This window comes from Miniopterus schreibersii (assembly GCF_964146895.1).
Source record: "Miniopterus schreibersii genome assembly, chromosome: 10".
NCBI lineage: Eukaryota > Metazoa > Chordata > Mammalia > Chiroptera > Miniopteridae > Miniopterus > Miniopterus schreibersii.
In genome coordinates this window covers 33,569,873-33,714,051 of record NC_138110.1, presented here as the reverse complement: position 1 = coordinate 33,714,051, position 144,179 = coordinate 33,569,873, and the positions used below count along the sequence as shown (strand labels likewise).

Genomic DNA, 144,179 nt, shown 5'->3' with positions numbered 1-144,179 from the left:
CATTTTTTGTTTAGTAGCACTGTAACAGAACACGCTGGTATCTGTACATGTAAGAACAAAAGTAAAAGACCACATATATTCCTTTGGGTGAAAGTGACTTATGTATATAAACAAGAGCTTTGACTACCAGGGTTAGCCACCCACTACTAGGACTGAAATGAGCCAATCAAAGTATAAACTCAAAGTATAAACTGCACTAGCTTGAAGCAATTAGACTCCTGATCACTGTGGCTGAGATAGAAAAGGAGCATGTGCTGAGGCAGGATTAGATCCACAAGAGGCAGGATGGTGCAGTGTGAGGTAAAATACTGATTTAAATTTTGCCTCAAGGTCTACAGGGACTTGCTTTCATTTACTAGAAAAAAGCAAAACACAGGAAGGTTTAGTGTTGCATATAAACAGTTATCAATCAAGATCTCCACCTAGTCCCAATAGACCTTAGGGGAAAGTTAAATGACTTTTAGGCAGCACATGCTTACTGAAAAGCAGAAGAAAACCACAGCGTGGTGGCAAAATCGTACTTCATTTTTATTGAACCATTTATTGTAAATGATAAAATAATAGCAAAGATTAAATTGGGAAAATGCCTGTTGTTTGAATTAAAGTATTTATCTTCTTTCAAGAATGCATAAGGCTTCCACAAATATTCTGTTTAAAAAAAAAAAAAAGTGGCCAAGTGTTTTGTGTTGGATTTCTTGGTCCAAGATATGAAGAAATTAATTTGACGATTTATTTTTAATGATGCGTGGCCATCCTGTGGGTCTTTGTGCTGGGCTGATCAAAACATGTACAGATTGGACATGGCATGAATTCTTTTTCAGGGCTTTTTATATAATAACTATTTGAGAAAGGTTTTTAAAGGTTCGATGCTTTAATGGAAATATTATAAAGTACATATATTTAAAGTGTACAGTAATATGATCATTTTTGAATCACATATTTTTTAAATAACAGCCTTATTGAGAAGTAATTCACATACCATAAAAGTCACCCTTTTAAAGTAAATAATTTGTGGGTTTTACAATATTCAGAGCTGTGCCACCATCCCCATTATCTAACTTCACAATGCCACCACCGCAAAAGGAAACCGCATGCCCATGAGTAAGTAAGTAGTCACCCCCATTTTTTGCTCCTCTCAACCCCTAGCAAACTAATTTACTCTCTGCCTTTATGAATCTGCCTGTTCCGGACATTTCACATCAATGGAATCATACATGTGGCCTTCTGTGGCAGGCTTCTGTCCCTTAGGAAAATGTTTTCAAAGGCCCTGCACTGCAGCAGGTGTCAGCCTTTGTTCTTTATGCTGAACGACATCCCCTTGTGTGGATCCACCACATTCTGTTTTGTTACTCATCAGCGATGGGCGTTTGGGTTGCTTTCACATTCTGGCTGTTAGGAATATTACTCCCATGAACATTCACGTGTAAGATTTTTGCCTGTAGACCCGTGTTTTCACCTCTCTTGGGCTTATCCCTAGGAGCGAACTTGCTGAGTCACGCGTGACTCAGTGTTTATCATTTATGGAAATGCAGCTGCGCCGATTGAAGTTCTCAGTAGGACATGTGACGGTCTCAGTTTCTCTACATCATTTGTATAACGTGTTTTCTCTGACAGGGTGCTGGTTCAAATCTTTTCCCTCTTATTTGTGGACTACTGAAATAGCCTTATTTTTTATTATTCTATCTTCAGTCTTATATCTATTGCAATTCATCCCACAGCCCCATTTACATCAGTTTCATCTTCCTAAGCAATACTTTCTGTCACTGCCCTATTCCATCAAACTCTCAAAAATTATCTACAACCTCTGAGATAAACTGCTAATAGCTTATTCTACACAAACCCTAAAAATTCATAGGCCAGCACAATTACATATCTGTTCCCAATAGCGTATAGCATTCCACAACAGAAACTCTCCAATTCAACCAAAACTGTTTATGCATGGCCTTGCCCAGTTATATCTTCTTTTTTAAAAAATAAATATTTGTATTGATTTTTTTTAGAGAGAGAGAGGCAGAGAGAGAAACATCGATGTGAGAGCGAAACATCAATTGACTGCCTCCCGCATGCTCTCTACCCGTGATTGAGCCACAACCCCAGTCTGCGCCCTTACTGGAAATCTAACCAGCAGCCTTTCGGTGCGCTGGAAGATGCCCAACCAACTGAGCCACACCGGCCAGGCTCAGTTATATCTTCTGTGGGCAGGGATGGCTTCACCAACCTGCAACCTGGGCAGTCACACAGGGACCCACATGTACAGCACCACCCTCGACTTAGTTTTAGGCTCTCCTGTCACTATCTTGAAATTATAATCATGTTTCAACAAGAGGTTCCACATTTTCATTTTGCAGTAGACCCTGCACATTTTTCAGCCAGTCCTGTTTGTGGAAGTTGGGTTTTAGCATTTAACCCCGACCAATTCAACCTACACTTTTTGCATCTCAGCTGCCTTTGTTAAGGTTGCAAAGCGCTTGCTTCCTGTGTTCCAGGTTAGTCAATTCTTTACGGTCCTTTTACAAGACTAATGTTCACCAAATTTTCATTCTGTTGTCAGTTTTCATTTTTACTCTTTCAGAGGAGTCATGTTACCCATCATTATTTTATTTTTAGTTCATAGCCTGAGCAGACATATAACCTGAAATAGTTTAGCATCTTTATTTCTGACTTTAAGATACAGACACTTTGGTATTTCCTTTTAAAAAGGTACTCACTTAGAACAAAGGTTTTTATAGTAGAGGTTTTGATTAAATATATACCTTGATGATGCCAAGGCCCCTTAGGCAAAAAAAGGGAAAGCAAATGTGCATTCTCTAAGTGAGAAAAATTTCTTGCCTATAAGTTTCTTTTCTATCCTACAAAGCAGATAACCCATTTCAGCCTTAGTAAGCACATGACTTTGGCCAAGGTTTATAGACATATTTCATTTTCAGAGAAGCTGCATGCTCCAAAGCAAATGTATGTAAATTAAAATTTTATAAATTAAATACATCCTTTCATTGCTTTGAATTGTAGTCTTAGAGTTAAGAGGTAGAATTCCACAACAAATCATTTAAAAGAAGGCTTTAGACCTGCATTTTAAGGTCAACTCTTCTATTCCATTTGACTGAGGCTGACAAAGGTACAGCCAACAGTGGAATAAGCTCATTTTTAAAACGGAGAAATTGTTTGCATTTGGTGATATTTTAGATACATTAAAATTGAATTTAACTTTTCTGATCTAAATACAAAACAAAACCCAACAAAAAACTTGAAGAATTCCCAGGAGTATGCAGCCTTATATATTTCACAATTAGCATAAGGTTGCTTTTTGTTTTTTAAGATTTTATTTTTTAGAAAATTTCAGAGTCACAACAAAGTTGAGAGAAAAATATAAAGAATTCCCATATACTCCCTGCCCCTACATGCCTAACTTCCCCTATTATCAACCTCACTCCACAGAATGGTGCGTTTGTTACCAAGGAGAAGCTTACGTTGAGATGCCATAATCACCCAAAGTCCATAGTGTCCCTTGGGGTTCGCTTTTGATGTTGTATTTCCTGTAAGTTTAGGCAGATGAATTATGGCATATACCCACCATAATATCATAGAGTGTTTCTACTGCCGTAAAAATTACCTGTGCTCAGCCTATTTATCGTTTTCCTCCCCTGCTCCTGAAAACCACTGATTTTTTAAATCATTCCATTGTTTTATTTTTTTCCAGAATGTCACAGTTGGAAATATACAGTATATATCCTTTCAGATTAGCTTCTTTTACTTAGTAACTTGCATTTATAGTCCCGCCATATTTTTTCATGGCTTATAGCTTATTTCCTTTTAAGACTGAATAATACTCCATATTCTGGATGTGCCTCCATTTATTTATTCATTCACCTACTGAAAGACTTCTTGGTTGGACATTTTAGTTACTTCCGAGTTGTGGCAATTATGAATAAAGCTGCTATAAATGTCCTTGTGCGGGCTGTGTGCGGACATAAGTTTTCAACTCTTTCGGGTAAATACCAAGGAGCACAATCACTAGATCACATGGGAAGAGCGTGTTTAGTTTTATAATAAACCACCACCCTGTCCTTCTGCATTTCTACCAGCAATGAACCAAAGGTCTCGCTCTACATCCTCGCAAGCATTGGTGCTGTCAGTGTTCTGAATTTTGTGCATTCTAGTAGGTGTGTCGTGGTGTCTCATTGTTGTTTGAATTTTAATTTCCTTGGCAGAGCATTTTTCCATGTGCTTCTTTGCCCTCTACATATCTTCTCTGGTGAGGAAGCATAAAGTTTTGCTTTATAATTTTTAAAAAATGTTGCCTTCCTTTCTTCAAAACAGTGACTGACTGTACATAACCCAATTTTAACATGAGCATTCTCTGTTTATCAGACAATAAATTTTGGTAAGTTTCTCTGGATCTGAAATAATTAAGTGAAAATCTGACCATTAAACACGTGTTATTATTTGTCATCAAGACTTAAGGGGGAAAAAAGAGAATTCCTGGTTATTGGTTTCCAAATTGGATGGTTGTAAATTATCACCTTCTAATCTATTTACTAAGTAATCTCTACTGGCTTCTTTTAAAGTAGACCTGTAAAAGCACTATATCAGTCGCTCTACTGAAAATACGAAAGGATTCCCTCTGTTTGGCCAAGCTGACCTCATCAGTCAGAACCATTAAATTCAACCTCTAGGAGTCTCTTTTATCAAAACAAAGGAAGGAAGGAAGGAAGGAAGGAAGGAAGGAAGGAAGGAAGGAAGGAAGGAAGGAAGGAAGGAAGGAAGGAAGGAAGGAAGGAAAGGAGGGAGGGAGGGAGGGAGGGAGGGAGGGAGGGAGGGAGGGAGGGAGGGAGGAAGGAAGGAAGGAAGGAAGGAAGGAAGGAAGGAAGGAAGGAAGGAAGGAAGGAAGGAAGAGAAAGGCCCTGAAATTTTACTTTATAAGTGCTTAAATTCTGAGCTTAAATTTTGAGTTGTTTAGATATGAAAATCAACTAGATAGTTCATCTTCACTAACTATTCCACAAGAGAATGGCCACTAATTAATTACTCATCAACAGAACTCCCCTAAATGAGAAGATCCACAGAGAATAGCCACAGCTGTACTGTTACCTCACACGATAGAGACGGCATAATTCAGAGACTTTCAATCTGGCTCCAGCATATTAGACTGGCTTACATGCGTAGCAGAGATGGGGAGGGGAGCAGGGCTGAAAAAAGTACCAATGTCTGAGACCTACCCTCAAAATTTCTCCTTTATTTGGTCTTGCTGGAGCTGAGAATGGATTTTGTAAGTGCCGTAGGCATTTCTAATGTGCAGTTATAGGGAATAGAATTATTATTTTTAAATTTATCGGTATGGTTTCAACACAGGCTCCGCTGTGGCCACGGCTCAGCTGTGGCCACGCCTGCAGGTCTGCATGAACGAGCCTCAGTCTCCCTTCCCCTTCTGAAAGCAGTGGTTCTGTGTCGTGTTAGAGGCAGGCGCTTCTCTTAGTGCGGAGCCCCAAGCTGCCTGGGGAGGTTGCCGTTTGCTTCGTTTCTCTTCGTGTTTTGTCTGCAGGTCGGATAATTACAGCTGAGTCCCAGCAGCATATGGCAGTGGGCCGGGGAGAAGAAACCCAAATGCGGACAAAAGCACCAATACAAAAATAAACATAAGTCAAGTTTGCGCTGCTGGGTAGTTTTATTTCATCTTTCTGTGAGGTTAATTAACTGCACAATATGTCTTTGCCACTCTGGTGCATCCGAAGCATCCCAGAAGGCTCCTCCTTCACAATCTAAATTATAATGACTCTTGATGATAGCAGAATTCTTAGTTTAACCAGAATGAAGTGGTTCAGTCAGAGCAACACGAAAGTGTACCTTAACCACCGTCATTATCAACTGAACCCCCAGGGCAAGTCTCACTGAGGCCGAGAGCTGGTGCTGATGGGTTTTCCCACATGCACAGCGCACTCTGACTGCGAGAGGACTCAACTGCATCACATCTGACTCATCAAATGCCCCCATGAACCACACTGAGTTTGCTTTAAAAGTTTTTGCAAGGAGTATTATAAATTTTCTTTTAAAATTGTTTGCCTATGAACCTGTCTCTTAATTATAATTGACTTATTTCTTGGTAATTGTTGCCAATTGAGAAAAATTTAGCTCACAAATTGTTTTCAAATTATGAAGATGACATAATACTCTGTTTTGTGGACATTTAATTAAACATCATTCATTTTGTTTGTTTAGTCTCTCTTTACGCTTTGCATCCAACATTGTTTTTCCAATCCAAGATACTTTCAGAAGACCCAGATATCACTTGGGGCCTAGACTTTTGCCTAAGTGTCTGATAGGTAAAAGGCTCTTTATTGCCCCAACTCTAAGATTCCAGTGGCAGAGGGACAGTGGCCAGACTATATAGGAATATAAAACACTGAGTCACAACCTCTACAGCAACCAGCTCTGAACAAGCAGGACTTGGTCATTGACTGCCAGCTTCTCCATTTCCTCTCCTCTCCAATGAGAAGGTGCCAGAAGCCTTCCTTTTCCCACCGTAAAGCTTTCCCACTTTCTTACCTGCCTTTGAGATTTTGCCAACCATAGGTGATAGTGGCTGATCCCCTTGCTATAACATACTCTGAATAAACGGCCTCTCCATATTCTCATTCAAGTGGCCTTCATTTATTTCCAGCCAGCAAGAAAATAGTGGAAAGGGGCTGGTAGTTGAATCTACATCTGATTCTTAATGGTGTTTTTCAGTCCTGCTTGTATTCATGGTCCATAAGTCTAGAGGATATTTTACAATTAATGAAGAAGGGAATCAGTGGTTTATATTTTATAGACTAAAGAATTTGTTAATTCTATGTCATAGCAGTTACAGTCTGTTTTAATTAATAAAATATTTAAATGCATTTTAAAATAATAAGTTTCTTATTAATCATATTTAGAAATAAATTAATCTACAAAGAAGTGGACCTTTATGCAAAAGATGACATAAGCCCTTCTCAAAGGTGAGAACCACTTAGGATCATTCAAATTCAACTAGAATTATCAACACAAAAAGAAATGGCTGTTATTTACCTGAATGTCAAAATTATTTCCTTTTTGACAATATGAAAAAAATCACTATTTATATTAATGGACATAATTAAATAAAACAAATCGAATCTTTATCCATTTATTGCCTTAACTTCATTCGCTGCCGTCCATTGTATTGTTTTCATTTCCTCACTAGCTCCAAAAGCATAACATAGGAAGTCAGCAATTTGAAAACAATTCTTTCTACCATTGTTGCACAAACAAACCAGTGAAGAGAGAAAAATAAATCTCAGCTTCAAGTTTCTAAAACTGTCCAATTAAAACTCCAGTTTATATCTAATCATCCAGATTTCCCAATTGTGCAAGTTGTACCCTGATTTAGGGCAGTCTTGGTTCACTGTAGCATCTTTATTGTTCTCATTAGGTGACTGATCAACTACAGAAAGAAGTAAACAAAAAAATGAGTCTGTGTGTGTGTGTGTTTTCTAAAGAGCCTTTATTCCTATTTTGATATGCCCTCGAAAATATTTTTTATTCTATTTATTATAGATACATGAAAGTAACATATGTGAAAATACATTTGTTTCCATTATTATAAAATATGTATTTCAACATTTAATCATTGGTAAAACATCAATATATAATAAAGTTAAGAACAATACTGAAATCAGCACATTCTATGAAATGCAATATTCATTAATTTACCATAAAACTTTCAGGCAAAGTTTCCATCAGTTCTGTTCAGGCATTTCACCAGCTATGGTGTGGTAATCAGCTTCCACAATGGCCCTTCAAGATCCCCACCTTCTGTGCCCACATCCTCTCACACACTGTTCCCAAGGTTGGCCTGTGTGACCAACAAAATATGGCAGAAGTCATGATTAACTTCTGAAAGCCACCGTGGCTTCTGTTTGGGTCATTCTCTCTCTCTTTTTTCTCTATATGTCTCTCTATCTCTGCCTTCCTCTCTCACTTCACTTGCTCTAGAAAAAGTCAGCTACCATGTTATGAATGAGAGGTGCATTTAGCAATGTGAGTGAGTGACCTTGAGGGCTGACACCTCCAGCCCCAGGCAAGGTAACTGTGATCCCGCCTGACATCTGACCGCAACCCCAGGAGACACCCTGAGCTGGAATCACAGAGCTAAGTCACTCCTAGAACCTTGACTCTCAGAAAATGTAGATAACCATGCTTATTGCTTTATGCTGCTTTGCTCTGTAGTAATTTGTTATGCAGCAATAGATAACTAATACACATTTAATATATATTAACTAAAAAGATAATTAAGCTGTTGTGACTTATATGTGGAAATTTACTCACCTGTCAAAGAACATATACTTCTGTCTGGGTGCAGTATCATTTTAGACAAATACCAATTGAATAAAAGTATGTTAAGCATTTAAAACAATTGAAGACACATAGCAAAGTTTATGTAAACAGCAACTATGATAATGATGCTGCTTTAAAACCAAAAGAGAGAAATGATTACCTAATGAAAAACTTTTCAAATGCGAAAAGTCAAAGTTCTCACAACCTGAGAGGTAACTTTCATACATTATTTTGTAGCTAGATGTTAATACCCACCCCCTCTTATCAGAAGAGAGATTTTAAATCAGAAAGATCCTAACAGGGCTCTGATGCCATCCATCCTAGATGGCTAAGACAAAAACACTCTCTGTCACTCTTGTGACTTAAGATAGACTTCAAAAAGAATGAAAAGCTCTAGCCCCAAAGTGCTAAGGTTATTGATTCACAAGCTGCGGGGTCAACTTCATGTTAACCGGCAAGACACGCTTTTCTCATATAAGGCTAGGATGTGTTTTCAGATGGACTAGCCTTCTTAGTAACTAAGGAGGAAGTTAAACTGAATTGATCTTCCTAAGCCCGGAGACTATGCCTCATTAGCATTTAATGAATGATCAAGGAAATCTACATTTAAAACTAAAATCTTTCAATGCAGTAAAAATTTTTGCCATTCTGTCCTTGATGATGATGGTTTTTTTCTTTAATTATTTTTAAAATATGTCTTTATTGATTTCAGAGGGAGAGAGATAGAAACATCAATGATGAGAGTCATTGATCGGCTGCCTCCTGCACGCCCCCGACTGGGGATCAGGCCCGCAACCCGGGCATGTGCCCTGACCGGAAATCGAACCCAGATCTCCTTGATCCTAGGTCGATGCTCAACCACTAAGCCATGCCGGCCAGGATAATTTTTTTTTTCTTTCAGAAAAATTAGAATTTCAAACTTGAGACCTTCAAAAGTGGCCATTTCAGAAACAGGAGAGATGAAAGGGGACCTTTCCAAGCTGCAACAGCTTCAAATGATTAGCCTTTTGAGACAGCAGGTGTTAGGTTCAGCAGGGTCCTAATCCAGGAACACATTTACATTCAAATTAAACTAACATAATTAGATGCTATATCTTCAAAATAGGAACTCCTTTTGTGTCAGAAAATAATTGCAACTCCCACTCATGCAAAATTGGAATTAAATTTTTACACTTAAAAACACCCATCCTGGCCATCCTAATAAGGATGCCTGCCGAAAACTGGGTCAGCACTTTTCTTTTTTAGTACTAATATGTACTTATCCTTCACTTAACTTTCCCATCATTTACTTTGAATTCTAAATTTGAAAAACATCAAAAGTGTAAGCCCATATGCAAAAGAGTGACTGAAAATCTAATTTTCATTATGGTTACCAAAGTTATTTGAAATTTTTTAAAGAAAAGAGACATAAACCCTTGGGGTCTAAGCAAAGCCTCTTCTCCCAGCAGTTACTGTCAATACCTCCAAAGAACCAGGTGGACTTTCCTTAATATAAGGTTTGATTGCAATTTATCTGGCCTGATGGATCCCTTTGCAGTATTGTCATCCTGACCACTCCTTAAAAAAACCTTTCTTTTCAGCTTCATTGTCTGTGCTCCCTGCTATTTCTCCTCTTATATTTTTATCTATTACAGTACAGTCCTCTTAGCTGGCTCTTCTTTTCTTTATCACCCACAAACTGAGTTATTCCCAGAGTCTTGTCCCCAGCTGATGTCTCTTTCCAGCCTTCACTGTGTAATCTCACGCCACTATTTTGACTATTATTTTTGGCTGGTCACTTTCACCTTTCCATTCTCTGGGACACTCTAATTAACTCACACGCTCCACCTTCCTTTCCTTAACCAGCAGATTTCTAGGGTTATTATTTTTGAAGATATATCTGCTGCACATTTATAACTCAGCACCCCACAAGAATTTAAATTCAGCATATTAAACACTGATCTCACTTTCATATCCTACCTATACCATCTTCTCATCACGGGAGCCTGGTTCAATTAATTGTGCTGCCTCTCACCTAGTTACTAAATATTTTAGTCTTCTCTGGCTCCTTCTCGCCTGCACTTCCCACGTACAACTTTATTCTAGCAACCTACTTGCCAACATTGCTTCAAGATGTTCTTTATTTTTTGGCCACTACAGCTTCCTTTGGATTTTCATCATTTCTTGCCCAGATTCCTGTATAAACTTCCTAACTACAGTATTCTCTAAAATCAATAAAAACATATCCTCAGGTGAGGAATTAAAAAAAAAAAAAGAATGTCCATGACCCAATCTCTGTAACCTGTGGCTATGTTACCCTACATGGCAAAGGGACTTTGCCGCCGTGATTAACATCGATGACCTTGGGATTAGAGACCACCCTGGATTTCCTGGGTAGGCCTAATGGAACCACATGAGCCCTTAAAGACAGAACATTTCCTGGCCATAGTCAGAGAGAGGCGATGACAGAAGAAAGGTCAGAGAGATGCAACTTTGCTGTATTGAAGATGGGAAAGGGAGCCAGAAAGCAAGGAAGGCCGCTTGTCTCTAGAAGCTGGAAAAGTCAAGGTAACAGGCCCTTCTCCAGAGGCTCCAGAAAGAACAAAACCTGCTGACACCTTGATTTTAGCCCAGTGAGATTTGTGTCCGTCTGCAGTAGTGTAAGATAATAAATTTGTGTTGCTTTAATCCACTAAGTTTGTGGTAATTTGTTAAGGCAGTATAGAAAACTAAAACATATCCCTGTAAATAAGTTTTCATCTATCAAAGGCTCTTTCTAAAATGCCAGTGTGCTTATGTAAATATATGTATTCATTTTCTACGTTCTGTAACAAATTAACCACAACCTTAGCTGCTAAAAACAACACATACTTATTATCTCACAGTTTCCGTGGATCAGGCATGGCCGAGCTGAATCTCCTGCTCAAGGTATCAGCCAGAGTTGTGACCTCATGTAAAGCTCATAATTATCTCCCAAACTTCCTTATTGGCAGAATTTGATTCCTTTTGGTTATAGAACAGATTTTATCTTTCAGCCAACACGAGAGCAACTACTATTGCTTCTCCTTTCTGTTACCTCAAGAGCTTCTCTTAAATGGCTCTGCTGATTAGGTCAGACCCACCCAGAATAATTAATAATTTCCTCTTTTTTGTTTTTGGCTTAAAACAACACAAATTTATTTATCTTATACTTTCCATAGGTCAGTGGCCTGCGTACAGGTTAGCTGAGCTCTCTGCACAGTGTCGCTCGGTTGAAATCAAAGTGTTAGCTGGAGTTAGGATCTCATCAAGGCTCAGGACCCTCTTTCCTGTGTCTATCTGGATATATACATATCACTTCTTTATTCATTCACCCACAGGCAGACAAACTTAGGTTGTTTTCATATTTCATAGCTTGACTATTGTAAATAATGCTGCAGTGAACATGGGACTGCAGGTATCTTTTCAAGATCCTGATTTTATTCCCTTCAGATATATACCCAGAAGTGAGATTGCTGGAACATATGTTGCTCAATTTTTAATTTTATGGGAAACCTCCATGCTGTTTTCCAGAGAGGCTGCACCAATTTACATTCATACCAACAATTCACAAGGATTGTCTCTTCTCCACATTGTCCCCAACACTTGCTATCTCTTGTCTTTTTTATCACAGCCATTCTAACAGGTGTGAAGTAATAGCGCATTGTGGTTTTAATTTGGGTTTCCCTGACGATTAGTGATATTGAGCATCTTTTCATGTACCTGTTGGCCATTTGGATGCCTTCTTTGGAAAATGTCTATTCAGTTCGTCTGCCCATTTTTTATTTGGACTGTTTGGGGTTTTTTGTTATTGAGTTATATGAGTAAATATATTTTGGATATTATCTCCTAATCAAATATATGGCTTACTCCTGTTTCATAGATTGTTTTCTTTGTTTTGCTGATATCTCCTTCCACTGAACAGAAGCTTTTTAGTTTAATGTAGTCCACCAGTTGATCTTATACTTTTGTTGCTTGTGTATTTGGTGTCATGTCTAAAAAAAATCATTGCTATGATCAATGTAAATGAGTTCTTTTTTATGTTTTCTTATAGGAGTTTTGTAGTTATCAGCTTTTATGTTTCAGTCTTTAATAAATTTTAAGTTAATTTTTGTGAATAGTCTAAGATAAGGATCCCATTTTATTTTTCTGCACATGGTTATCCAGTTTCCCCAACATGATATGTTAAAGAGACTATTTTTTTCCCCATTGCATGCTCTTCGCTCCCTTGTCAAATGTATTAGTTGACTATATATCTGCGGGTTCGTTTCTGGGCTCTCTATTCTTTTCCATTGGTCTATGTGTCTATTTTATGCCAGTATGATGCTGTTTGCATCCATCTTTGGATAGATGCCAAATTGATGTGTGTGTGTTTTGGGGGAAGAGAGACACTAATAAGGAATGTCTTACTTAGCCATGTTATTGATGCCACTTAATATCCTTTTTTATTAAAGTTAACTTAATAGTGGCCTTAATTACATTTGCAAAATACTGTACTTGACCAAATAACATAATTACAGGAATAACATCCCATTATTTTTTCCATATTCTATTGGCTAGAAGCAAGTTACAGGTTTACCCACACTAAAGGAGAGGAGATTACACAATAGTGTAGGTCATTTGGGTCATTTTAAAATTATTCCCAATGTGTGTTCTGTCCTCTATGTTGTTGCCACTAATTTATAGTTTGTTAAATGGTTTTGATCCATAATTGCTTACAAAAATGTGTGCAAATAATAGTGCTGGATCTACCACAGAGAATCAGAGAAAGAGAGGTATGATTAATATTAAAATGTTTTCCACATAAAATTATTGTGCAAAATAGACTATAAAAATCATCAGGCCATTTGGTAGTAATGAAAGGCATTTGATATTATGACAGTCATCATAAATATCATTGGTTGTATCAGATGAAATATATCTGGATAACCTTGGTCTTACAGCCTGAAGACTGTCTTTAAGGGTGTTTGAGGCTCCTGAAGAAGCAGGATGGACCCCCACCCACCCCAAATTCTGTCTGAATATTAATAATGCCACATACACACCCCAAGAGGGTACAATTAGGTTTATTACTTACATAATGGGAGAGCAGGCAAGTATTCCAAGTTAGTCTGGCATGTCTTGAGAGAGCAAGGAAAGTACCTGGCTTGGAGTTTTTACTGTGGTTAGGAGTTAGAGCCAGGCTGAGGGATCCCACAAGCGTGCAGGAGCTAATAGAGTCTGCATTTTCACCAGTGCCAAAGGAGAGAGAATTTGGGCTTTCTTAGTTTGCACAGATGTAGAAAGAAAAAGGAGGGGGGAAGCTTAAAGCTGTCAACAATCAAGCATCAAAAATATGCAGTCAGATTATTTATTGCAAAAGGATTAGGGAGATTGGAGGAAGATTGCCAGTGTATGATGCTAGCAATGCACCTGCGTAGAAGTACTGTACCGACATATCCAGGCATGCCTCATTTTTATTGCGTGTCATTTTATTGTGCTTCACAGAGAGTGTTTTTAATCAAAATTGAGGCAACACCTTCCACAGCAAAAAGATTACAATTTGCTGAAGGCTCAGATGATGGTTAGGTTTTAGTAATATTTTTAAATTAAGATATATATTTTTATACATAATGTTATTGCACATTTAATGGACTACAGTATAGTGTAAACATAACTTTTATATGCACTAGGAAACCAAAATATTTATGAGAACAACTTTATTGTGATATTCTCCTTATTGCGGTGGTCTGGAATTGAACCAAAATATCTCCAAGTTATGCCTATATCTGAATTATTACATGCACCATGTCCAGGTTTGCATTACCCACCCACCAGTCTAGGGCCAGGAACACAAGTAATTGCCTCTTTAATATCTGTTATTTCTTAGCACTAGACTTTGAATAACATGAGGGCAGGGAATATATTTGGTATGTCCTGGTATTTCCAGGTTCTAGCAGAGGGTCTGGCATATAATGAATATTCAATAAGTATTTATTGAATAAATGAATCTATTAACTCTATTAACTTGAGCATGAACAGTGTGATAGTTAGCATTATAGTTCACCCTCTGGGCAATTAGATAAAAATGTGCTGTACTTCAATCAGGATTACACACTCCAAAGTGGTTAGTTATCATTTTAAACACCCTTATCAGAAATTCTCATTCCAGAGGTAACTTCTACAAAAGCTTTAATTATCTTGATTTTATCATAAGCACTTAAAGAGTATGCATTGGCATAAAAGATTTTGAAATGATACTGAGTTGCTAAAATGAGTTTTGCCCATAATATGTGAATTGACTAGAAACACATCTTAGGTCCTTCAGCCCTGGCGTGAGCATAGTCTAAGAACCTAACAAGCCCAGCAGTCTGTGATGTTTATACCTTAAAGCTCTGTTCAACCTCTTGCTCAGTCAGAAATGTGCAGGGGTGTCCGAACCTCGGGGCTCCTGGGTATAGTCTTAGGCAAAGCCCATGGGCCAAGCCTCTCTGGACTTGGGGAGCCTTGTCCTCTCCCCATAGTTGTATCAGTTGCTGAGGGTGTCACAATATAGAAAAGGTTGGGAGGAACTGCTCCAGATTATCGTTGCATCTGCCTCAGGTGAACCTTTATAGAAGATGCTTATTGGAGTACCTAAAGTGACTGGCAGCTAGGACTTCATGGAGCTTTACAAGAACGACAACGAATGAGTGTTTTTATGCCTGCTCTCTAATGGGTGTTTTTAAGTATGCAGAATTTTGTTTGCACCTTGTTTTATTTCAATATACAACCAGATGGCAACGTTGTGTGGGAATCTTGTAGTCACCATGTACCCCTAGTAAGTAAAGACTGCTAATATTCGCAAAAGGAAATATAATAAATGTAAACCCCCAAACTGACTTGGATAAATTCACAACATAGCATCTGTCATGACAAAGTACCACAAAGTGAATGGTTAAAACAATAGAAATTTATTGTCTCACAGTTCAGAGAGCTAGAAGTCCAAAATCAAAGTGTTGACATGCTCTCTTAAACCTGTAAGGGAATGCTTCCACGCCTCTCCCTAGCTTCTAGTGGCCTGCAGGCAATCTTTGGTTTGCTTTTGGCTTGTAGATGCATCACTCCAGTCCTGTCATCACATGGTCTTCTCCCTGTGTGTCTTTGTCTTCACATGACTGTCTTCTTATAAAGACACCATTAATATTGGATTAGAGGCCCACATCCTCCAATAGGACTTCATCTTAACCAATTACATTTGCAACGACCTTATTTCTAAATAAGGTCACATTCTGAAGTTCTGGAACTTAAAACTTCAAAATATCTCTTGGAGGGAGGGGAGACACCATTCAACCCCTTACAGAGTCTATTTGTGAATTTGACCATCTGAGTTTCAGATCCCCAAAGATAGCTGATTTTTAATTGTTTAATCAAGAGAGGGGTTTTGGGGTTTTTTGTGCTTCTCCTAAGTAATACATAGTGAACTCTCAGGCCTTGTTCTCAGTGTAATAAGGCAAACATGCAAGCGAGTAGAGACTGTACAGTCACTGTTCTAATGGAGGATAATGCTCTTTATGGTGAAACATAAAATTTGAGAAATGAAAATAATTATAACAGATTGTGACCATTTCATTGAGCGTTTTTTTAAAAAAAACCGCACACTTTGCCCTTAATTCTAAAACGCTTTGAGCTCCCATTAAAAACTTTTCATTTCCCCTGAAAAGAAAGTAAAACTTTTTAATATCTTATCTCAGAGAAAATGAGGCTAATCGCATAGCAAGACGATTCAGCAATTCAGCGAGCAGTTTGGGATGCGGAAAGCCAGCAGCCGTTTGTCAGCTCCCACATTTCTTGTGCTAGGGGAAGTAATCAGTATTGTCGGCCTCCAAGAAGAAAACATGGCAATTGCATTTTCGTTTCCACTGACAGATCAAATCATGTTCCAAGTCCTTTACCAACAAAGCATTTTTCCTTTGAAATACAATTTCTAATACGTTTAATTCTTATGTAATCCTTTTCTTTACTATGCACTTAACATCCAAAGGTCAGGGCAACACATTCGTTTCCTATGTGAAAAAACAAGAACGATAATAACAAAAACAAAGCCTCGGTGTTGCTCTTTAGTAGCACAGATGAGGTAGACAGGGAAGTTTTGCAGCTCACCCAGGAGCTCCTGCGCTGGTGAGCAGCCTGCTTGGCATCCTTAGGGTACCCCAGGCTCTCTCCAGCACCCTCCCCCTGGTCTCTGAGGCTCTGAACCCCTTTCTTCCTCTCCTTTCCCACCCTCCAGGGTCCCTCCTCTTCTCAGCTTCAGAAACCAGTTGGGCCCAGAGGCTCAGTCATTTTTATTTATTTTTTTTAGCAGTTTTACTTTCGCTGATGCTGAAAAGGACTTCAGAACCATGTACCTGGAGGCACATTTTTTGTGCACCGTGATAAAAATATCTGACCCTTTCTTCGTTTTGAATTGCATTAGGAGGACAAAGGAGGAGCCCTCTTTACCCTTAATTTTCTTAACCTAGGAAATGCCAGGTCCCAGAATTGGAATTGGCAAGCCCCATGCCTCAGCTATAGAAAGAATGGAAGAAAAAATATATATCTCATATTAAACTTAGGTAGGGGAACATAAAGAAATTCTAACCATGCCCTCCCCCCCATGTCCCAATAAAATGGCAACATTCTGTTATAATTATTTTCATGTCTCAAATTTTAAGCTTCACCATAATGAGGCATATTCTTCCATTAGAACAGGGAGAAAAGAAAGGGAGGGAAGGAGGGAGGGAGGGAGGGAGGGAGGGAGGGAGGGAGGGAGGGAGGGAGGGAGGGAGGGAGGGAGGGAAGGAGGGAGGGAGGGAGGGAAAGAAAAAAGGAAAGAGAACAGGAATTATTCTCAGATTATAGAAGAAAGGTTGTCGCCTATGCTGATATTTGGGGGGATAGGATGAAGGACAGGGTTATCCATTCTGAAGTTGAGAATTGAAAGACTAATGCCAATACTGATAGTCTTTTTCCTTTGAGCCATGCATGGAAAAGTTAATATGTATCACTTTTTGACAGTAATATTGGATATATTCAGTTTATGTTTAGGTAAAATGAAATAAAACCCTTAAGTTAAATAATTTTTCCAATTCTATAAATATCTTCTAATATACTAAATGTCTTCATAATATCCTAAATATCTTCTAATTCTAAAAATAATGTTTTAAAATAGGCATTGCTTCAATTCTTTCTCACCCTCTTACCTTAAATAATTACTTTCTGAACCCCTATAATTTAGTAATAAAATAAATGGTCTTTACATCAGGAATATTTTGTGCAGAAAATGTCAAATGGTGTGATATAATTGTCACATAAGATTATAAAATAACTTCTCTAAATCTGGTGAATATTCACTGTTAGGCAGTTGCCCCATGTCTATGGTGCTTGGATGAAAGAACTTACCTCCTAGCAGGAGCCTTGCATGATAATTTTACCTTCTCATTGGCTAAAGTTTGCAACCTACAGATTCACCAAGAGTTTTTAGGTTATCAAATTTACTCTTTTTCATCATAAAAAATACAATTAAATCATATCATTCTATGAATAAGATACTTTACTGCCATACATAGTTAGAAACCATTTTCCAGGACACATTCTAAAATGTGTGTTTTTTATTTCAATGGGAATGTGGTAGACAAAATAGTGCCCTCCTCCACACCCGAAGATGCCCCATCCCAATCCTCAGGGACTCTACAGGTGAAATTCGTTAAATTAAGGGTTTCGAGATGGGGAGATAGTCCTGTTACCCTGGTGGGCCCAATACAATCCCCAAGTCCTGTTAAGAGAGAGGCAAGAGGGTCAGGTCAGAGGAGGGACAGAGGAGCAGGGGAATGCAGGCTTTGGACCTCCAGACTATAAAAATACCAAATTTATGTTGTGTTTCATCTACTACATTTGTAGTAATTTGTCATATTAGCCATAAAAACGAATGCAGTGGAAGTCATATATCATTCGGGATCAGAGAATAGGTCAGGTTTAATATTCGAGAGCTTAGGATCTGAACTGGGCCAGACCTAGTTAGAATGTGCCGCCCGGCGTCTTGTCCTGGGCCACAAGGCGTGGCGGGCCACATCCTCCAGCCTCAGCCTTTCTCATTTGTAAAATGGGTATCAAAAAATAGGGTTTCGTGTCTAATTCTTAGCAAAACCTCGCTAGAAGTACTAGCCACTATTATCACATATTATAAACATACAGGCACTTTTTTTGAAAACCAGACATTCAGGGTGTGTGTGTGTGTGTGTGTGTGTGTGTGTGTGTGTGTTTACCACAGTCAGATGGACACTGGAACCACCTGTCTCAGGTAGCTTTTATTGTCGCCTCATGTTGGGAAGGAAATGAAACTTCCCAAACTGAATTGAACCAAATTATCCAGAGCCACTCTCAGAATTTTATGGTTAAATATGAAGCAGAAGATAAAAGTGCTGAATCTGGGGAACATCAGCCATCTATAACATCGCAAAATGCAGGGAAGAACAGAAGATTAAATTGTCACTTGGATCACTTTTTTTTTAAATATTCTTTTTCAGAAACAAAGCATAATCAGGCAATTTGTAGTCAGCTTTCTGTTATAGAGACCAGATCATACTCTTGGGAAACTTGAGGTAATTGACTTTTTAAACCTTTTTAAATACTTGGAGCCATAACTTTAACCTGCCTTATAAAAAACAAATGTGTTTTGCTTTCTTTTTTCATTTTCACATCAGGATATTTTTAAAAGGTTAGTGCGAAGTGCCTATAAATATGCAAAAATTTCAACAGCTAAGACAAACATCTCAGTAAATAACTTAATTGAGCTGTGAATTTTTAGTGATTGAAATCCGATTACTTTGTGGCTTAATTTGTGTACTGCTTGACTGCTCTGCAGTTTCGGGCAATTTAACAATGTAGACAGTATATGAAGATGGAATGTTAAATAGTGACTGAGGCATTCAAAGTAAAAATGTCTGCGCTGCATTCATTTTTTTAGGCAATACCACTGAGTGTGAGGCAGGTTCCAATTAAAGGCTCCAAGGAGTCAGAATCTGTAAAAGTCATGGGAGGCACAGATTCTTTCCCCCTCATACCTTTGGATAATTAGTTTTAGCCTCTTGTTGAATTTTGGTGTTCATTAGGCTCATAAAGATTAATAGCACAGCACATAAAATCACCTTCGTTCCTGTAAAATGCAGTTCCCTCTATGGTGGCAAATAAGTAAGGTCAGTGAGTTTCTGAGATGACCTTAGGCTTTCAGAGGACATGTTGAGCCCAGGCTCTTCAGGGAGATTTCTTGTTATCCTAAAACCCAGCTACACAGGTTGCTGATATTTTACAGAGAGATATACCCAGAGACACTACATTTTTAGAGATTGATAATGTCAGGTCAGTAAGAGAACAAACGTGGACCTCGCATACCAGACTACCTGAGTGTTTTCTCAGTATGTCTTTTACAAGCACATTCCAGAATATTGCTTTTGTGGTCAGTTCATTTCATTCTACCTTCAAAATAAATTCTTAAGTTCTTAAGTTCTGTCCATCTCTACCCTCTGTTCAGACGGGCCACGCATCTGGCAGTCAACAGGCACACGTGGTGCTCGCGAAGCACAGCACAGTTCTAGGGAGCCAGCTAGTTGATCTCAATGAGAGTATCAGGTGAGGAGAAATATAGGTCATTGAACATTTATTGTTTCCTTCACAAACAAGAAAATATTTTTCTAGAGTCAAAGATGCCTAAGAAGTAAGAAAAATATTTTCTCCAAAGTATTAATTTCAAGCTACATTATCCTGTGCCAATATAAATTAAAATTAACTGTCTAATAAATGTAAATACTTTAGACTTAACAGTTGTTCCTTAAGTATTAACTTTGCTTTATAATGATTACTAATTAGTGCAAGAACAAATCTTGAAGTTTCAATATAACCACCTCATACTAAATGTTTATTTGCCAACAAAGAAGTATTTCACTAAAACCATTTTTGGCATTTATAATCAAATTAATGCAACAGTAAACACAATAACAAGTTTATAATTACTGTGATAAATGTGGACTAATTACAGGAGCTAATAACATCTATCCTTAATATATTGTAACATTGTTATTAAGGAAACTTAAAATTATTTTAAACATTTTCTAATTTTTAATTTTAATAATTGTAAAAGACTAAAAACTACTGAAAACCACTCAAATTGATTGCAATGTGAGCAAGAATACACTCAGTTAGCTGGGCTCTGAATTAGCTTTTTATCTGGCTGATTATACCTTTTTGGCTTTTAGATTGCTGAGAACAAAGCAATTGTTCAGTCATGAAAGGCCATTTAAATTAGGTGGTTTTAAATGGTCATTTGGGCTTGCCAAATGCAATTTTGAATGCCAGTGTCTAAATTGCAGTGATCATTTAGCAAATGACTGATGGTTCATCTATTCCCATAGCAGAAACAAACTCTTTAAGTTAATCAATGGTCACAACTGAAAGTAGGAGGTTGAATATAATTTCACTTTGACCATCTATATCTCAAGCACAGAATTAATACAAATCATTATACCCTGAAACAAGGAGAGTTGTTGGTAAATTACTAGGAAAGTGCCAGGTAATAAGGGTTTGGCAAACCTCGCTTTCTCATCACTGGCATGTTACAGCTCTCGCCTTTATGGGCTTTCCTGAGTTCTGGATAAAAACAAGGTTATTCCTGTCTGGAATTCATGTTTCAAGTCGAGACTGCCTTCCCAAAAGCCACCTGACACTCCAAGCTGCTCACACTCTTGTCCTTCACTATAAATACAGAATCCGATGAAATCATCTCTCCCTTGGGGGCCTGTCCTAGGTGCATTGTCACTGTCACACTTCCAGCTCTTTCTGGTTTGAGTCTAACATCTTTTCAAGCTTCTGCTCAGTCTCTTAGATCTTCAGATGTTGTTTCTAGATTCTTCCTCCATTTCCATCTTCAATCTTAATTCATATTTCCTTCCTGGGAATTACCTTAGCCCTAAACTCTGTGCCTGTGATCATTCTTCTTTCTTCTTTCAGTAAGTTTTTGTGACTTAAAAATAACACACTCCAGATCAATATGTTCATCTACAGAGGCAGGATGAAGCCTGTTAACTTGTTAAAACAGGTATTTTGGTTTTCTTCAAATCGTGCAGAAAAAAACAGAAGTCCCAGTGTCTATAAAGCAATGGTTCTCAACCGCAGGCAGCACATGGGGATCACATGCTGGAACCTGGGTCCTCCCTCAGTGATTCTGATTTAAATGATCTGTGGCCACCCCCAAGCATCTGTATTTCTAAAAGTGATTCTAATGTGCATTCATGTATAAAACTCCACCCAGCAGTGTGAGATTGTAGCACTCTGGATAAAAAGTACAGCCTTGAGTAAGGAAATTACTACCACCTTAGGCACCATGGAGAGGAAGAAAGTGCTGAGAACAGATGTTGCAAATGGATTTGCAGGAAGAGGGAACTGACCATGCCCAGTGATGCTGGGGACCAGAGAATGGGGAAAGAACATCTGTGTTAAAACTTAAAGATCCTTTGCCATCAGTTTGTACTCAAGTCAAAACAGAATTAGTAACAGAAAGACATTAAGGAGATACTTAGTGACTTAAACTAGCAGTAGAGTGTATCCTAAAATAATGGGTTGGGCCAAAATCAATTAAAAATTTTTTTTCATGTTAGAGAGATAATAAACCAACTCTTAGAAAGAGAAATGGTCAAAATTCATGTGCAAACAAGTTCATTAAAAAGGCCCTCTTCTGGACCTTGCATCTATCTCCTATTTGCCTCTTCTCGCCCCTCCATGGCCCAGCAGCACCACTGAGGAATATTGTCCCATTTCTTTGCCTCTAGTTCACTTGTCCACACACTGGGATCCTACAGCCACTTTCACCAGGATAAACAGTAAGCTCTTTATTGGCAAATTTCATGAGCCTCTTTTCACTAATCTTATAGAAATTCTCAAGCAGATTTTGATAGTGTTGACCACTCTAATTCCTCTTTCTTTCCTTGGCTTTGGGACAATATCTTATTGATTGTCCTTCTATATTTTGGAAAATCTTACTATTCTTTCTTTAGCGATTAACCTGCTCCTTTGTGTCTCAGTTCTGCCATTCTCAGTATTTTCCTTTTGGCCACAACTCACACACCCCTTTACCCAAGCATTTTTATCAACTCCTATGGTTCAACTGCTCTGAAGAGGCTGATGACAGTGTGTCTCTGCCTCCTGCCCAGATATCAAGTCCAAGCCCTACAACTTGCCTGTTCTCTCCTGTTTTTCATAGACACTTTACACTCCATAGGCTCAAAAATGAAGTTATGATCTTTCTCCCAACTTTTATTAGCAGGTTCCCTTAGGCATCCTAGTCAGAATTAAGAATTCATTCTCAAGTTATATTTTCTCTCTCTCTTCCTGCAAAATACGTAAACTAGCTCCCCAAAGTACGGCCTAATGACTAAAAGCAGTGACATTCTTTGAGAGCTAGTGAGAAATGCAGAATCTCAGCCCTCACACCAGACCTACTGAGTCAGAACCTGTTTTTCCCCCTAAGATCCTTTGTTTATTCTTATGTGCAGTAAAGTTTATGAGTCACTGCTCTTCAAGCTACACCTTAAAATCTCTCTAATTCAACTCCCACTCTCCATCTCTGCTGCTACGACCATAATCCAGGCCACGAGGTCTCAAAATTGGCTGCATATGACAATCGCTTAGGGAATATTTTTCAAAATGCCCATGGCAGGTTCCACCTCTGGAGAGTCTGATTTAATTAGCCTAGAGTGGAGTCCAGGAGTTAGTAATTTTGAAAAACTCCCAGGTTGTCTTATTGCATAGCCAGCTCTGAAGACCGTCCATCTAGGCCGTCATCACCCCTCAGCTAGATTATTATAATTGTTCCCTAAGTGGCCTCTCAGTCTTCAGTCTTTCCAATTCTCCTTATTTCTATTAGAGCGATCTTTCTACAATCTGTGTTTAGGCCTTTCCATGGCTGACCCCGTTAAGCACATACACTGAAGCAGGCCATATACAGCGTTCCATCATCCGGCTCCTGCTTATTTTAGCAAAGCCCTCTCTCACCATCCCCTCTCCTCCCCTCGTGCTAGTCCGCATCACAATCAGACTGAACTGTCTGCAGTTCACTGAATGCACCATGGTGCTTTGTGCCTCTGTCTCTGCTCTTTTTTTAAAGAGCTTTAGTGATGTATAATTTATATACAGAGGAATATACATATTTAATCTGTACAACTGACTGAGTTTGGGCATATGCACACACCCACGATACCAGCACCACAATCAAGGTAATAGAAATATCCAACACTTCCCAGAGTAGCCTTGTCTCCCCTTGTTTTAATGTGTATATTTGTATGGTGTTGTGTGTGTGTATGTGTGTGTGTGTGTGTGTGTGTTAGGAACACTTAACATGAGATCTATTCTCTCAATAAATTTTGAAATGCATAATACCCTATTTTTAGCTATCAACACTATATTGTACAGCAGATATCTTGAATTTATAAATCTAGCGTAACTGAAACTTTATATCCACTAAAAAAAAAAAAACACTCCTCATTTCTCTCAACCCTCAGTCTAACCCCTGGAAACCACTGTTATATTCTCCACTTCTATGAATTTGACTATTTTAGGTACCTCTTATACGTGGAATCATGCAGTGTTTGTCCTTCTGTGACTGGCTTATTTCACTTACCATGATTCCTCAAGGTCCATCCATGCTGCTGAAGATGGTAGGATTTCTTTCTTTTCAAAGGCTAAATATTGTATGTACATTCCCCATTTTCTTTATCCAGTAGCCTGTCAATGGACACTTGGGTTGCTTCCACATCTTGGTTATTGTGAATAATACTGCAATGAACATGCCTTTGGTCTCAGTGCCTCTTCTATCTATAATGGCCTTCCGTGTCCCAATACTGAAGATGCACTCTTTGACTACTCTTTGGTTTAAGTATCACATTCTCTGTTACAGCTGTCCTAGGCCCACCCTTCTCTTCCTGTGGTAGACTTGACCACTCAATTTTTTTACCACTGTTATACTCTATGCATATCTACATTCTTGCATTACAGTTGTATTGTAATTTTTTGTTTTATGCTTGCCTCCTTCTATCAGTAGCAAGTTGGATCAAGAACCGTATGTAATTCAGGTAATTCTGTATCTCCAGAGCTTTCTGTGTAGTAAGGACCCAATAGGTACATATGGAATACATATACAAAGAAATACAATAAAATTTAAACAGTAGTCTGCAGTTATCCACAGTTTTTCTTTCCATGGTTTCAGTTGCCCAAGGTCAACTGAGGTCTGAAAACATTAAATGGAAAATTCCAGAAATAATCAATTCACAAGTTTTAAATTGCACACTATTCTGAGCAGTGTAACAACATCTCACACAGTCCCACTTCCTCCTGGCTGGGATGTGAATCATCCCTTTTCCAGCACCTACTCTGCCTGTCAGTTTCTTAATAGCCAGCTTGGTTATCAGATCAGTTAGCAGACAGAGAGACAGAGAAAGAGAGACCACATTCACATAAATTTTATTGCAGTAAACTGTCATAAGTTTTCTATTTTATTATTAGTTATTGTTGTTCATCTCTACTATAGCTAATTAGTAAATTAAACTTTATCATAGATATGCATGTATAGGGAAAAAGCATAGCATATATAGCGTTTGTTACTATCGGTGGTCTCAGGCATCCACAGGGGTTTTGGAATATATTCCCTGTAATCCCATAAGGGGGAATTACCCTTTTTCACTTATTATTCTTAAACTTTAAAAAAAAGATTGTATTTCATAATGTAGAATATATGCAATTCTACACAAGTACATTTTTAGTATCAAGACAGTGAACTTTTAATCTTAAGATAATTAGCTTCTTGCTTGACTGTAAGCTTGAAAGCTTATTACACCATCTGTGGTTTGCAACATTCAGATGATATTTAGCCATTACCCAGACTATAGACAGTTAGTAGAGGGCAGTGGTTAAGAGTGGGGCCTTGGGAGTTAGACAATACCTGGTTCAAATCCCATTTCTCCCACCTGGGAGCTAGCAACTTTCAGCAATTTCTCAACCTCACTGTACTCACCTATGTGAAAAGACTTTTATTATGATAACAGAAAGTAAAATAAAACATTTTTATATTGTTTTTTAAATTTTAGTAGTAAGAAATTTCTAATTTTCTCAACTAAATTTCTCTTAAGAAATGTGTCTGTTGTGACCTCCTTACTCAGAAACATCATTAATCTGTTGATAGATGCTATCAGAGGTAGAATTTAAAAGGACTTAAAAACATAATCTATATTAAAGGGAGAAACTGACATAACATAACAAAATTTTGTTATAATTTATTTATTAGATATTCACTGAGTACTTTCTATATGTTAGACACTAACTGTGTAAGATAGTAAACCAGTCCTGACATTGAAGACATTAGTATGTGGAAAAATTATTCATGTAACAATGATACCTAATATTGACTTAATATTTATTTTATATTACACAGCTCCTATAACCCTCATATTAACTCTAGAAGGCAGATGATTACAATCTTTGTACTGTACATGAGAATAGCAAATTTTCACAATTTTCTCAAGGATACCCGACTAACAGGTGGGGGAGGTCAGATTCGAACAAGGTGGCATCTAACACCCAGGGCCCTGCTCTTAAGCCCTGCCATTAATTCTTTGCAATCTAGACACATGGCTAAATAACAACTGAGTGCTGCAAACCATTGATATAATAATCTTCCAATCTTACAGTTCCAGCAAGAAGCTAATTATCGTAAGATTAAAAATTCCCTCAGTCTTTTGATGCTGAAATTTTAGGTACTTGGACACATCTGGTTGATTCACGGAACTTCTACTTTTCATCCAGATGGCTTGTCATTATAAATGTCATAACACAAACACAACACAACTTGAACTGCTCAAGGTTTTCTAAATGGACCTCCAGGCACTCGTTGCTCTTTCAGGAGCGCGGAGTTGGTATTGAAACGCTATCATCGCTTGTCTGATGCCTTATAATTAAAAACTTACGATGCTTCATTACAAGGATATAAAACTCGAAAATACAAAGTTGCACTGAAGATAAATCTTAAAGTTTATTTCTTTCTGAAGAACCTAGAGAAGTGAGAAAAAGCACTGGTATTGCAGTCACCTCTGTGTACTGGGGAGCGGGTGTTGGTGCAACGCCTTACGCGCTATTGAGAATGTGAGCAGAGGCCCGGCCTCCTGGTCCTAAAGGTAAAGCTTAGTGAGGGAGAAGAAATGGCAACAAACCTGTCTACTAGAAAAATGCTAACGCAGGAAGGCTACAGGATTGAAAACTTGTTGTTTTTGTTCAAAAATATTGTCTATGTGGCGTGTGCTGGGAGTCTGTAACGCCTGGAGCAACCCGGTCCAGGCAAGCAGCCCCCTGACTGTTATTTCATGAAGCCTGTTCCTGGATAAGACATCTTAGCATTAAACTTTTGCTTGAAGACTTTCCTAATGAGTACGTTTTCCTTTTCCTAGAGCCTCCCACACACCCTCCTCTACTACCCTGATAGTTTCATGGTCCCAAAGAAGGGTTTTGGCTATTTACTGAGCTACTTACCTGGTAGATATCATCATTAAATTTATATATTCTGTTTTATATAAATCAGTCATTTTCTGAAACATTTATTAATTCAATTTGTGGTATCTCTCCATATAATTAATGAATCATTTGATGATACTGTTCATCGATTGACCACTCTAAACAGAGAACATAGAAATTTGATGCAGTCAAATCAACAAAATCACATTGAGCGTGCATTGTGTGTTACACACACAAATAAGAATAAAATCATTAAATAAATAAATAAAAGCAGTAGCAGCCAAGCAAAATATAACCATAAAGGTTTTTTGTTTTGTTTGCTTGTTTGTTTAATAGAGTTATTTTATTTTATTTGTAAAAGCCACCATTCTTTGTTGTAAAATCCGAAATTAATAATGATTTTAAAAAGGGGGGAAAAGGAGAGAAAAATTAAAGGAGGCAAAGCAGAAGGTAGGATGACCACGTGCATTCTCAACAGCTCCCAACAAGAAATGAAAGTTTCCAAAGAATATACTCTAGAGTGAAATCCCATCCTCAATATTTGCAGATATCCATCCTTATTAATGCCACACCAATAAATTTAATTTTTAAAAGTCTTATAGTTTTATATTTTGCATTTAATACTATGATTTAATTTTAGTTATTTTTTATATAAGGCACACATTTTTAAGTCAAGGTTGGTTGGTTGGCTTGTTTTTGCCCATGGGTGTTCTTTTTTAAATATATCTTTATTGATTTCAGAGAGAGGAAAGGAGAAGGAGAGGGAAAGAGAGATAGAAACATCAATGATGAGAGAGTCATTGATCAAGCCCGCAACCCGGGCATGTGCCCTGACCGGGAATCAAACCCTGATCGCCTGGATCCTAGGTCGACGCCCAACCGCTGAGCCACGCCCGGCTGGGCTGCCCATGGGTGTTCAATTGTTCTCAAAGCATTTATCTAACAGCCTATCTTTCCTCCATTGAATTGGTTTTATACGTTTGTCAAAAATCAACATATTGGTGTGGATGTGTCTCTGATATTCTATTCTGATTCATTTATTTATAAGCCTGCCCTTCCAATAATATCATACTGTCTTCATTATGATAGCTATATCGTAAGGCTTAATATCAGATAGTCATTCCAAAGAGCAATGTTAATTATTGCTAAAAATTGGTCCTTAAAAAAGACAGGCTGGTGGACAAATGCAGATAGCGTAATGAACGTGCCCCTGTTCAGAAGGCCCACAGCTTATATAAGGATGTGGTCAGCTGTTGTCCCAGTAGTAAGACTATATAGGCCACAATGTCATGCACCGGGTAATTCAGAAACCAGTACTTTTTGTTTTCCGATAGACAGCATATGTAAACAGGATGAATTTCCTTGTTCCTCAAACATGCATCTTGTGAAAAGCAAAGGCAATGCCTGCCTGTGTTCAGACTCTTACAGCACTAAAATTAGCGTGAATTTTAAAATTGGCACGTGCTCCTCTTTGGAGAAGGAACTGGCACCTCAGCTAATAGTCATTACTTTGCACTGTTTAATATTAAGCTTTTATTCACATTCATCATAATTAGAATCAGAGTTCTATGTGAGGCACTAGGAGCCTCCTCTAGAAAATCAAATGGGTTGTAATTAGGAATTGGTGTGATATTTGACAGAACTGTGGAGATTTCCAGGCCACTTTCTACCTGTTCCCTGTGAAGACCCGTCCCCATGAAGCAGCTGGAGCTCCAAAAGGACATTTGACTGGTAAACTGACTCCATTGATTCAGATTTGATTACATACTGGAAACCCGTTTGGTTCAAGTGAAGCACATTAATATATATCTGTTAGAATAAAGACCCAATTGCTTCTTTGTTGTTCATTAATGAGACTTAATGACTTCAACAAAACATTAATGAAGAAAAAAATATTGGCTTGCATAATTCATTTGGAAAAATTAATTAATTGTTGTATTAAGGACAGCCTGTTCCACAAAGTAATTACTGAGGCTTTGAGGGAGAACTGCTTTATGTTATTTATTTAACAAGCTGTTGTTTACCTTTCCCATTTTATATTGATTCGGGATGCATATAGGCTTTTTCGCCTACAGAAGGAAATTAAGTATAACTTAAAATGAGGATTGTAATATGTACTTATAATTGTTAAGATAACTGCATTTTAATATGTTTACTAAATTCAACATGCATTACAAAGGCTTATTAGTGGTAACATGTACCCGACCAGATTCTCAGCACAGTAATCTATGACACATCATATCCTTATTTAGTAGGTGACTAGGAGATAGAAGTGAGATCAAACTTCAAGTTAACATCACGGCTTCACTTATGATTAGGAAAAACCAAGGCTTGTTAGTAATGTCACATGAAGGTGCCAAAAATAAATAATTAATCAGAATTTCAATATTTAATGTTTTTTTTAAAATGCAGTATCAAGGGCTATATTAGTGAGTAACTAAAGACAATGCTGACTCAATAGACAGAATTCTAATTTTTTTCACTTGTTTTATTCTATGACTTGGATCTCCACACTAAACCTTGTCATATCTATTTATGTAAAATAGAAATGTTAACGAAAACATTCTTGGATAGCATATACTGACTAATGACTTTAATTGGTCTGACAATTAATATAGTGGTAAGAATTAATATTATTAAGGTTAATCTTTAATATAATGTATATTAAAATATGTTTTCATTATATACAACCATGAAAGAGCGAGTAATTTGTTTTAAATTATGAGCAGGTGATCAGAGGTTACCCTTTTTAAAGAAGATAACTATCTGCTGTGAATACATGCAAGTATTTCTACATTGAATTGCCTCAACGAGACTTTCTTTCCGTCACAGGGTGGGTGATTTTGCAGGTAATAGCAAAACCACTTGCATCATAGCACCCTGTTTCATTAAGATAAAAAAAGATAAGACTGAAGTATTCGCATTCAAAAATAAATCAATCCAGCTCTCCGCTGATCGACTTTAGCTTTTTCATTACTGTATGGGTATGATGGATATTTTTCAAAACCTAGTTTAGACAAAGTGTTCAGAAAAGAACGAGTTCTCCTGATCAAATGAAAATTAAGGTGAAAATGGATGTCCCTCCTCCCTTCCCCCACGGAAACGTTTTAGAATAAGAGGGGATTATTTCTCAGAACTGTTAAGACCTCTCAGGAAATGTTTTCCTTCATCCATTAGGCAACCACTATTGTAAACTCGGCGTATTTCAGAGAGGTGAAAGATACAGAAAAGAAATGAAAGAATTCCACTGAATGTCATTCTTTCTGGGGACAGAAGGCACATGTCTGCTTGAGTCCCTTATTGCTATTATTCCCAGAAGCAAATAGCTCAAACCATTTTTTAAGCCTTAGAGTTCTCCACTGTATCTATTTCTCTAGTGACCACCAGATGGCAGCATAGGACGGCAGATCAACTCGGTTCACTTAATTCAAAATAATCCAACAGTTGATCAGACGAATGTTTTCCGTGCCTAAAACACAGAACTGGTAACAAATGTAAATGAACTATCCATGAAAGTCTTGGAGTTTGCTGTTTAGAAATCAATACTCAGTTTCCTGTCTCTGGTCCCATTTCCCTCTCTCATAAAAAGGATACTAAAATGTGCAAAAATCCATTTTGATTATACCAGGTTATTTTGGCTCATTAACCCAGAATTTTTAATGTATCTATTACCTTCTTGCAGAACAGGGTATAATTTATCTTTAAGGTGGATGAGCTAGCCGAAGAATTTTAGGTACTTTTTAAAAATTGTGATATTTTCAAATATTAGTTTAGATCAGCACCCCCACATTCTATATTTTGTTACTTTACATGTATTTTATATTTTCTCCCATGCCTACAACTACTGCAAATGATATTATTTTCCATGCACAGAAATTCTCACTTAGGACATCATTTGCCCTCAGATGCTGTGGAGTGCTACTCCCTAAGGACATGCTTCACAAGAGGAGTTTCATTTCAGGGACTCTACACACGCTTTTTGAAAAGATATACACACTAATGCATTAAATCTCTGAAAAGTCCTACAGAAAAGAACTAGTTTACCTTTTATAAATGCAGCTTTTTAAACCCTGCTGTTAACATGCATTCACAAGTGCTAATTCAGAACAGACAAGTCAAAACATTATGGTTACATTTCAAGATCCATAATACCTCTAACATACAAAACTGGAGTTTTGACATCACAGTTACTGAATATCTAACTCAGTTGTCAAGCAACATTGAAAGAATCCTACCACATTCCAAAACTCTTGAGACAAGACTGCAATTCAATTTTTAAAGTTTCTCATATACATCTTTTCCCTGCCATTCCTTTTCTTTTTAATTTATTGGAGTGACATTTGTTAATAAGATCATACAGGTTTCAAGTGCACATTTCTAAGAATCATGATCTGAAAATTGTATTGTGTACAATATATTTACATATATCTTAAATTATGTAAATAATTCAGTTTATCTAAAACAAATTTTGGTGTGTGTGAAAAAACTGCACTGTAACTTGGACCTAATCTTGAAAACTAACTTAATATACGTTGCCATCTAGTGGCTATTTCTTAAATCACAGTTTGGACTAAAATAGAGCGGACATTTGGCAAAAAGATACTATGCTGTAATTACATCTAGAAGTAGAATTTTAAAGTAGATTATCACTGAACTCAGATTAACTTACAATTTTATAAATATAATTTGCCAGGAGTATTTTATTCATGAAATCTTCTATTTGGTTTTCATTTCATTTATCAGTTTTCTAAATTTACTGAGCACCTCCGAGCGTCGTAAATAATAGTTTACTATTTCTAGGTGATTGGATGTTTGGCTAATTTTGATATGTCTACTTACATATATTTCCACCTGGCTGTTCACATGCATTTAATTTACAAATTTATCAGTCATGTCAAGTTAGTGATAATCATATGGCCTTTCAGAAGAAATAATAGTCAATATATATCAGCTAATGCAAGCAACTAAAATTAAACTTGTGGTCAGTTCCCCACGTGATGGAATGTGCCTAATTTAAGCCTTAAAAATAGTTAAGTGTTATTTACTTAGCAAATGCTTTCAAAATATCCACTTAGTGCCTTGTTATATATTAGTAAGTAGAAATAAATAATAAACAATATATACCCAATCTCTGCCTCATGGATCATCTAAAGGAGAAAACAAATGTTAAACAAATAATTATACACAAAAAATATCTTATTGGAATTTAGCCTAAGAATCAACCATTCCAAAGCCACCTTTCTTAGTGTATTGGGGAAGAAGGCGTTTTCACATGTCCACCGAGCCATGCGCCCGGTAGCTACTCCTCCGTCCCTGTCCCCCACTGGTCTGAGCGTGTATCACCCACCAGCCCCCGATACCATGGTGCTGTCCCTCCAAAGGTGTCCGTGTGGGAGAACCCGCTTTTCTTTCCTGGCTTTCTCCTTGGTGTCTCAAAATACCAAAACAAAACGTTCTAAGGGTAGCTAAATGTTGAGGGATAAATAAGAAGAATTATAACCTAGAAAACTATACTTTAACCCTGATCAGTACCATAGTCTAAATAAATAAATAAGCACCAAGAAGCATATCCTTCAGAACAGACCATGGAATTTAGAATAATTCGTGGATAACTAATAGAAATTAGCTTCAATAAAGGGAATCAGACTTGTCAAGGAATGAGAACTCTAGGTAGACCAAAAAGCATATTCAAAGGCCGCCTGACAAGTGTGGACAAGACTATCAGTAATAATGCATATCACCATTCCTTGGCAGTCCATCATGACTACCTCAATTCAAATTTTGGGGGATATGTATTTCTTCCAGTGGCTTGTGTTAACTATGTTATGCCTCTTTATGTTACTGAAATTCAGGCTTCGTTATGCTCCGTGATATCCGCTCCTCTTTCCCCCGGACTAAATACACTAAACTACCCAATCCAACCCCAAAAGTAGAGAAATGAGAGTTCATAGTGCATACTCCACCCTACTAGGTATCCAGAGGTCCGCTTGGAGACGAGTGTTGGGGCCATTACAGAGCAGAAGTTTTCATTGGACAAATATTGCGGTGTGGCTTTAAGATCTGGGCAGGCTGTTCGTCGCGCTCGAATGCTGCACTTGGAGTGCAGGTTCTCTTGGGGCAAGGAGGGTGAGGTTCCCACGCACATGGGAACAGGGCAGTTGACACTGAGGGCTCTGTATATAACTGGGTGACCTGCCCGCTCACACTTTTAATGGCTAACACCTGGAGCCTCCTCCCAAAAGTACCTAAGGGCTCAGATCAGCTCCTGAGGTACAGAGTGGTGCCTCTAAAAATGATCCTGAGCTGCCTGACCAGTGTGGCTCAGAGGATTGAGTGTCGTCCCATGCACCAAGAGGTTGCTGGTTCGAGTCCAGTCAGGGCACGTGCATGGATTGAGGGCTCGATCTTAGTAGAGGGCATGCAGAAGGGAGCTGATCAATGTTTCTATCTCCATCTCCCTTCCTTTCTCTCTAAAATCAATAAAAATGTATTTAAAAAATAAAATAAATAAAAATGATCCTGACCCACTGTGGATGCATTAATCCTGTCCTAGGGAGCTACCCTCCCCCCCAAAGACACACTAAATATCTTCCTTCATCCCAGGCAGAGGGGGAAGAAAGAGGGGGAGACATTTTTTACAGTGAATATTCTTGGCTAAAATAATAGATGTGTCTCCACCAAATATCTTTATCTTTGAATATTTTAAAATTTTTACTTTATTGTGATAAAACACTTAACATAAGATCTACCCTCTTAACAAGTTTCTGTGTCAACACAGTATGGTGGACTATAGGTACAGTGTTGTACAGCAGTTCTCTAGAACTTTTCCATCCTGCGTGACTGAAAGTCTACACCCACTGAAGAGCAGCTCCCCACTTTCTCCTCTCTCAACCCCTGGCAACCACTCCACTCTTTGATCCCATGACTTTGTCTATTTTAGATACCTCATCCAAGTGGAATTATGAAGTGTTTGTCTTCCTGTGACTGGCTTATTTCATTTATTATGTTCTCCTCATAGCTCATTTATGTCTTTGTGTATTGAAAAGTTTTCTTTTTCTAAAGCTGAATGATACTCCACTGAATGTGCAGCTTCTATCTTCCTAGCTTATACACTACAGAAAGGTATAGCAGAAAGGTGAGGAAATGGATGTTTGGAGTGGTCCTGGATCAGTCTCAGTGACAGTATATAAAAATTAAACAGACAGTAAGAATACAAATAAACCACATGACTAGGTTCTTACTTATTCAAATAAGTTTTTGGTACTAATTCTTTTTTTTGATATATTTACAAAATAGACTGAGGTAATATTTTATTCAAATCCTACCACTGTTTTCATGGGCCAACGACAGATCATTTGTAATGTTTATTACTGAAAACACTTGGGTTCTTGGCATGATATGAATTAAATGCATGTGGATAAAAGATTTTTGATGTTGGTAAATAATGCTAGATTATGACATTTATGCACACCTAGATAAATCAATAATGGCTTATCTTCAGACCAAGTTCAATGTAATATAGTATAAAACCAGTTAAAATACATTCACCAGTTGCAATCATGTGCTCAACTTTTACTTTGAAAAGTAAAACCAAAGTAAAGAAAGAAAAGATTTGTGGATTTTACATGTAGCATAGCTTCTGACCTCCCTCCCCTCCTCTGCCCTAAAGAAAGAGTACTGAGAAAATAATATAAATTATTTTTTAGATTCTGAATATTTATACTAATAGCATTCAATTCTGAGATAAGCTCTCTGATACTTCAACTTCAAGTGAATCGACCTGGAAATGACAAAGGAAAATTGTAGAGGGTAGAAATGTCATACAGTCACTTTGAGACCTCAGCTTAGGCAGGAACATCACGCACAGCATCTCGTCTTTCAGATACTAGGCCAAGTGCAGGATGAAGCTTTGCTACTGTAAAAATAGAAAAAGATCTCTAATTAAGATAGTTCAGATTGGTATAATTTGGGGACTTTGTTATTTATACTTTTTATTCAATGTTTATATTTTTGAATAATGAGCATGTATCAGTTTTATTATAACAATACCTTTTTTAAAAAAAAAAAAGACAGAAACATAATAAAGTATAATGGAATATTTAGAGATATTTACAAAATACATGCACAAGAAAGTTTATCATGATACTGAGCATCCATTGACTTGTGTGAGCATTGTCATTTTGACACGCTTTTATAGGCTGTCAGACCATAATGTAGCTCATCTCTTTTTAATATTTACCCTTGTTTCATTATTTAAAAAATCCTTTAAAAGTGCTTGCTTGGTTAATCTCTCAAAATGACCTCATTATTCTCAAAGGTCTTATTCCGAGAAATTTCTATCCATGAAGCACTTCTTAGTTAATTGAAAAGGTAATTGGAAGCCAAAACCAAATTTGAAGCCTACTTATGAGGATATCTCATAATTACAACATTAATTGGCTTGATTAAATCAACACAACTTTGAAAATTACCTTCCCAAAGACAATGCCTATGTCCACATACTATGTTTCTAACAATAAAAAGTGTTATTCCTTTGAAATAAAAATATTATAAATCTCCAAAAACAGGAAAGGGGGATTTGAAACATCAACGTAATGCTACTAGATGTTTTAAATTGTATTTTAAAAAATGAAACAGGTATTTCTTTAAAAAAAATTTTTTTAAAAACACTTGCATATTGCTGAGCCCCATCATAAAAGAAAATAAATAAAATAAAATGGGACTATAATGTCTTAAGTATTCTAAGCATTTCCAGTGTGTCCAAGGGGAGAAAAAAGCAAAAGTATAAAACGGCTGAAAGAAATAATATCCTTCAATAAATCATTAAAATTTATATCAATGGCCATCTGGTATGAACATAAAGGTTAAAGTCAGTGGTTTTATTTCTTTCTGAAATTAATAAGAGAGCAATAAAAAATAAATAAAACCATGAAAAACAAAGCAGAATAGACATAAAACCCTGAGGCTCCATTTTCAGTGAAACCAGGAGACAGACTATGGTGACAGACCCAAAGGCGACCTCCAATGATTTGCTGGTGTCCATGCCTCTGTGTCATCCCTACCTTTGAATTCAAGTTGAACTTGTAACTTGCTTCTAGCCAATAAAACATGGCAAAGGTAATAGGCTGTCACCCCCATAATTAGGCTACATTATAGAAGGCTCCAGCTTAGCAGACGGGAAACAGAGAGAAATAAGTAGCGGAGTTGAAGCCCACATGGCAAAGACCTGGCCTGGCCTCTGGGAACTTGCTTGGCCTGTAGGGCCTGAGGGCAACCTGTAATGACAAGAGTCATCAAGAATTGGGAGCCCTCAGTTCTACAGCTACATGAAATGAATTTTCCCAACAACCTGAAAGACCTTGAAAGTGATTCTTTCCTCTCAAGTCTCCAGAAGGGAATGCCGTCCAGCTACCATCTTGATTGCAACCTTGGTAGGCCCTTAGCAAACGACCTAGCTAAAATGTGCTCCCACTCCTGCCACAGAATTGAGATAACAAATGTGTGGCATTTGGAGCCACTATGTGGTGATTTGTTACACAGCAATAGAAAATGAATTACAGATACAATCCTCAGTCAACAAAATATATACAAAGGCTACTAAGAGTAACTGAAGTCAAGCAGAAAACTTCTAAGGAAGAAAGAAGCAGTGAGTTGCAAGGGCCATTGGAGAAAAGCTCAGAAAGTGCCAGTAAAAACACATTCCTTGAGAGTGAGGGCTCATCCTAACATACCAGAGTTCCAGATCTTGTTTTCAAAAGTCGTATGGGATCTGGGGTAAGCAGTAACCACAGAGGACCCAGGTTAGTTCATACATGCAAGAAATGCAAAATCATAGAAATCATAGCATGTATGCACCGTAATGATAAAAAGCTGAAGGGAGGAAGAGGGTAGTCAGTTGGGGAGGTAATTATGCCCCCCCTCCCATCCTATCATAAAATGACTTAATAAATTTCAATTTATTTAATGCTAAAGGGATTCACCCTTCCAAAAGACAAAAAACTTCATTAGTTGCATTGATGTAAGATATAACATCATCACTTACAACAGTGCATCTTAACCCTGTGCCAGGCCACTCAGGTGATTAATCATCAAGTAAGCTTTTTTGTTTGTTTAGGTCCTTGGACCACTAGAGACAAGATGCTAAATAGTAATAAAGGCTAGAATTCTAAATGCTACCTGCTAGTTTAGGCCCCTCGATGTATTTTTTCAGAGGGTCCAGGTATTAAGGTCACTCAACTCCCTGTGAGGGCCCTTACAGTGTCAGAAGATGTGGGATTCTAGTAAGCGATGAAAAGGAATTCAAGCCCAGTTCTGACTCTAGAACTGACAAAATTAAATAACCAAACAAATTCTGACATGTATTGAATGCTCACCAGAGGCCAGGCAATGTTCTGAGAACGTTACTTGTACTAGCTCAGTTCATCTTCAGAACAATGCATGAGGTAGGTTCTAATATTGTAAATCATACCTCTCCTCTGATCGACAACCACCAGTGGACTCTCACTTTAATCAGAGTGAATTTACAAGCATTCTCTGTCACTTCCAAAAAAAAATACTTTGTAAAATTATGCCTTTGAGGTTATTGCTCAGTGGTAGAGCATTTGACTGCAGAAATTATGCCAAATTGTGTAATGTTGTTATCAAAGACTAGAAAGGGAACTGACCATTAAAACTGCCTCAAATAAAGTAATGCATTTGGCACCACCAATAATTGCCCATTATTTCTGCATCAAGGGTCATAGTGAAAATAGTAAAACACATAATCTGCTTGGGAAAAATTCCCTTTGATTCCCTAAGATGCAGGGATTCTGGAACTGCCCTGATTTTGGAAAAAAAAAAAAATTAAGCCATCTCACCAACAGAGGTATGAAATGAATGTGGACAATATTTATATGTTTAGCAAGTATTATTTTAGGTAGGTAATAAAAGGGCAGGGTAAAAAGCCACTTGAATTGGCCTCTGTCCTTAAATCTTAACTCTATTAATCTTAAATAGAATTTTAGAGAAATAAACCATAGCCCCAAACTGAAATTTTCACATAAGTTTGGCAAAGTATGACAAATAAATTAATTTCCTCATAGAAACCATCTCAAGTACATTTATTTGATTCATGTTTGGTATAAGCAGCAGTGGCAGGAAGAAAACACAAATAGCTCTCCAGCCTACATGAATTGCACTGAGCTTTTATGGTGTGTGAAATAAAGGATTTGATTTTAAACAGAGGAGAAAGAAAAAAACACAGTGTGTTAACTCTGCGTTCGGATACAGCTGACATAAGAATAGATAAAATTTTAAGAATAGATGAAATGGATTAATTATCAGTGCACATACACTAATCACATTTAATGCCTTCCTGAAATTATCTAAAACATGTTATTTGAACACATAAATAAACTCAGAAGTAAAGTTAGCTCTATAGTAAAACAATTTGACAAGTGTCCTCAATTTTATTTTATTTTTTACTTTATTTTTCAATTACAGTTTGCAATCAATATTATTTTGTATTAGTTTCAGGTGTACAACACAGTGGTTAGACAATCATATACTTTACAAAGTGCTCCCCTCAGTATTTTCAATATCCACCTGGCACCATACATAGTGTTCAATATAATTGATTATATTCCCTATGCTGGACTTGACATCCCGTGACTATTTTGTAACTGCCAATCTGTACTTCTTAATCCCTTCACCTTTTTCACCCAGTCCTCCAACCCCCTTCCCCTCTGACAACCATCAGTCTCTTCTCTGTGTCTATGAGTCTGTTTCACTTTTGCTTGTTCATTTATTTTGTTCTTTAGAGTCCACATACAAGTGAATCATATGGTATTTGTCCTTCTCTGGCTAACTTATTTTACTTAGCATAATACACTCTAAGTCCATCCATAGTGAACGTCGGTAAACATGTTTAAGATTATTTTTATTTTATAATAAAAGTTAAATAAATTGCCAAATTTAATCTCCTTGAGATCTTCCTTTTATCTGCTTAATCGTGAACAAGACGGTTCTGTATATTTATTTAACAGACTCTGGAGCATAAATATATTTGTCTTTTACCTCTCTTACCAGCTTGTAAAATTGTGGGGCTGTTGGTGCAGAGATGCATAGAAAACCTGGACGGTGGGGTACAGGGGGCCCAAGTCAGGACTAAGATTGGCAGGGACGCGCAGGCTCTGCTTTTCCAGCGCTGTGGTAAGAATGGGTTGATCAGGGCGGAGACCAGCACACATGCAAAGGCCAGGTAAGCCGCCCGGAGGGCAAACATCACCTCTGAAATCTGATCAGTCCGGGCCCATAAAGACACCTTAGAAGACCAGTTAGATTCCCGTGGCTAGAAGAGGAGCTGGATGCTAAGTGTTGATACTGGCAGCTTAGGTTCTCCAAGCGCTCGCTGGCTCATGCCTTTTCATGCCCGCTTCGGGCGGCTCCGGGATCACCTGCACGGGCCTTGCCTGCTGCCGCCCGGGAGCGGCCTGCGGTGGCAAAGCCGGGCGGCAAACGCGCTCCTGAACCCGGGAGGCTGTAAAATAAAGCTGAATGGATGACGGAGAACAGGAAGAAGTGAGGAAGAGGCGGAAACTGAGGGGAAGGAAATGAAAAGACGAGAAGATGGTGAGGAGGGGAGAGGAGAGGGAGAGGACAGAGAGAGAAGGCAGAGGAGGAAGGAAGCTCTGTAGGTGATGACCCATTCCACCCACAGCGCAGGTGGCTGTCACCTGCTCAGAACCCTCCAGCAGGCTGCTCCCTTATTCAAAGGAAGGCCCTAAACTATTATTACAGCCCCGGAAATCCTCGCGACCCGGTTGCCCACTGTGACCCCTCCTCGCACTCTGCCTTCCACTCCAGGTCAGCCTCCGGCCCAGGGGGTCTTAGCCCAGAGCATTGCCTGCTCCCAGAACCTTCTCCCCCTCCCTCCCCCGTAGCCACAAGACTTGCTCACTCCCTTCCTTCAGGGTTTTGCTCAAATGTCACCTAATGATAAGGAATTTCTGTAACCACTTTTAGTAAAATGAAAATCTCCCATGTTTTCTATGGGGATTCTGCTTTCTTTGTCATTTATTGCTGCACATCTTATTATACAGGAATCGATACATTTGTTTTTTATCTGCCTCCCCTTTCTTCTTGGTTGGGATTTAATTGAACACAGACTTGGGCGATTTTATTTACTGGATATCCGTAGCATCTAGAACTGTGCTTGGATTGGGGTAGTTGACCGAGAAATAATTGCCAGTGAACGAATGCATGGCCTTGCTGTAGACAATAAACAGTGAGATTCAGTAGTTGAGCCAGGTTCCTGGGCAAGTTAAATACTTTCCCTGCGCTGAGCCAGCCAATGCATGTGCCTGTTTAGAACATAAATGGCATTCGCATTTGAAGCTTAAGTTTTGCTTGTGTGTATACATGTGCGTTTTTGTTTTGTCTTGTTTTTTGTCCCTCACTTTGGATCAGTGTTACAAAGTTGTCTTCTCATCTATTTTATTGTTACCTGTTTGGTATGCATGTTGGTGTGTAGAATAAATATAGGATATTAGACCAGTTGGTTGCTGGGGATAATAATTTTTTAATTAGATTACCTAACAATCTGGTCAGAAAGATAGGTTAAAGCAGATTACAACTTTTTCAAGTATTAGGAAATGTAGTAAAAATGATGTTTTTAAAAGGAGAGGGTGGCCCTGGCCAGTGTGACTCAGTTGGTTGGAGCATCATCTGGTATACCTGAAGGTCTGATCACCCAGGTTTCAGGTTCGATCCCTCTGTTCGGGCATATATTGGAGGCAACCAATCAATGTTTCTGTTTCCCTCTGCCTGCTTCTCTCTAGAATCAATTAAAAAAATAAAAAAAAAGAGAGAGAGAGGGTGAGTCCTGGATCTAAAAATCTCAGAAAGAAAAACTCTTCACTCCGATCCCCAGCTACATGAAGTAGCATAAACTCTTTGAAACTTGGACACAATTCATGAATAGAAGAATGAGAAACCTAATTTTAATCTAACTAATAAAATTTATATTTTTACTTCATTTTTGCCACCCGACTAAATTAGGGGACAGGGGAGTGTGGAGATAAAGACAAGTTCAGTTATGAAAGCATGTTGACATATTTTCTATATGTGAACTTGTGATCATGGGTATTATTTGTGTCCTAAATTAACACATATATAACATCATTTCTTCTAAGTGATATACAGGGGTTGGCAAAAGCAGGTCTATAGCTATGAGTACGCGAAACACGGTTTATTGTTGTATTACTATTAATTATTGTATTATTTATTTTAATTACAACTGTAAACCTACTTTGGCCCACCCCCATATAATGTTTCTGAATCAAGAGGGTGAGGTGAGTAAGGCTTCCTTTTGAAGAGAACAGTGTTCTGAAAATTAAGCTGACAGAAGTATTCATGTTGAATTCTGAGACACCATTCTCTTTGTGGATCAGATAAACCAGCTTCATCAAGTTAGAATCGCAGAATAAAAATGTGACTAGGCCAGTTTGATTCTAATAAAATTCCCATCACCTTTTTCTCTACTTTGTCATTTCTCCTTCTAGGGCTAATACACTTACGCCATTTTCTTGCATTTCCCCAAATAACCTTACTATCATTATACTGTATCTGCTTTACTTTGTCTATGATGACTCATATTAAGAATAAAACTAAAACCTATACATTTCAATGTGTTAGGAATCTCTGTGAAATTGCACGGCACCTTGGGGCCTGTCACATCATGTCATTAAAAACTTGCATAGTCTACGAGCCAGAATGTGAATTCTCAGCACAACTCTGAAACCAGTAATGCGGTTTAACTCCACAGACTCAGATTTGCTTCTATACAGGAAGCGAAACGGTTAAGATAAAAATGAAAATCTATCAACAAAATAAATGTATATACACTTATACCAGACAGCATATATTTACTTTAATATACTTTGAAAACAATAAAATCAATAAATATTAAGTGGGGATTTAGTAACAAATACTCAGGTTTTCTCCTGGAACCGTATTAAATCTATTAGCTTTCCCTGATGTAAGCTAATAACACTGGCTGACAATACCTGAAATGCATACTTTCCTCCCACTATGGTTGCGTGTGCACAGGACACAAAGAACAATTATAGACGAGAGGGTGCAGGCATTCTTGCCAACGTTTAGCTTTTTCTCAAATTGGCTTCTGAAGATCCTTCTGCCTTTAAAGTCGTATGTAATAACGTGTTTCTCGGGCGCTGCCCACATGTTTGTGCAGGCCCAGTTCCAACTTCAAGCACAGGGGAGGTCTTAGAGACTGAAGGGTGTGTCCCCCCTCTCTTGTAGATACCTGTAAGGAATCCAGGGACGCTGGGAGCCTGAGGCAAAGGCAGAGCATCAAGCTTCTCCTACCTTGAAGACTCATGCAACTTACCTCACCCCCAAACACCATAAACCAGTTTATCCTGAATGGAAGTATGGGTGTGTTCTCCCAATGTGGTAAAAAACACATAATATGAGATCTACCCCCCAATAAATGTTCACATGTATAGTATTGTTAACTATAAGCACAATGTCATACAGCAGATCTCTAGAATTTTCCATCTTGCTTGACTGAAACTTATATCTGTTGAGCAGCAATTCCCCATCCCCCCTCCCCAGCCCCTGGCAACCACCATTCTGCTTTCTGTTTTTATGAGTTCGGTTCCTTTTGATACTACACACAAGTAGTATCATGCAATATTTGTCCTTCTGGGACTGGCTTGTTTCACTTAGCATGTGTTCTCAAGCTTCACCCATGTTGTAGCATGTGACCAGGTTTCCTTCCTTTTTGTGGCTGAATGGTGCAACCACTTTGGAAATTAAAAATAAAACTACCATAGGATCCAGCAATCTCCCTTCTAGTATTTATCTTAGAGTTGAATTGGAATCTTGAAGAGATACCTGCACTCCCATATTAATTGCAGTACTATTCACAATAGCGAAGAGGTGAAAACACCCAAATGCCCATCCCTGGATGAATGGATAAAGAACACGTAGTGCATACATACAAGGGAAGCATGTTTCTGACCTGTCCTTCAGTAATTTCCAACTCCTTCTTTGTTTGAATAGATAAGAATCTCAATTTACTTCTCATATATTTCAGAAATACAGATCTTTGTATTTTTCTTTTACTCAGTTTCTAGTTCAAGTCCTAATTGAGCTAAGGTGGCAGAAAATGTATCTGTCATCTGGCCAATTTTTAGAGCTCTAAGTTTTGCCGAGAAGATATGATGCTTTTATAAATAATGTAAATTAGTACATAGGATTATATTTATCCTCAGACCTATTTTTGCTTTATTACACTTGATTTTTACACACACACACACACAAATACTCATTTTGAATTTGGTAACTGAGAGTCGTATTTGTTTCTAAGAAATTCTGAATGTGACCTTTCAGATATTGTGGGATTTCTTTCCAAAGTAAAAGGTTACACAGAAGTTTTTAATTTCAATGAAAGAAGCCAGACACACAAGGACACATATTGTGTGACTTCAGTTATAGGAAGTGTCCGGAATAGGCAAATCCATAGAGATAGAAAATAGATTAGTGGTTGCTAGGAGCTGAGTGAATGGAGACATGGGGAGTGACTGCTTAAAAGGTTTCTTTTTGGGATGAAAATGCTCTGGAACTAGATAGTGGTGATAGTTGCACAACATTCTGAATGTACTGATTACCACTGAATTGTACACTTTAAAATGATTAAAATAGTGAATTTTAAGCTATGTGAATAAAAAAATTTTTTTTAAGTACATGGAAAATGAAAGATCTGAGGCTCAAGTAGATGCAAACAAAATAAACTGCCAGAAAACAGAGGCCTACAAACAATCTGGGTCTTTTGTTAAGTTACAGCCATCTTGGGTTTTCTGTCCATGCAGTTGATCCTAATTTTAACTAAAACAAGAGTCACAAAGAAGCTTCTAGGGCTCAAATTAATCCTTTAAAAAAATTTAAATGTTGGCAACATTCATTGTAGAAAATGAACACAAAATATAAATCAACCATAATTCCATTGTCTGGAAATAATCTGTCTAGGTCTTTTTTTCCCTATAAAAGCATAAACTTTTCTCTAAAATGAGGTTAGATATTGTTTTGTAGTATATTCAACTACATAATTTTACTGCCTATATACCTACTACCACTTCTTTTTTTTTTTTTAAATATATCTTTATTGATTTCAGAGAGAGGAAAGGAGAGGGAAAGAGAGAGATAGAAACATCAATGATGAGAGAGCCATTGATCGAGCCCACAACCCGGGCATGTGCCCTGACCCGGAATCGAACCCCGATCGCCTGGATCCCAGGTCAACACTCAACCGCTGAGCCACGCCTGGCCAGGCTACCTACCACTTCTAAATCTTTTACTATGTACAGGAAATATTCTACGTGCTTTAACTATATTAACTCGTTTAATCATCCCAACAACCCCTTGAGGTCAGTATTGTTATTTTGATTTTAAGAGGAAGAAAATGAAAAGGAGGGTAAGTAGCCTTTCTAAAGTCCACAGAGAGAAACTGGCATAGCCAGGATGCAAATTCAAATAGTCTGACACTAGAGTCCATGCCGCTCAACCTCTATGACCCAATATTTAACCAAATCAATTCTGCTGGACACTTGGAATTTATTCAGTTTTGCTATTACAAAAAAAATTTCAACATTCTTGAAGCCAAATATTTACACACAAAAATGATCACAATAAAATTTCCTAAAATTGAAACTGTTTCAAATTATATCAGAATTTAAAGCTATTAATAAAACTCATAAATTTCTGACACGGTCAAGCCTTATAATTGTCGGCAAGAGCACGTGTACACGCACACAAACATACACACATCTGGGGAAAAGACTGACTGTGACGTGCACAGCACCATTATTCAGTTGTAATTAAAGCTCTGATGTTATATATCCTGTAAGTGGCAGAACCAAGGATGGAATGTCACTTTTGTTTTTTGTATTGTTTCTTTTTTAACTTTGAATGTTTCCCCTTGACTACACTGCTCCTCCAAGTAAGAATCCTGGGTCAGCATTTTATTTCTGGAGCACTCTGTAATTACAACCACCTTCTAATCCTTCTTCACTCAAACAAAATCAGATAGATAATAATGGTAGATAGATAGATAGATGATAGATAGATAGATGATAGATAGATAGATAGATAGATAGATAGATAGATAGATAGATAGATAGATAGATAGATGATAGATAGATGATAGATAGATGATAGATGATGATAGATGATAGATAGATGATAGATAGATAGATAGATAGATAGATAGATAGATAGATAGATGATAGATAGATGATAGATGATGATAGATGATAGATAGATGATAGATAGATATATAGATAGATAGATGATAGATAGATGATAGATGATGATAGATGATAGATAGATGATAGATAGATAGATAGATAGATAGATAGATAGATAGATAGATAGATAGATAGATAGATGATAGATAGATGATAGATAGATAGATGATAGATAGATAGATGATAGATAGATAGATAGATAGATAGATAGATAGATAGATAGATAGATGATAGATAGATGATAGATAGATGATAGATATAGAGAGATGATAGATAATAGATGATCAATAGATGACAGATAGATGGGATAGATAACCATTTGCCCCACATAGCAATCTCCCCCAAATAATATATCTTAATAATGTCAACAATTTGATAATTACCCATTCTCTAAAATAGTCTCCAATAATACAATAAAGGCATTACTGAGAATCTCTCTTTCCATGCCAGTCTTAAGCACAGTTTTGTAACATATTTACCATGGAATAACTTAATCTCTGAAAACGACAAAGACAAGAAATTAAATTAACATTGTTTTATTTCATCCTATATCTGTAAATATTACTTTACACATCCAATTTTTGCTGTTTTAACCTGCCATGTTTCTTTAAAAGTAAAGTAATTGTTTTAATAACAAATATCACTGCATTTTATACAGACAGTTAACTGCTTCTTTATAAAAGTAAGGAAAAAACAATCTGTACATTTACATCAAAAATTCAAGAACTGGAAAAATGAAAGCTTTAAAGAGGTATTTTCTTTTATACTAAAACAGCGTAATTTTCACCTTATATATATAAGGAAAGAAGAATACTACATGTTAAAGATGTTTACATTAAAAATAAGAAAACTTTAAAAGGAAAATTACCCTTTCAACAGTCTAAAAATCTAGATTTCAGGAGCAAATAAGAAAACCCAAAGTGTAGCATCAAATAAAAAAGTTTAGAGCACATTTAGTTGAAGACCTTCTATCATAGGGCCCAGAGGGCTACACAGGAATAAAGCATTTCCCGTGAATGCCTTGTCTGTTCTGCACAACCAGTTCAGGCCCATCCTGTAGCTGCCTTCAGACTCATGATGCAGTCAGCGCTCTTCTCCTGGACTCCACATGCCAAATAAGGTGAGGCACAGAAAAAGGGTTAGTGATACTTCACCAAAATCCAATGGCAACTGCCACTGGCCTGAGAAAAGAAGGAAAAGGAAGGGCCTGGCCTAGGAAAAACCATGAGGCAAACATTGTTGCCTTTACTACCACTCACGCCCCCTTGTGGGCCTCTCGCCTCGCCCTTGAAGGCCTGGGTTTTCACAATGCTCTTTGACAGTCCCAATACCCACCTTGTAATTGTCCTCTCCCAAAGTTCCCAGTGTCCCCATATATACACGCACACACATACATATATTTAGATCAAACTCTATTCCTATAGAACACTGCCACTTCACAGGCTAGCTCAACAAATTCTGCCCCCATAGTCAAATGAAGAATTTTGGGGGGTGGAGGGAAATAGGTCCCAATTCATAGCTGCAAAATTTTAAAGCTAATTTTAATGATCTGTCTTCCAAAATTTTCTTCAGTTAGTGATACCTAATACAGGAGTGAGGCAAAAGTAGATTTATCATTGTGAGTATGCGAAATGCAGTTTATTCTTGTATTATTATTTATTAATTATTGTAGTACTTATCTGTAGCACAACTGTAAACCTACTTTTGCTCCTATACTTCTAGTTCAGTTTTTAAACTATCACTTGAAGTAAGTATACAACGTGATTAGATTTACCATAAATTTAGGTATTCATTATTTTAAGTTGGTAACATCATTGCCGTGAAGTATTCTGCAGGCCTGCCAGGGGCTCTATCATAAAAACAAATTTTGGAAGTGCTCAATGTAAGCAATATCTTAGAAGATATTAAATTGCACCTAGGGGCTGAGTTTCCCATATTCTTTTGATTATTCACAACATTTTGTAAAATCTACCTGCCATGATATATTCTGTTTGAAAATGGCAGTGAATTAAAATGCATGTTAATCCCTCCTTGCTACTTATAACTATGGCAGGAGTCTGTTTTTTCAGATAATAAGGCATAACCATAATCCATTTAAGGATAACATATTCTAATTTGAAATGACGACTATTGAGAGGAAATAAGAGCCATATGTGCTAAAGTTGCAAATGAAAATATGAAAGTACAATACTTAAGAGAAGAAAGCAACTTTTTTCCAGCATAATTTTCATTACTGGCAAGTTTTCGATGGTAGTCCTAAATCTCAGGGGGAAAAAATGCTAGGAATTGGGATGATTTGTTGTGGAAAAACCACAACAAAATCAGCCATAGTGTTTGAAATAATCCTATCTCAATAAGATTTTTACTATTTTTCATTAAAATACTGGCAATCACTCTTCTCTGTGTGGTAAATATAGATTTGTTTCTTGAGAATAGGAAATTTATATTCCTCATAATAATCCTTTATAAACCATAAAACACACTTTCAAAAGCATCAAAGTAACAATTTCTTGTCTTACACTTTCCTAGGGTAGTTTAAAGTTGTGGCTACGTACTTTTGAGACCTTCATTAGGGCAATCGAGTTGATAAGACTGCTCTTTATTATCCTGTTGCTAACCAGAGGAAAACAAAATTCTAGAAATCACAGGGGCTACTGACAAGGCACTAATGACTTTTTAGAGCTAAAAAACCACAACAAAATCAGCCATAGTATTTGAAATAATCCTATTCCATTTAAATCTAAATCTGGAACAGGAACAGAATTTCAGTCCAGATAGCTGTTGTGCTATATCCAGTCAAATACAGTGCAGCTATTGTTGGACTAATATTTACCCAACATACTTATTGGAAAAATATCTGTAAAGGAGAACAGATCCTTTATAGACTTCAATTCCAATATTACAGCATGAGATCTGCTAATTGTCTATTTACTCAGCTTTACAGAAGACAAAAATCTGTTTTAACATTTAAACTTGATTTAAAAAAAAAAAAAAGAGGTAAGCAATACATTGCTTGAAAAATATAAATTGGCAATTAGCATAATTCAAAATTTAGAAAATTTCATATATATTCACATGCATCTATTTAGAAACTGAAACTGAATTTTACAGCATTCCTTCCAGAAACCCCCAGAATGTCTGACAGGATAATGTCTAGTTGTAGCCCTGTAACATTTATCTCTTTGTGCATGTTTCTGCCAGTGCAGTAAATTTAGCTCCCAAATTATTTAAAAAGTCCAGACCCTCTTCTTCCTGTTTTTCACTGCAGCAACCTACAGAACCAACTGGAGACCCTCTTCCTTCGTAGTTGTATGTAAGCACATAATCTTGCGATGAGAGGTGGTCTTCATTCTGATTATATAGGTGCAATTTCTGTAAACCAAAAAAAAGGGACTGCATTATTGTTTTAAAGACACAAACATATAAACATAAAATTTATTTTTTTATTTACCTTTTATGTTTAATTTTTAACCAGTGTGTCCTCTAACGGAGTCCTACATACAAAAAATGCACATGATTGGTCTATATCACAACCATACCATAAAGTCAGCATATTTTACATTTCTAATAATCCATACAAACAAAAAATTATGTATATAAATGTTATATTTAAGTACATTTAAATTATCATTAAATGCCCATCCCTAAATTTTATATCCAGAGGTCAGGCTAGTCCACACAGAATGGTGACAATATGCATAGTGGTTAGGAATTTGAACTTGAATGGTCAACCAGTCCTGATTTTGAGTCATAGCTCTGGCTTTACCAACTAGCTATATGACTGTGAGCAAGTTACTAAATATTTTTGTCTCCCTCTTCTCAAGTCTTAAGAAGGGGATATAGACAGTGACTATCTCACAGGATCAGTTTTAAATGATGAAATAGTAGTGCATGAAAATAGATACAGAGCAGGTCTAGCTCTGGTGGGGGGGGTGTTGGGAGGGGTGGAAGGATTGGGGGGGAAGAGAAAGAACTCATGAATACAGACAATGGTGTGGTGATTGCAGGGGGAAGAGGGGGAGGTGGAAGAGGGTATAGGGGAGATAAATAGTGATGGGGAAAAAATAAAGAAAAATATTCTTACTATGACCAGCACACAGTAAACAGATAATAGATGTTAACTAAAATTGCTACATATTATGTGCAGTAAGAAAGTAGGAAAGAATTGCCTCGTTGGCTTCAGAATCAAGTTTACAAGATAGCCAAAACATGACAAAATAGAGATGCATTAAAAATGTCACTAAAATTAAAAATAACATAACCGACATTGCAAAAACTTGGCCTTTGGAATGAAGGGGACAACCATTCAGCCACAACTACCCTGACCATCTGTCACTGGCCTCTCTGCTGACTTGTCACACTCCTGTGCCTGCTCCTTTCCTCACCTGTGTGCATTCCCTCTCTAACCTGAGCTCATTTCTTGTCTTGCATTGTCAAGGGTCATCCTTCATGACCATGTTAGCCTCGCATCCCATGACCTGATGTGCACAGCAAAGAAGACTCCTAAGAGTACTTCTTAAGCTTTGCTCCTTCCCAACATATTACATGAAACTGACTGTCTAGAAACAGGAAAAGAATAACTCTTGAATTTCATGAAAAAAAATATGCTATAGACATTTAAGCTATTTGCAGTCCATCAAAGGATTAAGGGCTTCTGGTCCAGTGTTGGTGTTACCAAGGCACTGGTACCCTCCGACCAAAGAAGTGAAATCTTAGTACCAGAAAGAAATTTAATCCAGGGGTGCTCTACCTGGGTTGTACATTTGATCACCTGAGGAGCTATGAGGGGTAGGGGAGCCAAACCAATTAAATCTGAATCTTTCAAGGTGGAGAGCAGGTGTTAGTGCTGTTTTAAAAGCTCCCCAGGGGATTTTGATGTGCTATCAGGATTGAAAATCCCTTATTTAATCTCTCCTTTCTTTCACACCCTTGCTTTCCTCTGGATAACACACATTATATTTGCATGGTGCTTTTTACATTAAAAATAGTTCAGACAAATCATATTATTAAATGTTAATCCTATAATTGTGTACAGATGCTTTGTTTTCACAGAGAAATGGAAATTTGATTTCGGGAGTTTGTGATTGTGAGAAATGAGGTTTTTTTCATATCCCATAATAAAAGAGCTCATAAGGTAAACACACACCTAAAAGTAAAATGAAACTTAAGTGAGGGATATTAAAAACCTGCAGTTTTCATGATATTTTAGAAATTAAGAGAATGTGACAGATGAAATAAAATCCCTTTTATATTAAATAATATAACACAATTAAAGAGCAGGGGGGAAAATAACCAGAGAGTGAGAAAGAAAGAGGGAGCCATGAAGCATAGGGAAAAGCAGTTTCTCAAAAAATATGTTCATTTCATTTCCTATTGTTCTGCACTTGGCCATTTAAATTGTAGAGTGGAATCACTTAGGGAAACTCACTTCACGAAGACGAGGCTGAGTGAAATTATGCCACTCTGAATGAGTGTATCTGGAGTTTTCCATGTCCACGTGTCCTCCCCTGCAGGAGTCCAGGGTGTGATGATGACCCCGGCATGACTCCAAGGTATGGTGCCCTCCTTTCACCATTTCAATAGTTTCCAGCCCTCCATTTTTGACTCCTGATCCCATAGTACCACAAAAGCCTTGGGTAGAGTTGTTGACTGTCTGGGTCATAAACCCATTGGCAGAACACTGAAATAATAAAATAAAATAAGACCATTCATATTACGAGAAGATGGATTCCAAGTAAAGTCACAAGGCGGCAAGGGAGAAACAACATTTATTCAACCTTTTATTCCTTCCTTCCTTCATTTATTCATTCATTCAACAGACATTTACTTTCCAATCGTGTGCTCAGTCTAGGGATGCAAAGATGGACATGGTCATTCAGTGCCTCCAAGTTCTTATTCCAATAAGTCAGAACGCAGATAATTACTTTAAGAATGTGATTATTCTGACATACAGGTGAACACAGAATGCTATAGGAGCACAGAAAAAGAACAGAGAGGTTCACTGGAGTAGACCTGGAAAACTGAGCTGAAGGACTCCTACTGAGAAGTGGGAGGAAGAATGCACTACCTGCAGGAGGGTCTAGGGCAAAGGATGCCTTAGGGTTTCTCGACTTCAGCCTGTTGAGAATGGCTACCACACAGAATTCAGAGAGAGAAAGGAAGCTGGAAAGGTTACAGAAGGCCAGAGGAGCCCAGCGGGTGTGGCTCAGTTGGTTGAGCACAGTCCCAGGCACCGGAAGGCCGCTGGCTCAATTCCTGGTTGGGGCACGTGCCGGGGGTTTCAGGCCTGATCCCCAATAGGGAGTGTGCAGGAGGCAGGTGATCAATGGATCTCTCTCATCGATGTTTGTTTCTGTCTCTCTCTCCCTCTGACTATCCTGAGATTATGAGGACTCAAAAAATCGTTTTCATAACAGGGGAGAAACATATTTTTTAAATCATTCTAGGCAATAATGTGAAAGACAAATAAGAGATGTGTTCAGTGTCGTGGAGATCAGAAGGATCTGAATGATTCTAGGTGAAAATGGTAAGGGCCTAAGCCAAAGCAGAAGCAGTAATGATTGGAAGAAGTCCATGGAGAGCTTACTGGCGGTTAGACGGGTGAGGCAGCAAAGGGAAGGGTTGGAAATAATTCCTCTGTGTTCTGCAGTGCAACGAGATTGATGGTATGATTCACGCTGAAACAGGAGCACGCCTGTGGGTGAGACGGGCGTCAGCCGTCCAGTTTGGGACACTGTAAACTTGAGAAGCTTGCGGGATGTCAAGGCGGATACATGAATGTGGGGATCTGGAGCTCAGGCGTGAGATCAGAGCTGGAGGGAGAATTCGGGGAGTGTGGAATAAACGGCATCACCCAGATAAAACTGTAGACTAAGAGAAAAGAGGGCTAAGAATTAAAGCCATAAGCAACAGCCCATTTGAAGGAGTGGGCGAAGGAATTAGAGCTGTGACAATGGATCTGGAATTGCCAATAGAGGGAACCAAAGAGGCACGGCTCTGAAGCCATGCGAAGGGGTACGGTAAGGAGGTCAATGAGCAAAGTAGAAACAAACTAAGAAGGGTAAGAGCTGGTGCAAAGAAAGGTAGCACCCATTGAATTCAAGTAAAAAAGTGACCACTGGTGATTTTTGTCAGAAGAATTTCCAAGGAGTGCTGAGTGAACAGGAAGTAATACCATAAGGTGAATATAAATCTTTCTTTCCAAAAGTTCAGTTTCAAAGAAAAAGAGAGAGAGAGAGAACTAGAGAAATTCAACATAAGTGAGAAGTTTAGTTATAGCGGTAACCTCAGTGTGTCAGTTCTAATTATAAACTGTTATGGTCATGACAACATCTCCATAATAATCAGGCTCTTTTTGTGCCATCTTCTCAGCAATTTATTTTTTTTTAATTTAATATGCAGAGTCTCTAAGTGATCTGGAAGATTTTCAAGTTGAGATGGTTTACTGAACCTGAACTACATCTATAAAAGTCATGCATGCTATCTCACTGCCTTAGGAAAAAATACTAGAAAAAGAGAACTGAAAAGTAGCCATTTGGTGGCACTGCTACCCTATATTTTTTGCTTAGGTTGGTGCTACAGTAAATTTCTATTACACACACACACACAAAATTCTGATTTTCAAATCTCCTTGATAGTACAATTTTGTCATTATAAATACATGCTGAGATCATATTTTTAAGCTAATGAGAGAATTAAAAATAAACTAAAATGGGAGGCTGAGCCCACAGTGCTGTTCCACATTCTCTACTCTGCGTTCCTTTCACCCACCTCCAAGTGCATTCTCCAAAATTTATTCTCACAGGATATCCATAACTCCTTTTCCATGTTAATGATTTCCAGATTTACTTTTCCAGCCCTCATTTTTCACCTAATTTCTAACCCCATCTCCCAATCTCCTCCCGTACATACGCACACTCTTTGATATTTTCTTCATTTATCTTCATAGTTTTTAGCAAGTTATTTTTTTCTATTATAAACAGTCAAAGAGAAAAATAATCTCTGGGAATACACATTGTAGGCAGCAGCCAAATAGATTGTTATTATAATAAATTTACAACCTCAAAGAACAAGTTTTAAATTATAGCACTAGAGAGTGGACAAAAGATAACCGAAACAATGCATCTGGTTAAAAAGTTAAATAAATGCCATTACATAAATATTTGAATACTGACAGATAAAATACTTATGCCTACAAAATCTTACACAATTAAAACTATAAATAAACTTCTAAATTTCAAAATAACTTCATGAGGATGCGTTAAGAGATTATGGGAGGTACTCAGAGGTAAATATGCATCTAAGAAAATTACTTACCACCTTATCATCTCCAGGTGCTTCTGTGTTTGAGATAATTAAATTTTGCTGTGCCAAATCTTCAGGAAAACCTTTTTTTTTCCTGGCACCAACAGCTCCACATACTAAAGTTAGCAATACAGCTGAGTTTGGGGGGAAAAAAAGGGAACATATACAGGTTAACATACATAGAAAAAAATACCCATCCTTTGTACCCTATCACCTAAGGTGCACAGGAGGCAAATAAAGCCACTAAGCATGATGTCCCATGAATTACCTTGACCTCCTTCCTAAATTAGCATGCCATGAGTTAGCTTAGATTTTAAAATTTGGCATGATTATACGTATATTTTGATGACAGTCCTCTTTAAGAGTCTGAATTCTACCCATCATACTAAAGTATTTAGAATTATGAGTTAAATAGTACATTTTTTAAGTCACTGACATTCGTTTAAGACAAAGACTTTAAAGAGAGTTACTGATTCCCAAAAGAATGGTTTGCCTACAGAAAAGCATGACAAAACATTTTTTCCCAAAATAGATTTATCTCCAAATATTTTAATTAAACCTATTTTGTATTTTGCCTATTCAGAATTTTCATTCTATGCAATAACTGTGGGAGGTTGAAATGTGTGATAATACAACTAATAGTAATAGCAATACTTTACAACGTTCTTCAAGCTGCTATACATCAGCTGCCAAACTACAGCCCAAATCCAGCCCACCACATGTCTCTGTATGGCCCATGAGTGTGGTTTTTGCATTGTTAAATAGTTGAAAAAAATCAAAAGAATAATAGTTTATTAGATGTAAAAACTATATAAAATTCAAATTTTAGTGCCCACAAATAAAGTTTACTGGAACACAGCATGCCCATCATTTAAATTTTTTCTATGGCTGCTTTCTTGCTACAAGGCCTGCAAAGTTTAAAATATATACTATCTAGCCCTAGAAAATGTGTACCAACCCTCGCCTACTCTTATGGCCCCTTGTGATCTTTCCCCTTCCATTTCTTAGGCGTCTTCCCCGCATCCACTACTCTCTAGCTGCGCTGGTCTCACTGCCATTCCTTGATTTCCGCAGGCAAACTCTCGCCTTAGCGCCTTGGAACTGACTTTCCCCTCTACCTGAAAGCTCTTTCCCCAGGTACTCCACTGGACTACCTTTTCCAAAAATCATCAACAATAACCTCAAGTTAGGCCTCACCTAGCCATTTACTGAAAATTGCAATCACCACCACCAATCTCTCCCACTCACCCCACACGCATTCTACAGCACTATCGATCCTAATTATTTTGCTCTATTTTTTTTCCCTCTACAGCATTTAATTTATTTATTAGTTAACCCTCTCAAGACAGACTATTTTTGTGTGTGTTTTGTGTTTTGTTCTTTGATGAATCCCATGCATCTAGACAGTTTTTGGCATATCATTGGTGTTCAATATACATTTATTTTGTTGAGTTAGTAAAAGATAATGAACACTTATTAGAAATATACCATGCACAGTTCTAAGCTCTTCACATGCATTAATTAATCCTCAGTGCTACCCCATAAAGTAGGCTACTATAATTATTTCCTTTTACAGGTGAGGAAACTGAAGCACAGTTAAGTAACTTGCCCCAGGTCACATGGCTTGCAAATGATAGAGCTGGGGTACAAACCCAGACAGTCTAATTCCAGTGTCTTGCTCTTAATCACCACTCCTATCACAGAACAAAGGAACAACAGCTAATCTCAGCTGGAGGACTGGGCGGATATAAAAAGAGAGAGAGAGATATGGTGTCAGAGGGGAACTACACAACTGGAGAAGAAGTTGATAGAATTCAAAATTGGCAAAGTAACATGGAAGAAGAGACATTGCTGACCATCTCCCATAAATCTGTGGCTGAATGGTGAGAAGGCATGACATGAAAATGGCTTAGTGAACTTCCATATAGCATAAGTTTTAGATTGTATTATAGTACTAAAAGGGGTAGTACATGATCTCACTCATATGTGGAATCTAAAGAACAAAATAAACTGATTAACAAAATAGATCCAGTGACACACAAGCATGGAACAGACTGAGGAATCTCAGAGGGAAGGTGGGGGTTGGTGGGTGGGTGGGAAGAGATTAACCAAAGAATTTATGTGCATATATGCATAACTCATGGTCAGAGACAATAGTGTGGTAAAGGCCTGGGGAGGGGAATGGGGGCGGGGTAAAAGGAGTCACTAGGGGAAAAAAGGAACATCTAAATTTAAATATAAATTTTAAAAAAAATAGGGGAGGAAAAAAAACTTTGATCACGATTTTTCTTAGTTTTAAGTCCCAGAAATTTCTATATCATTGTATTCACATATTTTTCTATCATTAAACATGAATTTAACATAAAAAATTAAAATAAAAGGCCCAGAAATAAAACTATACATTGACAGGCTTAACACAACGTTAGGCATTTTCAAGAATTCTGTCCAAAAGTGAAATCTTTTATCTCAAAAATGATTTTGCTCCTCACAGAAAACAGTCAATCAGAACTCAAATCACACAAACAGGAATTTGTAAAGGGAACTCATGCCTGATGAATGGCAGGGCAAGATTACTTTTTAAAGACTTTTTCTTGCATTTGGATATTTATTATATATTTTAATTTTAAGTAAGTAAAAGGACTTACAAGAAAGTAGTGCTATACCCAGTAGTATCGCCAGGATCGCCCACTTTCCGAGTGATGCTCCCACACTCCTTGAAGCCCCCAGACATTGACTTGGATGAGTACAATCACAGAGATTAACTCTCAAGGTTTTTGTTGCAGATTGACCTGCTCTATCTTTTACAGTAATAGGAATATTATATTCTTTAACTTCAGCATTTTTCCGATATGAAAGGCGGGCAGCTGTATCTAAAATAAAAGAATTATAATTGAACACTCATTCCTCCTTTCACCTTTGTTTCACCACTCTTGTTTGTAAATAACCACCTGCTACATTAAAATTAAAATAAATGGGTGACTATCTTCAACTTTTTCAAGCACTAACATTACTGCATATGTGTTGGTCATTGTAACTTTTCAGAGAGATGTTTAAAGAAAGAATTTGGCAGTGGAGTGACCCAGTAGCATTTCAACAATATTTAGTATTTTCTTACTTATCCCCTTGTTTACAAACTAATAATGTTAGATTAGCTTTTAACATACACTTCAAGCATTTTTCCTTAGTAAGAGCTATGACACTCATAAAGAATCAACACATACAGTTACAAACAAAGGATGTTTTAAGTTCACATTCTCTTATCCACTTACCTCCATTATCCTACGGCTAAGGGCATTTTTCAAAACACAATAGACACTTTGTGATTAATGCCTTGCCTCTGGAAGTAATCTCAATACCAGAAAGCTAATTAATGTCACTCAGGCTGGGTATAAGGCTTACACAAAAACAGCTATCACTATATCATAACAATACATATATATCAACTGTGATATTTCCCCCAACAGTCTTAATACTTATTTTAAAGACCTTATCACCAACTGACCAAAAGCTCTGCACAATTTCATCAGCAATTACAACCTTCTTAAGTTTTCGCAATGCACTAAATGAAATGACAAAGTAGCATAGTGCACATCTGGGAGTCATTTGTAATTTCTACGCTGTGCTTAAATGCACTGTAATAACTGTAAGATTCCTCACTTCCAGAGTTTGCTCACAAATCAAATTTAAGCCACCCATCTTCCATTCTCTCTTCGCCTCACTAGAGTTACTTGAAAAACAGCAAAAACAATTTAGTGATAAGCTGCCCAATATTTTTACAAAGCATTTTTGTCTTTGTTGTAAAATTAAATTTTGCCATCATAAAAATTATGGTTTCTTTCATTTTGTGTATAATAGATGACATAGGCCCCCAACGATATTTGTAAAAGTATTTTAGGCTTTTAAAATATGTTAATGATAAATCCACTTTTGGTTGTTTCAGAGCATATATATCATTGTTTTTGAATGAGTACCATTAACTTTGGAGAGGGTCCATATTCTGTTGACTTCTGCAGAAGGGTTTGCCAAGCTGAAATAAAATGGAGGGCCATGGATAGGTTCGTCAGGATCGAAAGCTGAAATGTCAGTATACCCCATCTTTGGTTTGCAAATTGTTACATAATCTTGAAGTATTTCTGGTGCATTATCATTCACATCTTCAATGTTAATGGCAAGTGTTCCAGTACACGATCTACCATCTAGGAAGAAAGATAAAAGGTTTAGTGAAATTTGTAAAGTCTTTTATAGTTTCTTCAGAAAAAAATAAAATAGATTCTAAATAGGATATATATTTTTTTAATAAACTCATGGTTATTAGAAGAAATGTTAAATAAGAACATATGGAGAGAAACAAGCTGGCGGCGTAGGGAACAGCTGCACCCGCCGCCTCCCGCAACCACATCAAAATTACAACTAAAATACAGAACCACCATCACTCAGGGCCTCCTGAGATCTGGCTGAACAGAAGCCCCACAACCAGGGACCTGAAGCAGCACCGAGATCGGGAGGGGGGGCGGAGACGCGGGGGGATCCCGCTGAATCGGAGACTCGGCTGCGGGCCCACACCCGGTGCCACGGTTGAAACCCGGGAGGGAATCTCGGCGGTGGGGGTTTCCCGGAGGCGTGAGGGGTCCCAGCCCCACAGCAGGCCCCCAGCCCAGGGCTCCAGGGCCGGGAAGAGACGTCCCCACAACTTCGGGCTGTGAAACCAGAGGGGACTGTCCCTGAGGGTCGCGGAGGCTGCGGGAGCCCCAGCAGCTCCTCCTAAAGGGCCCGGCACGGACTCACTCGGATGCTCCCTCTGAGCCCAGCGCCGGGCAGCAGCCTGAAAGGACCCGGGACACTCGGGGAGGAACTAACCTGCCTGAAGTCGGGACGAGAGGCGGAGGGCAGCTTCCTCCCAGGCAGAAGGGCTGGCGGAGGCCATGGCTCCTTTGGCGAGTCCTCCCCGCACACAGCCGGCAGGCAGGCGCCATATTTGAGTCGCCAGCACCTGACTCCCACCTTTGGCCCCGCCCCGTGATTCCCGGAGGCCCCGCCCCTCCCCACCTGCAGCTCATCCAGGCCATTTCCAGGGGCTTTTCTGTGCAAGTGGCCTCTCGAGCCTCATGCTTAGGACTTTCCTAAAATCTCTCAAACAAGCAGCAGCGGGCCCCATACAGCTTGATAAGTGGCCCCAGGCCTGGCACTAGCGGCAGCTGCATTGGCTCACAGCTTGGCCCCTCCTGGACACCTCCAAGCCCAGCACAAGTAGCAGCCAACTACAGTTCGCTGTGTGGCTCATGCTGGGTGGCCCTGGGCAAGGCACTGGCACAGGCTGACTTTGCACCTCCGGGGAGGCCCCAGAGACAGTGCACCTGGTGGTCAGACTCGACCACGCTGGATTACAACCCTACCACATCCACGAGTGACACACTCAAGGGGTGCACTTGGTGAACACCAAAGCTCCACTGAAGTAAATCCTGCTTCATAGGGGTGTCTCCAGCACAGCAGCTCTCTGGCTGTAGTTGCAGCTGGTCCTCACAGCCGATTGGTCTGAGGGGCCAATTCCTCCCAGTAACTCCAACAGCAAGTCTCAACTACAACAGGACAGTGCACACAGCCCACACAGGGGAGCACCTAGAAGGCCCAGCTCAGGTGACTGGGGAGGCTGAGCCACTGGACCCTACAAGACACCTACTACACAAAGCCACTCTACAAATTCCAGGAGACATAGCAACTCTACCTAATACATAGAAACAAACACCTGGAAGCAGCCAAAATGTGGAGGCAAAGAAATGTCACAAAAGAAAGAACAGAAGAACTCTCTAGAAGAGGAACTAAATGAAATAGATCCAAGCAAGCTAACAGATACAGAGTTCAGAATTTTGTTTGTAAGGATGCTCAACCATATTAGTAAGAGTTTTATGAAAATAACTGAGAAAATCGATGACATAATAAAGTACCAATTTGAAATGAAGGCTACAAGAACTGAAATGAAGAAAAAGTTACAGGGAATCAAAAGTAGAGTAGAGGACACTGAAAATCAAATCAGCAATTTGGAACATGAGGAAACAAAAAACACCTAACCAGAAGAGAAAAAGAAAAAAAGAATCCAGAAATATGAAGATAGTATAAGGAGCTCTAGGGCAACTTTAAAAGGCCCAACATTCATATTTTTGGGATGCCAGAAGAAGAAGGAAGAGAGCAAGAAATTGAAAACCTATTTAAAAACCTATTTGAAAAACCTATTTGAAAACTTCCCCTACCTGGGGAAAGAAATAGACTTACAAGTCCAGGAAGCACAGAGGGTCCCAAACAAGAGGAACCCAAAGAGGCCCACAGCAAGACACATCAAAGGTTAAAGACAAAGAGAATCTTAAAAGCAGCAAGAGAAAAGCAGTTAGTTACCTACAAGGGAGCACCCATACGACTGTCAGCTGATTTCTCAACAGAAACTTTGCAGGCCAGAAGAGAATGGCAAGAAATATTCAAAGTGATGAAAAACATGGAACTACAACCAAGATTGCTCTACCCAGCAAAGCTATCATTTAGAATTGAAGGTCAGATAAAGAGCTTCTCACACAAGGAAAAGTTAAGGAGTTCATTACCACCAGACCAGCACTACAGGAAATACTGAAGGGTCTTCTTTAAGAAGCTAATGAACAAAAGAATCTGATGAACTAAATAGATCCAGAGACATTGATGCATGTAACAGACAATCATGTTTTCAGAGGAAAGAGGAAAGGAGGGTGGAGGGTGGGAAGAGGTTAACCAAAGAAGTTATATGCATATAAGCATAACCCATGGACACAGTCAATAACAGGGTGAAGGCCTGCGGAGGGGGTGGGAGTGAGGTGGAGGGGGTCAATTGGGAGGAAAAAATTGGAGACCTGTAATACTTTCAACAATAAAGATAAATTTTTTAAAAAAGAACATATATGGATAAATGAAACCTGCAGGTATCTAAAATGAGTACTGCTGTTAATATCAAATACAACTGCCAGTAAATTTTACCAAAGTTATTACCAAATAGTAAAAATAAATGTCTGAATTTCACACTGTATTTCCTTGGGTTCCTTCTGGTGTAGATGTTAATGTGCAGTAACATGACTACAGAAAAATTATTCCAATCCTGGAACACATTAAAACTACCTAGGGATGGCAGGCCGGGCGTGGCTCAGTGGTTGAGCTTCAACCTAGGATCCAGGAGATCACGGTTCGATGTCCTGTCAGGGCACATGCCCAGGCTGCAGGTTTGATCCTCACCTGAGGGCATGCAGGAGGCAGCCAATCAATGACTCCCTCATCATTGATGTTTCAACTCTCTCTCTCCCTCTCCCTTCCTCTCTCTGAAACCAATAAAGATATTTTTTAAAAATTAAAAAATTAAAATAAAAATAAATAAATAAATAAAATCATCTAGGGAGAATTTTTTAAATATATGATGTCCAGGCTCTGAAACCAGGGATTCTGATTCAGTTAGTCTGAGGTAGTGTCTATACCTTGATATTTTTTTTTAAGTGTCACAGATTATTTTAAGATAAAAGCAAGGTTGAGAAGTTCTGGGTTACTTTAAGAAACAGAATTTAAAGAAAGAACCATTCTGACCTAAAAGTCAGCTGAGCTATTGAAAGTCTCAATTTAAAGGGACATGAAGAGTTCTAGGAGAGTCTGGCGAGACCACTTCAGTATCATCTTTGTCCTCTAACATAAAGTCTATACCCATTTAAGGTCCACCATGCTGGGGAAATAAAGATAAATAAGACACGGCTTCTTTTTTCCTAGTAGTTCACCTTGTTACATGATTAAGAGAAGTTGGAACAAAGTCTTTAAAGGAATGTCTAAGAATTTCTAAGAATTCAATATACTTATCACAAAAATAATTCTGCACAAGAAAAATTGCATTACTCTCCAATTCTGCTGGGAAATACCAGGTTAAAACTTTTTTGTTTACCTTGGTCTATTGCCAGGACCGTAATGTTATACGCATCATTTCTGGGAGTTGTGGCCTCCCTGTCCAGAATTTTGATAGTTTGGATTGACCCTGACATTTCATCAATGGTGATCCACCCTTTAGGATCATGCAATGTTTTGTACCTGTTAATAAAAAGTAAAAGTAGCCTTTAGTAGTATAAAATGTATTAAAATAAGTTACTGTCCCAACTGTTTCAAATACATTGTCCGTATGTGGTTACAGATTTCTTTGTACCTTATACCGCTGCTACTTCTAGTTTCGGGGTCATATGCCTTATAACCATTCATCTTGGACCCCACTGCTGAATTTTCTTTAATCCGTACATATTGGGCTGCAGGGTTGCATTCAGGCCCTTCATCCTGGTCCCTCACATGAACTGTGACCAAAGCTCTGTTCATGGTTGTCCTGAGTGCAACATCTCTAGTAAAAGGGGCTTCATTGCTTACTCCAATTTCCAGGATCACCTGATGGTTTTCTTCAAAATTCAGTGGCTTTAAAAAGAAATACATGTATTCCAGTATGAGTGTAAAACACATTTGATATTTCAAATAGCATGTGAACTCTGGTCAGTATAAACAGTACTGAGTACATTCCAGGTTCCCATTTAGTCAATATTGGCTTTCCTCCTTTGCTAAAGAGAGAAGCGATTATTCACTAAGCCTTTAGCCAGAGTGGCCCAAAAGTTTCTACAGATGGTTTACAAAGTTATGAAAAAGCAATTCTTTAAATACTTTTATGCTTCATTCTTACTTAAAAAAAATTATTCTCAACCTAGAGATAATGAAGAAAAAAAGAGTGTTCTATATCTCTGCTTTAGTGCAAACAGACCAGCTTATGGGTCAGCAGACTCTAAGAGAATAGAACTTTGTTTGACTTAGTATTTACTATTGACTAGGGCCCAGATATTTTACAGTTCTGATAAAATTAGATGTCTACTTAAACAAAACTGAAAAGGTGCAATGATCTTATTTTCTCTCTGATAGAAATGATATTCCTAATGCATGCTTTAATACATGAATATATTTCTATCAGGCATATAGCTGAGCAATCTTATTTCAGCTTTCCCTTTTCTCAAAACCAATCCAAGGTCTCATTTCTTCTTAGGAATTTGCTTTGTCTTTTTTGCTGGCTCCGTCATTAATGAGTTAAGTAGAACTTTTACCCATGTTCACTATTTTTATGAAAATCATGTTGTGACAATTTGAGAAGTACACTTTGGCATTGTAGTTTATCCCAAGAAACTCTCACAGTGAAAACCAAGTTGAATAAGAGAAATATGATACTCTTAATGGTGCTATTATTATGATCATGTCTGTTTTTCAGAGCACGAAAGTGGAGACGAGGAGATGAGCTGATTTTCCCACGGCCAAAAGATTCTCATCTAAGCTGGAGTTTAAAGCCGGATAGTTTGGCTTGAGTTCATTTCCTTAATCGCCACACTATAATTCTTCTGCTACTCTATGCTGTTTAACTGGTTCATTGGCCTCTAAAATTTTTTAAATCAACCCTTTGATTACAGTTCATTTTCAGACAATATATCAAGCAAAACCCATGAAACTATTTTACACAAAAGTTGAAGCACTTTTTCTTTGATTCTCTTTCTGTTTATCAAAACAGTGCTGGCGGACAGTCAGAGAAAGACAAGGACCATACGATTTTACTCATAGGAAGAATCTAATGAACAAAATAAAATAGAAACAGACTCATAGATACTGAGAACAGACTGACAGCTGTCAGAGGGGAGGGGGCTAACAGGGCTGGGTGAAAAAGGTAAAGAGATTAAGAAAAAAAAAACCCTCATAGACACAACCAACAGCCTGGTGATTATCAGAGGGAATGGGGGTGAAGGGAGGGAGAAAATGGTGATGGCAGGAGACTTGACTTTGGGTGGTGAACACACAATACCAATACAGATGATGTATTATAGAATAATATATCTGAAGCCTATATAATTTTATTAATCAATGACACCCAATAACTTCAATAAAAAAGTTTTAAAAAAAACAACAATCCTGGCTGAACATGAAACAAAGTCAACACTGATGTGTAATATTTTTGTTTTAAACCGTTTCCCGTACCTAGACATTAGGTACTCGTATCATGAGTCCACTAAGAAGTCAAGAAAATTTCTGAATCTCAAAATCTACAAAATGCATGTGAAATGCTTTTTGATTTTTTTTTTTTAATCCTCACCTGAGGATATTTTTTTTCATTTTTTTTCAGAGAGCGTGGAAGGGTGAGAGAGAGAGAAGAACATCAGTGTGAGATCCGTTTCCTCCTGAACAAGCCCCGATGGGGCCAGGGATAGAGCTGCAACCCAAGTACGTGCCCTTGACTGGGAATTGAACCCGGGACCCTTCAATCCATAGGCCAATGCTCTAACCACTGAGCTAAAATGGCTAGGGCGCTTTTTGATTTTTTATTACTATCCCAGAAACTAGAGAGTCAAGAGGGAAAATGAATTAGTATCTGTTTATTTGTTGCTAATGAACACCATCTCACAAATTACATGTGTTGAGATGATCGTGCAGACAGTTGGAGCATCTGTTGACAATGAGAAATAGATGGAAGTTTAGGAAAGAGCTGCTGCACCGGAAGAGGTACAGTTATTCAATCCAGAGCCACTTCCTAAATAAAGCCTTAGAATTTTTTATGTAAATTGTCAAGGCTTAAACTGGATATTATCTTAGTGGCTTAAAACTCTGCAAAATTAGAAATCTGCTGGGATGAAATCAGTGACTAATGAAAAAAAACACAAATTCTCTTCCACCGCCAGGTGTCTTTTTGTTTCATCAATTGAAATAAATTGTTCAAAAATATCTTATATCTGCATTAAGATGCTAACAACTCCCTAGGAAATGAAGTGTTGCACTGTTGTGGAGCTAAGGACCCTCTATGTTGAGAATAACAAAGAACAATGGCTTCCTCAGTCAAGCCCAAACGCACTACTGCTGCTGTTGCTGAAACAGAAACAAACAAACACTGAGGTGGAAAGCTTACCCAGGTCTCTGCTGAAGACTGTATCAAGCCCTAGCTGATCTGGCTCAGTGGTTAGAGAGTCAACCCAAGTACTGAAGGGTCCCAGGTTCGATTGTGACCAAAGGCATGTACCTCGGTTGCAGGCTCGATCCTGGCCCCGGTCAGGGCATGTGCAGGAGGCAACCAATGTGTCTCTCTCATATCGATGTTTCTTTCTCTCTCTCTCCCTTTCACTCTCTCTGAAAAGCAATGGAAAAAATATCCTCTCGTGAGGATTTAAAAAAAAGGCTGTATCAACTCATGCTCTATGGTTCCAGGAAAGTTATCTTTTTTTCAAAGATGGAAGTTATCTTTTCATGGAAAATTATAAATAGTAGTATCAAGATCATGTTAATACTCTGAAAAATATAATATCCTATAGTTTCTCAAATGCTTTCATTTTCATTATTATATTCAATAGCTACTAGGGAGGCAGAGAGAAGTATTATTTATTTTTTACTGATAATACAAAGGCTAATTTATATCATGTAATGAATAGTTAAAGGGCATTGGGAATATTTATCCTAGAGAAGGTAAGTCTCAAATGGACATAAACTTTTTAAAAAGAATTATACCTGTTTTCTATAATATTAGCAATAAAATGCAGGTCAAAGACACAGGATATAAGAATAATAATTTAGGCACAGCACAAGGAAGGGTTTCTGAGAATCAGAGCTCTCTAAATATGGAATAAGCTGCCTATTGAGATATGGAGATCCTTATCACTGAGAACATTCAAGCAAAAGCTAGGTGACTAATAACTGGCAAATAGATTATAGAAGAAAGGCAGGCATTAGATGGGAACAGTGGGACTAAAGAGACTATGTTCCCATCCAACTTACAGAGTCTATGAACTGAAAATGCGTAGTTGATTAAACCATTAGTTAATTAAAATATGTTCACTTGCCAAGTTGTCAATTATTCATTATTATTGTACCTTTACAACACACAGAACACCTTCATTGGTTTCTTTGTCTGTACTGATTTTGAAATGCCCATTTTCATTGCCCTTTAAGATGGTAAAATTGGCTCTCCAGTTGGCACTGTCAGGTAAATCTTTATCTTCTATAGGTAGCCGTAAGATTTCCACATTGTATGTATTTTCCTCTACTGATGTTTCATACTGAAACAGAAAAAACTCATTAAAAATACTTTATAAAGAAAACTTTTACAAAGAAAGTAAAATGCTTCTTTTACTCCAAAAGTACTTTGTTCTTAGACTTTTTGCCTAGATTATTTTAAAACCAAGAATCTCAAATAATATTGTTTCATGAAGACATCTTTTAAATGAAAGAAGAATTTCATTACAAATGGAGACAAATGTTATTGGCCTTTAACAAGATTGGTCAGTAATATAAATACCACTATGAATAAATAAAACAGACTTAGACTCTACTATTTAATTTTATTAAAAAAATAAACATATATACTTCAAAGCATCGTAAATACTTATTAATTCAGATTAAATAACAAATGACAATAGATGAGATAGATTTTGGAATTATGTACTTACAGCATTTTGTCTGAAAACAGGTGCATTGTCATTTGAATCTGCTACTGTGATTAGGCAAGTCGATGTACCTATCAATCCAAAAAACTGACCATCCATGTCTTGTACTTTCAGTATCAATTTGTACTTGTCTGCAACCTTCAAACAAAGCAAATATTTAATTAGTTTTGTGGAACTTTGTTTAGATTTATAAATGAAATTTTAACTGACACTCTTCTATTTGTGTGTATCTATGCTTTTATTTCCATATTTGCATATACTCTAAGAATTTGGTAGACAGGGGTAAAGCTGAAAAGGCAGGCAGAGGTTAAGGTATAAAGAGTCATACTTATGCCTTTAAATGACAGGTAATAAGGAAAGGTTTTCTTGAAGTTGTAGGAGGAGCAAAAATAAGAGCATTTTTAAGTTTTCAAAAGAATATTCTTAAAGAAAGTTGAGCAGAATTTGGAGTAGGCTGATGTGAAAGTCAAAGACACCCGTTAAAGAGCTCCTAAAACAGTCTAAGCAGGTGGTGCAAAGCTGAGGCAGAGTAAGGGTGACAGGGAAGTTAGCTGGGAGTCAGAATTAGAGTAAAACTTGAAAACAGATTCTATATACAAGTGAAGAGAGAAAGAAGCGTTGGGAATGATGCTCAGTTATCCTACTTGGATAAACAGGCAGACAGGGTTATCACCAACCAATACAGAAAATTCAGAAGAGACAGTTCTCTGAGGAAGTGAATGCTAGCAAGGTCACAAGGAGGGGCAAAAACAATGAGTTTTCTTTGGCATATACTGAATTTTGCCTGCCTATGGGAAATCTCCAGAAGGCATCAGAAGGCACAAGAAAGGTCCAGAAGGCATCTTGGTATGTGGCCCATACTTATGGGAGAGGTCATAATCAGAAGTACCGATCTGGGAATCACCAGTATGTAGACGGTGGTTGAAATTATGGCAGGAATCAGATATCTAGGAGAGGTTACAGGATGAGAGGAGCTGAGCATATAAGGGACAATAGCATTTCAACAGCTGAGGATATAAATGGGAAATAAGAAGACTAAGCAAAGGGCACTAAAAACAAAAGATGAAAGCAGCAGGAAAAAAAACAGAAATCCAAGGAACGAGAGAGTTTCAGTGGTTGACAACAGAGACGTATGTAACTGGGGTTTGGCAATTAGGAAATCACTGTTGACTTCTGGGAATGGAGTTTTGCAGATGGTGTGTTGATGACGAAATGGAGTCATTAGTTTGTGATACAATCATCTCTGTTGCCTTTCTCTTCTATCTTACTATTCTTTAGCCACTCCTTTTGTTGTTTAAATTTTCTTCATTTTCTGTTTCCCTCTATCTCATCCCCAGGTTTCATTTCATTTATTTCCCTTCCAGATTGGAAGTCAACATTCCCACCCTAAAAGGCTGCACCCAGAAGCTCCAGGATCCTGATAGCCTGCTTTTCCTTCCTTGAAATGCAGTTTCTTTACCTCCCTTGTTAATTTCTCCCTGTGTTATTCCTCACAAAATCCTGTTAGATTTTGACCGCCCCCCCAAAGCTGTATCTTACAAGCTATGCATCTTTAAATTATTTTTTCTAAATCTCATTTTTCAATCTGTAAAAAATGAGGAGGTATCCTTGTTTTCACCTGGTTACCACATTATCTCTACATAGCACGCTGATGCAAAAGCACATTCATGTTGTCCCCTTCAAACTGTCCCATTTATTATTACCATCATGTGCTTTATCACATAAAATGTCCTGCCTGCACAAATGCATAACAAAGCCAAAATTAATAAAACATCTGTACGACTTTTGATTCTTTTTTATAAGTTCTCACCATCCTCTCACCATTTTCTTTGGCATCAAATCTCATTAATGTCTTCTTTTTAATACCTGTCTCAGTCATATTGATCCTTATATTTATGTTATTCTAGTTGTAGTGGGAAGGACTTAAGTGTTTCAATAAAGCTATTTTTACATATGAAATTGATTCATCTGCCTCAGTCAATAATACATGACTCAGAGTTAAATACAGGCTAACAAAATCAAGTCAATCCATCTTTCTGACTCATATTTCTCCTTATAGATTGACTATAGCACCTGTCTAGTCAAACAAGGAAATTAGAAAAATCAAGTAAAATTATGCATAAAGAATTTGAATATAATGTGCTATATATATGACAATATGCTATTACTATCATCCAAACAGTGTTACAGAATTTTAATAATCCATAAGCCTTACCTCAACTAATCCTCTCCAGATAAAAAACACATATCTATAATAACTGGATAGGGATCAGGGTATGATCTATACTCATGAAAAAAACACACACCAAATTGTCCTTTATGAGAATTTAATTCTTTACTGAGCTAGAACCAACTAGACACACACAATAAAAAAATAATATTTAATAATAATAACTTTCATATGAAATATCTTTTGCTCCCACACCTTCTAAATACCAATTGATCTGTATTTCTATTCCTTCTGGCTTCTCTGACATAAAGAAATAGGTAACATGGTCAAGAATTCCTATTATCTTATGCCTAAATAAAATTAAAACTCAATCCAAAGAAGAGCAAAGTACAGTAAGTGGTAAAGAAAAGAGGGCCTCAACTTCCAGTAAAAAGACATCCTACAGAGTGTGGAAGCTACCTCTCTGTCCAAATATTGAGAGACCATGGTGATTGCGCCTGTGGTGGGATGCACAGCAAAGAGCCCAGGTGATCTTGGTATCTGCTCCACAATGCTATACTTCAGGCGCGTGTGCATCGTGTCTGGTTCATCTCTGTCCGTGGCGCAGACCACTCCCACTGTAGTACCTACATGTTTTAACAAAAAGTGTTTAATTTCCAGAATTGTTAAATATGCTTAGGAGTATCTGCATTTTTCAAATTTTAACAGTGATGGTGGAAACCTTATTTAAAATGTATTTCTTACCAGAGGTAGTCCATCTTTAGCTAATACTCATGCAGATGACTTCAAATTTATAATATAAAACACTTTGATGCTGAAAATCAAGGTATACTTTTACTTTGCTCACAGATCAAAATGTTTGATAGTAAATTACTAAAAACTTATTTAAAAGGCATTCCAAAATATTTTCAACACATATTCCCACATACTGCAATTACAAACCTGGTGAGAGAGATAAACCATGGCTCCTGAGTAAATCAGACTTTTTTTAATTAAACTTCTGATAATAATTAAATCAAGAATGATTTGGGGTATATTTGTATAGATGGTCAAGTTGACCTTTCACAATGCAGTCTCCCTTGTATGATGTTTTTGTTGTTGGGTAGTCTCTGATTTGCCTCATTCATTTCCACCAGCTTAGTATCCACACACCACTGACCTCTGTCCCACTTAATCCTTAGGAAGCAATTTCATTACATTTTCCATTTAGAGAGAATTTGTCATCTGTATGGAATATAAGAATATTGCCCTGGTAAAGGATCTCAGGTATCGGAGACTACACACAGGTGGTGTATTTATAGTGCAAGGCTAGTGCTCCAATGCCAATGAAAATGTAATGCATAGATCTACTCTGCCTATAGCACTATCTGCAAGGCTGGCCTGAGGAACAACACATAGACACATAAAACCACACACATATTGAAATGCTATATTTGAAGGAAATAAAAGCCAGTAAAACTTTTAACACAAGAATATATTAGTTTTAAATAATTTTGTTACTATAAAATATCCTTAAAGCTTATATATATGTACATGTGTGTATATACATGTAAATGAATAAACATATATAGTATATTTGTATATTTTTTATATATATACATTTTATATATTTATATATATTACATATAGTAGAGCATGTCCAAATGCATACTTATAACTAATGATAAGATTTCTGCCATGGACCATGAAGGCATGAAGTAATAATCTTTTTACCATAAGATAATAAATGTTATTTAACTATCTTTTTATAGAAAAAAGTTTATGATCTTTGTAAGACATAACATTTTCTTCCTACAGTTTTACTGGTAGTCAGGAAGACAAAAACACTATTTTAACTCTCTAAATAGGGAACTGCTTTACTTATCACACAAAATCTTCCTAAAAATCTTGAAAATTCCTTTCCATACGTGTTATACTTTAATATTAATTGAGCACCCTTTGTCCAAACCATCTGTGCATGACTTAAGGCAAACTCAAAAGCACCTGTTAGTTTAGAGTATCACAGCCTTAACTGGTCTGAACCTACTGGTGTGAGATGCGTACAATGCCCTGTGCTGATCTGGGCATCTATGTGTTTGCTTTTGATTCGTCTGTTACTACTGATGAGAACAAAATCCTCAAGAAAGAATTTGAAACCAATCATCTCTCTTTGAGAAAAAAATGGAACAGAGTCATAGACTTGTGAAGCTGAAAACATTATAGATCATTTAATGTAATTAACTCATTTTACAGGTCAGAGAACTCAAAAGGACTTCCATGAGTTCCCACGGCGAGTTTTATAACAGACCCTGAAACCAAAACCGGGTTTCCCACCCGGCCGGAGCGCAGACCCATGACCCAGGAGACTGGGGTTCGATGCCCGGGAAGGGCAGATGCTGTAAAATATATAGGGGACTAGCACGTTTAATTACGCAGTGAGGGCCTAAGTAACTAGCAGAAACCTTCCTAGGCGCTTTAGCAAAGTCACCCTTTATGGCTGAGTCCACGCCCTCTCAACTTCATTGTGAGTGGCTAGTCTCCACATTGCAAGTCTCGGAAGACATCATGAAAGCCCCATTAAAATATCCTTAATACGTAAAGGACAATTTTAAGTAGATTAAAACAACATAATTAAGAAACAGATCAACACTAAAGGGGAAAAAAAGAGCAAAGAAAATGAGCATAAATTTCATCCAAAAAAAATACAAATGGCCAAAGAAAACATGCACAAAAAAGTTAAAAAAACAAACAACAGTCTTGCCTTACATACCAAGCCTGCTGCTCTCGGGGACTTGGAAGCTGTAAGTGGGCTCCGTGAAGACCGGGGCGTTGTCGTTCTCATCCTCCACCCGGATGGGCAGCGGGAGGGGCAGGTCTGCCGAGTAGCCGTCGGCGGTGGCCGCGTAGGCGATCAGCTGCAAAACAGGGACAGCGGGTCTGTGGCCGCAGAAGGCTCCCGCGGGAGCGCGCTGTGCTTCCCCTGCCGCCTTCCTCACAACCCCTCAATAAGAACTCGCTGCACTTCCAGAAAGTGCTTCTTAATCATCAAAGTATCTAACGGAGAAGCGCTTTCAGTAAAGAGCATCCAGCATTTGGTAGCAATGTCTGCACGTCAAATAAAGTTTCAGAGCGCAGCGAGGTTGTGGACAGCTCTGTAGATTATTAGACTGAGGAGTTCAATGGGAATTTAGAGGCTTGGGTTACAGTACTTATTCATCCCATAACCAGAAAGTGGTACTGGAGAAGACAATGAAACTCACTGCAACGGGGAAAATCCCTACTGCATCATTAAATAAAGCAGCGATTTCCAATCTTGGAATTACCAAGCCCTTTTACTGTTTTACCTCATAGATCACATATTTTAAGAGTTTTTTTTTTTAACAAAATCCATTTACTGATTTCTGCATTGCTAAGTAAAGGCACTGTAATGTTAAAGATAATGTATTTCTATTTAGCATGTGATTATAACGCTGAGTTGAAAATTTTCTAACGAAAAAACTAAGAAATGCTGTGTGGTGGACATCAGGTCACATTTGTTTACCAAGATCTCTTCCTTCTTCTAGGAAGAGAATCTCTTTTTTCTATGGGGAATCATTGTCCCTGCACCACATGGATGACCACATGACCCCATAGCATTTATTACAGTGCACTGAAAATTGTCTGAGTTATTCCCCATTGACTATAAGCCCTTCCATATCAGAATGCTGGCTTATTAACCTTTGTTTGCATTTAGTTTCCCACTTTTGCTTCCTTATGTAGTTGTCAGATATAATCAGAGATCATAAAAGTGGAAGAAAGACAAAAGAAGTAGTTAGAGCAGACCAGGGAACACTGTGTCCATGTCCTGGAGAGAGGAAATTGTACCATGACCAGAAAGAGAAAGAGTATCTCATAAGCAAAAACATCCATTCAAAACTTACTGGGATTTACATTCAAATACAATTAAAGCTCTTCTCTTCATTTCAGGCAACAACAGAAGTTGAGGTGAAAAGCAGAAAGTATTCCAAAATATTGCATAATCTATTTCCTTTCACTTTATGATACTCTCTGAAAAGAGAGTGCAAGAAGACAGGAAAGAGGAGATGGAATATCAGAAGAAGCAATGTAATCAGTAAAGTCATGTATATCAATAAAACTCCTACATCAAAAACATCATATTCTTCACGATCCACTGGCCGAGTACAATATAGATTTCCAGTGTCTTTTTCTATGATAAACAAATTTAAAGGTTCTTGGTCTACTCCACGTCCACTTATTGAATAGAAGACAGTATAGTTCTGTGCTGCATCAGACTGAACCTAAAAGGAAAAATATACATGTAAAAAAATTTAAAGTAAATTCTGTTAAATTGCTAGTTTTAAAAAAATGCAGCTTATGTGTTTATATTTTTATTTTAAGGAGATAACTAAAAATAATCAAATGTCACACAAAGCAGTAACAAACATTTGGCAAAAGATCCTTTTTAAACTGCTCAAATTTAAGGAAAACAATGTTCAACATAAACAGTAACCAAAGAAAATATGATTACAAACAATAGGCATAATTTTATATTTAGTGATTTGGCAAAGGTAGAAAAGAACAGTAATATCCGTTGTTGGCAAGAGCGAGGCAAACTGGAACTCTCATATACGGTGAAAGGAATGACAATTGAAATGTTCCTTAGGAGGGAAAATGACAAAAACTAAAAGAATGAGCTATGAGAATAAACAGGGGAGACTTTTCCTGGTGGAGGAAACAGGAAGTGCAAAGGGACCAGGGTAGGGTTGTGCCTGGAGTGTTCAAGGAGCAGCAAGAAAGCCACTGCAGTTGGGAGAGCTGGGGAAAGGAGTAGGAGATAAAGAAGAATGCAGTAATAGGGGCCACATCGGCTAAGTGATTCCAAGGATGTGGCTTATTCCTTGGAGCCAGATGAAGAGGTGATATTATCTGATTTATATTTTAAAAAGATAATACTTGGTGTTTTGTTAAAACTAGACTTGGATGGATGCGTAAGGGAAGAAACAGGAAGACCATTTAGAAAGTTACTGCAATAATTCAGGGGCAAGCGATAGCTTGTTAGGCTAGCATAGTAGCAGCAGAGGTGGTGACAAGTGCTTAGATTCTGATTATAATTTGAAGATACAGTCAACAGGATTTGCCAATGGGTTAAATGTGTGGTGCTAAGATGGAAGCTGAGGAGGACACAAGCTCAGAGGTGTCTGCAGAGTAAGTGACTGGATAAAAAAGCTGTGGTTGCCCTGGCTGGTGTGTTTCAGTTGGTTGGAGCATCAACTGGTACAACAAAAGTTGGCAGGTTTGATTCCAGGTCAGGGCACATACCCAAGTTTCAGGTTTGATCCCCTATGGGAGACAATAAATCAATGTTTCTCTCTCTCTCCCTCTCTCTCTCTCAAATCAATTAATAAAATTTTTTTTTAATTTAGAAAAGTAAAAAGATTTGGTATATTTATGCAATAGAATACTACTCAGCCATAAAAAATTTTTTAAAAAAGCAGGAAATCATGCCTTCTGTAACCTCATGGATAAACCTGGAGATTACTATGCCAAGTGAAATAAGCCACTCAGAGAAAGAAAAGTACCATATGATTTCACTTATATGTGGAATCGAACAAAATAAACTAACAAACAAAATAGAAACAGACTCATACAGACTGATAGCTATCAGAGGGGAGAGGTTTGGGGGGCTGGGTGAAAAAGGTAAAGAGATTAAGAAAAAAAAAACTTGTGGACACAGACAACAGTAATGGTGATTACCAGAGGGAAAGGTGGGTGAGGGAGATAGAAGAGAGCAAAGGGGATAAATGGTAATGGAAGGAGACTTGACTTTGGGTCTTGAGCACACAATACAATATGCAGATGCTGTAGTATAGAATTATGCACCTGAAACCTATATAATTTTATCAACCAATGTCACCCCAATAAATTCAATAAATTTTTTTAAAAGAAATAATAAAAAACAATAGAGCACAATGAAATATACAGATGATGCATCATAGAATTGTACATTTAAACCTATATTTTATTAATGTCATCCTAGTAAATTTAATAAAAAATTAATATTCTCAAAATAGATCTTTGTTAGTATTAGAATTTATGGCCAAACACAAAATTGTCCTAAAGAAAGACATTTTTTTGCCTCCCTTGCAATTAATCTTGGCCACATGAAAAGCTGAGGCCTATGGCATGTGAACAAAAATAATATGTGCAAGATCCAGACTGTGCTCTAGGAGGTTGAAGAGTTGTTCATCCATTTGGACACATCAATGAGCCACCTTGAATCTGACTTCAGTTCTAGCTTCAGTACTTAGAGCAGTGTCTTTCACAGTATATAGCAGATATTCAATAACTAGCTGCTAAACGAAGGAATAAACTAATAAAGAACATTTAATGGCTACAGTCTTTCTCATATTATTATTAGTATTTTAGTAATTTTTCTCATTTTACTTGCTTTTATTATTCTATTTATGGCTTTATGAATATCTTCAATCAAATATGTTTTTAAAAGGTTTAAAGAGTTCTTAAATTTGAATAAAACAGACTTTTGAAATTGAAACACTCCCAATCAGAAAGAATGCAGAACCTACTTGTTGAAGAAACAAAGGGAAAGGGCCCAAGGAATTCTCTTGCATTGAACAGGGAATAGGTGCCCATCTCCTCTTGGCCCGTCTGAGAACAGTTTCTTTAGTGTGTCTTTTCCTCAGTACCTGAATTTAGAGAAAGAAAATTAAATAAACAAAAGCATCACAGCCTACTTTGTTGTAAGATAATGGAGAGCCCATACACCTAACGCCTCCCTGGAGGGTCAGTCTTAAGAATGTCCATGCAAAAGCTAAAGACCAGATAATGGGGTCTTTTTCATTAAAAGGGTAAGAAAGAATGTATCCAGACTGCAAAGGTTTCACAAACTACACAGTTGACTTTCGCATACCTTTTTAACACTGACCATACTCTCAGGGTAGGAAAATCATCACTGTACTCTTAGTTCCTCTTGTTCTGTCCCAAACAGAGACGAGCAACACTTCCTCTCTGGAACAATCTATAAGCAGCACTTACTTGTTCCTTCTGCGAAAACCTCATACTCTCATGTGGACCAGAGCAAGAAAATGAACATTGGTCGTTGCCTTAACACTCATTCTGCACTGTCCAATATGGTAGCCCTAGCCATATATGACTATTTAAATTTAAATTAATTAGAATTAAGTAAAATATAAAATTCCAGCCTTTAGTCCCACTAGCCACATGCCAACTACTCAGTAGCCATTACTAGTGGGCCACCATATCAGCCAGTGCAGATTTTCAAACATTTCCATCATTGCAAAACATTCTATGGGACTTTATAGTGATTTCCATCTCATTTCATCGTATAGCCAAGAAGACATTTTATTAAGCATTTATTAAAGTGCTAAGCAATTATTTGAATTAACTTTATCATTAATACACTTAACATCGATGAGTCATAATCCAGTCTAAACATTTCATCATTTCTGTGACTACTTTCACAACCCATTCGTTTCTCATGATGTGGAATCTAGAACTGCAATGAACGACCCCCTCAGTGATGGTCAATACCGTGCCAAACACCCTCTTCTTCCTCCTTATACACACTCCAGGATTTCAATACTATTTTAACACCAGAACCACTGTGGGTACTTGAAGTCAACCTCCTATTCACGGGAGCCACTGCTCTTAACATTAACTTAACAAACACGTATTAACTATGGGTGGGTCAGGTATTACTTGAGGCTATAAGCAAAAAGGTGCTCCATTCGTGCCCTCAAACAACTACAGATAAATTGTTTGCACTAATAAAAAACTCTGAATGTTGTAATAGAGGGGTAACCAAACTGCCACTGGCTCACAGAAGCAATTACTTAGGCTTTAGTGGTACAAGAAGCCTTCACAGAAGAGGTGTCAGATTTAACAAAGCGAAATCCCAGTTTTAGCCAGTGCTAAGAAAGAGGAGAGGGGGAAGGGAAAGTAAACACAAGGTAAGAAGAGAGAAGAGCAAGGGAGAGGAAAAAGTCCTATTTATCCTTTGGTCCTCTTTGCAATTAAATATATATATATATTTAAATAAAAAGAAAAACATACTTTAAAATATCAATGCATTTTAAATACCTTTTTCTGATGTTCCAGGAGCACAGTAATCTCCTTCTGGGTCTGTTTCTTTGTGTCTGAAAGCCATATGGTGAATGATCTCTTCTGATCAGATAACACAACAGCACTGGCTGTGTATATAGACCCGTCATCTAGAACTCTGAAATCAGGGTCACTTGACTGGATGAGATTTGCAGACCTGAGGCACTCTTTCAAATTAACTGCAAGGGAAAATGTCCATTTGTAAAGTAAAAGTACATGCAAAATGAATAAATCATGTTTAATTCTACAATCATTTTCAAAATCATAAAGCAGAATGAAATAAACCAATCACTTTGCATTAACCAAGTATCTTACCGAGTCTCTTTTTTTAAAAATTTATCTTTATTGTTGAAAGTATTACAGGTGTCCTGTTTTATTCCCCATTCACCCTTTCTACCCCACCACCCCACCCCCACCCCACCCAGGCCTTCACCACACTATTGTCTGTGTCCATGGGTTATGCATACATGTATATAAGTTCTTTAGTTAATCTCTTCCTACTCAGCCACCCACCCCCGCCTTCCCTCTGAGAATGACCAGTCTGTTCCATGCTTCTATGTCTCTGGATCTATTTTGTGCATCGGTTTATTTTGTTCTTTAGATTCCAATTATAAGTGAGATCATGTGATGCTTGACTGTCTCTGACTGGCTTGTTTCACTTAGCACAATATTCTCCAGGTCCTTCCATGCTGTCTCAAAGGGTAACGGATCCTTCTTTTTTACAGCTGCACAGTATTCCATGGTGTAAATGTCCCACAGCTTTTTTATCCACTCGTCTACTTGATGGGCACTTGGGCTGTTTCTAGATCTTAGCTATTGTAAATTGCGCTGCTATGAACATAGGGGTGCATATATTCTTTCTGATTGGTGTTTCAGGTTTCTTAGGATATATTCCTAGAAGTGGGATCACTGGGTCAAATGGCAGTTCCATAAATCCATCTGATCTAGACTGGCATTTAGAGTCACTGTTTCCTTGTTGATTTTTTGTCTGGAAGAGCTATTCAGTGAAGTCAGTGGGTTGTTAAAGTCCCCTACTATGAATATGTATTGCTATCTCTCCCTTAAAGTAATCCAGAAGTTTTTTTATATGTTTAGGTGCCCCTGTATTGGGTACATATATGTTTACAGGGTCATATCCTCTCATTGGATTGATCCCGTTAGTATTATGTAGTGATCTTTCTTGTCTCTTGTTATGACCTTCATTTTGAAGTCTATTTTGCCAGATATGAGTATTGCTACCCCAGCTTTCTTTTTTGTTTCCATTTGCATTGAAATTTTTTTCCATCCCTTCACTCTCATCTTGTGTGAGTCTTTTGTTCTGAAGTGTTACCCAGTCTCTTTACTTGTATTTTTTTTAAAAGTATAATTTTCTTTCAGTTAAAAAAAAATCTTGATTGTATATTTGTATTAAATAGGGTGCTTTAAAATTTCATATGCTGCTAAAAGGCTTATGACAGTGATCTTCCTATAAAAGAGGTTTGTGTATTGTAATCATGACAAAACTGAGTTACACACCCCCACACACACCTGAATAAATAAACAGAAAAGTTCCCTTGACTATGAGTCTTTTAATATACTGTCTTCAGCCTAAACAGTGAGGCGGTGTATGAGTTAGGGAGACAGACAAGTAACACAAATTTATCTTTGAATTCTTCCCACTGGCACTTCTCTATGACACTCTCCTCCAACTCCCCACCCCTATACCACCCTACCCCCGGAGCTCACAGTTCTCTCTGTGTTCATATTTTTTCAAAACTCCCCACCAAAAGTCCACATGGGGTCTTCTCTCCCTGGGAATTTTGCCCTCTAATAAAAGGTAAGCACATATAAGTATCAGTTTAAGTGTTTTGATACTTATATCAAAATATCAAATCCATCCCATTCTTCAACTGCCTGCCTTAACAGAAACCAAACTGATAAATTAATAGTCACTTAAGTGATAACCTCTCCAAGAATTCATGTTACCCATTCATAGTGTCTTCACTTTAATCCTAATCAGGTGGAAGCGTTTTGTCAAAAAGAAGCGAACATCTTTAGGAGTGACGGCCTCTCATCTTCACATTTTTAGCTGAATGATAACCTCTGGCCTATTTCCCTAACAGAATACCCCTGACCACTCTTCACTGTATTTCCTTTCTTTCTCCCCATAGGAATAAAAGTGACATTTGTTTAATAAAAGTAAATGAAGTACTATAACCAGAAATCACACACTTTGTTAAAAATCTATTTGGTATCTCTGGGACAAGCTGTATCTCTTTCTCAAAAAAAGTCATGATGCAATAAAATTAAAAAAAATCATGATGCTTTCCTCCAATATTCCCTGTACCACAGGGAAAGTCTGCCTGGGCAGAACTTCCCTACTGTTGGGAAAGTTTGAGGCTCCCTATTTTCTCATACAAATGGCTAAGTTCTGTTTTGAATGGAGTAGCTTACTTTGTTATATTCCTCTATGCAGCCATAGCCTTGATAAAAAACCTGCTCTGATTCTCTCAGCTCCTTATCTGTAGTTCTTTAGTGCTACAGTCGAAGGGCTATATTCTACATGTAATTCTTTATGTAATTTTTAAACCCTCAAAACCTGAATGACCACAAAAGCGTGGCTTAGAACATCAGCACTAAAATCAACCACAGAATTCATTGGAGTTATAAAGAACAGAAACATATATTTAAATTATCTTGAATTGTATCTAATTATAAATATTCAGGCTAATTCCAAAATGCAAAGATTGCATAACCTGCTCTTTCCAGTTTAGGTAAACTAAATTTCTGTCTCAAAAATATTGTTTTGAAATTTCTCACCTCTGCCGACCATTCTGTCTGCCTCTAGTTTAGAAGGTGTATTAAATGTCACCTTTTGGCAGGCTTCACAAGCAAAACTGAAGGCCTAGAATAAAAAAATTAAAGAATAAGGTCACATAAATATGGTACATAAAAAGAGCAAAGTTTTAGTTATGCAAGGTAAATAAGTTCTAGAGACTTGTATAGCATAATGCTTATAGTACAATGCTGTACTGTATACTTAAAATTAAGATAATAGTAAATTACAAGGATGGGAGGAAACTTTTGGAAGTAATGGATATGTTTACGGCACAGACTGTGGTGATGATTTCACAGATATATACTTATCTCCAAACTCATCAAGTTGTACCATTAAATATGTACAGCTTTGTGTATGTAAATCTTACCTCAGTAAAGTATTTTTTTAAACAGAATAAAGAACAAAACTACATGATCATCTCAACAGATGCAAAACAAACAATTGACAAAAGTTGAGGCCCATTTATGATTAACAACCCTCAACAAACTAGGATTAAAAGGGAACTTGCTCAACATGCGCAAGGCCATCTATGGAAAACTCATAACTAACATCACACTTAATGGAGGATTGCTTTCCTTTGACATGAGGAAGACAGTGATGCCTGCTCTCACCGCTTCCATTCAACACTGTATGAAGCTCTTCTAGCCAAGGCAATTACAGAGAAAAAAAAATAGAATTAAAGGCATCCAGATTGGGAAAGAAGTAAAATTGTCTCTATTTCCAGATGACATGACCTTGTACACAGGAAGTCCTAAGAAATCCACCAAGAATAATAATAATAATAAATGAGTTCAACAAGTTTGCATGATATAAGACCAAAATATGAAAGTCAGTTGTATTCCTGTAAACTAGTAATAAAAATATCAGAAAGCACAAGCAAACAATGCCATTCAGAATAGATAGTCCATCTTCATACATCAGAAGACGTAGTCCCAAAATACATCTATAGATTGAATGCACTCTCCATCAAAATCCCAAATAGCTTTTTTTTTTTTTGCAGCAATTGAGCATTAATCCTTGTGGAAATGCAAGGGACCCAAGACCAAAATAAATGTGAAAAAGAAGAACAAAGTTGGAAAATTTACATTTTCCAATTTTAAAAGTTACTGCAAAGCTACAACAACTAAGACAGAGTAGTACTGGCATAAAGATAAACATATAGATAGATGGAATGAAACTGAAATCCCAAAACTAAGCACTTATACTTACAAATTAGGGTAAGCATGTAACAGTGTTAACCAAAAAGTCATTTTCAAAGAGTCACAATAAGATTGCTGTGACAATGAAGTAATAAGTTGTTTGAACTTAAAAAAATTCAACCATATTATATATGCTCAATTGCATATTGTTCCTAAGAATATAGTTATTCCCTTGGGGTGAAACATGGTTTTGCTCAATAATGCATCCACTGGAACAAATATATATATATGTACACATACATATAATTTTCAAAAATTTTTCAAAAATTTACAGATGTGGTTAGAGTCCTATGCTCTATTTCATTTTCATTTCTCTTGTCCAAGGAATATTTCCTTTTAAGTTGATGTCTATACTTCCTCTGTAAGTTTTTATACTTTTATCATATATGCATTATATATGCAGATGCACATAAATTACAAGCTAATATTGTGTGTAGTATGTGTCCATGTGCATCCTTCTGCATCTTGCTTTTTTCACTCAACAATATGTTTAAGATTATTCCAAGAATATATTACAGTTTATTTTGACTGTTTCCCTCTGATGCTAATTTAGACTTCTCGTTTTCCATTTTTTCTATTATAAATTATACTGCAATGAACAACCTTGCAGGTACAAGACATCAGGATACATACCCACAGTAAAAACATATGAGCATCTCCAATCTCAGTAACTCTTGGCAAGCTGTTCTCCAAAGTACTAGTATCAATTGGTAGTAAGGCCCCCAGGTTATTAGATGTCTCTATTTCTCAAATCCTCTACTGCAATTAATTCTACTGGACATTAAAACTGTTGCCAATCTTATGGCTGTTGTTTTCATTTTCATTTTCTTAATTTCGACTAAGGCTGAGCACCGTTTTTTTGTGTTTACTTGACATTTATCTTCTATAAACTGTCTACTCCTCTCTTTTAATTATGTTTATATTAAGCTTATCCTTTTCAAATTATCTTTTATTTGCAGGCTTATGTGGGTTACTTTTTCACTCCTTTTTGTGGTATCTTTTGATAAACAGTGCTTCCATTTTAAAGCAACCAAATTTATTAATCATTTCTTTTAGTTTTTAGTCAAATTTATTAATAATTTCTTCTGGCTTACACTTTTGTATGTTAATAACTCTTCCTCTACCCTATCATAAATAGATTATCTGATATTTGTAACTGTAAAGTTACTTCCAGCTCCAAGGTACATGCCCTTGGAACCCAACCAGGGACCCTTCAGTCCAAGGGCCGACAGTCTAACCACTGACCCAAACTAGCTTGGGCTGGTTAGATTTTTTTTTTTTAGCCTTCTATTCTTCCACAATTTTTTTAATGATCAGCTGACCAAATTCCTTTTAGATTTTTTTTTTTTTATCCAGAAAACCTGCTTATTTTTATCAGCTCTAGTAGTTTGTCAAGATAGTTTTGAATCTCCCATGTAGCTAATCCTATAGCAAGTAAAATGGCAATTAGATTTTTATCTTACTTGTGTGCTTGCGAGTACCTCCAGTAGAATGCTGACTAAAAACCGTTACAGTGACCATTGTGGGATTGTTTTTAACTTTAAAGAGAATGTTTTTAGAATGTCAGCATTAATTCTGAGTCTTGTTTTCTTTCATTCATTCGTTTTAAGTATGGTTCATTATATTAAGAAAGTTCATTCCCTTATATTCCTAGTTTGCTCAGAATTTTTATAACAATAAATATAGTTACCTACTTGTTTTGAAATGAGCATATGTTTTTTCTCCCTATGTTAAAATACAATAATAGATTTTCTAATGTGAAGCCATCTTTCCACTTCTGTGATAAACTTTATAGGACATGATAATTTTTTAATACATTATTGCTTTCAATTTCTGCTACTTATTTTAGTATTTCAAATATACACCCATAAGTGAGATCAAGCTACTACTTTTCAACTTCATGCAAACCTCATAAAATGAGTTAACTTTTTTCTGTTCTTTGCAACAATTTACATAAAGAACAAATGATATGTTCTATATAATTATGGAAGAATTCACCTATCACAGGTCTGGGCCTAATGGATGTGAGTGAAAGTGTGTGTTTGGCTTCTAATTCAATATATTTAATGGTTCTAAGTCTATCTAAATTTTGTATACCTCCTCAAGTCAATTTTGGCAATTTGTATTTTGTAGGAAATTGCCTAACTCTGTTTTCAAATTAATTGGAATAATCTACTAACATTATTATTTACCTTTAAAACATCTGTCCTCTTGATAGCTACCCCTCCTTTTTAGTCTTAATATTGATTGATCTGATACTGTTTTTTACTTGCTCACTCATAGCAAGGTTTGCCTATACTTTCAAACAAGAGCTTTTGGTTTTGTTCATTCTATTGCTTGTCTCTTTTTTTAAATGTTCTTTCTAAAACATAAATACAAAAGACTATATATAGCATAAGTAGATATTTTAAGAAATAATAAAATGAAAACTAGAGCATTCACTTTCAAGGTTACAAAATAAAACATTACTGTTATTTTCAAGGGCTCTCCCCAATTGTATTTTCTTCCCTCCCTTAAGAAGATGCAGGTTTATTTTGCTAATTTTGGGCTTTTAAATATATGCAGTCATACGCTTATTGTATACAGCTGAATTTCTTTGCTCAAACTCTGTTCATGAAATTTATCCATGCTGAGTATATAGCAGTAGTTTATTTTCATTGTTGTGTAGTACATTATTGGAAAGAATATACAATTAATTCATTCATACCATTTTCAAAGGGATGATATTCATGTGCAGATTTCAGTTATATCATACTTCTTGAAACTAAAAGTGATTTGATACTACATTTGTGCGAATTAGATATATTATTGAAAATAAAGTAAAAATGTTAAGGGATTAGATTAGCAATGATGAACTAATGACTTTTAAAGATACTTTTAAAATAACTTTTATATAAAAGAGTGCCCAACAAAAACTACAACATACAAAAAGACTTTTTAAAAGATTGTCTATTGTAGTCGGGAAAAATAAATTGCTGTGGTTCATTTTACAGTACTACCCAAGTTTTATTAATGGTATTATAGAAGGCTTATCATACAAATCATTAAATACTGATAGAAAAATCTAATGCCGAAAGGAGAGTGAAAACTGAAGATGTTACTTGAGGTTGTTTCACTTTTGTACTGTTGTTCAGTTTTATAGTGAATATACAAGGTAGGCTTCTAAAAGGACACACTTTTCAATACAGGAAAATGAAGCTTAAGTAACTTGAATTTATGGAATGTCTTAAAAATAAAGACATTGTCTTGGCTGAGCTTAATAGTTATGGAATTTTAAATTCATATTTTTCCTATGGACACTGCCTTCTGCAAAATGGGAACATTATCTTCCAAACTCTTATCGCTTCAACTGTAAATTGTAATATTTACCACTCTGTGTTCTCAGTGCAGAGATGATCCTAGTAAATTTCCTTCTAACAAATTCTTTGCGAAATCGGATTCTAGTTAAATGAAAAGCATGATTAGCCATAAGTCACCCCTCAGGTGCCACATACAGAATACCAACTGCCAAGGGAATTACAACAGGCCAAAAAATGTGCCTGGGTTTATATGTAGTAAGTGGTTCAGAAGGTGACTCAGAATCCAGCTGTATTCGCAATGCAAGCAGTAACACTCTTCTTTTGAAAAGGTGCCTGATAATGCACCGATCTAAATATATACTAAAACTTTGCCCTCCTTAAGATCATGGGTTTAATATAAACTAGTTCTCATTTACTTCCTTTATTTGCCTTAAGCTTTTTTCACTAACAAAAAAAATAATAACAAACATTATTGTACTCATTTTTATTTTAAAAAGATGAACATGCCAACTGTTATCAAGAACTCCCCAAAAAGGCATTTCTGGTAAAGAAGCCACATTACACATTATTCTCTTTAATGCTACAAAATCTGAAAAGGTAGAATGCCAACTTGTCAACATAGGTTTCAGGTAAAATTAATATAATCCAAGGGGAAAAGCATGTTATGCTATGAAAAACAACACTATTGTAATTCCTTTTGAAGAGCAGCCCTTTTAGCAAAATGATAAATTAACTGTGCCCAATTACATACTATTTCTAATATATAATATATAACAATATAATTCCCAAAGTAGATTTGATGTAGTGGGCAATATTGAGCACATATTTAAAAGAATCTCAGTGTTTGTAACTGAGCAGAAGACATTTAAGCAATTGGGCTAATGCAAATCAGTTTTCACCATCCCTAATAATTTTTGTAGTTAGGAATTTCCCCCACTCCGTTTTTTTTCTTCTTTTCTGTGTGTGGGGGATGAAGGGGGTCATTCGGAAATGTAGCAGTTTAGAGTGGTAAAAGGAGATGCAGGAGAGAAGTGCAAATGGAAAGACTCCTCAACCCAAAACACAGCTCAGCGGGAAGGCGAACATGTTTCAAAGTCTCAGTATCATGTTAAAGACGTGCTTTGAAGAGCTCTCACTTCAAACGTGGGATTGTTTTTGAAAGCTCCATTAAGGCATCCATAAAATGAAAACTGTGCTTCTAAGGTGTTATGCCATTAGTATGAGGCTGAAAACTTGGTAATCGGATGAGTTAAAAGGAAATACAGACATTGTGTGGTCAACAGAGGTCTTAATTTACCCAGCTGGACAGAAACTGAAGGTGCTCGTAAACTGGGGATTTCAAATGAAAGAAATTATTCTATACGCACTCTCCAGTATTACCGTTAAAAAAAATCTCCAGATAGACTGTTTAATCTAAACCTTAGGAAATTATTTTTAAAGTAATCTTAAACGGGTTTATATACTAGAGCTGATGCTATCTCTAGATTTACAAGCATCTTCTTGCCTTACCACACCCCAATACCCCTGCCACTGGGGCAGCGCCTTAAAGCCACTCCCTACCCTCCAGGGAATATGAGAAGTCTTGGGAACAGGGAAACCTCCCCAGCTTCTTCTCCCCATTCTCCAATCCCTTTCTCAGAGAAAACACTAACTTCGTGCTTTTAAACATAAAAGCTGGTAGCACTATCAAATATATCACAACAGAAGACACTTTGAGAGTTTTTCGTCTTAGGCATTTTGTTGGAACAGTGGCCTGGCAGGTCGACGCGCTCGTTTGTACAATCCTTGGTACATAAATATATCGTAGGTCGTAACTATCAATCCAGCGTTCACAACTCGTTCATTCAACGAGAGAACAAAGCCTGGACCCAGTCTGCCTGCTTGGAGGCAGAGGAGTAGCTGCAATCCCAGTAGCCAAAGTCAACCTATTCCCAAGCCAGGCAGGGCCTCCCGAGGCCGGACCCCACGCCCACCCCTGGGTGCAGAAAGTCTGGGGTCTCCAGCTCCCTTTCACAGCGCGCCCTGAGCGCATTCCCGGTCTCCACTGAAGCTCCGCGCGTAATCGCGCCGTCGGAGTTTCCGCTGTTTTGCTTGATGTCTCCCAAATTCTGGGAAAACTGTCCCTAACTTCCTCTCCAGGAGGGTCTCCTCCTGGGTCGCAGGTTTCGCGGGCACAGGAGACCCCAGGCTTTGCGCTGAGCTTGCCCAGTCCTCGCTGCAGCCAAAGTAAGACCCAACCTCACTCCAGTCCCACCACCCCACCCACCCTGACCCAATCCCCTCTGCTGCGTCCCAGTGTCCCCCTCACACCGCTGACCCCCAACCCCAGCCCAAACCCAGCCTTCCCACCACTTCAGGCCCCAGGTACCCCCCCACACACACCCATCGGGTGGCTCCCTGAGGTGGACAGTAAGAGCGAGCTGAATGGCCTTCAGGGAGACAAAACCTGCAAGCTGTTTTTGCAGAGGTAACTCCACGCCTCGACCAAGAAGCATCGCTCCGACGCCTCCAAGCGGGAGGGGGAGACGGGACATTCCAGGTGACTTCTCCATTCCAGGTGACCATGGGGAGACAGCCCCTGGAATCCCTCCTCACGTCCGTATTTTGCTCACTTTAGGGGCCATGAAATATCTGACCAAAAGCTCCTCCACTCTTTCCACCCAAACGCGCCCCAACCGCAACGCCAGGCCCGGGAGCCAGGGGAGGAATGCGAACCGCAGCCCCCGCGCAGCCACGACGGCGTCCGCCTAGGCGCCGCGAAGCGGGGGCTCGACCGTGATATTCAAGCAATCCACGCGGGGTCCCAGACACAAAGTTCAGCCCTGGGTCTTCCTTCCTCACCTCCGCGCGCCCAAATTTGGGTTGGTCCCTAAGCCCCAAGATTGAGCTAAACGTCGGTGGTCTTTCAATGTGCTGCGCCCCCTACCCTTCCGGCGGCGGGGACCAGGGCGCACCCCCCGTCTGCCCACGCCGGCCCCGGGGGGCTGCCTGCGCCGCGCCCCGCCCCGGCGCCCCACTCACCACGAGGGTCAGCAGCAGCGTGCACACGGCTCCGCGCAGGGGGCTGCGCAGTTCGGGGGCCGCCATCCCAGCGCGGGTCGGGGTGCAGAGAGGCGAGAGCGCGGGCAGGCGCAGCGGCGGGCGCAGGAGTATGTGGGTCGCCGCGCCGCTCTCAGGCCCGCCTGCTTCGGAGCGTGTTGGCTCCTGGGACGGGATTGGACCAGGAGCCGCCGCGCCGCCCCTCCTCGCTGTTTCTCAAGTTTTATCGCCGCGGGAGCCGCCGGGGAGGTGCCCGAGCCTGCCCCTCCGCTTCCCGGCCGCCGCGCCAAGCCGGCTCTCGGGAAAGCGGTCCCAGGAGCGCGCCCCTGCCCGCGCTCCCACGCCCGCCGCCTGCCCCGCGGCGCCGCCGCCCCGCCCCCCTCCGCGCGGACCTCGCCGCCCAGCCCGGCGCTGCGCCTCGTTCCCGCTGCGGCGCCGCGTCCGCCTGCTCGGCTGTGTGCCCGACGAGGCGCTGCTGGGTGCCAGGGACGCCGAGCCTCCCTTCAACTCCTGATGACGGTCTGGGCGCTGTCTCCCTGGGGAATGCGGGATACATGGCATTCTTTCCAAATTTTACTCACAGGATAACGGAAGGGAAATGATCCCAAGTGGCACGAAGAAGCTGGCATTTGTTCTACCAGAAACTAAACCCAAGTAAAAAAATAAAAAAATCCTGCTACAAAAGAAATTCTGCTAGCTGGCCATTTTTATGCGCCCAAAACATGAGTGATTACACCCAGAGCTTTGTTTACTGCCAATGTTGTGGCCTTATGTGAACCTTTTAAGAAAGAACGTGTTTTTCTTATATGCGAATTATTGATTTAGTTAATTACATGGTGATTGTACTAAGATGCAATTTTTCAGTTTATGGTAAAAGGAAAATCTACCAGACAAAACTCTGTACTCTAAAGGAGGCTTGCGTATTTAATATCATTTGTCAACAGCAAAAGTGTTAACCTGTAATAAAAAAACAAAAACATTTATTTGAGTAAAAGTATTGCAGCCTGAGAGAAGCAGATTTAGGTAACAACTCAAGCAGTGCTCTGGGGGGAAAAAAAAAACACACAAAGAAAGGCAAGATTTATAAGGCAAAAAACACACAAAATGTAATTCTTTCCTGCAAATGAAGAATTGCTGGCTAGATTAACAGGGATTGGTTAGTTCCAATATGCAAAACAAGGGGACTGAAAACTACAAGGAGGAGGTCAAGTCCATGTGTGTCCATAGTTGGTCCAAGATGTTTATGGCTAAGCCTTGAGCCAAGTTTAGCAACAGGTTTAGCAACTTAAAAGCAACTGAGAACTGAGGTACAAGATGTGTGTAGGTCCCATGTTGTTAATAGACTCCTGACTCTCTTAGCAACACTTATTCCATTTTATTATTTTTTTTCCATTATCACATTCAGCAAATACGTAATAGTCACCCATTCACCCAGGCATTGTGTAAGGGGTTGGAGAAAAGGAAATGTGCAAAACCCACTTTCTGCCAAAAACAATTCTAAGCCCAAGAGGGAATAAAGACCCATCATCATAGCCCAGTATGGTAAACTTTTTAATTAGAGAGGTGGCTTGCAAGACTAGGGGTAGAGTCCTTTATGTCTCTGTAAGCCCCCACTAAGACCCCACCTGCTACATTCAGAAGGAACTCCTTCTTTGATGTGTTGCTGCTCCTCAAAGTCCACGTGCAAGTTCTAAAGTCAGAACCCTCAGCTAGTCCAGATTAATCAGGGAAGGGGCTACAGCTTTCATTCATCCCAACCTAGTCACCTCAATAGACTCATTTTCTGAAGTCTTGAGTTTCCCTGAATCTCATGGGCCTCAGCTCTCAGTACTCAGACATTAAGTTCAACTTTTCTGTCCCATCTCTGAAATATTCAAGGCACCCATGAAGAGATTTTGTCTCACCTCTGGAGGCCTCTGTATAGAAGAGCTCTTCCATTCTCAGACATAGCTTTTTGAATTTCTCTCTACTCCAACCATTTCACCTCCCATCCTCCAAACCTTCACCTTCACCCATAACCTAGGGAAAAGCCTCTCAGTTTACTCTGGCCCCAGCCGGCCTTTAGAAACACTAGTGGATTATGGCTTTCTTATAACATAGGTGATAGTATGACCTTAATTGTGTCTCCTCAAATTCATAAGTTGAAGCCCTAACCCCCAAAATAACAGAAAATAACTACATATTTGGAGTTAGGGCCTATAAGGAAGTAATTAAGGTTAAGTGAGGTAGCCCGGCCGGGTGTGGCTCAGTGGTTAAGCGTCGACCTAGGATCCAGGCGATCAGGGTTCGATTCCTGGTCAGGGCACATGCCTGAATTGCGGGCTGTGGCCAATCAATGACTCTCTCATCATTGATGTTTCTAGCTCTCTCTCTCCCTCTCCTTTCCTCTCTCTGAAATCAATAAAGATATATTAAAAAAAAAAAAAGGTTAAGTGAGGTCAAAATGGTGGGCCCTGATCTTATGGGATTAGTGTCCTTATGAGAGGAGACACCAGAGAACAGAAAGTTAACCTCCTCTCTCTCTCTCTCTCTCTCTCTATCTTCCCGCCACTCTCCCACCCTCCATCTCCTGTGTGGATACAAAGAGAAGGCAGCTATCTACAAGTCAGGAAGATAGCTCTCATCAAAAGCCAAATCAGCCAGCACCTTAAATTTGGACCCTCAGCCTTCTGAACTATGAGAAATAATGCTGGAGTAAGAACCAACAGAGAAAAGGGGCAGGGTAGGAGTGTGTTCCAGGCAACAGCAACAGTACTAGCAAAGCTGTGGAGAGTCTTGTGAGGACTTTCCATGCCAAGAAAACAGAAAGGAGTTTCTTCAGAACCAGTGGACTGAAGAACTCCCATGGCTAACAATTAGGTTAGAAAGATAGGGTTGTGACAAACCAGGCTGAGGAGTGAAATTTCATCCTGGAAGAGATGAAGCACCATACACTCAATCTATAAAAAGGGTTAGTGACTGAAACTGGCTCAAATGATCCTCAGGTTCTTTTGCCTGCTGCTGTGGATCCAAACACAGGACACAGGTGCTAATGGAAGGAAAATGATTTATTCAGGTGCTGACTACCCAAGAGGATGTCAGGCTCATGCCTTAACAACCATCTTAATATCTCAGGGCAGGCAAAGGGCTATTATAGAGGGATTGTGGAAAGAGGGGAACTAAGGAATTCTGGTGAAGTGCAGTTTCACATTCCAGCTCTCTGGGTGGTTTTGATACTCTTTCGTGTGTGTCAGAGTCTGGCTTTTTTTGTGGTTTTGTTGTTGTTGTTCCTTTTTCTCTTGGCAATTTTATTTTTGCAGACAGGGTGTTGCAGGCCTCACTGCCATCAGCATCTTTTACACTCCTGTGGTGGCGGCCAGTGAAGAGGGGAACTGGAACTACTGCTGCCTGTAACATGCTTAAATATGAAACTATTAACATTTTAGATAAGTTTTGTTACTACAGTCTTATTTTAAGTTCTTGGTTAGTTAGCTAATTGTATGTGAAGTGTGTTTTTTTAATATCCTATACCCTGTTACATAACTGCAGTTACAGAATTATGACTTTTGGTGACATAATGAATTCATTAATGAACTTGTTTATACTGCTTTCCCTTAATATTTAAGGAATAAGATACTTCAAAATGTTTATCTTCATTCTAAGTATTAGTAGTTTTCAGTATTTTTAATTTTATCTACTAGAGTAAGTCTGATCTGATTATTACTGTCCTCCAAGTGACTAAAACTCTGAGATAACTATCACCTGCTTGTTTTATCTGTGTGTGTAATTGAGAAGATTGTTAAGCCTATTAACTATATGTTAAGCCTATTGACTATACCCTAAGCTTTCATTTTTAGCTTCTACAAAATAAAAGTTATCAAAATATATTCCAGAAATACTGTCATAAAGCATATTTTTCATTTGTACTGTAAAATTCTAGATGCAGTATAAATACTGAATAACTGGATGTAATATTAGTAATTATCTTAAAATATCCTGTGTTACAGTATCTACTTGTGCATCATGAGAATATTAGTCTAAGTCTTAATAGAAAGCTATGCATTTTTATAATTTTGAGAGGAATCTTTATAGGCAGTTAAAATTATCACATAAATGTAACTTGGAGACAAATTTAAATTGCTTTTATTTTTCCTGCGTAATCCATCATTTAAAATGAGTTTGTTGCAAACTTATTTAAAATATGAGCTTCAGTTTGAATAGTTAAAACTGGAATTAATTTTAAATCATTATGAGACATCATAAAGCATAAAAGTTTTCCTGAAATGTCTTTAATACCCTAGCCCCTAAAATGCAAAGTCGTTTGAAGTCACTACTAAAAAGATTATGTAAAAAAATTATATAAAAAAACCTATTTTCCCTGTTATTTCCTTAATTTATAAGGTAAAAGCAGCAATAAGAAAGGATCAAAAATGGGAAATGCTTTTAAGCAAGAATACAAAACTTCAGGAATCCAGGTGAGTTGTAAAATTTTCAGTAGAAAACAAACTTACTATCATCAAGAAGAGTTCTCTGTACCTAGAAGGAAGCTCTGGCCTTGGAAAGGATAATGACCGTGAGAGGGGGGAGCTGACTCCTGACCCACTGAGCCTCACTGCCTTGCGTAACTGAGTGCCAACAGGTGCTGGTCTCGCCCACTTACCTCAGCGACTTACATGAGCAGTGATATGGCAAGAGTGAGTCTCTTCAAAAACACCCAAGAAATACAACCAGAGCAACTATATGATGTTTGCAACAAATTTGCTAGTAATGAAAATGAAATTTTATGAAAAGAGGCTTAAAACCAAGTAAAAGATTGGTTCGAACAGCCCTTCTTGTGACACAAAATGAGTTTGCCATGAGAAGTTAACTCAGAATCACTGTTAGAATATTATTTAGGATAAATAGGGCGATAAACAGTAATCAAACAAATTACTTGGAATAACAGTGAGGAACACTTTACAAATATGAAATCAGATGCCAAGAGCCCTTGCAGATTTTAGAAATTAGCTGCCTTTAATGTATCCACTTGCACTTTTAGAGAGGGCTCTTCCCTTATGCTTGGTGGTCCAATAGTCTCACCCCCCACCGCTGTTTTCCTCCTCTGGTGACATCTGCTCCTGCCACTCTGACCTCCAGGAGAGGATGCTGCTCTTCCTGCACCACCTTCCCCAAAGTGTGAGTAGAGGCCCTCCACTAATTTTCCAGAGCATCACTGAGATTAGCCATGACATTTTCATCATTTGAAAAAATCACTGGAAATTTGGGGATGACAGAAAGTTGAAGTCAAGAGTAACCTATATCATTGAATTTACTCTGTTCACCAGTTTAAGTTCTTTAGATTCCACATATAAGTGAGATCAAGTGATGTTTGTCTTTCTCTGCCTGGCTGATTTCACTTAGCATAATATTCTCCAGGTCCATCCATGCTGTCCCAAAGGGTACGAGGTCCTTCTTTATAACTGCATAGTATTCCATGGTGTAAATGTCCCACAGCTTTTTTATCCACTCATCTACTGATGGGCACTGGGGCTGTTTCCAGACCTTAGCTATTGTAAATTGTGCTGCTGTGAACATAGGGGTGCATATTCTTTCTGATTAGTGTTTCTACATTCTTAGGATATATTCCTAGAAGTGGGATCGCTGGGGCAAAAAGCAGTTCTATTTTTAATTTTTTGAGGAACCTCCATACTGTTTTCCATAGTGGCAGCACCAGTCTGCATTCCCACCAGCAGTGTGCCAGGGTCCCCTTTCTCCACACCCTTGCCAGCACGTGTCATTTGCTGACTTGACAAATCTCAGAGAGAAAGAAGGTAGAGGGGGGTGGAGGGGGAGAGATTTACCAAAGAATTTATATGCGTATATGCATAACCCAAGGACAAAGACAATGGTGTGCTGAGGGGGAGGTGGAATGAGTCAATGGGGAGAAAGAAACATCTGTAATATTTTGAACAATAAAAAAAAGTAACCTATAATATTGCATTGCTGCCCAGAACAACAGCCATCCCAAATCCTCACTCTTCTCTCCTGTCTCTCCATTGTAAGCTTCCACCACCATGGAAATGGTCCAGACAACAAAGAGAACCTCAAGTTTAGACCAAAATGATCCCTGTCCTCTCAGGGAAGAGAAGTTTCCCCTACCTCCTTCTTTGGGCTGAGTCCTCAGTTCTCACGCTGGGATTAATTTCTGCCCAGAGTGATTGACAGTGGGACTGTCCATTCCATTCCCTTCAGGAGAAAACACAGTCCCATCCCCAGAGGTGTGGTCTTTCACTGTAACCGCAGCAACAATCATACCAAATTCAGACACTTGTATACCATAATGACAGTCTAATCCAGATAGGGTATGTCAGGCTCAGAAAAATTCCTTTTTGGTCTCTCCCTGTTACTTAATGATTTAAAAACTGTTACAGTGGTTTTTCCGCTTCCTTCCCTAAAATGTTCAGGTGCCCTTACAAATATTCTGTCTTCTGCCAACAGGCCTTTTAAGGAATGGTCTCCTAGTGACTTCTCACATGGCTGGAAGGCATGGTGATTTCCACACAAAAACAAATGGTTATTGTGTAAGTGATAACTTCTTACAGTAACCAGACAAAAGCAGTGTAACAAAGCCCTGACACAGGGTGAATTTTCCGTCCTTCTCATGTTGGAATCATCTCATAATCCTTCACTTTGGTTTCCTTCAGAGGGAGAATCCCCTCCCACTGGGTGAGGCTGTAGTTTGTCCTGGATGTTCTCATGTCCCCAGGAGCTCATTGTGTGCATCTCTGTTGAAAGGGCATTGCTCAAGCTTGATGGCTACAGGTGTGAGTGGGCTGCCGTCCAGATCCCAGGTGTCATTTACCTCCACCTCATTCTCTGATTCACTGCCTCATCAGCCTTTTCTTTTCCCAGAAGTTGAGGAGGGCCATTCCTCACTATCAGCTGGGTGAGGTGGCATATCCCGCAGCTCGAATGCCTGTCAACTAGCTCAGGGGTAGAGAAGCAGCTTTTTCCCACCATGGGCACTAAGTTACTTAATTCAGTATTTATCAATTTGTTTTTACTAATTATTTTATTGACTATCAATTATATAGTCACTAATTTTATTTATTCAAGATTTCTTCATCTTGACATGTATTTTCTTTTCAGTCTACCATGCAGATTTCCCAAGCCCCTCTGCTACTAGAGGAAGAGTAGCTCTCTTCCAATTAGCTATTGAGCAGGCCAATGTCTCAACAATCAGTTCTTTTTTCGCATTGTTTTCCAGCATCATACTTGCGATTACCTGTCAGTGCTATAATAAGCTATACACTTCCCTAATTGATAAGCTCTAGTCTTAACTTGCACATATCTATGTAAGGTTATAATACCAGTTCCACTATATAACCCTAAGACAGGGGTCCTGCCTGAAAACTTTTTTTAAAAATGAGGTGCTAATAATATTGCTAGTAGACATGCACCAGAAAAGTTGTCCTGCTCAAGACAACATTAAGTAGCAATCAGATATTACCTGGAACAGCTTCTAAGTCGTTTAGTGATGAATTATCTGCTGTACTGTTCCAAAGGTCTAGCAGAGATTAGAGACCACTGCCTCCTCCCACTCCTCTCATCCCAGAACTGGTGGACAAAAAGAAGTTGGGAATGGCAAGTACCGTGAATATGGCCATGGCATCTTTTCTCCTTTATGGCGACCTGCCTTTTTGTAATAACCCAAGGTAATTATCACTGATGTTGCCCAATTTCATCTCTTCCTTTCTCACCTTGTACGTTTAAAAGTCAGGTTTTCTTTCTCTGGATAGATACCGGAAAGTATTAAGCATACATAATGTAAGTCAAAGAACATCTTATTTTCTGCAGGTTTCTTCTCCTTTCCTCTGGTCTCCTTCTAGAGGTTTTCTTCTCTCCGTGGGCATGAACACCATGAGGTCCTGTTACAGAATGTTCTCCCCGTCTAACTCGGAGCAAGCTGTTAGATCTGCACCACCTTCCTTGCCTTCTGGTTTCTCAAGACACTTCTTGAGTCAAGACCTAACTTTCAACAGTTTATAATTAATGTGGCTTTAGCAAAGCCTTAAGAATCATTTCTTGAATTCCTGAAACATAAGTGACTCAGGTTGTTTCACCTCGGGAGATTAGTAAGTGGCCCCTTAGCAAGAATTATTTTTACTGCACTATTGGGACATGTTGACAATGACAGGACTCTCATGAATATGATTTTCACATTGGTCAATGAGTTTCACGTTGAGGAAAAAATGGTTCTTTAGGCAAAGCTGCAGTCTAATTTTGATCAGGTACCTAATAAGTATGTGAATTCATTCATCTATTCATATAGCAAACATACCGAGAATCCACTGTTCTGTGTGCTGGGCACACAGTGGTGAAGAGAATGGGCGAGAACCCGTGGGGCTTACTGAAGTGCGGTGCAGCTGATTACAAGGCCATGGGAGTGAACCAGGAGATCCAGACAGGGTCTGCCACCCCCACCACCCCAAGGGGGGAGGTTTGGCCAGGTGCCTCTTTTCTTTTAGTTATTATGTTAACATGCAGGAGTGAGGAATAGTCAGGATTCCAAGTCTTCCCCACCTCACATTCTTGCAGTTGTGAATGCAGATGTTTGGTGTTCTGTGCATTCAGTGTCTCTGTGTTGAAAAATAATAATTCAATACAGAATCTAATATGCATTACGTCTATCTATAATGGAAAATTTATGTCAAGGGAAAGTAACGTGGTGTGCTAGGAATCAAATAACCATTTCTTCTCTTTCCTTTTTAACTCTGTGTGACCTGTGCAATACAATGTGACTCATCAAAATGTACTGATGGTCAGAATTCTATTGGCATGAAAGTGTGGACACCTTTCATTGTCCTCAGCAAACTTCTCATATGAAAAGAAACACACACACATACATACACACAGACACAATTGGACCCATATACAGACACATACACAAACATGCATGTAAACCTATCAGGGAAAATTATATAACAATGTGCTCTAGACACATACATGTTTATGGTCAGAAAAGATGGTATTTGAACTACATTTTTAAGAAGTCATATTTTCACAGAGGAAGAAGTGAGTAACAAGTGAGTAAACACATTGCAAATGGAGGCCTCCTCATGAGCAAGGCACAGAGAATGTGTGTATGTGGCAGGGGAGGGGGGGAGGGGGAGATCAGTATTTGAGAGTGATTTTGCATTTCAAATTTATTCTCTAAAACCATGGAAGGCCCTTAGGCAGCAAACTGCCATGATCATATCTGTTCTTGGATGGCAGTTGGAAGGAGGGAAGACATTGGAGATACAAACACCATTGCAGCTTAATGATACTGAGGGTTTGAACTGGGATACTGGCTGGAGAAACATATGAAGGGAGGTGTGGAGGACAGTGAAGTAGGGGCTCCACATGGTCATGAGTACTTGGCTTGGGAGTATCAGAGGCACAAGTTCACTCACTAGACTAGTCCGGTTGTTTTGCATTATCTGGAATTTTTTTATGAGCACTTACCATGTGCCAGGTATCATGTGATGTTTTACAAGCATTGGCCCACTGCATGCACACATCCACCCAAAACTGTACTGTGTGTCTTGTCCTGTACTAGAGTGTGTGGGTGGGTGATTAGCTGATTTATCTTGTACCCTTTCATACCAGCACAGTCTATATTAAAAAGGCCTTATATGGCTATACTGCAGAAGCATTAAATGACTGTAGGCCAAAAAAAAAAAAAAAGAAAAAAAGAATTAATTAATTAAACTGTGTTTAAAATTCTCAGAAAGTTGGGCAGTTTGGGATAATAAATAGAATGTGTTATGCGAGGAGAGGAAAAAAAGTGAGAATTCTGTTTCAAGCCTAAGTAATTAGGAAGAAACTATTTATATAGAAAACCCAGGAGAATCTGATTGATGTGGTAACATGTTTGTCTTTTTGCATAAGTTTTAAGTGCTACTAGAAGGATAATGGGTCTCCCAGAACTAAGAGTTGTGTATCTACATAGACATCGTGTAACCTCTAGTAGCTTCCTTTATTCAAGGAGGTTGAAAATATGAGGGCTCTTGGCACACAGAGGAAAAAGCATTTTGTTCTCAGGATGTTACTTGCTTAAGGGTTGACCAGGCCAAGGCTGGGGTAAAGACTTCAATGTGGAGCCCGGAAAAAGCTGGAGATGGAGGCTACAGGGAAACCTGTTGTCAAAGTCAGATTTCGCACAACAGAATCAGGAACCAAGATAAAACCCAGTCTTAAGATAGGGAATCCAAAAAAAAAAAGCATTAAAGGATTACAGGGAGATCCCAAACACAGGCTGCACTGAACACAGCAGACCCGGATGCTTTCCTCCTGTAGAAATAGCACCATCATTTCTTAGCGAAAGTCTCTAAGAGTTTGGTTCCTATTTGCCTCCTGAGTCGATATACGGCTGATTAGGAATTTTATCTGCTTTTCCTTTAAGTCCCAAGATTTATCCTACTGATTTGTGGGTTATGGATAAGATGTAGCTTCCTGAATACCAAGAATGAGAGACCTGGAAACTATTAACCCATGACGTTCCCAAAGGCCATCACAGTAAAGTGCTGGTCAAGCTTCTGAGGAAGATGAATGGGCAACATTATGGCAAGATGTCAGCTGTAACGCAAAGTGGAGACTGGAGCTGGATTATTCCCAGCTGTAGTGTGCTCTTATAAAATAGCAGCAGCTAACTAAGGTTTATTGAGTGCTAACTCTGAGCCAGCTCTTTTCATGAATTAACTCTTTAAACTCTGACAAAGGAATGAAGTAGACTCCTCCAACTCCCTCAACAGGCCATACAAGTGAGGGAACTAGAATCAAAGTTTAAGTGACTTCTGAAATCCCAGTGCTAGGAAGGGTGGAGAGGGGAGTTTGCATCGAGCCACCCTCTCCTGAGTCTTTGCACTTAGGATTACACTGGGGACTGCCAAGGAGATTTAAACTCCCAGGCAAGTAAGTGCTTGCCTCTGAGGCAAGCCATCTCTAGCAGAACAGCTCAGGAAGGGCATGACAGAAGGAACTGGGGCAATTATAGGGCTTTAGAATTAGTGCCCATTTTAAGTGGACAACTTCTTTCCATCTAATTAGTTTCAGAGGATTTCAAACTAAGCAATCCTTTGCAATATATGTTCTGAACCATTGAACATATAATACCCAGTTATCAAGTGAGCATTATGACGAGACACATACTCAATTGACAAATATTCTAAAGTAAAAAAAAGAAAAAAAAACCCTTGCCATTATCTTACTTTCTTAATTGATTTTTGTTAATATGAAATAGGTTGTACATGTGACTCATTTAAAATCATTTAGTATTTTTCCCCCCATTGATCTCCTCCACCTGCTTCCCCCCTTCCCCCCAGGGCATATATGTAAAATTAAATAAATAAATAAATAAAAATAAATCATTGAGTATTAGTAAGAGTGCCTTTTAGGTGGATTGCTCTGTGTGACTTTCATGCTTAAAACCCATTTTTTATTCAAATGTCTTACAGTCACCCTAGGAAAAAAGTTCTATTATCATTCCCCATTTTATGATGAAAAAAATAACAGACAAGAGAAATTATACAACTTAACAATATCCCATAGCATCACAGTCTTTAGAATAAAAAATTTTAACAATCAACCAATTAATCAAATTCTAAAATTCTAAAAAATATAGAACAGGATTCTAAACAAGAGACTTATTTCTCTAAGTACAAAAATAAAATCCCATAAGCTCATATCACACATTTGATTAATAACCTCATACTATTTTTTAAACTACTTGATTTCCTTTGTCATAACCAGTGTTATAAAAGAATTTTGTACATAATTTATTAAAAATAACTTTGAGAAATAGCATATTTGACTGAGCGGTAATGAAACTATTGAAAAGATGAACTGATTATTGAATAATTAACAACTGTTAATCCTTAAAAATAATTGTTATAAGCCAACCTTGTGAATTAAAGATAGGCATATCACTAATAATCACAAATATTGGAATGCATATAAAATGTCCATGTAGTTAACATATATAGAAAATTCACTGACTGAAATCAGCTGTGAAACCTGACCTGGAATTTGGTTGACTATTAAGTTTAATTTTCTCTCGTTTCAAAATTTAAATAGTTTATTCTACATTGTTAAAAACTGTAATCTTAAAATATTAAAAAATAACTTTACAAACACATATAGGTATGATGAGCCATGTCATCTAAAAAGTTATAAAATATCTGTCCTTAAGAGCTTTCACAATCCCTGTATTTCAAAGCTTATTTTAAAAACCAACACTATTTTGCATTTACAAACAGTATCTTTGCATTAAAGATATGAACTGTAAATATTCTATTATGTACAAAATAGCCGTATCCCAATTTTAATTACACTACTCCTTTTGTTAACATAGAAAGTTGCATCTAATTTTTAAAAATCACACCTTTCTACAATTTCAAAGCCAAAATTAAAGGTTCTTTGCTGAAGAAATAATGAAGCAATCACCAAGATATTTGAAACAATAAAGTCCACATTACATTGATTTTAAGGAAAACCAAGAACACATGCCCTCACATAAAACAGAAACAGAATAACTCACTTTATAAACAAAGAAAGAAGAGACAGCTTTTAAAAATATTTAGATTCGCCAACCCAAGTAAGAATTTTAAAAAATAAAGAGAAGAGAAAGAGAGAGAGAGAGATAGAGGGGGAAACAGAGAGGAATGGAAAGGAGAGGGGGAGAGGGAAAAAAAGAGGGGAGGAGAGAAGAAGAGAGAGCAAAACCTTGCAAGAGTAAAAATACACTCTTAAAGCATTTTTTAAACTTAAATTTTGCTGACAAGGTGGGTAACAGAGGAAATGTAGATTCAGTGCAAAATTTCATACAGCATACAACCTAGAAACTCAACTCCATCAGAGCGGAATTAACAGTCAATGCCTGGCTGGGAATCTCCCTTTGCATTATGAAGAAGGATCTTATTGTTTTATAAGAATAAAACAATATCAAGAATGCAGTATATATATACTTTACAATGTTTAGGGGGAAGACAGTCTTCAAGAACCACAGAAACAATTAACTAGGTAACTGGAGATCACGTTAAAGTAAGGTCTCTACAATTTTCTATTAGGCTATACTTTAAGTAGTTTATGATATAGACTTAAATTAAGTATATTTTATTGCACTATAAATTGGCTATTGGCATTATACCCAAATGTAAACAATAATGCAGACTTCCTTAATATTTCTATTTCTTTAGGTCTCCTTGGATGGAAGAAATGGAAAACTATGTTAAGGGCTGGGAAATTTGTGCATGTATCAGTAAATGTGCATTTCCTTAAAAACATTCCATCAAAACAAAAGGGTATCCCCAAGCGGAGCAACTCCTATTTTTTAAAAAAACCTTGGCCTTTAATTTAAAAAAAAAAAAAAGAAAGAAAGAAAAGAAAAGGTGACAAAGCCACTGGCTTTTGTAGACGTATTAGGATGCTCTCATCGCTTTACACATGCTTCTGCTAGTGTCCTAAATTTAGGTTCCAAATGATCCAAAAATTCAAGCCCATCTTCTTCCTGCCGTTCACTGCAACAGCCTACAGAACCAGCCACGGATCCTTTCCCTTCATAGTTGTATGTACGGATGTAGTCTTGAGCATGTTCATGATTGTCATACTGATTACACAGCTGTACTTTCTGCCAAGAGGGGGGAAACACAACATATTTTATTATTATTATTTTAAACACCAAGACTTACTAACATAAAAATAATGGCTTTGATTTACCTTTGATTGTTTAATTTTTAATCAGAGTGTGTCCTCTAATGGGTTCCTACATATAAGAAATGCACATGATTGGTCTGTATCATAAATCACACTATAAATTCACTATATAGCATGTTTCTATAAGCCACACGTGTGTGACACAAGTGTTCACTCTAAGTAATCATCACTTTTCCTTTCAAAATTATAGCTAAAGGGAAATGCATCGGTTAAACTGATGCCAAATTGATTTGCATACAGATCTCTCCAGGTAGGCGCAGAGACTGTGCAGGCTGGAATCCTCTGGTCTCATACTTTTGATTTCTAAGCCCCACGTTGTCACGCGGGAAATATTAACACAAAATCATGAGAAAAATATTTAAATATCTCATTATTTCAGTAAGAACTGCAAACTAAACAACACGTGAGGAAAAGATCTACTTTCCCCCGAGCATAACTAAATCAAAATTAAGGAAGACAACTTTCCACCTAGTAGGCTAATAATTAAAAATGAAAGGCCGGGCCATTAAATTGCAATCACTTAGAAGGTTGAAAAGAAATCAACACCGATTTGTAGGACCCTTGGGGAAACTCACTTCGCCGAGCCGGGGCTGAGTGAAGCTGCGCCACTCCGAGTAGGCGTATCTGCAGCCGTCCAGCTCCACGTGTCCCGCCCTGGAGGAGTCCAGGCCCGGCTCCAGCGTGTGCGGGCGCCCGGGCCCCCGGCGCGACTCCAAGGTCTGGGCCTGCTGGCCTCCTCTCACCATTTCAATGATCTCCTGCCCCCCGGGTTTCACTCCTGATCCCACGGTGCCGAAAGTCCCCTGACCCGAGCTGCCCACAATCTCGGTTGTGAAGCCGTTTGCCGAATACTGAAATGAAAGAGTTTGCTTTAGGGGAAGACAGAGACCACCACAAAATAGTAAGAAAAAGCACAAACCATGCAGACGGTGCCCTGAGCCTGTGCTAGAAGGTATGTTCTCTGCCAGCAGGAACTGAATCTCTCTTGGCAATCCTGAGGACCTAACTGTTGTAACCCCAGTCTTTATGTGGCTTCCAACACAAGACCAAAAGCTTAATGCATATCCTGTCCCTAAAAACTTCTCACAATACTGTCCAGCTTCACTTGTTAAAACTGTCCAGTATCTCACACCTCCCAATCAAGATCCCAGGACTACTGTCTCACATGCATTTATCCTGCTTAGTTTAAATCCATTCCCTTCACCTGACTAGGGGAAAAAACAGAAATAATGATCGATCTTTTCATTCAGTGTCTAATCTAGTTCCCTTTCCGCAAAAACAAAAATAATAGAAATAAAGCTGCCATAAAAAAATCTCAGCTGTGATAATAAATCTTTGCAATCTAAATAAATAAAAATAATAAAAATACATCAGCAGGGAAAATAAGAATACCAGAGCTTCTTTGACTGCTAATTTTCTGCGTTGCGTTGTTATAGAGAACTCCGGGTTTCTTTTTTCCTAATCCCTTCCTAGATGACAATGCCCTTTTGTTTTCTAAATCTTTCCTTTTGTTTTCTAAATCTTTCCTGCTCTAATCATCGATTATACTTTTTGTAGGAAATGTACTTGTTTCTTGTTGATGAATTAGGTTAAAAATCAAAGTTGGGGCAATGTAGTCACTTGCTGGCATTGCTGTTTCATATACTTGACCTAAGGCTCCTTTCTAACCCACATTAGAGTCAGAAAGACTCCATTAAAGTTCTTCTCACGTTGATCAAAGCTTATAGTCATTTTATTGCTGTTGCAAAAAAAATTTTTTTAAACAATTATACTAATGATCTGTGAATAATTAAGTGAAACATGTTTACAACACAAACAGCAGTTTCGATATATAAAAAACACTGAGCCTAAAATTGAAATCATGAAACATTTGAAATATAAAATAATACTGACATGCCCAAGGATTTTTACTATTAAGTAATACTATATGGCTAAACTGAAATGCCATCTATTACCAAGGGGAATTGATGTCATTTTATATGATCCATGGGACTGATGACATTTTATATATAACAAGTTACCTGATTTTAAAAGAACTTTGTTCAGAAAAAGGTAATTATAGTTGGTTAGGCCAACTTATCCTTTGTATTTATTTTAAAAAGACAAACTACTTACCACTTTGTCATCTCCAGGAGCCTCAGTGTTTGACACAATGAGGTTCTGCTGGGTTACATCATCAGGAATTGCTTTTGGCTTTTTGGTTGCCCCAGTTGTCCCACAGATTAAGGTAAACAGGATACCTAGAGGATGACAGAAATTACTTGAGTTTACGATAAAACAATGTGAAGTTGTGAATTTTGATGACTAATATAAAGACAGCTTTCCAGAAAATGCATATGTGACGGCTTGTATCAGAGTAGCATACAATAGAAAAGGCTGCCGTCACCGGACATGCCACAGAGACATGCTAAATGCTGTATTTCTGTGTTAAATTTTGTCCATGCTGAGATAACAGAACTATAAATAAATTCACTTTTAATATATAAATAAAATTTGTGTGTTAAATAGGGATCCAGCTATAAACAAATGAACAGCTATAGATAACAGTGTTGATCTAAGAAAGTGTCTTCAAAGTTATTTTAAAGGCTATTATTTGAGTTCAAGAAGGGACTCACAAAATAGCAAGGCTATGCCCAACAGTATTGCAAGGATGGCCCACTTTCCAAGTCTGATTTCTCCGATGCCAGTCCTGGGAACTACGCGAAGTGTGCAGTCATTTTCGGTAATACAGTCACATACTATAACATTTAATAGAGTGACATGTGACAGGCCATGTCTATCTGTAACTCTGACAGGTACTGTATATGGTCCAAACGGAGGGTCATTTTGATAGAAAAGACGTACTGCAGTATCTGAAAGAAAATAAAACCAAGAGTTATAGAATGCCATTGATTTCTCCTGAGCACAAGTAGCTAGTGATAGGATAGTCATCAAATTTCCCTACAAATGGATTTTCCTGATGGGACAGCACCACTGCTACAGATTGTAAATATGAATGGACTGAATAGTTCTAATCTACAGCCGTTGCAAACATATTGCATATAAAAGTTTGTTTCTGCCCCCTTTAAAAAAGGTCTATTGGTTTTTGTAATAATATATTTGTCTGTCCCTAAATAAATTCTTCTTATCCTAACTAAACTTGTTAAGAGATTGGTTTCTATCACAGCTTTAAAAATTTTAATGTAACCATTCAGTGTATATTTTCATTTATACATGATTCATCAGACTGCTATTTCATAATAGTCTTAAATTCTAGACACAGTGCCTTGACTTGCCACCATAGCTTCTATACGTCCTTATTTTGCTTCCTCCATTCTGTTTTTTCTTTACCTTTATTCAAGCCTTTTCTTTTCTAATTTGCCATAATTGAAGAATATTCGTTGAAAACATGGGGCTAAAAATCATTCCAGGGCATTTTAAAGACAAACCCCACTCAGCTTAATGGATCTCTAGTCGTGGCACAGGGAGACCAGGACATCGTGGCCACCGGGCAATATAGTCAGGAGATGGAGAACGTGCTGAAGAGTTGAGAGCTGCTGTAGGGAGTGATGCAATGGTGATATGGAGAGAGGTCCCTTTTACTTTTGCCACTCTTGTCACCACTGATACGGCTGTGCTTAAAGTCGTAAGTATAGACTAGGAACCAAGTTGGGGGAGAATCCCAAGTAGAAAACAATAGATAAGAAATGGTCAGAAGTCACTACAGCAGAGAAAGGAGACATAGTATGGTGGACACTGTGACACACACCCAGATCCCTCTGCAATCAGGGGCTTACTGTCCTAACTTGCTTGGGAGACAATCAGCACCTTTAGAGATTGTACCTTCCTGCAAAAGGTCATGCCTCTCAGGGTGGCCCAACCCACTGACCGAGCAAGGAGAAAGTAAAGAGACTCAACTTGGGGCACGCTGAGGAGCCAGTTAGCTCAGACTCCCCATGGGTTCAGCTGATACTCTCCTTTGGCCTGTTACAGCTTGACTTCTCTTTTTGCCCAATCCCACTTCCCTTCCTGTCACAGTCACTGATGCCAAGCAAACTCTTTAATAAACATTCTTCCTGAGAAACTCTGTCTCAGAGTTGCTTCTTGGAGAAGACACCCATGATATATGAGGATTCCATTATGGAACCATTAACATGGAAAGAATCTATGGAGGTGGGAGGTACACAAGTCAGAAGTGATTATATTAGACGCACTCTACGCATCTGTGTATGTGGAGCAAGAATGAAATGAGAATTCACGTTATCACAAGGCCAATTAGAGACGAGCACTCATGAGACCCACTGCCTACCACGCTAAAACTGAGAAACCCGCCTCTTTTCATTGGTGGTTGCTACATGGTGAATGATTGTTCTGTTTCATCATGAAAGAAGCATGTTAGGGCGGGGGAAGGATGAACAGTATAAAGGGGGTAAAATATATTATGATGGGAGGAGGTCAGACTTTGATTGTACTCCAGAAGCTTATATAATGTCACCCCAAGAAATTTAATTTAAAAAATTAAAAAAGAAAAGTATTTTGATGTTGAAAAGGACAACATAACTTTTAGAAATACGCACCATTAATTTTTGTCAGTCCCCACATTCTCTGTACTTCTGAATCAGAATCACCCTCCAAACTGAAGCTAAAGGGTGGACCATTTACAGGGTCATCAGGATCAAAAGCAACAATCTCCGCAGAGGACATGACGGTCTTACAGATTATCACTGTCTGTTTCAGTATTAACGGGCCATTATCATTCACATCTTCAAGTATAATTCCCAGTGTCCCAGTACATGTTCTTCCATCTAGAAAATCAGATATAAAAATACAACTTTTAATGTTTTGAGTTTTCACTAGGGTATTATGCATTAAAATTTTTATTTAAATATTTTTTAGGTACCTGTAACCTATAAATGACAGTGACAAGCAGTCACAGGTTATGTCCTTAGGGAATGTTAAAAGTAAAATATTATCACTTTCAAATAAGTTGTACAGACAATAACTGATATGGAGATTTGTCATTCATTCACTAAATAGCTACAGTAAATATGGAAACTTTTATGGACGTGAGTTTTGACTCATTTTTAAAAGAGAAAGGAAGAGAGTATGAACAAGGACATTTCTGGTATATTTAAAAGCACAGGGAAATTCAAGGAGTGGGAAAGCACAGTCTGCACACCCATGTTCTAGACATAATGAAGGGGAAGGCAGGGAGGTTTGTACTTTATCTACTGGCATACTTTCCATCAGGGCACAAGAACCTCACCCTTTGACCTCTCTTGTTCTCATGCTATGTGGTGCTTTCTTGTTCTCTCTGAGAACTGGGACTATTGGATGTCTTGAATGTTTCTTTTCATTTGGGTCCACACAAGTTGAAAGTACAAGTCTTACCAATTTAATCTGGTTAACTGCATTGTTCCCACAGTGTTTGCTCTTCTACTTCTGTGCTAAATGCTCAGATTTCCTTTCTATTAAACATTTGGAGTTGCTCATTAAACTACAGTCTCTTTGAGCATTGTAATTAGTATTATTATAGAATATTTAAACCAAAGATTTTAGGTCTCTAATTCACAGTGTTTCACAGCTGTTTTTCATCTGTTGGTGAAATAAATAATACTCTTTTATTCATTGGACTGTAGGCACGCAATGCTCATCTTCTAATATTAATGTAATTTTACATTGGTGAGTACTAATTCCAAATATAAAGTCATGTCAAGTGGATCACCCAGGGCCCCATGATTTATGGCCTCTCCTGTTAAACGTTTTAAAAAATTGAAAGTACACTCCTCTCCAAATTTAGAATACACAACAAATATAAAATCTAAAACTCAGCTGTAGAGAGAAGATACCTGGGTGAAACAGTCAAGAGTTTGGACTAAGAAGATACTGAGAAAAAAAAGGAAAGGAATGGAACTCAAAGCTGAAGAGATAGATGTGTTTAGGAGAGGAGAAGGTAGTAAAAGCAGAAAGCACAGAGAAAAGAGGAATGTGTTGAAAAGTAAAGACATAGAAGCCTTGAGAGAGTTTTACAAAGAAGAAACAAGTGCTTTGGAGAAGTAGGAGGGTGGGAAGCGAGCATGGTCCAGGGGTCAGTGCTCCCGAGGAAAGAGCATCTTTCATTAGGTAGTAAGCAAAGATGTAAAATTACCTATCCCCCTACCTTCTTCAAAAAAAGAAAAAAGAATGAGAGAGGCCTCATTATACATTTATTTTATACCACAATGATGATTAACAGGACCTCGCTATTAAACTCCATAAAAATACTTGATCTCTCAATTATTTTATTTACTCCACAACAGAGAAGAATGTAGAAAATAATTATATTCAAAATCTCTACTTGGAGGTAGTAATTTTTATCTCATATATCAACAAACCATTTGCCAAGTGCTATAAAAATGTGAAAATAATTGATTTGAGTTTCATATTATTTTTCTTCTTTCATTTGCGTTTGACCAAAAAATATGTCTTAACAAAGGTTTATGAGAAGCTGAGGCCTTAACAGAGTCTTTAATTGGTTTAAGTTAAATTAGTAATGATTACAACTTTACCCATTCAATCAACAAATATGAAGTATTTATCATTAATTTAGAGGAAATTAGAATATCTAAAACATTTATCAAAATCAATTCTAAATTCTAATTTTGCAAGCTAAAGTGTAATAATTTATGTTATTATAGTTAGCATATTTGTTTTTGAAAGGCACAAAGTTCAAATATATATTACAGTAAAATTATATCTTATGCACTAAATGAACCTCATGCATAATCATTGTGCTCACATTTCTCTCAATTTTGTAGGACTCACAGAATATGACTTTATAGTTTATGTGATTGTATAGACTGGTACTGTTTGTCTTTCTAATTTTATAACATACTATTAATTACGACTATTATTTATTTTTACATAATGTCCTTACTCAGAATTCTAACCCCCAAGTATACTGTTAATTTTTTGTAAGAAGACAGAACTATTTTCTAGGAGTGCACTGTGGGGCAATAAGTATATTCTCTCTATAATGAATTTTTCTGCCAAAGTAAATATTTTAAGAAATACAACTAGATAACTTGAAGCTAATTTTACTGAAGTCTTTTTCTCAATTTTTAATGATTATTTAACTTTTATAAATTATTTAAGTTTCAAGCATGTCTGTGACTGTTATTTTACAATTACATCTAAAACTGAGGGTGCTGTTAGAAAGAAGACATGGATTAGTAAATTAGAGCAAACCTCTCAATCACTCTGCATGTCATCTAGGGAGAAATGCACTTTGAGAATGTATACAGCTGACTTAAAAACATATGTGGCTGGTTTAACAGCTGAGGATGCATGTAGCTAAGGATGTATGTAGCTGGTTTAAAAACAAAGTTCTTACCTTTGTCTGATGCAAGGATTGTAACATTATATATACCATTTCTGATGGACTCTGCCTCTCTATCCAAGTTTCTGAAAGTTGTAATTGATCCTGTGTTTTCATTAACAGTGATCCACCCCTTTGGATCATTTATTTTCTTATACCTGATAATAATGAATTAAAATAACATAATGTATCATAAGCCAAATTACAACACTGGTGCCAAACCATGTAAACTTGGAGTTAATTAAATTGAATTATGAATACCTTATGCCGCTGCTACTTCTCGTTTCTGGGTCGTATGCTTTATATCCATTGCTCTGTGTATTTACTGGTGCATTTTCTTTAATTCGAACAGTTTGCACTGGAGGAGTACACTCGGGGCCCTCATCCTGATCTTTTACATTAACAGTAACTGTAGCCGTGCTCATGCTTGATCTTGAAGTAGTTTCTCTAAAATACGGAGCCTCATTAACTACACCAATTTGCAGGGTCACCTGCTGTCTTTCTTCATAATTCAGCGGCTATAAAAGCAAGTGTGTTGAAAATCAGTTCAAGACATTTAATATTTGGCAATGTTCACTGGTATGTATAACTACTTAAATTAGGAACTATGTAAGTGCTGTGTTGGGAACAGTCATGAGAATATTAAACGTATACCCAGAAACGAGGCGGTGGTGGGAGGAGGGCAATCCTTCAACTGACTCGGTGTTTGGTGAAACCAGCAAAACAAAAACAAGCAAAAACCCTATTCCCCAACTGCAAATTCAACACAAGTAACACCATAGGTCCTGATAACAATTTCAGGACGTATCTAATGAAAGTGCTTCAAGCCTAACACCTGAGATATTACTTAGGAGGCCCATACTCTAACCAACAGTTATTTACTCTTCCATTACTTTTGGGAGAGCTTAACCTGCCCTCCTAAAATGAATAAAATTATTTGTACCTGGTTTGAGGTAAAAAAATGTGGGCCAAATTTTATAAAACATTTTTAAGAGAAAAGACACAAGGAAATAGAAAGCTTACGGACATTACATTATCTTTTTAAAAAAATCTTTTCCCATCCTAGTTACTTTCCAAAAAAGCTGGCAGTCCCAAGTTTAGTGGAAGGTTTTTATTATGCCTGATCTGTAGTTGTAATGAGAATGGATGAAACCATTTCTTAGAAGACAAAAATTGTGTCAGGTCTTAGACGTCACAGGAATAAATTTCCTTCTTAAAACTCCAAGGATTAGGGCAAGGGTTGGGTGAAGAAAGAGACAAGATTTAAGGGACATTTCTCTGCTGTTTTGAAACAAAGAAAACCCACTGACTGCAGCTAATTTTCATCACTGTAAGAAAAATGCATTCATCATATTTTATCCATGCTCCCTGTGAATATGTACAAAAGGGAAACCCCATAGACCCAGGAATTAATCGTATTATAATCAAAGAAGCAGCAGGTAAAAGCCTGTGACTCTGTCGAAAGCCAAAGAGGCTCAGATCACTGTCTGAGCTAACTCAGGCTCCTGAATGAGCAGCGAGTTCTTCTGAGATGCTGTAGAATCATATTAAAAAGAAGTTTTAGAAGTATTTGCATGTTTGAAGGGCAGAGGCTTCTCATTCTGAACTGGGAAACTAAGGATGCCATGTACACCAGATGCAGAGGAAGAGCTCTACAAACAGCCTCCCTGTGGGTTTGACCAGGAATAACTCATCATTTGGGGAATTCAGTAGGTGGAGGCCCTTGACCCAGCTGCAGAAGAAGAAAGAATGGGCTGGGAAAGTCTGGCCTGTCCACTGGCCTCACAGCTGTGTAAGTTTCTGAATTGTTAAGAGATATTGATTACAAAGTGAATTCCACTATCATATTATTTGAACACATATATATTTATATATTTTTAATCATGACTTTCTTTAAGGTTCCTCATGCTAGTAATTTTTAATTAATTTATGAAGAGAGGGTTGTTTCTGAGATTTAAAGTGTTACTTATGGACTATTGAATCATTTGGCCAAAAGGTACAAATTTCCAGTTACAAAATAAACATGTCATGGGAATGTAGTGTACAGCATGGTGATTATAGTGAATAATCCTGTATTGCATATTTGAAAGTAGCCAGGAGAATGGATCTTGAAAGTTCTCATCACAAGAAAAAAATTTTTTGTAAGTATGTATGGTGACAGCGAGGAACTTGACTTTATTGTGGTGATCATCTAGCAATATATACAAGTATCAAATTATGTTGTATACCTGAAACTAATATAGTGTTATATCATTTATACCTCAATTTAAAGAAAAAAATTTTCCAAAATGAATATTCATTCCTTTATATATGAAGAAGATAGCATTTACATTTATCTATGTATCTATATATTCCTACACTTACCCAAACTCCTTTCTTTTCATTAACTCTAGTATACTAATCTGTAATATTATAAACTTAAAAACAACTAACATATTAATTTATCCTTACCTTAACCACACACAGAACTCCTTCATTGGTTTTGGGATCTGTTACAATTTTAAAATTTCCATTTTCATTGCCCTTTAAAATGGTATAATTAGCTCTCCAATTAGCAGTATTAATTAAGTCTTTATCTTCAACACTAACACGTAGGATTTCCACATCCACCGTATTTTCTTCCACTGATGCCACATACTAAAATAATAAAAACAAAACAAAAAAAGTTTCATTAGTAACTCTCACAAAAATAGGACACCCTGTGAAAGTAAGCTCTCTTCTTCTAATTTCCAAAGTACTCTGTTTACATGATTTTAAACCACAACTTCAAACTGCTGTCCAGGGGCTCCTTCCTTTGAAATCATGTGACGTGGGTGAGATGCGCTTCTTTAGCAACGAACTCTGGGTTGTACGTTTTTCTCTCATTAATACCATGTACTTACAGAAGTACGAGTAAAGGTTGGTAAGTGGTCATTCACATCTTCAATATGAATGAGGCAAGTTGCAGTCGTCTGCAAACCAAAATATTGACCATTCATGTCCTGTACTTTTATTTTCAACTGGTATTTCTCAATTAACTGAAAAGGAAGTAAGAACTGAATTACTCAGTGAAAGCAACATTATAAATGAAGTCTTATTTTACACTTTTACAATTTTCCTTACATTAAAAATTTAAGAGGGACGCTATTAAACTTCATAGATTTCATGTGCTGGCAGAAGAATAATTTCCTCACCCTAATTTCAATTAATTTATGAAAATAGAGTAGTTTCTCAAGTTTATAAAGTGCTACTTATAGATTATGGAATCCGTTGATTTTAGCTTTACTCAACAGAAAGAAAAGATATAGCCCTAGTACATTTAAAATTAATCAAAATCTTTATCTTCTATCCAAAGCACATTCTTATATGTTAAAAAACACAGAGCAGTGACTCAGACCAGTCTTGTAAGAAAACAATAAAGCAAATATTATTCTGTTAAAAAGACATATTTTACTTATTTACTGTACATTGATTTAAAAAATCATTAAATTAGCATGAAAACAAGGGTTGGGGCTATAGCCTTTTTTGTCTCCAAGGAAAATAAAATCTGGCTCTTAGAACTTTCCATTCATCAGAGTTGGCAGAAGGCTAGTTAAAAAAATGTGTTTCTCCTCATGATGGTTTTATTTATCATAAGTAATTAAGATATAGAATGATTAAAATATTGATAATAATGCCTCTAGACTAAACATGAGGAAACTTGGGTTCTATTCTCAACTCCCAAAATAACAAATGTAACCTCAGGCAATTGAAAAATTCTCCTTAAGTTTCTTCCTCTATAAAACCATGATAATAATACGTTTCCTTCGTAATTCCCCTTTTCATAAGACAAAATAATATGTGAGAAACTATCCTAACCTTCCACCTTTTAGAATGTTCACCATTCTCTTACACAGCCACCTTCTTCTCCTATTTCCATCACTTCTTAAATTTCCTTGTCTTCATTCATTTCCCTAAAAACAAATTTCTCTCAATCTCTACAAATTTTTCTGATTTACTATTCCCTCATAACCAATCAAATATGTTAACTTGAAAAGTAATAGCCTTATTGCATTTAAAAATTCTAAAAACCCCATACTAGTATACTTTCAGGAGGAAATATATATTTTGTTTGTAGTGAACGAAGACTTATTAGGAATAACCAATTGGTTGATAAAGCAAAGAAATGAAGTTCTGTGGGCCTATATATTAACTTGTGATATCCTTCAATGGAACAAAAACTCTGATCTTTAAAGAGCTTAAAGGGTTGAAGGTAACAGATGAAAACTGGAAGCCTGAAGTCTGAAAGTGGCTTCAGAGCACTTGGTAAAACCACTCTAAAACTCCTTCATTAGTTTTCAGCTGATTCTATCAGAAGGATCTATTCAAGACTCGATGATAAAAGAGGAATTGGTTTATAATCCACTTTTCCTGAGCACATAAATTCCACAAAGAACCTGCTGTAACACTAATTCATTTATCCAGGAAATGATATTGTATTCTTCACTGGCACATACAATAAAAATAAGTGATTTTATAAATAATAAGATAAATAAGTGTCAAATTCACTTGGGAATTTCTTTGTGGATGCAGTAAAAAAAATGATTAATTTTATTAAGTTTCAATCCATAGGACATGTGAAGAAATGGGAGGTAGGCATAGAGCACTTCTGCTGAATAACATAGTCTACTGTTCCTCTCAAGGAAAAGTACTTGTGTGATTGTAATAACAAAGAAATACCTGATAAACATGTAATACTGTATTTTATTTTTATAAAATACCATCTTTATATGAAAGACATCTATGATGATTCAGATTGGTACCTTTGAAAGACATTTTGTCAAACATAAATTGAATGTCACTTTAAGGGGAAAAAAATCCTATTTGTTACCAATAATAAATTGGAATGGTTAAACAAAAATGAGAATTCTAGAAAATTTTTATCAATCACTGTGACATTAATGGAAGTGAGGAGGTGATTTTTCAACGTTGTTTAATATAAGGTGTCGATATTTGGAAGATCTGCATAACTTAGTGAACCAATATGATGAAAGCATGTTACAAAATCACGCATGGGTAAACTATCCACACACAGTACAGATAGGCCAAAGGGTTTTTAAGTAACAATGCATGAAAGTTCATTGATAAGGCTTCAGAGTGCACTTTGCAAAAAAACGTTTAGGAAACTACCACTTGTCAAGTTTTGATATAGTATCAAAGATGTATATCCACAATAATCTGAAATTACTATCAAAATACTCTGCTCTTTTGTAACTTCATATCATGTTAAATTTTCTTCGTTTATGTTAGCTAATACTACATATTATAAGAGCCTGAATGCAGGAAATATGGGAATCCATCTGTCTTATATAAAGCCAAATATTAAAGAGATTTGGAAAACTGTGTAATAATGTCACTGTTCTCACTACATTATTTATTATTTTGGAAAATGTAATTAATTTTATAAAAATGTTATTTATGTTAACATGTAATATATCTATTATTATTTTAACTGGGTAATTAAATACATATTTTAAATTTTTATCAGTTTTAAATGCTAATGAGTAAATACTGATAAATATAACCCACATAAACAAAATATCTTTGGAATCTTCAAAAATACTTAAGAGTGTAAAGGGATCTTGAGACCAGAAAATTTGAAGACCATCGCTCTATTCCATGAGGGATAAAGAGAAGAGGAAATTAATTTGATATGAAGTTTTAGAAATCAAAGAAATACCTGATAAACATATAATACTATATTTTAAGATTAAGTATTATAAATGTAGTAAGTAGGCCAGATAAACTGCTCTAAGAATTCAGCAGAATATATGCTTAGTGGAGGAAGTAATAGTCGAATAACCAAGTTACTAAATTACTAAACTGTGTCAGTTGCAGGGTTAATGGACAGAATATAAAAGTAAAATAATTTTGGCAATATCAACATGCTTTGGAAAGTAATTCTGATCAAGGGGATAAGAGGAGATTTCAGATACAACTTGGAGAACATGAATTCAAGGTCATAAAAGAAAAATTATTAATAAGATAAGAATGTATTCATGTCATTTTGACTAGAAGACATGGGAGGGACAGCATGTTTAGAAGGAAAGAAGAGTTTGATTTTAGATGTACTGCATTTTAAGTACCTGTGAAACATCCAAGTAAAGATTCCCGAGAGACAACTGAAAATGGTTAGCCAGATACTAGAGAGAGACTTTCTTTTAACCCACGCAAATGGCAGAATGCAAATGAGCTTACTGAGGAAGGCCTGATGCAGACAGAAGGAGCGCTGTTATGTGTAGATAACAAATTTCTACACATTTGCCAAAGTTTCACTTTTCATAGTTGATATTTGTTTTTAATACCACAAATATCTATATTAGGAAATTCAATTTTATAAAACACAATTCAGGAGAGAACACATTAGAGGTTCAAAATTAGTGCACTGCCAAGTTAATGACCTCCATTAACAGGCTTAAAATGATAATTTTTCAAAAACTGGATTCACAACACATTTTTCAAAAACATATTTACAGGGAATATACGGAGATCTACAGGCACTATTAAATAACAACATGGAAAACAACACTTTTGTTAACATTGATGTTACCTCTCTGTCTAGCTGAGATGACGTCGTGGTAATCACACCTGTAGACGGATGCATGAAAAATACGGTGGGGGATGCTGGCAGCTGCTCAAGGATGGAGTACTTGAGCTGCGTGTGCAACGTGCCGGGTTCATCTTTGTCCGTTGCAAACACCTGTCCCACAGTGCAACCTACATATTAAAAAAATCCTCTTTAATTCCAAAACTTTTACATTTTCAACTTTCCCTTTATATCATTCCTTTCCATCTACTTCGAAAATATTTTGGAACACTTACTTATATAGAAGAGTAATAACAGATTCTATAATAATAATAAAGTAATAGTTCGAGGGTTTCTATATAAAGTATCCCCTCCCTTTAAATATCCCAGCACCCAAACATTGGAATTCAGTGACCATATCCATATTTACTCTGTTTAATGTATAATTTTACAAGTGTTGATAATATTCCTTCATGGTCTTTGTACTTCTAGACTAAAGAGTTCTAATTATTCTTTAACTTTTTTCTATTTGAAAGCTTGTACTTAAGTTGATCACACGGGTTTTCTCCGAAAATTCTTGGTTTAGTTAGATCTTTCTAGAGGAAGACTGAAAAACTGCATTCTGTCTCCAGCTAAAACGGTCCTTCCTCACGAGATGAGAAAACACTTATATTATTCTCAGTGACCTTTATGATTATTCCCAGAATACTGTCAATCAATCACTACAAAGCATCAGCAAATCTCTTCAAGGTTAAGACTTCAGTCGCTCAAATGCTTACTCTTTTTGGAGCACGTTCTGTTATAAGTATTCGTTTTATCTAACACAGGGAGGCAAAGTAACACTTATTGAGTAATTCCTATTTTTCAGACACTGTGCTTGGCATTCCATGTGTATTATGCTGCATTTAATCTTCATGACAAACTTGCATATTGATACCCCATGTTACAGATAAAGAAACTAAGGCTTGTCAAAAAATGTTTTTAAAAAAAATATATCTTTATTGATTTCAGAGAGAGGAAAGGAGAGGGAGAGAGAGATAGAAACATCAATGATGAGAGAGTCATTGATCGAGCCCGCAACCCGGGCATGTGCCCCGACCGGGAATTGAACCCCGATCTCCTGGGTCTTAGGTCCACGCTCAACCGCTGAGCCACGCCCAGCCGGGCTTGTCAAAAATTTTCAAAATTGCCCAGGGTCACAGTGCACAGCCAGCTAGTAAAAGGCAGAGTAAAATTCCACCAGAGCAGCCTGATGAGTGAGTCCCTTTTCCTCACTGCCTCCCAATGGCATAGGAAAACTGAATTTTTCAATTGAAACACCAAGCTGCCAAACATTGTTAAAACGGGTAGCTACTCACCAATTCTTGAATGTTCAGCAACTGTGAAAATGAAAGTTTCACTTGTAAAAATTGGGTAATTATCATTTTCATCCTCAATTTTGATTACTAGGGGAAGTGGAAATTCTGGATTATATCCATCTGGAGTTGTTGCAAAGGCAACGAGCTGTGAAGAGGGTAAAATAAGAAGAAAGACAAAAATAATCTCTCAAAATATGGTTCAAACTAGTGTTGGCTTTAAGTCGTACAGTTCAGCGTTGCAGTGTGAGGTTTGCCATTTGTTATTGTGTCTGGATGTGGGCATAACCTTAATGCCACAAAAGGTGGTTAATTCCATGATGTAGTCTAGCATTTTATGTTTAAATTTGTATAACATAATAATATAGATAATTTTGGTTTCCTCACTATTGCTGTATCGCTGTTCAAAAGTGTAATGGTTTTTATTATTTTCCCAAAACAGTCTTAAAAATTATTATATTTTTTTTTGTTTGAAAGTTTCAGGTGCATTAATTTTAAATACAATTTTCTGCATCTTTTAAACTTTGGATCCTTAGGATTCCAAATTTCCCATGTGCAATTAGCTTAGATATTGTCTTATTTTCTACTAATTAATGACTTTAGGTATATTGATGGTTATATTTAGATAATTGTCTTCATACAAACTTTTAGAGTTAAAAAGCAGGAGTCAGAAATAGAACAAATGAATGGTTGTAAATTGTGTGTGGAATACAATCTGTTTCTTTTGATTTCATAATATTTATTTCAATTCTTTTTCCTCAGAACTATCATAGAAAGAACAGAATAACACAGGTATTTAGATGGCCATATTGTAGCAATTCTATCCCTAAATATGTAATTCTAACTATAAATGTCTATTCAGTTAATTTGGTCTATTGGTGAATAATTAATTAATCAAAAATAGATATAAAATAATTTAAACTAAATGACCAGGCCCTGGTGGAAAATCAATACATTAGGTTAAATTCTTACATTATCACTTATCATTCCACCATGGGAAGTTACCCAGTTAATGAAATGACTGAATAATCTTAGTTCAGCACTGCCCATAGTCCTTACTTACTCACCACAAGTTAATTTTCTCCCACTGCAAAGGTACTGAAGCCTAATTCTAAACCCCACTTACCTCCCATCTCTCTCTCTACCATAAAGAGACTCACAGATCTTTTCTTTCAACTAAATAAATGGTTTTGAAGTGGTACTCTTTTATCTTTTTGAAAAACTAACCAACAAAAAACCACAAACAGTCAAACTATGATACCAAGAACTTTCTAATAGAATTTATAAAATTCTTTTTGCCTCAAGCCAAGTATATGCTATCAGATGCCTCAGTGACAAACTCATAAAACAGAAAAGGGCAAATGAATTGAGAGTAAGAAACAAACTAGCCAAGTTTAATAATTACTAATATAATATGTAAACTTTAGACTTTACCTCAAAAGAGTCATACTGCTCACGATCTACAGGACCAGTACAAAACAGCTTTCCAGTATTTCTCTCTACATAAAATAAATTCAAGGGTGCTTGGTCAACTCCAGGGCCTCTTATAGAATAGTATATAGTGTAGTTTTGTGCTGTATCAGATTCGACCTAGAGGGTAGATGTTATATACATGAGACAAATTTTTATTCAGCAAAACTTTCATCTATATATTTATACAATCACATTGCCATTTTTATTGAAATTATTATTATTATGTATGAATAAAAAGCAACGAGAGAATAAGGACATCTGATAATTGAGAAATTTCAAGAGCAAGGCGTGAAGAAAATAATGTAGTAGCATCTTACTTTTCCAGAATAACTAAGGAATACCTTAAAGGCTAAATGATACCTGTGTGGACCAAACATCTAAGGCTTTTCCTGTCCTAGAAAACAAAGTATTCTGAGCATGAAAAATTATCTTGTTGTCATTTTTTTTTAAAGAAATTGAATTTTTATTTTATAGAGGGGGTTGGCAAATGTAGGTTTACAGTTGTAAGACAAATGAATAATACAATAATTCATAAATAATAATACAAGAATAAATGCTGTTTTGCATACTCACAACTGTAATCTACATTTACCAACCCTGTATGATATATTTGAGATATTGCATTTAAAATGTTCTGCCTGCATGGTAAAAACTTAGCAATTATTTTCCTTAATTAGTTTTTGTTATTTGTCAGCATCTTCTTTATTATAGGAGCTGAGTTTGTGTGTTGGGGGGAGAGGCGTGGATAATGGGAATAATAATGGCATAATGTCCAGGCAAGTGTAATATTCTGGTACTTGATTCAAAAGCAAGTTTCTTCCAAGTTGTTTCCCACCTCTTGGTGAGATCTTGACGATACATCAGGATGATTAACACAGTTATTTTCTAAGAACTTCTTCCTCAACTTTAATGTGCTATTGTCTTCACTGCATTGAATTTGTGGGTGGAATGTAAAGGAGGGTTCTCTCCCACCATTTCAAAAATGAGGGAAAAGAAACCCAAGTCATGGATTGAGTGGTAGTGGGCACTGATGGTGGAAGAAGGCAAAGAGATTTGTTAAGGTTTCCACTAAATGTTTTTTAAAAAGAAAGAAAGGGGGAGAGAGAAAATGTGGATCCAGTACGATTTAAGCTGTGGACTTAGGAATAAGCAATAGAAAGATGTAAAGATGTATGTGTCTTTCCCCTTCACGACGTTTGGCCTTTTATCAGCAATTTTCACCCTTTTTAATGGAAGATGATGTTTGGGAGTTTTCTAGACTATACCCAGGCCTTATGATACCCTTGTTGGCATGAAAATTCATTAAGGAGCCATGAGTTTGAGAGTGTTAGATGTGTTTTACAGTTTTATTAATGGCTTTTGCATGAAAGTACATGTAGGTATAAAAAAGTACATGTAAGTATAAAGATATCTATATATGCCTATGTACTTAAACATATGGTATACATACTCATTCATTCATATAGCCATACACCATTATCTTGTAAATACTTCATTGTCCAAATTAAAAAAAAAAAAAAAGGTAGAAACCATAGACCTTCACAAGGGAAAGAAAGTAAGTTGTACCTGTTGAAGAAAAAATGGGAAAGGACCCAAGGAATTCTCCATCATTGAGCAAGGAATTGGAGCCCATCTTCTCTTGGCTCGTCTTAGAACTTTTTCTTTAGAATGACTTTGCTTTAGTACCTCAATTTAGAAAAAGAAATAAAGTCAACGATCATTTTATTCTCAAACATTAGAATATTAACACATCTTTCTCCTCTCATGAGGATTAGCTGGGGAGGTGTATGACCGTGATAGTGCTTGAAAATAAAATGAAACATCAACACCGCAGAAAGATAATGAAGAAATAACTGCCCTAACTGTTATCACGAAGCAGTCCTCTTGAGCAAATAACTTGATGGGCATATGGAGGAAAGAGAGATGAAATTTTAAGTCTAGAAGCAAAACTGGAAAAAAAAAAAAAAATGACTTTTGCCACATTGCCATGCAAAAACATGGAAGGAGAGATGTGAGAGAAAAATAAGTAGACTATATGCCCCTCTAAGTTTAGTATAAGCATCTTCCACTCACCAACAACTAGGAAGAGCCAGGGAACCCACAGAGAGATCTCTGTCGAAGGAGGAGAGAAACGTGGTGACCACTCTCAAACTGGCACAGTGAGTAATGGCCAGTGGTTGAACAGAAGTCACTTTTGTCTTGGGTGTCACAATGTAATAAGCATGGGTGAGGTCCAAACCTGAACCTAAAATAGTCATCTACTTCCTAAAATTACAAATTATGCTGTCTAAGATAACATGACGCCTTCAGATACAGAGTTTCAACACTTGTTTTTAAAAATCTGTTCTACAGTAAAGATCAAAAGATGCTCCTCTGTGTCTAATCTCAAGCTCTTACACTGTAGCGTATCTCAAGTTGTCTTTTTATGTCCCAAAGGAAAAGGAATTACAACCTCTAATTAACCTACGTTGCACAATCCCTTCCATTTAAACACATGAAATTGTATCGTGGTTTTCATTCTACTTCAAGCTAAACTATCCTATATCCTTTCTGATTCCACATCTTCCCTGGTAATGTTAGTTACACCTGAAGAAAATACTTCATTATACTTCATTTTGTAGTTTGGTATACCTTTGTTTCATGCTCTAAAAGCACATGTATTTTCTTTTCTTCATGGTTCTCAGTGTTGGAAAGTGATATGGTAAAATTTCTCTTCTCAGAGGAAAAAAGAACAGCATTTATTGTGTAGACTGAACCATCTTCTAAAATTTGGAAATCAGGGTCACTTGAATGAATTAGATTTGCAGACTTAAAGCACTCCTTCAGGTTAACTGTAAAAAAAAAATACACACAGCAATCGTTTGTAAGGTAAAATATACCAATATATAGTTTTAATAATAATATATGAATGGGGGGGCAAAACTTAAAATTAACTACACTGACACTTGTGAATGTTTCATTTTGAAAAGACGATATGAAATTCTATGATCAAGTTGTGCTAAACACAAATAACACATACATCACTTCTAATACCTGTACTACATCCTTTTAAAGAAGAGACATTTGTCTTGAACTAAAGGCATGCAAACACCATTGTTTGAATATTTAAACCAACTCCAAAAAAAGTTTTTCTTTATTAACTGAAATGAGTACATTTGAAGTAAGTTATATAAAATCTAGAAAATTAAAATGGGCAGTTATTGAATTAAGATAGTATTGAACTATTTATGCCTATTATTAAATAATCATCATTTTCTATATTCTCATTGGTCTGATTTTCTTACATAGTTGAGTTATGTAAAAAAAAATAATTACTGAAAAAACAGTATGTAAAAGTCAATGTCAGTAAGATACCAAAATGTTTTAGGACAAAAATCTAAAAACAATACAATTAAACTTAAGAAACAGTTTCAATACTATTTCTCAATTTCACAGAAACATGTTAAAACATACACCATATCCTTCAATTAATGTAAATATTAACAATTTTGTAACTCAAAGTAGACATTTTGTCTATTTCCTATAATCATGTTTTTCAATAAAAAAAAACAATATTCTTTTCATTGGACTGATACCATATGCATTATAAATGATAATGTACTATATTAGTTCTAACTCTTAGTTTCAGTGCAGTTACCCCTCCAAAAGTTGCACTAATTTTACAAGATCATAAAAATTAGGATTTTACACATTTTGGCATATTTAACATAATCCTTACCTCTTCCAACAAATTTTTCAGCTTCTAGTTCAGAGGGAACATGTAGTGTCACTTGTTTGCAGGCATCACAGGCAAATGTTAATATCTAAAAAATCAATTCATTATGCATTAAAAAATACTTTTAATGTACATATAGTTTCTATAAATTGTAAATTTGTATAACTATAAATCAGTTTATATAATGAACAAAATAACATAAAAAATTACATTGGAGTTAAAAAAATCAGAAAAAAATTTATCGAGGAGAATAAAATAATAAACTAAGAGTCATGGCTCACTCCTTCACAGAGAAGGTAAACTCAGAGAATTCCTTACCTTCTCGGGCCTCGTCTCCTATTCTATAAAATAAAGTCAACAGTAGTTTCCCAAACTGAGTAGGCACATTGAGGAACCAATAACAAGCTATGCAAGAGAGCACTGAAACCATTAGGAAGGCAGCACAGGTGTGTAAACAGAAAAGAGAAACAAAAACAAGTTTAATGAGCCAGCAACATGTTTCAATTGTCAAGTGACCAAATGAGCTGTGGTACCAAATCAATAATAGCCTAAATAAAACCCCAGTGCTTTTAAAGAGTAGCATTAACTCATTGTTGTCGAGTGATTTGGAAAGTATTTATGTAATACCTCACGGGAACAAGTGCATGACTTTGAAATACAAACTTATTTTGAAGGCGCATCTTCTCATAAATGAGAGTTAAGGTCATTTCAGAAAATATTTTACTTAATTTTTTAAAATGAGTTAGTGATTTATGGTGAACCAATTCCAATTCAATATATATTTGAACACACTGGAATTTAATTCTGTTCCCTCTGAAATTTTACAACGGATGCTTCTGAAAGATTCACAATTTTTCTTCTATGGTTTGACCAAATGCAAGATAGGTAAAACTAACATTTACATCACTACTTACAAAGTCTATAAACATAAATTAAAATCAGCAAAATCTGGATTAAAAAAACTGACTTCCAATACACATTAAAGAACCGTTATCTAATTTTAATTACATATGAAGAATCAGGTAAAGCAGGACTTATATTTCATTTGGAAACAGGGGATGGACACAATGAAGAGAGTGTATTTGAACTGAAAATTAAAAGATGAGAGGAATTGTCACTGGCTGCATAGTCGAGAGAAAACAGTAGAGCCCAATGACTGAGATTCCAGCTCAAGGTGACTGAAAGCGTACATCCACTTACTCAGTCAACCAACACTTAGGGGTTGCTTACTAGGTGCTAGGCAGTGTTCAAAGGCTACAGCAATGAACAAAGCAAAGTCCTTGACCTCATGGAGATGACATTATGATGAAAGACAAAAAATAATACACAAATGCACGAAGGTCACATAATGCCAAAAGATAACTGTTATGAGAAAAATAAGACAGGGAGAGAGGTGACAAAGGGAAGGCCAGAAGCTTGAATGAAATGAGGAAGCAAACCAGTTCACCAATGGAAGAGTCTTCCAGGTGGACAAAACCAGAACACAGGCCCTGGAAGGGGACTGTACCTGTGTCGGAGAGGAACAAAGTGAAGGTCATCATCATAGTAGAGCACAGTGAGGGAAGAGTGATAAGAGACAATATTAAAGAGACAATCAGGGGCATATCACGTAGGGTCTAAAAGGCCATACGAAGGAGTGCAGACTTTATTCTGAGTGCACAGAGAAGTAGCATCAGAGTTAGAAGATTCAGAAAAGCATAATCTGACAAGCATTTATACAGAATCATTCTGGTGGCTAATAGACTAGGAAGGAAACAAGTTTGGAAGCTATAGGAGGAATCTAAGAGGGTGGATGGCAACTTGGACTAAGGTAAAAACAGGGGAAAAGGCAAGAATGAATTAAGACAATACTTTGGTAAGTGTCCTACGCATCCATTCCTTCATGCATTCAGCAAATATTTATTGAATCTCTACTATGTGTCAGACACAGAGAAATAAATGATCTTCACTAAACACTCAATTCAAGAGTAAGGCATATTTGCAATTTCAGTCAAGTAGGGTAAATGCTATAATAGGGAAGTCCAGGGTGCTGTGGGAGAGCAGAGAAACTAGCTTCGTGTAAGGCCCCGATAAGGTCTCCTGAAGAGTGGCTACGAGTTATCCATGTCAAGAAGAGGCAGAGTTTAAATGTTCCAAACAGAGAAATGGCATAGGCAAAGGCTCAGAGACAGGCCTGAACGTGAAAATCCAGAATAGCTGATGCGTACAGCACGAGAGGAACAGAAGATTAACATGTATTCAGAAAAGTAGGTGTGGAATAGCATGAACAAAATATATGGATCTTATTTCCTAAAGACAGTAAGACAAAGATTTGTTTTAAGCAAATAAATTACATAAGAAGCTTTCGATCTGAATAAGACAAGTCTGACTAGTGTGAAGAATGGATCAGAGGAACAATTTCTATTTCCAATAATGGCAGCTAGGTCATTCAGACAAACCCCCCATGTCAAAATTGAAAATAACCAATACTTTTGTGTGTTTGTAGACATCCTAAAACATCTAGTAAGGAATTGCTAGGCAAAAACAAGATGAAGCAGGGACACAGAGTAGTAACCAGAAATGACTTCTGATCTGAAAAGATTTTACTCTGGTTTTTTTAATTTGCTAGAAAAGAATGAAATAAAAACACAGGTCCACCTTAGATCTAATACAAAAGTTGCCCACATTAACCAGGGGCTCAAGGGCAAAGCCTTCATTGTAGGGGTAAACTGGCCCTCGCATGGATCTGTGACACACATTCATCACTTGCTTGGTCTAGGAACCTCACGCCAGTAATTAACATAAGGCTGGCATGTGATCAACACCATAGATGCTGAAAGACAGTCGATCAAATTCAATAACCATTCTTAGATTTTTCTTAAAAGGCTCCAAAATAGGAATCGATAACTACTTCTTCAATATGGTTTTTATATTGCATTATAATCACAATATCAATGGGAAAGCACAAATGGTAGCCACGCTATATCAGAAAGAAGGCAGACTTTCCAAAGTCGTTATTTACAGTTAACATTACATTAAAGGATACCAGGCAAGAGGATGGCATATGAATTGGAAAAGGAGAAGTAAAATAAATCTCTATTTGCATTTGATATGACTATTTGCCTGGAAAACCCCAGCAAATCAACCAACAAATTGCTATAATACAACAAGAGAATTTCAGTAAAAGAGCAGCAATAACAATTAAAATATAGAAATCATTAGTATTCATACACATAAATAAAACCAGTTAAATAATGTAATGGAAGAGAAGAAATCATTTTCAAAAGCAATAAAATAGAATCCCAGGGAGTAAACTTAACAAGAAACATGTAAAACATATTTGAGAAAAAATCTGAAAATATTTCTGAAGGGTGCAGAAGTAGACTTGCACAAAGATATATCTTTATTTTGAAAAGGAAAATAAACAACATAAATATATCAATTTTTACTGTTATAAATTGTATGGTCCTAAAAAAATCCCAACAGTATTTTTTCTGGAACTAGACAAGCTGATTTAAAAGGTCATAAGAAAATATCGATAATTAAGAATAGACTGGAAAATTATGAAAAAGAAAACAATGAAAAGATATTAGCCCTACCACATATTGAAAGATCCTATAAAAAGTCTCAATAATAAAAATAAAGCAATGTGGAAACTGAAAGATGTTAAATGGATACAAATTGGAAAGGAAGATAAAACAGGTTCAATTTGCATTTGATGTAACTGTATGCAGTTCTTAATGGTAGTAACTTTTTGTTTTCATTCACCAACTATCTACGAGAGTTTCTATTTCTTCACATTCTTGCCTACACAGTATGCTGTCAGACTTTTGGATGTTTGCCCAATAAGAAATGACTGATCAACGTAGTTTTAAATTCTTCTTTTCTTACTATGAATGAGGCTGAAATACTTGTATGGGCTGTTTTTATTACTTTATGGGAATTTTTCATGTCCATGCTCATGTCCATGTTGATTTAGAAGAGCACTTTATATATTAGATTAACTTTTGAAAATATGATCTGAAAAAAAAAATTTCCACTTTGTCAGTTGCCTTTTACTTTAATATAGTTTTCTTCCATGGACAAGTGTGTTTGTGTCTGTGTGTTTTAATATAATTGATTTTCTCAATTTTAATAAGTGGCTTCTGAAATGTGAGCCATAAATAGGTCTTCTTGACTCCAAATTTAAATAGAAATTTATCATGTTTTCTTCTATTATCTGTATGTTGTCAGATGCTATAGTTAAATCTTTCACCAGTTTGGAATTTTCTGTGGTGTTCTGCATGAGGTATGGATTCAACTTTATTTTTGGCCAAATGACTGACTAGATTAAGTACTGTGGTCTCATATGATATATACATACTATAGTATAACATATATGTATATATCTCCTCAATGGTGTGATATGCTATCATAAAAAAGCTTTCTATCTAGTCATATCCAACATGTATGGGGGGGAGAGGGAGCTGGTGATGCCTACCAAAATACAAAGTTATTTATACTTTTTTCTGGTCATCTCATTTCTTGTAATCTATTCTATTATACACCTTCCATATATGAAATAACATATAAAGGTTTATTCGTTGTGACATTATTTGTAATAGCAAATAGCAAGTAACAGCAGAGGTGATGGATAGCAATAAAGAGACCCATGAGATATTTCTGGATGTAGATTTAATGGGACTGAATGACGGATTAAGGGAGGGGAACAGTGAGGAAGGAAAAACAAACAGATTCTTGACTTTTTACATGAGGAACAAGGTGTATCTTAGTGTCATTTACTGAAATATAGGACACTAGAAGAAAAGCAACATTGTTTGGGAAGATAAATGTTGTATCTCACATCATGGTAGGGAGAGAGATATAAAGGCCTATTGTTCAATGAAGACATCCAAATTAGCAAAATAAATTTAGTATATGTAGACACCTGTATAACATTTTAGGGGCAAGACCTAGAATAGGGAGTCTGATTCTGAGCAGCCAGGAAAGAAAAGAGGAGTGAATTTCAAGAACAAAGACACAATCTACAAAGTGGAATTGTACAAGGAGTGATTTGGATTTAGCAAGCAAGATGTCTAATGATTTCAGAGAGAGAAGCTTCATAGGTGTTTAGACAGAAGCCAGAGTTCAAGTAGTTAAGACACGTGTGAGGTGAGGCAATATTTGGAAGTGGAGAGAAGCTGACTTGTGGAACGGTGAAGGAATCCTTGGGTGCACTGGGAACATGAAATGTCAAGGGTATCCTCCAAAGTCATGCTTCTTTAAAAATATCTTCTACTCAAATAGTCTTTTTTTTTTTTTTTTTTTAATATATCTTTATTGATTTCAGAGAGAGGAAACAAGAGGGAGAGAGAGAGACAGAACCATCAATGATAAGAGAGTCATCGATCAAGCCCACAGCCGGGCATGTGCCCTGACCGGGAATCGAACCCTGATCGCCTGGATCCCAGGTAGACACTCAACCACTGAGCCACACCCAGCCGGGCTCAAATAGTCTTTCTGCATCTATTCCACTTGAGGCTCACAACCACACCAACCAACTGAGGCTGGCAGAGCTCTCCTGAGGTATGTCCAAGATCATAAGAACCACTGAAGGGCCTCACACCAGGCCTTCCTTCCAATTTAAATGTAGCAGAAAGAGGGGTGCAACCAACCTCGTGCTCTTTATCTCTCCACCCCACTTCTGGCCAATCCTGCTTTGAAGCTAAGGGAGGTCATAAATGGGAGTTATGCAATTTCTTTATTCACTTATAACCACTTCCTTCTAAAAAGGATCTGAGCCTTGGATGGTATGGTTCAGTGCTTACAGCGTCAGCCTGAGAAGGGAAGGGCAGGTTTGATTCCCCATCAAGGGCCGGTACCTGAGTTGCACCTTCCACCCCTGGCCCTGGCCCTGGCCAGCCCTCGTGGGAGGCAACCAATCCATGTGTCTCTCTCTCTGTCTCTGCCCCCCTTCACCCTTCCCTTCCACTCTCTCTAAAAAAAAAAAAAATAGCAATTGAAAAAAATGTCCTCAGGTGAGGAGTTATTAAAAATAAAAAGATCTGAGATGAACACAGAAAGCTCTGTGAGCAAGTATATGCAAAGCAATGCTATTTATTGCTTGTGACTAATCACTCCTTTTTCTTCAAAGAACAATGACCAGTGGGGTAAACAGAGGTGGCAACTTTATTAGAAATCTAACCAAAATTCATTCCTTTGTCATCGACTATATATTTTGGGACCGTTAATCATTCCATTCGTGGTTTCCAAAGTTGTAAAGGGCTGTGCACCTGGCCTTTTCTATGTTATTCGTGCGCCCCAGGAATTTGGTTAAGGGTTTAGAGTCCACAGAGCTCTAAAGACGTTCTAATAATAGTAACAACTACAATTTCATTACTTAAAATTTTGAGGAATTCGCTTTAAGATAAGAGCGACAGAGAAGGGGAAATTATTTGAGTATTTCAGCCCCCCAGTTCCACCACTCCCAGGAGGAATCTTCCCACTGTCTGCCTGGCTCGTCTCCTGTCCTTCAGGTTTGACTCGACACCCAGCGCCTGAGTCTGCGCGTCAAAGGCCACCGGCGGCCCGAGCCCTCTCGGATCCGGTCTGTTTAACGCTTCTCCAACCAGGAGACCCAGGAAGCCCAGCGGATCCCAAACTCCCCCAGGGGCTGCTCCCTCGCGCGGGGTTTCTGTGCCTTCCGGTGCCCCCGTGAGGTCCCAGCCTCTCCTGCCGGGAAGGGGAGCTGTCCCGCCCCAAAGGCCCCTGCCTTCCGCTCCGGCTCTGGGTGGAGAGGGTCTTGGCTCCTGCGGTTTTTTAAGTGGTAAAGAAGCAGGAGGGCGGGGGGCAGAAGAATCCAGATGCCTCCGGGGAGAAGAGATCTGGCTGATCCTTTTCTCCAAAAGTAAAAGGAAGGTAACCTGGCAGGGTGACCAAAATTTAAAAGAAAAAGAAACTACAAAGGCTCACCTAGAGCCCGCCCAACTACCGAGTACAGGAGCAAAGGGTCAAGCCCGCGCGCGCGCACACACGCGCGCACACACGCGCGCGCGCACACGAGCGCACACGCGCACACACACGAGCGCACACGCGCACACACACGAGCGCACACACGCACACGCGCACACGCGCACACACACAGTCGCCTTCAAGGCGCGTAGCCCTCTCAGACCCGAGGGCCTCGCTCACGTCGCGTCCGCCCCGAGGGCCACCCCGCAGCCGCCCGAGCGCGCACCGAGGCCGGAGCGGCTGGCGGGAGGCGCAGGAGCGGCGCTGGCGCGGCACCGCCCGCTGGCGCCCGGAGGCCACGCTTTCGGATGGGCGTCTGCAGCGCGCGCCTCTCCGCTCCCCGCCAGCGCCGATAACATCGGCGGGAGACACCCTTCCCCTCCCCTGCGGGATCGGGCGCCCAGGTCGCCGTCCTCCCTCGGTCCGCCCTCCCCCCACCGCAGCCAACTCCACGGTTCAGCCGCGCCTCGCCCACCACCCCTACCCACCCCTGCTCCCAAAGCGAACCCCGTGCCCCCAGTCCATGGCAGCCCCCGCTCGGGAGCCGGTGGCCCGGGCGGCCACTCACCGTGAGGGTCAGGAGGAGCTGCCGGCAGAGGGCTCCGCTCCGGGAGCGCGAGCCCGGCGCCGCGGCCATGGGAGCGCTCGGGGCAGGGCGCGGGCGCGGACGGCGGCGGCCGGCGGGGAGGGCTCGGCGGGCTGGAGGGGCGGCGGCGGTGCGGGGCTGGCGGTGCGGGGCTGGCGGTGCGGGGCTGGCGGCCCGGTGCGGGGAGAGATGCTTTTCTTCTCGGGTTCTCCGAAGCGTCTGCTTCTCACTCAAGGGGCTTTTCCTTTGACCGAGGGTGGGGCTCCAGACGCGTCCGAAACACACCGACCGGCCCCTCCTTTGTGCTTTCTTAAGTCTTCATTTCTTTGAGAGCTCAGCAGGTGGGAACTCCCTCAGGCCGCCACCCTTTCACCTGCGCTCGGTGCTTCTCAGCGGCCGACGTCACCTATATGCCCGTCGGCCCCCCGCCCCGGTCCGCCTGGAGGATTAGCCGGTCGCCCTGCCCAGCAGGAGCCGTGACTCTACAAAGACTCACTCCCGGGGCGCGCGGGCCGCGGGAAAGGGCGCGGGTCCGAGCTCGCTCCGGCCCTGGCTCCGCCTCTGGGACGGCTCCTGGCCCTGCCCTGGGGTCAGCCAGAGGCCCGCGGAGACCGCCTGCCGGCTGGGGACGTCTGATTTTTATGTCACAGCTGCCCTGCAGCTGGGTTAGAGGGTTGGCCCCAAGGAGACTATTTTACACACTCTTTGCATAAGTGAGTTGACTGCAGGCCCCCAAGTGTCGTGCAGGCAGGGTTTTCATCTGCGGCACACGCCTTTCTCTGAGGTCTTGCAGGTTTTTGTTTTGTTTTTGTTTTTTTAGAAATTTCATGGCCAATATGGCAATGATACAATTACCATAAGTTCAAGACAACTATATATTCTATACAGGGGCTGGCAAAAGTCGGTTTGCAGTTGTGAGTTCGCAAAACACACAGTTTATTCTTGTATTATTATTTATTAATTACTGTGTTATTTTCCATATGAACAACTGTAAACCTACATTTGCCCACCCCTGCATATTTATCCAGGCTACAAGGAAATAAACTCAAGGGGGTTACTACCGAAAATGCATTGCTTGAGGTCCTAGATGTTGGCTAAAATGGGGGCTACTGATTTTCTCCAAAATCATCCCTAATCACAATTAAAGCCAACCACTGGCCTTCTTATAATTAATCGCCTAAATTGCACTCCCTGACATCTAGAGGAAATTTCTGTCTTCCTTTCCTACCACCAAAACCAGAGTTTGTGGTGAGAGAGAAAAAAAAAAAAAAAGACTGGGATAAAACTTGCGTTTTGATTTGAAATGTACTTAAACCAGACAAATTATCGCAGCACTTAACCTGGAAGATTAAGACATAAAAGCAGTCTGCTCTGAGCTCTTCAGAGAGCAATGGCAGGGCCCTCTGAGTCATCCTTCTGCCCTTCTTTTCAATTACTAACTTAACCAGGAAACTCTGACCAACCACAAAGGAGAAACCTGTCCGTTCCATTTCATTTAGTTTGCCTCCTCAAGAAAGTTTGGAGACACCTGTTTGAAAAGCCAACCATGACACTCACACCATTTCAGTCCTTAAAAACATCTACCATCCAAATAACACAAAGCCAAAATTATCATATAAAGCATATCCTTAAATTCAGAAGTAACGTCAAACAACACATGCCTTACTCTCTACATTATTCCCGTGCTCTGTTTTATTAGTGAACAACCACGGGATGAGCTGTTTTGTGGTCTTCGTATCCATAAAATTTATCATAGAATCTTTGCTAATAAAATAAGCCTGGGTCATCAGCATGAGACAATAGTTGACATCCTCTTTACATATTTTTTAACCCTCATGTGCGTGTGTTTTTTAAAGCAATGATTTCACAAAACACATCATCCTATTGCTGACATCATCACCTCTAGAATGCAGCTTCCCAAAACATAAAAAAGCAAACTTGTTTTTTCAGTTTCTAGAAATTTACTCAGGCTATCGTCATAGTCTTTGACAATAGGACCGTTCCAAACTCTTGCCTCCCCTTCAACTTCTAAGGCCTTTAAGGGTGGTTCATGTCTTCCTCATTCCAAGAAAGGGTGGGAGAGCAATTAGAACTTATTTATTTATTTATTTTAATCTTTCACACTAGGTAAGTGATTGAGGTTATTAAAATGGTGATTTCTTTTGTTTGTTTCATCATTAAACTTTTTAAAACAAAGGTATGAAATATACATTACTTACTCTAAGGAAGCCGTTCCATTTATTTAATATATTTAAATTAGACTGTGTGGTCACTGGATTTCTCTACACTACAGTTTTGAAACCTTTTGAGGTACAAATTTTAAGAAACAATGAAATGTAGATAGAGGATTTTTTTTTAAGAATGTCTTTTGACTGAAGATGATTCTGCTGACTTGAAATGGTTTTTCATTGTGGTCTAGTACATCATCTGCTGACTTGAAATGGTTTTTCATTGTGGTCTAGTACAGGATGCACTAGGCCAAAAGTCAGGAGCAACTTCCTCTATGTCTTGGGCTACACAAGTAACTTTTCAGGTGTCAGCATTTCCATTTGTTAAGTAAGACAATGAAAGTAATACTAGATGCCGTCTATGGTCACTTCCACCCCAAAAGTTAAACTAGTTACCCCTGGCTGGTGTGGCTCAGTTGACTGAGCACCATCCCCATGCACCAAGAGGTCCCAGGTTCAATTTGGATCAGGGCACATGCCCAGTTTGCAGGCTCAATTCCCAGGGGGGAGCCTGGAGGAAGCAGCCGATTGATGATGTTTCTCTCTTATTGATGTTTATCTCCCTTTCTCTAAAAATCAATAAAAACATATTAAAAAATAATAAAATAAACTGACTTCTTGTGACTGATTTGTTGAGAAGGTTGGCTGGAAATGGGTGTTCATTTCTGATAAAAAGAATCAGGGTTGTCTTAAAGAAATGAACAAATGGCCACTGCCTAGCATATCTATGCAGCTTAGCTTCATAATCTTCTAATTTTGGAAACTAGAAACTAAGCATATTAATGGCAAAAAAAAATCCCACTTCCTCACTGATGTGTACACAGAGACAGCTCTCCCTGCGCTCCATGATTCCTCCCGTCCTCCCTCTGCTGGAGTCTGGGGGGGGATTCACATAGGCACCAGATCTTTAGGGCAAATCTGCCCTGGCATGGCACATGGCAACAGGTGGAACCCAAAGGCAAACGAAACACAGACCTGAGGGGGGAGAGCAAGATTAAAGGACATTGTCTACTTACTTTTAGGTGAGAGTAGACAGGAAAATATCTGATAACCACAATAAAATGAGGACAGAGTATTTACTTACAGAGTTGTTGCAAGATTAAATGATATGATACATGAAAGACATGCAGAATAAAGCCTGGCATATTCTAACTACTCCCTAAGTGTTAGTATGGATAACTAACCCTCTTCCCCCACCCCATATCTCTACAACCCACTCATGTTCCCCACCCCACTTCATCCCTAAGACAGCTCCCTAGTCCTGATCTTCCAGTACGTCTCTTCAGGTTCTGGTCTAGGGCTGAACTCCAGTGTTAATTCACTGACCACTTCCAGATCCTTTAATCCCTTCTCCTCAACACAACCCCCAGGCCTTGTCTGATGCAAATAGACTGACTATGTAACACGAAGATGAGATGCCACAGTTTGTGCTAGTTGTGTACTTTCTGAAAATTTGGACCAATATTTTTAAAAGAATCATTTTATAATGGGAAGAAAAAATTTTAATTGTTGCCTTGATCAATAAATAAAACACATATATTTTTAAATGCTGTCTATATTTCTTTGAAGTGCTTTTTTCAAAGCTGGCCTTAAGAAAACATAAGATACTAATCAAAATCAATTTCCATTACTTTTCAAAGTACATTTTTGAAATACATAAGAAATAAAATGTGAAATAAATTATAAATCAATTCTCATTATAGTACTTTTTACTTAAACTCTCATTAGAAATAAACCAATGAATAAATTCTTAGACAATTGTGCAGAACATGACCAGAGATGATTCACAAGGTTGGGTCTGCCTTTAATAGATGCTGTTGACATATGTCTCCCAGGAGTGCTATGAATAAATATATCCTTAAAACTATAAATTTTTTATTTGTTTGCTTTATTAATTAACTAATTTGACAAATATTTAATGAGCACCTACTATATTCCAGCAGCCGTTGCTCTTGGCATTGAGAAAGATGTGAAAGACACATAAAAGAAAGCACTTAAGGAGGTATTAAAAGATTGAGTAGGAAAAGTACTCGCCACCAAGGATTTATATCATGCTGACTCTTTTCTAAAAGAAAAGAGATTAATCTCAAGTTAAGTGCAAAATGAAACATAAGCAGCATTTTGTAAAGGACCAAATCTACCAAAATAAAAATCACTTGTTAAAATCTGTTCATAGATTAGGAAACCTTACCTTCTTAAATGGACCTAGAGGCAAGAAACTCACTTTTTTGTGAGATAACCTAGCCCAGAATATATTTGTTCCTGCCTTCTCTGAAAGCAATGTCTCCTGTTTTCTTCTTCCCTTGCTGGCTGTGTCTAGGCATTCTTATCTGGCTTCTAAACATTGTCACACATAAACACACCTGTATATTTTCAGACCTTCACTCCTATAATAGAAGGAGCTTCTGTAGTCTGAAGAATAGTTTAGTTATGACTAAACTGAGAAGGGAGTAATATCTATATCATACAAGACACTCCTACACATCTGTAAGAACATGACAAGAACCTCAATAGAAAAAAAATGGGCAAAGAGCCATTCTACGATAGAGAGGAATTTCAAAGCCTACAAAGTATATTTTAAGAAATCAGAGAAGTGCATACTAAAATCTAAAATCATAAAATATCCCTTTATATCTGTTTGACTGACAAAAAGGAGGAAGCTGTTCTTCCCTTGTCAAAGTTATTCCCTCATTAAATCTAACTCTCCACCTTCCCAGCTGCTGCGCACCTATAGTTGATTGTGCCTAGAGATAAACTCATGTCTAAGATCAGAAGTTCCACTTCAAGGTCGTGATCAATATCTTAAGTAGATCTTAATGCTGCCCTTCAGTCATCCTCTGTTTGCCAAATCCATTCGCTTCCCCACTCTCCTTGGCAATATTTCCATGCCTCTTTATCTCCGCTCAAACCTCCTGTGCATACTCCTCTGTACTCCCTTTCCGTTACTGACTTAGCTTTCTAGCTCACGGAGAAAACAGGAATCATCAAGGAGAACTTCTGCAAGCTTCCCCACACCTACCCCCTGCGTGCATCTGTACCACGCACATGGCCCTTTCTTCCGCACGGTGGAAGAACTGCCTCTGTTTACCGCTAAGGTCAACTGCTCCACCTGGGCGTTCATTCCCCTCCCTCCCACCAGCTCAACGACATTGCTCTAGCAATTCTGCTCCTTCTTTCCTACATCATCAGTCTGATCCATCTTATCTTCCCCAAAAGCATATAAACAACACTAAACTTAAAAAGAAAAACACCAGAAACCTCTACCTCTCTACGTCCTATTTCTCTCTCCAGCGGTGACACCTCATTCCTCTGCTCTTTTACAGAAAAAATTCTGCAAAAAGCTGTTCTATATGTGCCGTCTTCAGTTTATTTCTTCTTTAGCTCCTGAACCCTTTCCAGTCAGGTTTTCTCTCCTACCACTTCACCAAAAGTATTTAGAAAGTTTGCAGAGATGTTTATATTCTAAATCTGGTGGTCACTTCTCACCATCTATTGTCTTGATTGCAGAGAGTGGGTACACTGGTCCCTGAAACACATTCTTCACTTGGTTTCTGTTTTCCTTTCTCCGCCTCATCCACTGGTGCCTCTTCCTCTCCATCGCCTCTTACTAGGGTACTGCCGGGGATTCAGCTGTTGGGTATTAATTCTGGTTCTATCTGCCCCTCGCTCCCTGTTGATCTCATCCAGCCTTCTGGCTTTAAACACTATCTCCATGCTGATGACTGGCAGATCCAAAGCTCTGTCCCAGACCTCTCCGCCTTCAGGCTCCAACCATCTACATGAAATCTTAGCTTATGTGTCTAGTAGGCTTTGCAAAGTTAATCTTTCCAGTTCTGAACCCCTGATCTTCTCCATTAAAATACCCACCCCACAGTCTTTTCCCTTTCAGTTAATGGCAACTCCGTCCTTTCAATCGTTTATGATGAAATAGCTGCAGACTTCCTTGGCTCTTCTTTTTCTCTTATGCCCTAAATCTAATCTGTCAGTAAATTCTATAAACTTCACCTTTAAAATATACCTGGAATCCACTCCTTTTTCCACCATCTTTATCCAGTCCAACCCACGGTCATCTCTCACTGAGTTATTTTTTTAAAAACCTCCTAATTGCTCTTTCTACTGCCAAAACTACTTACTGCAGTCTGTTTTCAACCCGGAAGCTGGATTGTCCCTGGTAATAAATAAGTTGGAGTATGACATTTCTCTACCCAAACTCCTCCAGAAGTATTCCAAAAATATAAGATTTAAAATTACATCATCCAGAGGCATCTCATCTCATTCAGGTCAAATCCAAAGTATTTCCAGGGGTCCCCAGAGCTTACACACTCCACCTGCATCTCTCTGACCCTGACTATTACTACCCTATGCTCAGATACTGTGCCACAAGCACACTGGGCCCTTTGCTCTCCCTTGAACATACTGGGCACGCTCCTCTCATACTTGAGGGATTTCACATATTTCTGGTTGTTCCTTCAAGATATTTCCTGAATCCCAAACCTTCCTGAGGCAGGAAGAAACAAAGGCAAAACCCTCTGGTGAATAGAAAGGCCTTTCCACTTCTACATGGAACGCTCTTTCCTCAGAAGCCTGCGTGCTCCCTCACCTCCTTCAGGTTTGACTCTGTGTCTCCTCAGTGGGGCATTTCCTGAGCACTTTAATTAAAATGTCAAACATCTGATTTACTCTCCAAGGCTTTTAACTAAGAACCTGGTTAGTTTACTGTGGCTCTTCCCCTCATAGGTCTTTGTTTCCTGCACCATGAGGCTGTGGAAAGGCCTTTCTATTTACCAGAGGGTTTTGCCTTTGTTTCTTCCTGCTTCAAGAAAGTTTAGGATTCAAGAAACATCTTGAAGGGACAACCAGAAATATGTGAAATCCCTCCAGTCCCTAATTTTGTCTCTCTAGCCCCACACAGTTGCTAAAAGTTCCACCACTTTCTCTCTTTCCAAGAAGAGGCCTTCCATTTGGCCCCACCTGGATTCTCAGCAGCTAGCTTATGTCCAGTGTCTTCAAATGCTCCCTGGGAAACATGTGGAGAAGATAAACTCACCTTTCTCTGGTACTCCCCTCTGCAACATTAGCTTCTCTAACTTCCTATTGATTCTGCAACTTTTTGATAGCTCAAAACAGAGAAAGTTTGTATTTTATCTAGGTCTTCTAGTTGGTGTTGGTGAGAGCATTGGTCTACCACAAAGTACTAGTTACTTAGATGGGAAGCTAAATAAAAAATGATTCCTGCCCTAAATGAGCTTCCAGTATTTGGGGATGGACTACATGGATATTAAAAATAAAAAATAAAAAATAAAAAATAAATGGTACGGCTTTTCTTTTAAACTTTGAGATGGGAAGTACCCAAATACCTCAAGTTCAAAATGCCCTGAAGCCATTATCTTCCAGTTAGGTTTCATGATCCTCCCACTTACTCAAGGAAAAACCAGGGAGTCATCCTAGACACCCTCTCTTTGCCTCACCTCACATCCTATCAGTCTCCAGGTTCATTGCTGTATTTGATCCCTCACCTCTCTCATCAGGACGAGCTTCACTGGTCTTCCAGCTTTACACCCCTCCAACCCATCCTCCGTAACAGTGGTTCTTGTTTTGGGCTTGTTCTGTTTTGCTTCTGTTTGTTTGGTTTGGTTTTGGTTGCTTGGGAAGCCTTACTTGCACTCCAACTGGCATGCCTCCTTCCGCTCTGCTCAGGGAGCCTTCCCCAACTTCGCGTGTAAGGGAACACCGCCAGTCTCCTGTGCGCCTCTGGCATTTGTCATCTGGCCAAAGTGCTGTCACTATCTGATTTATAAAGCTATCTCTTCTGGAGTGCACTGATTTTCTATGTTTTGGATGCTCAGATGATCGCAGAATTCTGGAGTTGATATATGTTTGAACAAAGAGTTATACTGTTAGTAACAAAGACAGCAAGAAAGTGCTGTGAACGAGTTAAAAAATTCGCTTTCGAAGATACTGACTTCGAGATTTCTGTGAGCCATCAAGCTGGAAGTAACCAGTAAACGATATGAAAGTGGAATTCAAAAGAGGCGCCCAGACTTGTTTACTATCAGTACATGGATAGGATGGGAACTCCAGTGGGAGCCACCCGTCCAGCGAACCGCTTGGTTCTGGCGTGGAGAGGGCGGCTCTGGGGTGAGGGCTGTGTCGTGTCTTCCCGCTTCCCACAGAAACTTACCAGCCGAAGACCCAAATTTACATTGTAGACGGACGTAATTTTGTAAAATAGTTAACACAACATTATAGAAAGCCTATTTTTCTTTTAGGATTAAGAAGCTATAAACATGTTTTCCCCATTGTCTTACGGAAGGCCATGTAAGAGAAATGTTCAGGGGGCAATGTGCGTTTAAATCCTGGCCCTGTGAAAACCTAGCAGCGTGACCCTGTTTTAAGTCAACTAAGCTCTCTCAGCCTCAGTTTTCTTATTAGTAAGTAGGAATAGTAACACCTAAGCTTGAAAGCATGTTGTTAATATTTTTAATGGGATAACATTTGTGAAAGCAATCCGTACTGATTGCACACAGGAGACGCTCAGTACATTTCTTCGGCGTTTGCTGTGTTCCCTCCATTGCTAGGCACTGCCCTTTCCAGGCACGAAGGTCCCTGCTTTTGCGGGGCATATGCTCCAATGTGGGGAGGGGACAAAAAGCAATAAACAATAAACATAGTGAAGAAGCAAGTTACATTGTATGCCAAAGGGCAACATAATCCATTTTAAATTGGGAATTGATATGGTGCAAGTAGTCCCCAACTTCAGTGCCGCAGGGTCCAGAAAATAATCCAAGTTAATGTCAGGTTGGTAGACAAGAGCAGCCGTTTATGATTATTCTGCTTTTAAGAAAGAGTGTAGAAAATGCTCTACCTCTAGAAAACAGTAGTGCAAGTGTCGTGATAAGTGGCAATTGACAGCCTTTCTGTCTGAGACACGAATGGCAGGTTTCAGAGGGCACTGGCTCTGACAGCGGGCACTGGGAAAGCCACTTGTCACTCCTAGGCAATTGGTGGCCTTTGGGAATATAAACTCACTGTTACCAGACCTGCCAATTTGCAAGAGAAGTCACAAATTTACATTATGGGTGCAATGTTCTGATTTTTAACATAGAAATTTATTCATACTTTTCCAACTGTAAAAACTTCTCTTCATTCCCACCCTGCCCCAACCTGAGAATGTAGTCAAGTTTTCATCTCTGGGAGGGGAAAACTGAGGTTATATTTATGTGAATTTTAAAAGAAGTCTTTGCTCGGCAATATTTTATACAACTTGACAAGTGAAAGAGCATGTCTCCCCGCTATAACTACACAGTCCCTTAGTAGGATTTATATAAGGAATAAATATTTTGCCAGGAATCATACTTACCTAGGGCAGGGTAACATTGGTTAAGAATTAAAGAACAGGCCCTGGCCAGTGTGGCTCAGTCGTTAGAGTGTCGGCCTGCACACAATAGGATCTCGGGTTGGATTCCTGGTCAAGGGCATCTAACTGGGTTGCAGGTTTGATCCCTGGCCCCGGTTGGGGCACATGTGGGAGGCAACCAATCCATCTCTCTCTTTGTCTCTCTATCTTTCCCTCTCCTCCTTCCCTCCCTTCCACTCTTTCTAAAAATCAATGGGAAAAATATCATCGGGTAAAGATTCACCAAAAAAAAAGAATAAGAAACAATATTCCTCTTACATATTTGTGTGCCCCCCGGCCCCGATTACCTCATAGCACTATCAGTGACCATCTTCCTCAGTTGCAGTGCCCTGGTTTTGTTCAGCTGAAAGACCACACTTTTCTCACTCTCTTGCAGATAGAAATGGACCTGTGACTAAGTTTTCCCAAGGGTATGTAGGCAGAAGTGGTTGGAGCTTCTGGAAATGCTCCCTAAAAAGAAAGCCTTCCTCTCCCCTCTTTTATTTTTGTTTTCCTATGATGGCGGGAGTTGCATTAGCCATCTTACGATTGTGAAGTAATTTGTATAAAAGAAGGTTGGACAAAAAAAGGGAAGGCTTCTAGGACACGGATGACATTAAGATGCCTCTATACAAGTCCAAGACTCTCAACTTGTTTTATATTAGTGAAAACAGACTTTTATCTTGTTGAAGCCACTTTACTTCTGTTAGCAGGTCCCTGAGGTCACGTTTAAAATGCCTTTCCATGTAGCCTCTAAAGTGGAAGAGCAGAATTGCAACTCAGCCCATTAGCATGCAGAATCACCACTTGTCATACAGAAGAAAACATTAAACTATCTTTTGTGTCATGTGCTGAAACCTCTGCAATTTCCTGTGTTAGTCAAACTCACCTTTACTTATTTGGAAGTCTATTTGAGTTGGCATAAGAGAAGTATTAGAACTCGATGGAAATTTATGAGACTAATAAAAAGTAAATTTTATATACTTTTATTTCCCTATATATTAACCAACTGAAAAGTCAGAAGATGCCTTAGGCTATTAAAATGCAACCAAATATGGAATCTCTCAGACTTAAGGGATACGCAATTTATTCACGCAATTCATAGGAACAGAAGATCGAGTGGTGAAAATAGTAAATTTTAAAACTGTCCTCAGGGAAGATGGTTTCATTTAAATTTTTAATGTAGTGCATTGATTAAATATTAAATGCCATATATATATTCTAAAACAAATGGACAAAAAAGCTTCATCATGAACAGGTGTAAGGAAGAATACAGTTATAAATAAAACATCATCTCTGCATTGAAAAGCATCACAGTTTGGCTGATAAAACCAGCAATAAAATTCTTTTCACCCAGCCGGGCGTGGCTCAGTGGTTGAGCGTCAACCTAGGATCCAGGCGATCGGGGTTCGATTCCCCGTCAGGGCACATGCCCGGGTTGCGGGCTCACAGCCGATCAATGACTCTCTCATCATTGATGTTTCTATCTCTCTCCTGTCCTCTCTCTGAAATCAATAAAGATATATTTTTTAAAAAAATTAAAAAATTAAATTCTTTCCATAGTTGAAGGGATTGAAGTATAAATGAGATTCAATGACTTGTTAAAGATCATACAATAGGTTAACATGAGAAGCCAGGTCTCCTTACTCCTAGACCCATGGCTTCCTACAAATTCAAGCTTTTGACTTCAGAGAAAATAAAGGAAAGTATTTTTAAGTGACCCAGAAAAGGTATACCGTTTTTGATGTCCATGAAATAATCAATACTTCATTTTGTCTTGAGACTGTTTAGAGAACACTGAAATATCTTCAAGACTAATCATGTTTAAAATCTTAGCCAAAAGGAGTTCCCGAGGCAGGTTAAGTTTATTGAATCACGATTTACGTAAATCAATTATTTCCACTCAGTATCCGTTCTCTCCTTGTATCAGATTAAATTCAATACATTTAACGGAAAACCTAAAATGTCATTGTTTTAACACATAAAAGCTTATTCACTCAATGAACAAGTCTAGAGACAGGGCGAGCAGAGCAGGTTTGGAGGCTCCACATAAGCACCAGGGATCCAGCCTCCTCTCTATCTTTATGCTCAACAAATGGCTCATGACGCCTCGCCTGGAGCATTAGAAGGTGGCTGCTGGAGCTCCAGGCGTCACAGCTGTGTCCTGGATATTGAGAAATACAACTGGGGGAAGCAAACGAAACAAGGAAAAAGAGAAAAATATCTGTCAGCTGTGTTAGCTCTTTTGAAGACACCTTCTGAGAAATCGTACACTCCGCATTTGACTTACTTCTCCCTGGCCAGAATTTAGGACACATTGCACTTAGTTCAAGGGGGTTGGGAAATAATGGTCTTTTGGCTAGGCACATAGCCACTCTGAGTAAAATCAGAGCTCCAGCTCTACGGAAGAACTAAGGTAGGGGATAGTTGGCAAATAGCCTGTGGTCTCTGCCACAGGTCCCACAAAATACCAAGGGACATGTGTTTGTCAGTGGCAAGTGTCCTCCTAATGTTTAACTTTAAATATATTTAATATTAAAACATCAATATCAAATTAATATTTAATATTAATAATACATTTTATAGTTCATAAGTATTTATATTGTGTTATATATTTAATATCAATTAATAGTAAATTAAAACATTAAAATTAAAGCAACTCTGAAAATTTGTCTTAATTTTCTTCTACCTGATTTCCCAGTCTGAAACAGAAATAATCATGACAGAATATGATTACTTAATATAACACAACTGGTTCTCACAGGTTCTTAGCCATACCTACGGTACTCAAAGTCAACTACACCCAGGAAAATAAAATGTTAAAAACGTGCCTGGTGATAAACTGGCTCAGTAATAAAAGAAAACATCAAGACACCTATTTGCCAAAATGATCTCAGGCAGGATGTTGTGTGTTGCTTAAACTACCAGGGTTTTTATTCAGGCAGATTGGTTTTTAAACATAATTTAGTAAATTTATTGGATAGGCCTGACCAAAAATAATTAATGTCAACATGTGATTTTTTTCCCCTTAATTATGGGTTAGCAAAATAAATTTACTAAGTGACAATGAACGTGCCATTTACTTAAATTTGGTTACCTTATATGTCATTGTATACCCTCCAATGTATGGCACTGTTAGGTACAAAGCTCAGAGAGTCGATATCCAGATACATAAGAAAACAGAGTGGAGGGGTTCTGCTTTGCGGGTGGTGGGAGACAAGATGGTCTTGAATTTGGGTCACCAGGGACAAATTTCCTTACTATACAGTGGCCATAGACCTGCTGCCTGGGGCTACCTGTGTCATAACTCTAATTGGCTAATTTGTTGTTCACCCATTAGACTTGCAGTTTCCTCTCAAGGGATCCTCTCTGTACAGTGTTTATCAAAGTTTCATGTGCAATCTCGTCAAAATGCAGATTCTGATTCAGTAAGCCTGAGGAGGGGCCTCAATTCACTTTCCTCAACAAGCTCTCAGTTGATGTGAATGACACTGAGTGGCAAAGAGCTAATAGTACAGAGATGAACTTGATAGAATCTCACAGACACCTGCAGAACCTCACCCTCAGACTTTCCTATTTAGTGGATCTGGGGGGAGGAACCCAAGAATTAGCATTTCCAATTAGTTCCCAGGTGATGCTGTTGCTACTGGTCTGGGAATCATACATCAAGAACCACTGATTTTTAAATAATTTGATCTATCTGTGCAAATTGTGCATTATGAATCTACTTTACACATTTGTTTTCATAATGTTTCTTATATACTTAAATTAGTCTATATATTTGAAAATGGTTATTATGTTATTGTTAGTAAGAATTTGAGGTCAAGTGTGGTTTTTATTTTTTGTGCAACACTATCCTTTCAAAGAGTTTTTAAAAATTATGTTTGCTTAATTTTATTGGGCCCGCCATAATATACAAGAGTCTATCCATTCTTAGTAATGCTTTCTCCTGCTGTTGTTCTATTTTATTTCCCCTACATAATTAGAAAGACAAATGTCTGGCCAAATACAATATTCCTTCAGATTTATTAGAAAAGCAGATAAAAGAGACAAAAGACATGAAGCAATATACATTGCGTGCTTGATTACCTAAACTAATTGATGATTTTCAGCTAGTACAGGACTTATAACTAATACACCATTAAAAGGGAGATAGCATTTCCTTTCTATGATAATAAAAATCCTCAACTCTAAAACATCTATTGAACATTTTCCAAATAACATAGCATATTCCATTTTTTAAAAGTAGACATATGCATAGAAGTCAAGTTTTGTAAAATACTTTTAATGAACTCAAGAGGATTAAAAACTCAATAAAGTTCATTTATAATAATTATAGTAATCTTCATCCATTTTTTTACCTGTAATAATTTTAGATATGAATGAAGATAAAGAAAATTTAATATTACCTAACTATAGATTTAATTATAGAAAAAAATATATTCTATTGACAATTAATTTATATGAAATATCCATAAAATGCAGTGTTTTGTTAATAAACTAAATTTGTAAACAGTCCAGTGGAGTTTCAGAAATTTCATCAATCATATAATTAACATTTAATTTTGAGTGTAAACAGAGAATGACTATGAATTTCTTACATAAATCAAAAGACAGTCACAGTTTCTCTGCAAGGTGTTTCATTTATATTCGAAAATATTTTAAATAGCCAAAACTTCTTAGTACAAATTAATTTCCCACAATTTCTAATAATTCTGGTAATACTTTTAAAGTGTCTTCTCTTGCTGACCAAGAAATCTTTCTTTGGCCTTTAATTGTACTTTATGTTCAGATATAAATTTTCTCTTCCATATTTAAGAAATATGAAGACATAAACAAACACATATAAGTTAATGTTTGGCTAGCAATTTTTAACTGCTCAGAAAACATTCTGCACCTACATTTAAGAATATAACTTATTGTGATATTATCACATATTTCCAAATTTTTAATTTTATATTTTAAACTTTCAAAACTGGTATCATCAGAGCAACCCATATGTCAGACTACAGAAATTGCATTACCCCCAAAATTATTTTCCTCACAATGACTATAAAAATCATAGAATGTGGGCAGCTTATAAAAAAAAAATCTTACTTATTGAAACCACTTTTTTATTCTCCTCTAATATCCAATTTCATGTCATGGAAGACCTTTAATTAGAAACTACTGAGAACAAGGAGACTAATCACAAAGTGTTTAAAAAGTAACCACTCATTTTTTTCAATAGTTAACTAGTTCATAGTTATATGAAATAAACAGTTTTTATTGAATGAGAATTTTTTGTATGATATATGTTGTTATTGTTTATAAATGTATCGTTTGGCACAGAGGACTCTTAAAATATTATTTAAATACATAGTTTCTCTCTAATTTAATAATATATAATTTCCTATTAAAATATCATGCATTTAAAATAATTTATTAACTTACATGCTCTTTCATCTTTCATTCAACAAATGTTTGGCAAGTGTTGCTTTAATAGATTTCGGTTTTTAACATACACACACCAGACAAGATTTATTTCTGATTTTCCATTTTCTCATGGTAATTACCAATGCAGGCTGAGTACTAAGCTCCCATATGAATGAATGGTCCTTCAACTTTTAGGATATTCGGAGGCCTAAGCACTGTGGATCAGAGTTGCAAGCCTAATGCCTGCTGGACTTGTTCCACGAATGCTTGAAGATGGTGGTCCTGTGGCAAACTAAGGAGTGAATGTTCTTGTCAAGGTATTTATATTTTTAAAAAGTAAATGTACATCATGATAAGCAAACAAAATATGTTTGTGAGCCTAAGTCAACCCACGGGCATGAAGGCTACAATTCTTTCATAGAAATCCTCTCATGTGATCTTTATAAAATCCCTGTGGTTCAAATTGCTGTAAACTTCTGGTCCAAGCTCTTCCCATTATCTTAGGAGCTGTAGGAGCCTGATGAGGCATTCACATGGGCAGAGATCCAAGGACGGAGCTCTGAAGGCTCCTGAAAGTAAACGGTGCTGGGAGCACCTCTGCGGGTGAAAACTGGAGTGAGAAGCGAGCTATGATCTACCGAGTGGGAGGCGGTGCCCAGAAATACTCCAGCACCCTTCAGGACATAGCCGCGTGGGTAGAGGAAGCGATTCTCCGGCACCAAAGACAATATTTCTAAAAGCACAGTCCTCCCCAAGATTTTGAAGAAAGTGTTTCACCTTCATCGAAAATAAAGATTCATTTTTTATTAGCCTCCACAATACCCAGCTCTCCTACATGCTC

The 144,179-nt window shown here is 37.9% G+C and overlaps 2 protein-coding genes across 4 annotated transcripts; both read right to left on the bottom strand.

Moving 5' to 3' along the window:
• Window positions 1-45,699: 45,699 nt before the first annotated feature.
• DSC3 (desmocollin 3) lies at window positions 45,700-86,883 on the bottom strand. Of its 2 annotated transcripts, XM_081150373.1 has the most exons (17): window positions 86,591-86,883; window positions 79,053-79,137; window positions 76,233-76,432; window positions 74,699-74,818; window positions 72,257-72,412; window positions 70,885-71,029; window positions 68,595-68,761; window positions 65,969-66,103; window positions 65,393-65,578; window positions 61,672-61,928; window positions 61,417-61,559; window positions 57,455-57,679; window positions 56,129-56,353; window positions 53,496-53,617; window positions 50,608-50,859; window positions 48,631-48,673; window positions 48,464-48,551 (listed from the first exon to the last, which is right to left on the bottom strand). In XM_081150373.1, the coding sequence occupies exons 1-16, from the start codon at window positions 86,654-86,656 to the stop codon at window positions 48,647-48,649; spliced, it is 2,511 nt and encodes an 836-aa protein (XP_081006499.1). In that variant the 5' UTR covers window positions 86,657-86,883; the 3' UTR covers window positions 48,464-48,551; window positions 48,631-48,646. The 2 variants fall into 2 exon arrangements, with proteins under 2 accessions (XP_081006498.1, XP_081006499.1); XM_081150372.1 differs by lacking the exon at window positions 48,631-48,673 and having other exon boundaries at window positions 45,700-48,551.
• An 11,119-nt stretch (window positions 86,884-98,002) lies between these two features.
• Window positions 98,003-128,910, bottom strand: DSC2 (desmocollin 2). Of its 2 annotated transcripts, XM_081150367.1 has the most exons (17): window positions 128,282-128,910; window positions 120,748-120,832; window positions 119,661-119,860; window positions 118,596-118,715; window positions 116,991-117,146; window positions 115,560-115,704; window positions 114,226-114,392; window positions 110,540-110,674; window positions 110,109-110,294; window positions 107,919-108,175; window positions 107,673-107,815; window positions 104,878-105,105; window positions 102,937-103,173; window positions 102,437-102,561; window positions 100,897-101,172; window positions 100,325-100,370; window positions 98,003-100,235 (listed from the first exon to the last, which is right to left on the bottom strand). In XM_081150367.1, the coding sequence occupies exons 1-16, from the start codon at window positions 128,348-128,350 to the stop codon at window positions 100,335-100,337; spliced, it is 2,565 nt and encodes an 854-aa protein (XP_081006493.1). In that variant the 5' UTR covers window positions 128,351-128,910; the 3' UTR covers window positions 98,003-100,235; window positions 100,325-100,334. The 2 variants fall into 2 exon arrangements, with proteins under 2 accessions (XP_081006493.1, XP_081006492.1); XM_081150366.1 differs by lacking the exon at window positions 100,325-100,370.
• Window positions 128,911-144,179: the final 15,269 nt, after the last annotated feature.

Bases quoted from the DNA above. Each gene is read 5' to 3' on its own strand.
- DSC3 (XM_081150372.1), bottom strand. From the start codon at position 86,656: ATGGCGGCCCCCGAACTGCGCAGCCCCCTGCGCGGAGCCGTGTGCACG. The intron at 66,104-68,594 runs GTAGCTTCCACA...CTTTGTTTGAAG, and splicing joins CTCAATATTTGGACAGAGAG to GTTGCAGACAAGTACAAATT. The intron at 65,579-65,968 runs GTAAGTACATAA...TTTCTGTTTCAG, and splicing joins CTGTTTTCAGACAAAATGCT to TATGAAACATCAGTAGAGGA.
- DSC2 (XM_081150366.1), bottom strand. From the start codon at position 128,350: ATGGCCGCGGCGCCGGGCTCGCGCTCCCGGAGCGGAGCCCTCTGCCGG. The intron at 114,393-115,559 runs GTGAGTAGCTAC...TTTAATATGTAG, and splicing joins TGCTGAACATTCAAGAATTG to GTTGCACTGTGGGACAGGTG. The intron at 110,675-114,225 runs GTAACATCAATG...CTTCCTTTTCAG, and splicing joins CATCTCAGCTAGACAGAGAG to TTAATTGAGAAATACCAGTT.